General features: G+C 40.2%; 7 protein-coding genes and 1 long non-coding RNA gene across 23 annotated transcripts; 3 read left to right on the top strand and 5 right to left on the bottom strand.

Moving 5' to 3' along the window:
• Window positions 1-836: 836 nt before the first annotated feature.
• Window positions 837-18323, bottom strand: scml4 (Scm polycomb group protein like 4). Of its 2 annotated transcripts, XM_019346342.2 has the most exons (7): window positions 17866-18318; window positions 12848-13115; window positions 8729-8931; window positions 6298-6427; window positions 3948-4160; window positions 2709-2854; window positions 837-2335 (listed from the first exon to the last, which is right to left on the bottom strand). In XM_019346342.2, the coding sequence occupies exons 2-7, from the start codon at window positions 13074-13076 to the stop codon at window positions 2210-2212; spliced, it is 1047 nt and encodes a 348-aa protein (XP_019201887.1). In that variant the 5' UTR covers window positions 13077-13115; window positions 17866-18318; the 3' UTR covers window positions 837-2209. The 2 variants fall into 2 exon arrangements, with proteins under 2 accessions (XP_019201887.1, XP_005449646.1); XM_005449589.4 differs by lacking the exon at window positions 3948-4160 and having other exon boundaries at window positions 17866-18323.
• An 867-nt stretch (window positions 18324-19190) lies between these two features.
• sec63 (SEC63 homolog, protein translocation regulator) lies at window positions 19191-34294 on the bottom strand. Its single transcript, XM_005449585.3, has 20 exons — window positions 34004-34294; window positions 33216-33315; window positions 31645-31759; window positions 31324-31436; window positions 31161-31222; window positions 30307-30365; window positions 30062-30112; window positions 29857-29965; window positions 29622-29716; window positions 29213-29345; window positions 28199-28288; window positions 27923-28068; window positions 27667-27814; window positions 25942-26024; window positions 25694-25762; window positions 25400-25555; window positions 25082-25270; window positions 24726-24926; window positions 23378-23482; window positions 19191-21597 (listed from the first exon to the last, which is right to left on the bottom strand). Exons 1-20 carry the CDS (start codon window positions 34125-34127, stop codon window positions 21460-21462), a joined length of 2286 nt encoding a protein of 761 aa, XP_005449642.1. The 5' UTR covers window positions 34128-34294; the 3' UTR covers window positions 19191-21459.
• An 838-nt stretch (window positions 34295-35132) lies between these two features.
• On the bottom strand, window positions 35133-39156 carry iyd (iodotyrosine deiodinase). Its single transcript, XM_003440695.5, has 5 exons — window positions 38879-39156; window positions 37241-37447; window positions 36972-37131; window positions 36674-36830; window positions 35133-36563 (listed from the first exon to the last, which is right to left on the bottom strand). The coding sequence occupies exons 1-5, from the start codon at window positions 39075-39077 to the stop codon at window positions 36381-36383; spliced, it is 906 nt and encodes a 301-aa protein (XP_003440743.1). The 5' UTR covers window positions 39078-39156; the 3' UTR covers window positions 35133-36380.
• Window positions 39157-42220: 3064 nt separating this feature from the next.
• On the bottom strand, window positions 42221-47396 carry LOC102078050 (mitochondrial import inner membrane translocase subunit Tim22). Of its 5 annotated transcripts, none has more exons than XR_002056653.2 (3): window positions 46967-47396; window positions 42720-42792; window positions 42221-42634 (listed from the first exon to the last, which is right to left on the bottom strand). It is a non-coding gene; the product is annotated as a mitochondrial import inner membrane translocase subunit Tim22 (long non-coding RNA). The 5 variants fall into 5 exon arrangements; XR_003214240.1 differs by having other exon boundaries at window positions 46832-47396; XR_003214239.1 differs by lacking the exon at window positions 46967-47396 and adding an exon at window positions 45830-45968.
• On the top strand, window positions 45830-71224 carry ppp1r14c (protein phosphatase 1, regulatory (inhibitor) subunit 14C). Its single transcript, XM_003440689.4, has 4 exons — window positions 45830-46163; window positions 65850-65933; window positions 67083-67115; window positions 68753-71224. The coding sequence occupies exons 1-4, from the start codon at window positions 45930-45932 to the stop codon at window positions 68825-68827; spliced, it is 426 nt and encodes a 141-aa protein (XP_003440737.1). The 5' UTR covers window positions 45830-45929; the 3' UTR covers window positions 68828-71224.
• Window positions 71225-81700: 10476 nt separating this feature from the next.
• Window positions 81701-106336, top strand: map7b (microtubule-associated protein 7b). Of its 8 annotated transcripts, none has more exons than XM_025898741.1 (20): window positions 81701-81850; window positions 93169-93339; window positions 93455-93532; window positions 94083-94246; window positions 95263-95380; window positions 95812-95913; window positions 96375-96485; window positions 97607-97702; window positions 98810-98929; window positions 100053-100225; window positions 101130-101272; window positions 101421-101647; window positions 101726-101876; window positions 101971-102142; window positions 102793-102897; window positions 102983-103033; window positions 103131-103155; window positions 103276-103402; window positions 103505-103689; window positions 104724-106336. In XM_025898741.1, exons 1-20 carry the CDS (start codon window positions 81805-81807, stop codon window positions 104732-104734), a joined length of 2376 nt encoding a protein of 791 aa, XP_025754526.1. In that variant the 5' UTR covers window positions 81701-81804; the 3' UTR covers window positions 104735-106336. The 8 variants fall into 8 exon arrangements, with proteins under 8 accessions (XP_025754526.1, XP_025754521.1, XP_025754520.1 ...); XM_025898736.1 differs by lacking the exon at window positions 81701-81850 and adding an exon at window positions 85013-85937 and having other exon boundaries at window positions 103134-103155; XM_025898735.1 differs by lacking the exon at window positions 81701-81850 and adding an exon at window positions 85034-85937.
• A 62-nt stretch (window positions 106337-106398) lies between these two features.
• On the bottom strand, window positions 106399-110065 carry armc1l (armadillo repeat containing 1, like). Of its 2 annotated transcripts, none has more exons than XM_013268829.3 (7): window positions 109918-110065; window positions 109290-109468; window positions 108025-108116; window positions 107634-107802; window positions 107432-107545; window positions 107033-107107; window positions 106399-106926 (listed from the first exon to the last, which is right to left on the bottom strand). In XM_013268829.3, exons 2-7 carry the CDS (start codon window positions 109440-109442, stop codon window positions 106732-106734), a joined length of 798 nt encoding a protein of 265 aa, XP_013124283.1. In that variant the 5' UTR covers window positions 109443-109468; window positions 109918-110065; the 3' UTR covers window positions 106399-106731. The 2 variants fall into 2 exon arrangements, with proteins under 2 accessions (XP_013124283.1, XP_025754529.1); XM_025898744.1 differs by lacking the exon at window positions 109918-110065 and adding an exon at window positions 109795-109899.
• Window positions 110066-110086: 21 nt separating this feature from the next.
• mtfr2 (mitochondrial fission regulator 2) lies at window positions 110087-113996 on the top strand. 3 transcript variants are annotated; one of them, XM_025898743.1, is made up of 9 exons: window positions 110088-110230; window positions 110315-110523; window positions 110905-111081; window positions 111221-111325; window positions 111990-112114; window positions 112354-112562; window positions 112679-112985; window positions 113163-113346; window positions 113459-113996. In XM_025898743.1, the coding sequence occupies exons 3-9, from the start codon at window positions 111010-111012 to the stop codon at window positions 113510-113512; spliced, it is 1056 nt and encodes a 351-aa protein (XP_025754528.1). In that variant the 5' UTR covers window positions 110088-110230; window positions 110315-110523; window positions 110905-111009; the 3' UTR covers window positions 113513-113996. The 3 variants fall into 3 exon arrangements, with proteins under 3 accessions (XP_013124282.1, XP_025754528.1, XP_005449636.1); XM_013268828.3 differs by lacking the exon at window positions 110315-110523 and having other exon boundaries at window positions 110087-110230; XM_005449579.4 differs by lacking the exon at window positions 110315-110523 and having other exon boundaries at window positions 110089-110230; window positions 110951-111081.
• Window positions 113997-117462: the final 3466 nt, after the last annotated feature.

Genomic DNA, 117462 nt, shown 5'->3' on the forward strand with positions numbered 1-117462 from the left:
ACAGAGGTGAAGTTTGCAAGTAGATATGTTGTAAAATGTAGTGATTGTAGTGGTAGTATCTGTTTCGGTGAGCACCCAGTTGTACGAGGTTTATTAAATTTGCTTTGTCTCATGCTACATTGCAACCCCAGTGGAAAAAAGAAGTCATATTTCCTTCCTGTCATTATGAGCACTGTGTGATTACAGACATCTACGACTGGTAAAAAATCTTGATCGCTTCACTTGAGCTCCGGTGTGGTTTGTGGTCAGAATCTTCACATTAACAAATCACTTCTTTCTTTATTTCTTTATTTTTTAAAACTTTTCCCAAATATGAGCTCTATCACTCCTTTCAAAAAGCAGGAACTCCAGCAACACTTGAGGGAAGAAGAACAACTTTAATAACTGACCAATGTGTTTCGGCTTGTGGCCTTCATCAGGGTCATAGTAAAACATTGTAAAAAATTACTTAAATACAAGACAGGAAACAGAAAAAAAATTCAAATTAACCAGTCAAAACTTCATAGTCAAAACTTCATAGATAGGTCAGCTGACATATAATAGGTAGGTATGGTAAATGGCCTGCATTTGTATAGCGCTTTTCTAGTCCATAGGACCCCAAAGCGCTTTACACTACATTCAGTCATTCACCCATTCACACACACATTCACACACTGATAGCAAGCTACATTGTAGCCACAGCTGCCCTGGGGTGCACTGACAGAGGCGAGGCTGCCGGACACAGGCGCCACCGGGCCCTCTGACCACCACCAGTAGGCAAACATGGGGTTAGTATCTTGCCCAAGGATATTTGGCATGCAGCCAGGATGCAGCCTGGGATCGAACCACCGACCTTCTGATTAGTGGCTGACCTGCTCTGCCACCTGAGCTACAGCCACCCATTTGGTTTGGTATTGGTTAATTGGTTAAGTACCAATTTTTAGAGACTTTACATTTTAGAGACATAAATAAGGATCTTTTAACAAATGTGTTCCCATGTGATGATGTAATCTTGTTTTCTAATTCAAACGTGTTTTTACCATTAAAGACTTCCTTTTTTTTCTTTTTTTTTAATCTGTGTGTATATTTATAGTATCCTTCTTATGCATTTCATGCATGTGTTATTTTCAGACATATGGGGGTTATGTCACCCCCCCCTCCTCATCATCATTAATGATCTAGTCCAGTATTTACTTGGGCGTGACTTAACCAATTAACCAATACCTACCTATTATATGTCAGCTGACCTATCTATGAAGTTTTGACTGGTTAATTTGAATTTTTTTTCTGTTTCCTGTCTTGTATTTAAGTAATTTTTTACAATGTTTTACTATGACCCTGATGAAGGCCACAAGCCGAAATGCGTTGGTCAATTATTAAAGTTGTTCTTCTTCCCTCAAGTGTTGCTGGTGTTCCTGCTTTTTGAATTCTTTCATCCTCTCCATGCACCTTGGAAGCAGGTGAAGTTGTGCCAGAAATTTTTGCTGCGCTCTATCACTCCTTTCTCATGAAGTTTTACACATTCCAGTATTATAAATGTACACTTTGTATTGTCAAGTCTCTGGCATATAAACCATTTGCTTGGCCAACAAGTGCGCACTTAAAGTTCAGAGATGTTTGAGAACTGTGCCCTCAAAATGGCTCAGTAACAGCGCTGTTTTGTTCTAGATTATCTTGAAACAGACTTCCAAATCGACTTAGTGAACAGTTTGAGTTATTAATTACAAGTCATGTCACCAACTTCAACCTGGATAAACGTGACCAAGTGAGGATAAAATGGACTATCTTAAAAGTCCAGCAGCAAGACTTTGTAAAGTTTAAATGTGTTACTGAGGTAAAGCACCCTAGAAGTTTATAATGATATAATACAGTATCCAGTGATTATGATCTGCACAAATTAACGATGCCCAAGCTCAAAAATGATTATTACAGGTCGTACTTCAATATACCGTAGCTGCCATCTGTTTGGCAACAAACTATTTACAATCTAAAGCAGTTCAGGTATAAAGTAAAGGGAGACAAAAGTAAAATAACTGTTTGAGCTTTTAAATGTCCTAACATGTACAGTCACAGTGTCCAATCTGTGGACAAAGTGTGGTGTAAATGTAGTAAAAGCCAGCATATATTTGGATCAGACGTTCGTGATGTATTGCTGATGACTTAGAAAGGTTTCGGGAATCGGCACCGACTCGTTGCTCTTAAAAATTAACGAGGCGATCGAGGACTCGGCTCACGACCGGCTCTGCTTGAGCCTGTCGATGTGGTAGCAGAGTTTGAGGGCTGGTCCCAGCTTCAATCCCAGGTACTTCATCATCATCTCGCTTTTCAGAAGGAGTAGGGCGTCCCCATCTATTTCCTGGAATATAGGAAGATATAGTTGTAAAGCAACAGAAAAAAAAAAAAAGGGTTACTTTAAATATTCCACCCAAGTGCTGTGTGAGAAATGGAGGCAGCACAGTGACTTATTTAAAAGGCTCGGGGACAAACCTTCGTGTGCTTTAAAAATTCCTTAATAATATTCATGCAGTTTTCATTTCAGTTCATTTACATTCAGGACCACAGGGCACTGGGTGACAGATAAATTGAGCTACAGCTGTCATATAAGAGATTTTTAAATAGAAAGCATACCCTGCTTCTTGTAAGCGGTGCCCCAGTGCATGTTGGGAAATGAGCTCAGTTCCAGTACATTTAGTATTTAAGTTACACAGCATTAAGCGGTTTGGACTTACATGCTTCCTGAATGCTTCCGCATGGGGTCCCAGAGCTTGGGGATCAGCATCTTTAATGAACCAAACCACATCCTCTACACCCCAGCTGGAAGGGTCCTTACCAACAGGACGCTTGCACTCTCCGGCATCTGACATCGGGCTGTAGGCTAGAGAGCAAAAGAGGACAGGCAGGGTGAATTTTTATTCTAAAAAAAAAAATTATAAAAAAATTGATGGTCTCATAATGTCTCCTGAAAAGAACTTAGAACACAGTCTATAGACTCTGAAGTGATGCGAAAGAGCCTTTACTGCTCATCTGTTTTTTTGGCCTCTGTAAACACTTTACTTAAGAGATAATGTCTCAATCGCAAGTTTTGAGTTTTATTAATAGACAGCAGTCTCTTATTTTGAAATTTCACCCAGTTAGATTTACATAGATGATGAAGGAGGGTGTACTTTAGCTTGTGAGTAAAAAGTTGCAGAGCACAATACTTGGTTTCTCAGCCAATCAACCCCTCTCTTTCCTTACTTCCTGTTTCGAAAAATGTAGATGCCGTCGGCCAAAATTCTCAACTCATGGTTTCAAAACAAGTCGGCAAAACAGTGCTTGTGATAATGACGATTTGGAAAATGCTAGAAGCAGCTGGCCTGGCTCTGTCTGAAGGAAACATTACAGAGACAGTGTCACCTCCTAGGCTAACCAATTAATTAGGGAAAACAACAATTAAAAATTGTATATTACAATTTTACAAAGTGTTAGCCTCGGGTCACACTGAATTTAGGCAGTATTAGCATGTGTACTACTTATGTCTTGTCACGGGTCTTCCAGAGATTGCTAATCTCAGCATATTTAGGCAGAGGTCTCAGGTTAATCTTTTTGCATTGCCCAGAATTCGATTATATTCAAGCTAAAAAAAAAAAACTCAGGGTTTCTCACACTAAAGGTGCAGCACACCTGACTGTGTGACTTTACATGGGCAGATCTATGATGGAAACTCACCCATCCCAAACCACTTACAGCACAAATGCCCTTATTATGCTGTAAACTAGCACAACTAAAAATGTAGGCAGATGTTAAAGAAACGCGTATGAAAATAAATGCAAATATCTCCCGGATGATGAGTGATCTGGGCCTTCGTTGGTCCAAATAATTTCATCTTTAAAGATGTTGATAACATAATTACAATGCAAGTATAAACCAACACTAATGGCACAGGTGATGTGCATGGAAGTGCACCTGGCAATAATTTATAGCCTCACCATTTCTGTTTCCCTCCTGGTGACTTCCTGGGCTTGACGCTTGTCTGCACATGCCTGCTGTAGCAGAGCAACTGCTGCCACGGTAACCGTAGGACTGCTTCGTCTGATACTGTGATGTCGTGACGCTGAATGCAGAGTCACTGGGATCTATAGCATAGCGCCTCGAGTCCACCGGTGGGTCACATAAAAAATCATCAGCCAATGGCGTCTCCGCTGGGGAGGGAAGTACAGGAAGTGGCATTGTTAAAGCCAAACCCAACTGAAAAAAATGTTGCTTTTTTTTAACATGACTATTGCAATTATACTGTGAGATATCCCACTATGATTATCAGAGGATGTACCCTAACAACCCTGAATGAAACGACTTTCATGGATTATCATGAAAGCTTGATATGCCTGTGTTGCACTGAGGCAATGGCAAAAAATTAAGGCTAAATTAAAATGCTAATGACATTTCTGTTGGCCTTAGCTTTAGACTGTGTTAGGTGCTAGTTGATATTAACAAGGAAAAAGATGCTGAACATAGTACAAGCTATTATAGCTTAAAAATCATTGCATAAAGGTCAATGTATAGCCTCAAAACGCTGCTAGTGTGGCTGTATTGCTCAAACTGGGCGATAGATACAAAATTCAGGACTCTGTGATGAGCATATGAAATTTGCAATGAGTCAAGAAAAAAAAAGAACTTAATATTTTCCTCTATTTTCAGACCAGTATAAAGCCTTTGGGTTCATATAGTATATTAGACAGGTTCTTTTCACCAGACTAGAATAATAAAGAAAGAACTGTATAATAAATACAAAGCTAATCTTTAGGTAAGCTGCATTAAAGCCCCCGCGGCCCGTAACTGTATGGATCTGAAATGGATGAAAGATAGTCAGTAATTCCTCAGAGTCTGCTCCCTTTGTGCCAGCTTTTCAGCTTGTCAATAATGTAAATGCTTGCTAGTTAAGTTAGAACCAGGCAGATACAGATTTTCCTAATGACAGATTTATAACATCGAAATATGCTACTAAGATGATTTTGCATTGCTTCTGCATTATGCTCATGCAAAGGTTAAATGTACTGCTATTGTGTTCTGAAAAATCAATTATGATTAAGATCTGGGCATGCAAATTTGAAGGATTACACACCCCCACATGCACACAATAAGGCACACATGCCCTACAGAATGTATTTTGATACTTTTCAAATATAAGCAGTTAGATATATAAGCAGTATTTTGCTGGATATCTACGAGTTCATTGCAACAGCTAAAAAGCCGTCTTTGATATTTACATCATAACGTATTACTGCGGCACATACTTATATATGTGCGTGTTAATAATAAGATTTAGAAGATTAGTCACTCAAAAGGAAATGAATACTTCCAATATACATAGATGCTCCTGAAATGCTTTTTTTCCACTGGAGGAAAAAAAATATCAATATCTGTCTGGGTGGCACCACGGGGATCGTGCTGATTTTTTGTCTGCATCCATATGCGCATGTGCACTTCTTCTCTGTGTCTACAGCCTGACATCAAACACTTTTCATGATTTGCATGAACAAAGAGCAAACGGCTGGTCCTTGACGCATGAGATTCCCCCCTCTAACCTTAAATACACTTAAGGCAGCCTTTAAATATTTGCTTATTCAAAGCAAGGCAAATCTTTAGGATGGGAAAGATTTTTTTAAAATGAAAGAAAGCATGGTTGTATGACTTTTGTAAGGAAAAGAGGCTGGGAAGATTGGAAGGGAAAACAAAATATGTAACTGGGTTATATGTGAAGGTGTGAGCCCTTTATTCTAAATAAATCCACATATACTCGTGGTTTAAATTAGATAAATAAATTAGGGAAAACCAGTCACTGATGTATTTAGAGAACAACAATGAGACATCACACTGGAAAAAAAATAGACAGAAGCATGTTATCTTGCCCCTCAATTAAAGTCAAAGGCAGAGTAGTAAAGGATGGGGGGTTGTGGGGGTGGTGGTGCGAGATAATACAAGAAGTAGACAAAACAAAAAAGAAGAAGGGGGAGGCCACAAAGTCACAGCATCACTTCAACCAGTGAATGCACAATGAGAACCACATTTTGAAAAACCACCATTGGTTAGCTTTCCTTAATCGTTCCTCCCATTATTCTGGGCCATAGTTTACATCTGTTTGCATACATATGTGTGAATGAATGTGAGACCGTATAGTTGATTATGTGTATGTTGGAATATGTATGTTTATCTTTAATGCATGGCTTTTACTCAGACGGTGACGCTGTGTTTTGAAAAGTGCCCTATTTCTCCACTATTGTTATTATTAATGACCAAGCTTCTTTATAGAAAAACTGATAATGATAACTGTCTTTTTACCTGTCAGGACCTGTGGTGTGGCAGAATGGGGGACGATGGCAGCGTCCTGTGGGATGGAGCCCATCTCTGGCTCTGGTGTGCTGCTGGGAGGAGAATTGGCTAGAGGGGACATCACCATCCTGGGCTTCAGCTACAGGGGAACATATACATGCAGTTGCTAATTAGAGGTTCTGCATGTTGAAAACTGACATGGGTGAAAGAAAATCCTTAGATCATTACCTATAATGCAGCACATACTGTAAAGTCTGGTTAATGAGCTAGGCTAAAGCGCATTACTGTAGCATTACAGCTGAGGACAAAAGCATCTTGTTGTGAGCTTTGTTTAAAAGCAGGCAGGCAACCACAACAGATAAACTCACCAGACACATTATTAAATACAGTCTTGGTTAGACCCTTTTTTGCCTTCAGAGCTGCCTTAAGTCCTTGCTGCATGGATTCAACAATGCTGGAAACATTCCTCTGAGACTTTGGTCCAGACTGACATGAGAAAATCAGACAGTTGCTGCAGATTTATCAGCTGCACATCCATGATGTGGATCTCCTGCTCCACCACATTACAGTATAGTGAACTCACTGCCATGTTCAGGAAACTAGTTAGAGATTATCTGAGCTTTGTGACGTGGTGCCCAGAGCAGCCATCAGGTCATAAATGGATAGGGATGGTCACCAACAATAATCAGGTAGGCTGTGTTGGTATTAAAGGGCCCAAAGTTTGCAAAGAAAATATCCACCATACCATTCCACCAACAACAACAAGCTGAAATGCTGATACAAGACAGGATGGATCCATGCTTTCATGATGTTTATGCCAAATTTTGGTGCAAACATTCACACTGACGTAACCATGTCTACATGGCTAAAAGCACGGAGCTAGTGTTGAGCGATTGGTTGATTGATATATGAATTATACCTGCTAAAGTGGCTGGTGAGTGTATAAAAATCAATACATACCATACCGAGATACAATTACCAGCTTTAACTTTTTTCATATAAAATATCATCACTTCATCATTTTATCCTTTCTAAAATTCTATGAAAACTCTCAATTTATGCCCAAAAACATGTTTTGTGAGCTCACAGTCAATTTGGCAAATTTATTACTGATGGTTATGCGTGTTAAATGTTTATGCCAAAGTTTAAGAAGTTCCCTTAAGATGTTCCTTAGACACCTCATTCATGAGCATGGGATACGGTATTCCATTCATTCACGTACTATATAGTCCAAAAACGCTGAGCCACCCATAATTTCTTGATAGTTTGCTAGGAAAATGGAGACTACAGGTGCAACGATTTATTGAAAACTGTGGAAATATAAATGGAAATAGTATATAAAGCAAAAAGTAGAGTTTCTACTATTCTGATAAGCTTATAATTCCACCTTTATTCTTCAACACACCCTGAACTCTCATAGGCAAGCTTTCTTTTCATTTCTTTAAGAAGTCTTCAGGAATAGTTCTCCAGGCTTCCTGAAAGACATTCAAAGCTCTTCTTTGGATGTTGGCTGCCTTTTGATGCGTTCCCAGCCAAGATGATCCCACGCTGCTTCAAAGATTTTGAGGTCCAGGCTCTGGGGAGGCCAATCCATGACTGATGGTGTTGCATTGTTTGTTTATCTATCCAGGTATGTTTTTATTACATTTGCGGAATGTTTGGGATCACTGTCGTTCTGAAAACCAGGACATCTGGATCAATCTCTACATCAGACCTGTTACCACTGACTGTCAGTCAGCAAACCTCATCTTTTCTACCTGTTTCCCTTCCTTAAGGATAACTTCTTGACAGCCATCCTTCCACAACAGATGGTGCAGCTGAAGTGCCAGATGCATCTCTCAGGTCCAGTGTAATTGGCTGGATCTTTTTGTATTTCTTAAAGACATGACTTTTAGATGCTGTTCATCAGCTGTGGATAGTTTTTTAGGCCTACCACTGCTTCTTATGTCATCCACTTGTCCAGTTCTCAGTTTTTTTAAGGACTAACATTCGAGCAAAATAAAGAATGAAACCTAGGTTAAGTGTATGTTTCACAAGGAAGAAAATGTTGGGTTTCCATTCCTTTGCATGACTAAGGCTAGTCATGCAAAGGAATGGAAACCCAACATGACAACATGAAAACTGTGTGAAAATTCGACTGTGTTTGTTCACAGGAAGACTCAACGGAGTGCACTCGGTGCAAAAAAAAGAAAAATGCATTAAAAGCATTTTTCAGTTGTTGATCACATATGTGAGGGAAGTGGTTTGTATGTATAACCACCAAGGACTCAGGGAAATACGTATAGATGAGCAACCTCAAAACACAGATGACCTATACTCAGTGCTGTATATGATCGTATGCTGTACCAACAAAGACTGCTGCGCTGCTGTGTAGACACTGTTTCCCTCTCCTATGAAAGGAATGCCCATCTACATGATTAAACTAAAAAATTAAACTGACCTTAAAACCAGGCTTCCTGCCTCTTTTCTTCGGGATCTTAAGGGGCGACAGAGTTTCAACATAGTGGCTCTGGAACTCCAGCTTTCGGATAGGAGGGCGTCCTCGCTTCCTGCCAGGCACCTTACCTTGGGGCCCCGGTATGAACTGGGGGTCGAGAGCGGAAGCCTGCATCTCCGAGCCGGCGGACAAGGAACTCATCAGACCTGAGAGACAGCGGGAGAGATTATCAAACTCAAACTGGCAGCTTTTAAAAAAGCGTGCAACACTGCTCAGCTGCAAATCACAGTGGAAAGTCAGAGGCTCGCTCACACGCACTCACCGCCCCCTCCTCCGAAACACACCGAAAATATAGGAAGTAGTAGAAACAAAGCCACATAAAGCTTTGTACTTTACTCCACCCCTCCCCCCCAACCCTCCAGCTGCAAAGATTGCAATAAATATCATTACTGCACTAAGAGAGAGAGGGAGAAAGAGAGAGAGAGAGAGAGAGAGACAAAGCCCCGCAAGCAGGCAGACACACAAACAGAGGAAATGAAACCCACAACACCCACACACACTATCAAACAATCAATGAAGTGCGCTGTCACACAGACCCACACACACACATTTACACACGCACAGGCAGTACTTTCAAGTGTTTGATTCAGTGCCATTCATCCACACTGCCTCTCTCAATCTATCTCAATCAATCAATCAATCCATATTGTTTTGTTTGAGTTTTTTTTTTTATTCATGCAACAGAATCAGCTGACTTTGCCTTTGAACATGAAGCTCTGTGCTTTACTTCTCAGAGCTCTCCTACCAATTTACCCGGTCAGCGGCACATTATTCTTTCATTTCTGTAAATGGCTAAACAACGCCTTGATGCAACTTGACTCCAGTGCAGACAGACAACAGTCTGCAAAGTATTTGCCACTGCAGAGAGAGAGAGAGAGAGAAACAGGAACAGAGGCAGACAGACCACGTGAATACGTACGATGCCTTCCATCCTCTCTCTCTCTCTCTTTTCCTCATACAGAAAAAGCTTCAAAATGACCTGCTGAGCGTTACTTACCATGCACACAGCTGTCTGTGCTAATTGCCGTCTCTGTGATGCCTCACCTCAGCAGCAGATTCGTGGATGTCCCCCCCCCTTCTCCTCTCTGACAGATCTCGCTTGCTCCAGCAGTCTGCCGCTGCTGTCCTCCGCTGCCACACACTGACTGTCAAGACACCGGCAACTCCGCGTGCCTCTCTCTCTCTCTCTTCCTCAATCTCCGACACAACCCCCTCCTCCTCTTTCTCTTCTACCCTAACCCCCTTCCTGTGTGTCCCCTTTCAGTCGCCATAGCAACACGCCTCTAACATCCCGCGGCAGCCGGCAGACGTGCTGAGCTCAAAGCGCTGTCTGTGTGTGTGTGCGTGTGTGTGTGTGGCAGTGTGGGACAGTAATGTAATTACAGTTGCTGCATCTCGGGGTTCTTCTTGCCTGTCTTCAGAAAAAAACAACAAAAAAGAAGGCTCAGAGCGGGCGACAAGGGATTCAAGCTGTGCACTGTTTTGTGCTACAAGCGTATGAGTTACACACAGTAAAATGTCTGTGCGCATTTTTTTTTTTTTTTTTCATTTTTTGGGAAGAAATTTCTGCACAGGAAGCTTATTTTCTTAAAGAGTCCAGACCAAAATTGGAATATGTCGCTATTTGTTTTTCCTCTCCTCAATTACTTTTGAATCCGTGAAGCTTATGCAGACTGGCTTTAAGGTAAAGAGATCAATTTTCCCTGTAAACATCAAACGGTTCAAGCAGAAGCCCCACAGCCCCTTTTGGTTGCGATAAAAGATCACACTGCTGTCAGAAACTCAACACTCTTCCTTTCATTTATAGTCTTCTTTGGCTTCTGTGTCAGCTAATGTAACGCAGTTCTTGTTTTATCTGTAGTGAAAAAGAAAACAAACATGGAAAGACAAAGAAAAGGGGCCAGCCAAAGGCTTGTCTGTGTCTCTAAAGTAAAAAAAAAGAAAAGAAAAGAAGAAGAAAGCAGGCTCGAGAGGGCTTATTTGCTCTTAAAGGTTACAAGTGTACCAACTCGGGCTTTTCCCCTCAATGCATATCGATTAGTTACGCCCTGGTTGCAATGCCGGTTCCCGTTCCAAGCTGTATTTGCGGGGTTTTAACACTCAATCAGAAGCAGGTTAACCTTTCAAGAAGGAGCCTCAAACCCTGACGCACGCAGGGCACCCGCATTCGTGGCCTCTGCGAGCGTGTAAAGAGATTTGTCAAGAGTCGGCTGCAAAGCGTCGCTCGCGGGATGTTTTAACAGTGAATATTAGGGACCAGGTGAAGCCTACGTGATAATAAAAAACAACAATAAACAGCAAGGTCAGGACAAATACTCTGTAAAACTGTACACATACACGCACTGTAATGGCCTGAGTGCGCAGAAGTGAGAGCCATAAATCATAAAAGTAATTACGCGGTGAGATTAATCCTGATGTCCCTCTTCAATCAGTCCTGTCTCATTACGGCACATCACATTAGAGACATAGACAGACTGAGACAGAACAGATAATCATCTTTTACTTAAAAAAGAATTGGATATGAGGGGTGGGAGCCCATTAACGCTCACCGAGTCAATATGAGACAGCGCCAGTTTTTTGGGGTTTTTTTTGCAGGCATGCAGAAAGAGTTTGCAGCATTGCACGGGACCCACCACCCCCACCCAGACCCCCAAACACAATACGGTTGGGATCGCAGCCTAATTTGTTTATGGCTAATAAAGCAATTAAGCAATCAGTGAACCCCTGCATGCGATTTTATTTTCCTGCTGAGGGACATCGGAAGTCAAATGTTGGAGGGAGCCCGGTGTTACAGACTCAGTCATGCAGCAATGATCAGTAGTGATTAGCATAACATAATCACTGGCTTCGGGGGATGGAGATTTGTATCTGCTTTCACTTACGCAGAGGGGATACAGCAATAAAGTGAGTTATAGTTATGCCTCACTAAACTGCACACCTAGACACACACATAAACAAACAGTCTAATCACGGCCTTACAGACACACACAAACCTAAATGGATGCATATAATAAGTGCACTAAGACAACATACCCTTGCTTGGCAGCAGAATAGATTAGTATAAGTGTGTTTTTGTCTATTTATATGTGTATGTGTGTGTGTGTGTGTTTTCTAATCAATGTAACAATACAACCCCCCCCCCCCTTGAATTTATTTACAGCTCAGGCAGGGCGTCACCATGGTAACAGACAGTGAAATCGGATTCTGCACCAGCGTCGTGTGATAAGGTGGGAATAAATAAAAGCATAATCAACAATGCGTGTATTAAATAGGCGAGCTCTCACACTCTGCCTGCCCCTCCTTATCTCTGCTGAGCCCTTCTAACTACGCAGCACACTTCAGAGAGAAAAGTGGAGGTGGGGAGTGTTGCTCTTTGCACCAACTATGGGTCATGGCGGTGGTCTTGGAGAGGGGAGCTCTCTGACATAGACTAAGCCACACACCTGTACACACACATCTGTATGTAAAACTAGCCTTAGATGTGGTTTGTGGTCTCAAAAATATTTGTAGATGTTGAATTATTTATAAAATGTGACACAAACTGACAGAATGTTACTTAGTAACATCTTTCCAATATCCTTCTTACTGTTCCAAATTACCTTTTTTGTGCATTTCTGATTCACTGTGTAAATGAGAATGTAAAACATACTCCCAGTCATGTCTGTCTACTTTGTGTGTCCTTAATAATATTATATATTATATTATAAAATGCATTTCTATTATGTAATATTCCACATTTTATGAATAATATCTAATTTTTTCACTTTATTTTTGTTGCAATGGCTGCAGTTGAATCTCTATGTATTTAGTATTTAGTGTCCATATTTGTCTTTGATATACAATCATCTGCCACTTTGTTAGGTACACCTTTTCACCTGTTTGTTAACATAACGTTTTATGTAAATAGGAAATCACATAGTGCTGACTCAGTGCTGTGAATGTGGCATGATTGTTGGTACCAGACAAGTCAGTCTGTGTATTTCAGAAACTGCTGATCTACTGAGATCTTCTACTGATTTCCACTCTAGCTAATCAGAACATTACTGTTAATTAAACTCATACTTTGTGTGTCGGTGTCCTGGCTCTTCATACTCTGCACGGCTGGCTCTGACTCTGGATCCAAGTCAACCAGATGCCAGCAGCTGCGCCCCCTGTGGTCACGCCGATCTTGACGCAGGCGCAGACGCACACCTTTGCTGAGGGCGCCGGGCAGCCAGGTGACAGGACACGGAGAAGGGGCCAGCTCCAAGTGTGAGTTGAAGTTAAGGTCCCGCCCTCCTCGCAGTCTCATACCCTCAAAGTCGACCGCGTGAGGGCAAAATGCACCACACTGGAAGAGCAGAAAGAAAACGCACAGAAATAATCATATGTAAATGTATTTATCTTAAAAAAAACAAATTGTACATGTGTCTGATACGCTTAGTTTTTCCATTATTCCATTTTTCAGCATTAATCAAGTCTTCTGAAAATTAATTTTAAACCTTTAAATCCAAAAACGAGTGTGGAAATGGAAAAAAGCAAGCAACTTAAGGACAGATGGAGTAAGAAAGAAATGGACATGGTGAGCAGAAGAAGCACAAAAATTAATTGGGATGCCGGTTGGGTAATTATACTAGTGCACGCTCAGAGGTCAGAAGAATAAACTGGAAGTTAATGGGGGAATATGGCTTAGCTAATGATAAAAGTATGTGGAACAATTTGTCTTTTATGCTGTAAAGCGAATGCAATTCGGCCTCCGGGGTGCTGGATTTACTGATTAATGTGAACTAACGTGGCTTTAGTCTTCTTTGTACTGGATGGAACAAAAGCGAATGAGAGGGAAGAGCGGAGCCGAGAACTTTTAGACTTAATGAAAATGTTCACATTATCACCCCACGCTGCGAGCAGATCTTGTTTTCTGTGTGTTGTTTGTTAATTGCTATTTAAAGTTTACAAAGGACCTGGTTATATTTATCGCTCTCAGGCTCAGATTAAATAATCCTTGCAATTTTTAGCTGCTTTTGCTTTCCTGAAGGCTCCACGTGGACTTCCACCAATGGAAATTTAGTAGGGATTCTAAACCATTCAGTCTAATCACAAAAATTTATTAATTATATGCAGCTTATGCTTATACAAAGACTCTGGCACTGCAAAGCTCTATGGATTATCAGCAAATACAATTTGACGAGGAAGAAGGGAGCGTCATAGTGTCATAAATATCCTAAGCCTGGTGACAAAATTAACTTATTTAAATTGCAATCAGATTTTACAAGGTGACTGTGTTTGCTAAATAAACATATTGTAATTAATCTTCACTGTTGTCCTCAAGCAATGCAACAGGAAAAAGAAGACAGAGAGGAAAGTCATTTCCTTCAGACACAAACAAAACGAGATAAGGAGCATCGGCAAAAAAGATTTTTGTGTAGAGTCCTTGTAAAATTCTTTTCTTCCCATTTAACTCATATCCTGTCTCCCTCCCTCCCTCCCTCGCCTAACTCCCAACGGTCACAGCAGATGGCCCCTCCCTGAACCCAGAGGTTTCTTCCTGTTAAAAGAGAGTTTTGCCTTCCCACTGTCGCCAAGTGCTCAAAAGGGGTGTCGTCTGACTGTTGGGGGTTTCTCTCTATTGTTGTAGGTCTGTCCTTGAAGTATAAAGTTATATGAATAAAACTGTATTGAATTGAACCCTCTATAACAGGGATGTCATGGAACACATGGGAATCAATTTGATCCTAACTGGGGGGGAACCAGTATTAATAGAAAAGTCTTAATCAGAAGGAAAACTACATATGAAAACACTGCTGAAAGTCCAAAACTTATGCCTTCCTTCACATTTTCTAAAGCCATAGGTGTGGGGATTCAAGTCTTTGCTGGGCATGTTCCGGCCCTCGGACTTTATGTTTTATATCCATGCTTTATAGGATCTCTGGGAATAATGAATAATTCCCAGAGGAAATTATGTGAAAAAAATTCCATGGCAACAAGAAGGACAAAAAGTCTCTCGACAAACATGTTTGAGAGAAAGCTATTTAAACAATCAGAAAGTAAGAAAAAAGTTTGAAGTTCGGCGAAAGGGGAAAAAAAACAGGAGCAACTGAAACAGTCATTCCAGCCATGCTACGAGGTTATATTCAGGTACAGGACTCCTCACGACAATCATCTTGACATGCTGAAGTATAAGGTTTAGCACATCCCATTACAGCATGCTTTTATTTGCTAATGAGCACTGAACACAAAGTACAACTGAAATATGACCCAATGATGGCACTTTGGACAAAAAGATTTTCAGTCCAGTAGCTGTCAAGATGTTTGACTTAAAACCATGAATATAAGGGGAGCATTAGGATACACCGTGTGTGTTTGTATGCTCACGCTAATACATCCTCAGCATCTGTCAAACATTTCTCATGAAAACATAAGCAAAGGGGGTAAGAAATGAGATGACATGAAAAAAAATCACCAGATCACTAACGTCTGTAACGGGGTTCATCTAATTTGGGGTTTAACAGCGCAGTTTGGACTGAGTGGAAATGAGAGAAAATAAAAAGAGAAGTGAGAGGTGGCAGTTAAAGGAGGAGACCAGATAAAAACTGGACAAGGAAATGAGAGAGGGAGGAGGACAACGTGGAGATAGAGGCACATTCAAATGATTGAACTGTTTAACTCTTTCCCACATAAAGACGTCATCTGACAGCCTAACCTGTACCCTTAAGGGCGGGTTTTGACACCTCACTATATATTTAATAAAGAGGTAGTTTGACAACCATTAGAATAGTTTCTGGGTTTTTCCAAAGGCAGCAGGTCTGAAATGTGATGGAAACTGCTTGGCTCAGAAAAGAGCTTCAGGGGTTACTCTGAGTAAGGGGTAAAGGGTTAAAAAGTGCTATGAATGTTATAGGAGCATTGAAAAAACACAAACAAATTCCAGATATTTAAATGGTTTTTAGTTGTCTTTTTTTAAATTAATGGATAAAGAAAAACAAAGGAAAAATGTAGAAAAACAATAAAGAGGGGAAAAAAGAGTAACAAAAAACCGGAGTGGGAGACAATAAAACACTCTTCAGTGTCGGACTGTCGGATTCAATCAGGCTGCACATGAAAAAATCTGCCCTGAACCTCAAAAATTCACATTTACAGAAAAATCTGAAACATCAAACGGTTATTGTAAAAACACACGCACACACATACACACACACACACAAATCATGCACCGTGAAACAACTCAAATGGGAAAAAAAACACAGATTTGATGAAATGCAGTGCAACCAACACGCACACTCACAGACACACACACACACACACACGCACACACACGCACAGGGGAATGCTTCTGTTTCTGTCTGCAGGATCTGGTTCCCATAAGAGCAGCAGGCTGCTTTACCTTGTCACTCCATCAAAACATTGTGGTTTGGAGCTTTGCCAGGAGTGTAGCTGCTGGGTTTATTTTTTGTGTTTTTACAATCATACACTCACCCACCCATCCAACCACACACACACAAACACAGCTGTTCTTATTCACGTAAGCCATGGGCGAGATACGTAGTGATGGAAAAAGCACCAAAAAGGCTTGAATTTTTTTTAAAAAAAGGTCTTTTTTGATTAAAGGCTGCAGCTTTGCTCACGCACATAATCATCAAACGTGCTGCACGTGCTTTACGAGTGACACACTCCGTCCCTTTGCACTGCAGACCCACCCAAATTCAACAAAGTAAGACATCCATAAATAGGCCCCTTAATAGGTTAAAGTTAAAAAGATTATAATTACTACTTTTTTCACGCAAGGAGCAACAAAACGTAGAACACAAACAGCCTGAGATTATATTTTTTGTAAAGAATCCCTGTGATACCAACATACTCTTGCTTATGAGTTATCGTAGAACAAAAAGCTTTGATACTCAAAAGAAGAACATTGAATATGTAAATTAACAGCGTGAAAGAAGGTATCTGCATTTTTTTTGATTTGCAAGTGAATCTCGCCAGAAAATAAGACAGAAGAAAATAAACCGGATTATTGTGTTTGTGTATTAAATAATGGCTTGATGTATTAGAAAATGTAAAAGCTTGAAAACACAATCAAAAGATAACTTTTTAAAATAATTTTCAGCTCTGCCAAGCATCGCCAGCTTTTTAGGTAGCCAATGTGGAATTTTGGACAATATATACATATATGAAAAAAATAGTGCATTTAGTGTTAAAGAACCACAATGTCTACATTTCCCAACGCATTTCACAGGTGACCATCTTTTCATTATTTAAAAAAAAAGCTGAGAGTTTAATGTCCTTCTGTACTCTATTAAAACACTAAGTGATCTTTAACAATGAGGCATTAAATCATCATATTGAGCTCAAGCCCTCCACAGTGGAGATTTGCTACAATGACGCCTAAAATTACAATTTCTGCCATTGATCGCAGACCGTGGCTTCTCTGGCTTCTCCATCCACCACTGTACAGGTTGTTTTGTTTTTTTAGCTCAGGGTCAGCATGTTTATAAAAGGGAACAGCACGAGAAAATCTTTAGACTTTGCTTCTCTAAGTGAAGCAGCCACTTATTAAACTTTTATTTTCAGTCGGATCAGCTGACCTGGCTTCAACCCTAAGACAAACTCCAAGATGTTCCTGCAAAGGTGAAGCCTGCTTTCCTCCCAGTCATCCTTACTTGTGAACTCACTTCTTTCCTTTAGTTGATGAAGGGATTAACAGATAACTGAAAGCATATTCAAATGAAGAGCTATGCTGTGTTACCACTTACTCTAAAAAAAAGCTGTTTGCCTACAAGGGGGGTCCACGCGGGGGCCCACACCCCACTGCAATCAACCTTTGTGATGCATGATGGGAAAATAATTACTTTGCCATTACTATATCACATAGGCTATATATATATATAGTTTATCATTATCTTGTCAATACAAGGACAAGCAAAGGAGCATGATCCTGTAATAAACGATGCTTTAATATAATTAGCGGATCTCTGTTGGCCCAGTGTGAGTGTATTTTGACCTTGCAGGTTAGACTAATGAAGTTAGCACCTGTGCGTTTGTGCGCTCTAAGTCCAGTAACGTCAGGATATGAGAGGGTCGAGTCTGTGATAGGATTTATTTACCTATGTCGAAGCGGTCGATTCATCAGCGGGGAATCAATTTCTCCACAGCAGGCTGGCTGAGCACACAGTGTAGAGGTGGTGCACGGAGCATCAGATGCAGCACAAACACCGAGGAAGGAGGGGGGGCACGAGTCCGGGTTCCACCCCTGCAGATGCGGCAGGGAGGCGAGCGAGCTCAGCGGGCTGCCGGCGGGAAGCAGAGCCGCAGACTTCACCTTCCTAACGCGCCGTCCGATGCTTTTCAGAGACAGGAGTTGAAAGGACCTGCGGGGCGTAAGCTGAGGGGAAAAGTGCGACTGAATCGGTGGTGTGCATAATTTTCCTATCTGGCCTTAAAGCTGTTGCCTATTGCGTTTTACCTCCACCGGTTTCAGGAGAGCGGGAGAGATGGCACGGTAAATAAAGTAGTAGCACTCAAACTGAAGAGGTTCAGCCCCCTTTGACAACACAAAAACACCCCTCGGTGGGCATGGACTGCGGGAGTGTGAGCCCAGTCCAGACAAAAACAACCGACACGGGTCTAATGAGTCATTTGATTAACAGTTTACGTGCCTGAGTAGCTTTAAATATTCATAAGGCTACTGTCAGGCTCGTGTTGATGTAACCATAATTTACCCTCAGAGTGCCGTTACACTTGGCTACATATTGACATCAAAGAATGATATTATCCAAATCACGATGCTATCATAGAGAGCTCACCCCAAATTTGCAAATTATACTGACAGGGAATTCCCACCTGTTCCTCTGAGGAGGAAACCAGTATGTGTGGCCGTTGGTGATCCAGTGTTATTTAGGCCACTCCACCTGGACACAGGGCACAGGATTTTAGTGATATGAAAGTAATTAGTTACATTTCCAGAAACAAGTGGCACTCACTGAAAATGGAGTGTATTTATAGAGGACCAAGACTGCCGACAAATGTACGAAAATTATTACAATAAATTCACAGTTTGACAACAAATGAAGCCCTTATTCGATAATAGACATTTTAGGTTTAACTGGCTTTTGAATTCATTTGGGTTTACTTTCGTTTTAATATTAATATATTTATTTTTGTATTTACTTAAGAAATACAAAACTATAGCCCACCTTCTTTTTATTCTCACATATTTTTTTACATATTCACTTTATTATGCAAATGAGGATGTTATATAAAGTGGTCACATGTTTACTTTCTAGCTACCAAGTTCATTTAGTAAATCGAGCTAAAGCTAACACCGTCAATCTGCAATAAGTTACGCAATGTTTCTTTTAAGACCAAATATTACAAAAATTAATCTATAAAAAAATTCCATCCTGTTCAATGCATAAAAGAATAAATCAGCTCATTTAAAAGTTTTTATTTGAAATGATTTTTAAATACAAATAATATAGTTTTTCCATTTACAATGACAGTTCCTTTGTAAACAAAAGTGGCAGATAGTCATTGGGTAGTCATTTGTCCAAACTGAGGCAACTTGCCGGCCAGTTGCCTGGATAAGGTCTGTCATGGGTGGGATGGCGTATTTAACCTCACTGCATTCCCCCCCCCCCGGCAGCATAATCACTGATGCTACATTCTATTGCAGAGTGATAAATACTCAGATTACAATATTACCTGTTAGCGTACACCTGCTCTGAACACAACTACAGATGAGTATAGTTTGCACATGTGAGATTTTGTGAGTGCGTATGTGGTGCTAGGAGAGCATGCTTAAACTTTCATCTCTCCCACACTGACAAGATACACTAGTAAGCACTGTAAAAAAAAAAAACTAAAAAAAAAACAACTGTATGGATATTTGTGGTGATAGATTACACATTACTGAAACTGCCAAGTTGCCAGCATACAGCAAGAGCCCACAGAACTACTCAAAGTATCTCTGTTCTTTTTTTTCCCTTCCCAAAGTCTAACACATGTAAAAATCAAGGTTCGAAACCAGACACACATTTATGTATTACATGATTAACGGAAAAAATACCAATGAAAGTGGGAGCCTGAGCCACTCTGTCTGCCTCAGAAAAATGGAAAACTTCCAGGTTTGGTAGAAAAACACTCAATCTGACATGGCAGTAACTGCAAACCTAAGCCTGATCTGCTTAAGAAAAAAAAAAACAAAAACAAAAAAACCCAAAAAACAAGTTTAACGGTTTTTTTTCCCCAGATGAGTGCTGTGTGTGTCTCTAACAGGGATATCATACTCACTTTTACACTCACAATGCACATACAACTGCAAAATAACTGTACTTATGGGAGGTATTGTGATGACAAAATCAGTGATATGTATCCCAATACTTATGAGCTACAGGTTATCAAAAAAGAAAAAGAAAAAAACAAAACAAAAACGAACAACACTAAAGATTCTTACACAAAAAAAAAAATTTACTTCTCTCTCAGGAACCAGTGGTGCATAGCACCCAAGGACTTGTATGTTGCAGTATTTTAGTTGTACTTGTAAGGCCTTTTTCAGACAAGGAGTACACACTGGAATGTGCGGCAAAAAAAAAAAAAAAAAGAAAAGAAAAAAAAAAAGGAAAAAAGATTGAGATAAGGGAAGTAATTATGTAATGCTCTCCTCTAATACATTTATATATATATTTAGACATCAGTATCTTAGCCCCACAAAAGACTGAAGACACATCTTTTAGTGCTAAACTAAAAGATGACTCATTCAAACAAACCCTAACACTGCAAGTTTTTTCAACTTCCCCTCCAGTTACATTTGAGATCACATTTCAACTCGAGCTCCACCTGCTTTCAATCAACCGTCTTCTCTTTCGGAAAAATAAAATACATTTTGAAGTGAATCACGCGAGGAGAAGGGGCATCACTTACAGGACTGGCTGTAGATCAGCATCCATCTGCGGACATCTCTGTCAAAAATAGGTGTATGGACAAACGAATGGCTGATTTGACAGTGGAAGGAAGTAAATATCCCAAATGGCTGACTTGGTTGCGATGTCCAACAAGGAGGACTGAACTTCGCGCTTCTGCAGTATAAATGTACAATAGAAAGCATCACTGCTGTGGAAAACATTGGTGCTGAGCATTATTAAAAACAGGAGCAAAGTGTGTTGAGAATGATTTCCATACGGAGATCAGCATTTTTAATTTTGCAGATGGAATTGGCGGTTATACATCCCCACTCCCTGTCAAGAAAAGAAGAAAAGAGCCAATATAATAATAATAATAATTAGAATTCTAACAATAGGTCCTCCAGTCCACCTTGTGTCCATTTGTCATACCTGTACAAAGACACACAAGGTTACATACCATTCACGCACTCGCACGCACACCCGCTCACACACAACAGGCCTGTTAGTATTCACAGAATTCTCTTCCACCAGCAGCGGAAAGTGAATAAACAAGTCTCTGTAGAAAAGAGAATTTCGGGGTGTTGGGGTTCAGGTCACAGTCCATGACTTTGCAAAGGTTAAATGAAGGAGGGCTCTGTGTGTATAAACTGTCCCCGGTGACTCTGTGAGTGTTTGTGGCTTCGCTGCTCCTCACTGACTGCTTTCTGGCTTGAGCGGGGTCAGCAGTGAATGTGTGGCCAAGTCCATGGGAGGGTAAAGGGAGGAGGGAGGGGGAGGGCTGAGCGTGTGCGCACGCGCTCAGTCGTTGTCCTCGTCGTCATCTTCACTCTCCTCGATGCCGTCGCTGTCCTCTTGCTCCTCGTCCTCCTCCTCTGTGTCGGGGATGTCCCACTGCGGGTGGTTGTCCAGCATGGCCTTGGCCTCGTGGACCTCCAACTACACAAACACAAAGCACTCGTTTTATCATCACTGCGATTAACACTTTCAAGCCTGTGCATATTATTTAAGGCGATTTGTAGATTATTAAAAATGCTAGCATGTGCCTGAATATGACTTAAGATGCTCTTGGAAAACCAATAAGGAAATATTGTAACACAATAAGGGGAAAAATGACCCGTGCACCTACATGAAATGTTAAGGATCACATGGGAATCTAGTAAATGTACAGCAGCGGTTCCTGGTTTACGGCATTTAAAATGTGAACTAAGCAAATGGTTGCTGGTTTAATTCCAGTTACTGCTTGCTTGTGGCAAGGAAGCAGCTAAAAATATAGATGTAACGTTTGAAGTATATCAGCCAATATTTGTTGATCTATCAGAGTCAGTATTATATCTGCCGTTAAATAAATTAACACTAAGCCAACTCATTATCTGACCTCACTCTGATTTTAAGTGGCCGTCTTTCCCAATCGTTTCCATTTTGTTATAAAACCACTAATAGCTAACTGGAATATTTAGTAGTGATGAAATTTCACGAATGGACTTGTGGCATCACTGTATCATAACACGAATTGCCAAGAATACTTTTGGCAATATAGAGTATATACTGTCCAATATCTGATTTTTTTAAAAATATATTAGTCTTAAAAATTCTCTTTGTGTTAGGCTCTAGTAAAGACCCTGCAAGTGTTTTAACTCTTTCTCACCAGTGCACCATTTAATTTACGCAGTTAGTGCTTGGCCCACATGTTGTGCTTTATGGATGATGGATAACCTCGTCTCTGCCTGCAGAAGTGCTATCAGCCACTGACAATGACACAGGGCGACTACAAAGGGAGCACATCACCTGATCCCAATATCCAATGTGCCAAATAAATATTTGGTTGTCAAATATCATAACCCCAATTAAAAAAATAAACTAAAAAAAAAAACAATGAAGGAAAATTACTGCAATAATTTATTTTTTAAATGTATCCTCTTTAAATGTGATGAACTACCAAATTAAATTTTTTTCTCCTAAAGGTGCTAATGTTCTGCAGCATGCCATTACAATGGAAGATAAGGCAGTGTGATGTTACATTGTTGAGAGCAATGAGCTGAACACTAGGATATGAAACTATCATATCACACGAGGTCATTGCAACTGCCATAAAAGATGTAGTGCCAACAAGAATCACCATTCAGAGATGTTTTACACATTTTTTTTGTGTAGAACATCTAAATACACATCCAAATACTGGATAAAAATTAGGTACTAAACAAGTCATTTACAGCTCTGTAACCTTTATAGTATGTCTGTGCGACATGGCTTTGTTCCACTGCAAGCACCACATGCTTTCAGAATGAAACCAATCACATACCAGGTTCAAGTCTAATTTGAATAACACTGATTTGAAGATCCTGCATTTTAAGATAAAGGTGAGTAGATATGAAATAAATAAATTCTTGACCGGTAGAAGAAACACCAAACCTTAAGTGCACTTAAAGTGCACTGCCTACAACAATACAAATCATATTGCTTCTGGCTAGCAGTCAATACCCTCATTCCTAACATCTTGGCAGCAATCAATACCATTGTTCAGCGAGCCTCAGCTACATTTGGCTGCAGCTGGTGGGTTTATTATTCCAGCCACTTTGGTAGCGAAAACCCATCATATCCAGGACAATTTGAACTGATTGGCTGACGGAAGGCCCCCCTATTTACACACACACACACACACACACACACACACACACACACACACACACACACACTAATAAAAGGCACACATACACACCTTGAGTGGTTTGATCTGGTCCAGTCCCAGGTAGGAATCAGAACGAAGGATAACAGAATATTGGTAGTTGCCCGTTTTGGAGGGGGCTGAAAACTTCAGCTCCACCTGGAAAATAACCCACGGACACACACACATATAAATATGTTAATTTCATGTTTCTTGATTCAATCGTGTAAAAGAGAGATTAAAACTCCCTTTAACCAAATCTAATCACAGAAGCATTCAATGTGCAGCTGTATAACTGTGTGACTCAGAGCATTATTGTTTCATGTATTAATTATAGCGGCGATGCTGCATTGTGGCCGAAATCCTGCGATTGATGCGAAAATACAATCGTCTCCATGTAAACAAACCCAACCTGTTTCCATCCCCATAGAAACCACTAATGCAAGCACCAAACGGAGGCAAAGGACAAACGCTGTGAATATTATAAACTTCTGCAATCTGCTGTCACCAATGATGTACAATCATCTAGCAGCAGAGGGCCACAGCGTGGTAGGTAATTACAAATGAACTGCCGCACGATGATGGGGTCCAACTGTAAATATTAGACCAACATTGCCTCAGGCTGTGATTACTATGTTGCGCAATTACATATGGAAAACAGCTCATTACGAGCACAATGAACCTAATTATTATTCAGCGTGCGGGCAGAGAATGAGCTGTGATCATAGCCGCTATTAACTGTCCTGGCCAGAGATGAAAGCAGGGCGTATTAACAGTCATGCAGCGAGAAACAACAGAAGGAACTGCTGAAGTGACAGGCTAATTGATTTCTTGACAGTGACCTGCGACGCCTCTTATTACCATCCTTGAGAGCGGGGGTGGCCAGTCATGCATGCTTAAAACGGCCTTGTTAAGCTTTTACCTTCACATCAGTCTGTGCTGGTGCTGCTGAGCACCAGGATCAGTGGTGCAAATTGTGCAAAACAAACACAGACACACACTACTCTGAGGAAATAATGACAAGTGGCACAAGTGCAAAGGGTTGCCTAGCAACAGCATGTGCAAGGGGTTACAAGAAACATAAGCACACACTAACTTATTAAGACCTTTCTACCTCACATGCATTACTGTGTAATCCACACGATATTCAAAGAATTTTAATACAAACACAATGAACTGACTGTACAGTGCTGCATGTGATGATAGTGTACATTTTTACATTTTTAATCAAAAACAATAACAATATATAATCATACAATTTAAAATAACAACTGTGGTGATCATGATGTGACCGTGTCAAATAATTTCTATGAAAAGATCATAAATTCTTCAAAGAGTCATCTGAGACAGGCACACGCTCACTTCCTGTGTGTCAGTTAAAATACCAGTGCACCAAACTCACCTCTTCTGTGTCTTTTAGCGTGCACACGTGACAGGGCATGGAGACGAGGGTATGCTCTCGGCGGTCAGCAATGTAGAGCCACCACCACTCCTGCTTCTCCTCTGGGAAGTAGAGACTGTAGACCGGGTGTGTCACCTTTGACTTGGTTTCTAGCAGGGCCCGCTCTCGCCGCTGGATGCTTTGTTGCAACGCCTCCCACTCCTGACAGGCAGGGGTGAAAAGAGTGACAGTTAGATTGGATACAGCGTTTCCCTTCCATTTATCAGCTGAGCCTAAACACTATAGTCTTTTAAGCGATAAAGCTCCTGCTGCTAAATCCTACGAATGACATATGCATCTGAATAACGCTATCTGACCTCCTCGTCGTCGCCGGCCATCTCGTCGACTTCTGTGTCGCTCTGTTTGTCGCTGTCTTCGTCTCTTTCGCTCGGGGAGTCCTTGTTGGCTTCGCCCTCATCTGACTCGCTGCCTTTGTCTGACCCATCATCATCTTCCTCCTTTGTCGCCACAGTTGCTACTGTCGTTGTCGTCGTTGTTGTGACTTCCTGCGACACCAGTATCAATAATGAAAAGTTATGCTGAAAGCACCGTTGTTTTTAATAATCATCTGACAGTAGGTGGATGCTGGTGTTAGTTTAATTCAGGTGTAACTGACTGAGTGAGTGGCTGCTTACATTTCCTGCCACGGTGCCATTGGCCTGCTTGTTTTTGGCAGGAGCAGGAGTGGGTTTCTTCTTGGTTAACTTTTTCTTCTTGGACTTGGCTGTCTTTTTAGCCCCTTTATTCTTGTTCTGCCACACTTTGGTTTTGGCTTTACTTGTGTCTCCTTGCTTCAGATCAGACCACAAAAAAAGAAAACGTGAACATGATTCTTTGAACCATTAAACTTTTACATGACCATAAGTGGCCCAAGCAAACTGAACATAAACTAATCTGAGCCGACACGGTTTCTGCATGTGTGATCTTACTGCTTCCTCTGTAGTGGCAGCCTCATCTCCTTGACACGGCACTGGCTCTTGTTCTTGTTCAAACACGTCCTACACACACATCAATAAGCAGAGTTAAGTGATGCTTTCCAGCCATGTTTTCAGTCAACAGTGCACTCTAATGGTGATCCATAGTAGTGCATGTGCAAGGCAGCAGAACCTGCTTTCCAGTAACTTATTGTTACATCATGTATTATGTAGGTGTTGAGTCACATGGAAACATTTCTTACCACCATCCGTTTCCTGTTTAAGGTGACGGTTACTGTGACGATTGAGCCTGCCGTGATGTTACTACTGTCTTCATCATCAAGGACTGCAAAAAACCCAAAAAAAAACATTAATGTCTAAAAGTTGAACACAGAAAACTATGATGTACACACTTTTGCCACAAGATAAAACTCTAAATGATCAGCAGTTTAGCCAAACCGGACTAAAGCTTACAACACTGAGCCATACAGAAATAACCATAATTTTGTTTTCTCCATTAATCCATCTTCCACATCTACAATAACATGAAACTGAAGTCGAAATCAAAGTAACATATTTCCCCTACCCTGTAGTGTAATTATGCATCTTCCTTGTTTTTATGTCGGTTTTGTAAGCATCAGCTTTAGAAACATTTACCAAAATTAGAAAATATACACACGCTCAATATCCACTTTGTTAGGTACACCTGTTTAACTGCTCATGAACGCAAATATTCTATCAGCTGATCACATTGTAGCACCTCAGTGGATTTGGGCATGTATGGTCAAACTGAGCATCAGAATTAGTGAATAAAGGTGATTTAAGTGACTTTGTTAGTGCCAGACAGGCAAGTTTGAGTATTTCAGCTCAGACGCCCAACATAGCACTCTGTAGGATTTACAGACAATGGTTTGAAAAACAGGAAATATCCAGTGAGTGGCAGTTCTCTAGGAGAAATTGCGTTGTTGATGCCCGAGGTCAGAGGACAATGACCAGACTGCTTTGAGCTGATAGGACGGCAACAGTTACTTAAATAAAGCACTCGTTACAAGCAAGGTATGAAGAAGAGCTTCTCTCAACACACCACACACACTGAACCTTGAAGCTGATGAGCAATAGCAAAAAAAAAAAAAAAAAAAAAAAAAAAGACCAAGGGTGCCACTCTTGTCAGCCAAAAACAGACAACTGGAGCTACACAGTCTGCACAGGCTCAGCAAAATGGGCTAATAGAAGATTAGAAAAATGTTGCATGGTCTGATGCGCCTCTGCTTCTTCTGCACAATGCAGATGTTAGGGTTGGAATTTGCTGTAAATAACACAAAAGTATGGACGCATGCTGCTGCTGGTGGTGTAATGGTGCAGGGGGATATTTTCATGCCACACTTTGGGGGCCTTAGTACAAGCTGAACATCGTTTAGACACCACAGCCTCCTATTGTTGCTCACCATGTCCACCCTGTATGATCATAGCATACCCATCTCCTGACGTCTACTTCCAGCAGGACAACACACCATGTCACAAAGGTTAAATAATCTCAAATGTCTTTACTGAGTATGACAATGAGTTGACTGTACACAGTCACCAGATCTAAATCCAACAGAGCGCCTTTGAGATTGTGAAAAGGAGCATCATGAATGTGCAGCCCAGCATTGAGTCAATGACATGAAGCGTTGAGTCAGTTCTAAAGGACAAAGGAGTCCAAACCAATGCTCACAACATGTCTCTATTAAAGTGGTCAGTCAGTTTATGCGTACAGTAACAATGTCATGATGTCAAAGGTATTTCCTTGCACTTGGAGTGTGCATAGCTCCATATTTAAAACCAACATATCCAAAAAATAAATACATTTTAAAAAATGAGCAACTCACACCAAAGCAAAAATAAATGGATACACAGCACTAATGGCCAGAGAACAGTCTGTTAAAAACAGCAGATCAGACTATCAAAGGTGTGCTATGAACAAAGAAAGTGTGTTTTTAAGGACTGACCCTGCAGTTTGATATCCATGGTGATGTGAGGGAAGCTGCCCAGCACAGCCATGACCTCGTCGTACTTCTCCTCTCCAAGGAAACGCAGCATGTTTCGTCTGTCGGAGTCCTTCAGGCTCACCAAGTCCTGGAGGGTTCGCACCTTATACTAAAGTAGGGAGGAGGAAGAGGATGGCAGTGAGAGAAACATAAAGCATCTTTATCTCCCATTATATTGCACACAGTATGCGGACACATGCAAACTCTCGTTAGATACCTTTTTAGAAATGCAGTATCGGAGGTGCTCCTCTTCAAAGTGAGGCAGCTGCAGCAGCGGCGACTTTGACTCCTTCAGGCCCTGCACTATCATCTGGGTCAGTTTCATACAGTTCTCTATGGTCACCAAGCGAGGAGCACTGAAACCTGACGAGAGACATTAGCATTTATGGAAAAGCATACAAAGATTTCATGATGTTGGTAGCACCAATAGAACTAAAAAAATATATATAATAGTAGTCAAAGAGCTGTAATAATGTGTAGTATATATGCAAACCTCTGCTGTTGGCCATAAAAATAAGCTGACAGCCCACGTTGATCATCTCCTGTAGAAGTGCTGGAGTCTTTTTCACCACAAACCTCTGATCTGGAACAGAAACATACAACATTTTATTTAAAGAGACAGTGAAATTTATCAAAAGCACTGAATGAAGCGCTGCATTGTTTATCTCATGTAGAAAATGGATATATTTTTATTTTTGTTATATTCTATTCTAAGATTCTAATCTGCTTCCAAGTCTGTTTTACACGCTGGAATTGAAGCTACTAGAGTACAGGACACACACGAAGAATACCCATTCAATCAAAATTCATTTTGATGAATTTCACTTGATCTGCCAAAAATCTAAAGTGTTTTCGACGTAATGTTTAAAATCACTTTAGAAAGAAACAACAGCAACGAGAGTGCACTCCGCGATAAAATAGTCAACTTGGATTAAAATCTTGCTCCTGTGCACTAAATCCCCTGATTAACAATTTTCCAGACCATTATTTATATTTTTGCAACAGTGTTTAATTTTAATGTTAAATTTTGATGTTCTCTAAGTATTTCCAATCACCACTTTATCATAACCATCTGATAGCATCTCTGATTGGAGCAGGTGGCACTCAGAGGGATCATTTCATGTGGAAGAAGAGTCACATGACCCACAAAACACCCAGCCTGAAGAAGAGAGGCTTGCTTCACAGACAAAGTTGAGAACCACCACTGTTGACACCTGTCATCTCCAACTCAGGTGATCCAGCTAACGCAACGCAAGTCATTCACTGTCCTCAAGGGTGTAGACAAAAAAAACAAATACAAAAGCTTGTGTATTCATTATGACCTGCATAATGATACTAATGCATTATAATGCATTTACCATTCAGCTCCTGATAAATGAGGCTTCATTAATCTTTTGAACAACTGGGCCAGATCTACTTGAAGATTTCTTTTTTAATAAAATAATTAAACAAGCATAATTAGTAAAAATGTAAAATTCCAGTGGGTATCATTCAGCATGTGTCCTACCTTCCTCTAATTCCTCAGACACGTCCATGCGGGCCAAGTGAGCTAACACCAACACCCTAGCCTTCAGACTGTAGGGATAGTAAAACGGAGGCTCCTTCTTCTTCACGTTGATATTTCCTAATTCACGGATCAACTGTGGGAGAGTTGAGTGGGAGTCATTATAACATACTGTACTGTAAAAAAATATCATCAAGGCCTCAATAAGCATGAATAAATGTCACATCTTCCACATTGCGTGCTGAATTCTGGGTTACTGGCAAGGACTTTCAATCACACAGGAAATGAAATCGCAATGAGAACGCTCTTTTCCTTCCTCATCTCCAAAACTTCCATCTCAAAAACAACATCTGGACATAACACCCCCCTCAAACCAAGTTTCTTCTCTTATGAAGCAAACTTCTGTTTTTACCTGCGGCACTTCAACGTTGTCTGTGGGTCGTATAGTTGCTTCCTTATTGTTGCGAGGATCAAATTCGAGTGCTGCCGTCAACACCATGACTAACCCTGGAGGCCAGTCAGCCAAAAACATAATTTGTTAATACAATCAGAAAGAAGACCGAATTTATATCAACATAACCTTTGCTGAATAAAGTAAAGCATGTGCAATGCTACAGAACCTTCCAGTATGTGAACCAGAAACTCACGTTTCATGTTCATATTCGGTGTCTTGCACATGAAATGCATAAAGAGCTGGGTAGTGTTGATGAGGATCTGATCTCCACTGTATCGGATTGAGCGGTACCACCATGTCCCCTAAATTACAAAGAAAAAGAACAACCAGTATGAGAAACACATTATAAAAATACAAGACTTTGACTATTTCTATTTGAAATCATGATGAACACTTACCACAACAACAGGAAGGATAACCATAAAGGCAAGCCCATACACCAACAGCACCTATAAAATGAAAATAAAGCCGTTCGATCCTACCAAGTCTTTGAATTTGATCAACAATAGCCAACAATAGTGTTTTTTTTTAAATAGTATGATAAAGTATGATTCTTTGGAGTTTAGGGGCTCTCTGCTATTAAGAAAAAACAAAACAAATGAGGTTTATCAGTTAACTCTACAATGAAATAATGGACAAATACCAGCATTGAGTTCTTCTGGTCAACAATCCAGGCAGGCAGGGCAATGCCAAAGCTGGTTGCTAGAAAAGGGACACATAAGAGGCAATGGAATTAAACAGGAAAATTCCCTTTATACATACTGGAAGCAATCTTTCTGCAAAAGCACTCCTCTGTGTCACGCATTACTTGTAAGGGTGAGCAATCTAATGATATTGTGTTGTTGATTATCTAAATTTGGCATATGAAACAGTATATTCAGCTCATTTAAACTTTCCTACAGCACGTCAACCTTGCAATGACATAGCTGGTAGTGACACAATGAGAGTGATGCTCACTGGGTGCACTACTGATCTCTGAGGTGTAACTTGAATAGAAAACAGAAGACAGAATGGCAGGTGAAGATGACTCTGCAGTGCGGAAATGATTTGGATGCTCAGTAACTGAATGCAAAGTTGGCAGGGAATCTGTTGGGACAACCGGTAATCTAATCACAACCTTGTTCTACCATGTTGAAAATTGATCTTCACTGAAGTCAGTATCAGAAGTCATCAGCTAGTCTGATGACTCAGACACCTGAGGCAGCGGTTTAATTTTCTGGGGCTTCAGGTGTGGCCAGAATGTCTAGATAATAGATAATAGATCAAGACTTCCTGTTCCGTGCATCAGTCATTGTGTACAAAACCGGAGACAGTTTTAAAAAGCTAATAAAAAGCCAATTTGTTTCCAGATGATGTGACTGTTTAAAGATAGCACAAAGTCTCTTTTTTGCTCTCCTCCCTGTTTGTCTGCATGCAACCAAGCCTCCTTTCACCAGCATCCGTGGAGAAGGTGCACCAATGCATTAAACTGGTGTGCATGAGAGAAGCTTCACTTACCTCCTGGACCGTCAGGGTTTCCATACATTTCCCAATTCTGCCTTGACTGTTCATTGGTTAGACTGCAGAAAAAAACGGATTATTTGATCAACCCAGAACTCTGGGCTAGAAGATGTAATCTGGCCGGCATGAACGTTAAAGTCAAAACCACAATGATACTTACGCAGCATAGGCCTTAGCAATTCTCATGAATGTGGCCTCATCGCCACCTTTGTCGGGGTGATACTTGAGTGACAGTACACGGTACTGCTTCTTGATTTCTGACAGCGATGCACCCTGAAACAAATACCTACATTATATGTGGTGTGGTGTAACAGAGACAATCAGCCACAATTCAAAGAAGACTGAGAAGTCCGAGAAATCCAGAAAGATACACATCTTACTTAAGCTCAAAAGGTAAGTAATACAAAATAAATAATAAAAATGTAACCCTTAGGACTTCAGTAGCTTTGCAATAAACCATTTGTTTTGTGTGTGTGTTTACCGGGTCCAAGCTGAGGACTTCATATGGATTATACTCCTGGTACTCTCTGTCCAGCTTGGACACCTTGTAGGCCAGCAGCAGAAACACAAGCCACCCAAATAACAAGGCTGCTTTCCTGAAAATGTTAGCACACAAACAGGAAACATGAATAAACATCTGGGCTATAGAGCCCACATGAGACAGCTGTCATTTTCAGAAACACTTCCAATGACTAGATTCACATTAATATAACCCCGCAACTGAAATGATCTTTACCATTTAAAGCTACAAACATTCGATCATAATTTGAAACACTAAACAAAGCAAATTTCAACCCAACACATCTAAACACAAGGACATGCCACGTTCTGACATCGTTGTTTGTTTAATATTTATGCGTTGAAGTTGAACTTGTTTCCATGACAATGGCAAAAACCTGTGGCCTGCTCTGCAGCATCTGTTGCCATGACGACAGCTCACTAGCCAGAGTTGTCTGAGTTGCTCGACCAGAAAAATACATGATGGATTCTTATAATAAACACGATCACTATGATACAGTTGTGAGAGGGAAACAGATACTGAGATTTTGAGAGCGAGGCTGAGATGATCGCTTTGATTTTTTCCACCCCGGTAAACAAGCTGTGTGCTTCTACCGTCTTCTGTACTAAGAGCAGCCAAGCAAGGGAAGGCTTTATAAATGCCAGTTGTTAAATACTGGGCGTAAATACAGGATGTGGGTCTAGTGAAGGCGCAAGAGAGGAGTAAGTGGGAGTAAGAAGCTGTTAAACCACGCAGAGCGAATAAACAGCTCTTAGAAGACAGGGTGATGTTAAGATAAATGTTAAGCAGTGCAGCTAAATGTTTACAGCCACAGCACAAGTCACACGCAAACAACATAAACTGCACTCATGCCAAAAGTAAGTTCTTGTACGGACGCAAAAAGAGAATATTCAGTCTGACCATAACATATACCACCACACATTCTTTGTCCAGTTGGAAAAACCCTCAGAGTGAATCTATATGCTGTCAGAAACAAGTACAGTGTCGAGACGATGACTGAGTGATCACAGTGTTAACAGCTTGGGCCAGTCAATCCTAAACAACAGCAGCGATGTGACATTCAACAAGCAGGCAAACAACCAAGCATGCAAGCTTGTTATTATACTGTCCAGGAAGTGTTGTCCAAATATAAGTCAACAGATTTATATGCAAGTCGTGATCCTCTTTCAGCTGGTCCCTTAAGGGGTCAGCAAAGCAGATCATATGCCTCCATGTCACCCTAGCTGCCACACCAACCCTCTGAATTTCCACCTTCACTAAATCTGTGAATCTTCCCTGTGATGAGTATAAAGATCGTGTTATGAAGGGCTTCAAACTAAAACTTCATATGGCTTCGGTGTAATGCAAAACAGAGTCTCATTCATAACTGTAGTCTCAAACCAGTCGTAAAGAAGAGATTCGCTTTCATAGATGTTTCCTCCAGAAAAATTCTTTAGAAAGGGAAGCTGAGGAAATCCACCAAACAACAAGAAAACCATGTGTGGGGCGAGCTACTAAAAGTACAAACCCAAAGTTCAATTCAGCAGACTCACTTTAGTGTTGGCACGATGCTCTGCTGCGACTTCATCAGCCTGAGCCGATACCACAGACACCTGCCGTGCACCCTCCGCAGGCTCTTTAGGCGCAGTTGTTCTGAGACAAGAGAAAGCACATTAGCAGAATGAAAACAGTCACAATCAGTATGCATAACAACAACGCAACAATTCAGTGAGACTGCTTAACTGGCTGCACAGAGCCACTACTGTGGCAGGGGGAGGGTTTATTAATGTTGTTTACTTCAATTAGCTCGAATTTTGCATTACTCTATCTTCAATCATATTGCAGAAGATGGACAAATAATGATTTTATGAGTTTAGTGGCTCTGTGTTTATTAACTTCCATAAATTATCTGAGGTCCCTACGATAACCGGTGACCTGCCAGTCAGATTCTCCCAGTCAGCTACTCCCAGTAGACCAGCTGCATAAAGTTTGCTACCATAACTTATATAACAGCTTATGCTGGCTGCACTCTGTTGACTAGCATAGAGTCTCGCTAAGATAGGGAGCTATCAAGAGGAGGTCAATAAAGGCGCAAAGGAAAACTTAAGCGCGTGCCAGAGTGACGCTGGCTTTTGGTGTTGTAGCTGTGCTGTTAGCTCATGTTTCCAGGCGCCTGTGTCGCTGGGTTTCACTGCAAAGCTACTTGAGGTAGACCCAAATGGAGGCTAAATCGTGGCCAGCTGGTAGCCGTATACGAGCCAAAATACCGCCAGAAAACTTCATGTTAAGTTAGACAGTTATGTTAGCTCAGTTAGCACTGAGCCACACAGTCAGGCCTTACCAGCATTTTGATCCCGGGGCCAGAGGTAATATGTGGCTGGGATCACAATAAGTCCGACGAAGGACGTTAGGAAATAGAAAAAGGTATTGCCGCTGTCATCGTACTGGAACTGTTGCCCGGCCATTTCGTAGCGGCGCTTGGGTCGCCCTTCTTCTCCACCGCTGCTCTTCCCCCTTCAAGCCCAATGTGTGATACCTGACAGACCGTTAGCAACCCAGCCTCAATCCAGCCAAAAGAGCTCGATGCTATGGATGCATCGGTGTACGTGGTGTACGCCTGCGCAATGTGGTTTGCCTTCTTCTTCTTTTAATGTTTTAAAACCTTTCCAGCGTTAGCGACCCCTAGCGGTGGCATTGGAGATCAGCGTGTGAATGGTTTTTGAGCTTGATTAAATGCAATGGGGGTCTTTATTTGTTTTTTAGTTAAAGATAAAGATAAAGATAAAGATGACCTTTATTAGTCCCACAGGTGGGAAATTTGTTTTGTTACAGCAAAAGTGCAAAGTTATGTAGCAGAAATTAGAAAACACTGGAATTCAATACAATACAATAAAATAAAATACTATAAAATACTGTTATGTAAACATCCCGTGTATGACATGACTTCATATGAAGGATCTGTAAAGTCTGAACCATTAGATAATTGTCAGTAGTTTATGTGTAACATAAAAGTAATTATATATCAATTTGCATATTTGCAGTTTTAATTCATTTTAATTCATTGCGTTTTGCTACATCCAGCAATTTGTGCAATTTATAGCTTACATTTTTGGGCACTTTGTTCAGGTTTTAGTTTTTTGTTTTTTTGTTCTAGCCTATTATGTTTTGGAACTTATTTTTAAAAATTATTTAAATATTTAAATATAACTTCAGCACACAGTCTCACTTAGTGCTAATGCATTTATTAAGTCACAACTCTTTACTCCGACTGACATTCATCAGGTACAATATCCATATTAATATACACATATGCATATACAAACATACTCTGGATATATTCCAATCATCAAGAATAAATGCAAAATGTCACAAATGATGAATAACGTATCTTTTTTTTTTAAAGTACTTCCAAGAATCATCAGTGATATTGAACATACCACCTCCAAAATAATCATTTAAAACAATTTGCATTACACTGGGAGAAATTTAGAGAGAGAAAGAGAGAGTGATAGGGAGACAGTTGGAGAAAAAAATTGAGAGTTAATGAATGCATTAGTGGTAAGCCGGACAGTGTGTGGGTGTTATATTTTCTCCAACACACCTATTACCCACTCAGATGTGCAGAGATTTTGTAACCTTTTTTTTCTCTGTCTGACTCTGACCTGTTGTCCTAAATGTTAGCATGTGCAGCCAATTCTGTTCTGCAGTTGAAGTTAATGCCTGCTCTCATCAGCACTCTTCTACACATACCTGGAGAGATCTGTGGAGGACGGAGGAAGGAAAATCACCAACCTGTGTGTTCCAGATTGCAGGAAAAGAAAAACAACTTGCTATCTTGGCGCATCATCTTGATAAAACATATAAATAATAAAAATAAAAATATGAGATTTTGGCAAGGAAAGCACAGACAAAAGGTTTAACAGTAACATTTAGGGCCAAATGCTGCGATCAAAAATCAACCTGCTGTGCTCTCTTGTCTTGTTAATCTTTCTGTGTGCCTGCAAAACATGGAAACTCACAACAGAACTCCAGAGAAGAACACAGATAAGATGCAACAGGAAGCTCTTATAGACATCTTAACCAAAGTTCCAGTGAGTAATTGGACTTCATGACAATCTCCACCAGCAGTCAAAAGAATGGAAATTTGCGATTGCATGGCCTTTCTCCTGTTCATCAGGTCTTGTGAAAATCACCTTGCAAGGAGCAAGTTTGGTTTTGAAAATCAGAGACCAGAGGAACATTCATAGAACGGAATCAAATAATTTTTGCTGGTTATTTATTTGAAATTTGTATGATAGAAATATGCTAAACCCAAATAAGTCAGCCCCCCCCCCCCCCCCCCCATTCTTGCAGTTCCCCCACTCAAGACACACACATAATATAGTAGCATGTTATTATTATTCAAGCTTGAAAACAACATCTGACTTTAAATATGATTAAAAATCTGAAAACCCTTCAAATGTTCACTATTTTGCCTTCAAAATAAAACACAAAAGCTAGGTTAGCAATTAGTAAGCTATGAAAGATTCATGCCATCCTCTCTTGGTTGTGTATCTTAAACACTTAAAGACTGATCTCAAGAAGCCTCACTTTCTTCTTCTTTCTACTGTGAAAGCACTTCTAAGTCTCATCAGGCATGTGCCTGGTGGATTTCTCAGCTACGGGCAAAGAATTTGATGAAGAAAAACAAAACAGTCTGCTTTTTGCATCTCATTTTCTCACACGTGCACCAAAATATCATCCAGATGCTTGCGTTTCAAGTCAGGCACAGTAGCATCAGTGGCAGGATAACCAACAGGAAGTAGCATCAGCAGCTTCTCGTTCGCCGGGCGTTTAAGTAGGAGCCTGAGTTTGGGGCCGCAGTTGAGGGGCGTAGATGTGACGGTAACAAGACCCACGTTCTGATGAAGCAGACGGAGAGAAACAGTGAGATTTGTGCACTACATTTTTGGATTCTATGAAAGTGAGAAGAGCTGTTTTCCCAAGTGGTTCAAATGATTTGAATTATGACCTGTAATGCAGCCAGGAGGATCCCACAGGATATGGACACGCTGATTTCGTTGTAGTAGTGCGTCTTCTTCTTGCCATTTGGGAGAATCCCGTAGGTCTGTTTAAAGATGAGGATCAGATATGGAGCAACATCCAAGTACTCCTTAATCCAATTTGTCCTACAAGAGGAGGGAAAAGAGAAAGAAAATGTGTTTTTTTACTTTGGAAGATAATAACTGAAAATTAGTCAAGAATTTAATGTTATCCAAGGTTGTTCTTTGACATCTCTGCTTGGCTGTAGTAAGAGCATGCATGTTTACCTAAATTTGGCCAAATCCTGAACCCATTTTTCCCCCATCCTCTGGCGGTAGTTCATCTCCTCCTCCTCTTCGACTATCAGCCTAATCTGATGTTTTATATCTGGATCTGAAACCACAACGAACGTCCAGGGTTCTGTATGTGCTCCACTAGGTGCTGTACCTGCTCAGGTGAAGAACAAGAAGAGAAGAAAAAAAATCCTTCAAAATCAAGCTCAGACTAATATCCTAGGATGAATCCCAGTGAATTATGTTTTAATGACATTTCGTGCCTGCAGTGTGGATGACATTATCGATGACTTCCCGTGGGACAGGCTCCGGGCTGATGAATCGGACAGACCTCCGCTGGTTCATCAAAGTGTAAAACTCCTTGGATCTTTGCAGCATTGTCTCCTCAGGGTATCGCTGCGGTGAATAAGGCAGTTGTGTGAGGTTCTCCTCCTCAGCGCTGTCCCCCCAATCATCATCAGCATCATCATCTTATAAAAGGTGAAAGACAGAAAGACATACCAATAAAATACAACTCCAATCCCAAAAAGTTAGGACACTCTGTAAAAAATCATCACAATCACAAGCTGACATATCTTACTATTTCATTATAAATATTGGGTTATTTTAATTTTAATGACAGCAGCATGTCTCAAAAACAGTTGTGACAGGTCCGTGTTTACCACTGCATAGCATCTGCTTTAACAACAGTATTCCACCATGTTGGAACTGTGACCCAGATGAGCACAGGGAGTCTTCTACACCCAGCTGTGCTGCTGTAATGGATGCGGTATGCAGTTTAGCATTTTCTTGCTGAAATACGCAAGACGTCATCTGAATTGGAACATATCCGGCTCTAAAACCTGTATATACCTTTCAGCAATAATGTCGCCTTTCCAGATGTGAAAGCTGCCAATTTCACAGGCACTGATGTGCTTCCACAACAACAGAGATGCAGGCTTTTGAACTGAGTGCTGATAACAACCCTGGTGGTCACTTTCCTCTTTACACCAGAAGACAGTGTTTCTGGATCACTTTCACATTTGGCTTCTTCTTTGCATGACAGAGCTTTAACCTGCATTTGTGGAAGGTACGGAGAACAGACAGTGATTTCTGCAATTCTTCTCAGTGATTTCTGTGACACAATCATGCCTGCTTTTAATGCACTGGCATTACTTATATTCAGCCATGCCCCTTGCACACAGAGATTTCTCCCGATTCTCTGAAGATCGTATGTAGTTATAATAAGATATACAAAGTTGTCGCAATTTTACTTTGAGGAACAATTTTCTGAAAATTTTCAACAATTTACAGACACTTATTTTTGTTTTGTTTGTTTGTTTGTTTTGGGTTCACCCATTTTTAATTTTGGGAAACACTGCCGCTTTAAGATGCTCTTTTTTAAACCCAATGGTGTTACTGGTCCATTGCCAATGGGAAAATGTCCTTCCAGCTGTTTCTTTTTATTACTACTTACTTTTTCAGTCTTTTGTTTCTCCACTCTCAACGTTTTTTTTCTTTTTTTCTTTTTTTGAGATGTGTTGCTGGCATCAAATTCATAATGAGTTCTTTTTATCTTCTTTAAATGATACATTTTCTCAGTTTAAAGAGCATGTGAGGACAGTTACTGGCCTTGCCAAGTTGTGGAGTGTCATGTGAAAAACAACAGAGGAACGTTATGTAATAGACAACCAATAAAAAAAAAAAACTCCTTTTGAATCCACGCAGAACCTTTGCCAAAACATTTTAAACCAGTAACCACATTCTTTATTGTGTTCAATTTGCATTGTATTTTAAAAGTTGTGACCTACATTTTGAACATTATGCAACTGGCTCTAAAGCACGCCTTTCAGCAACCACATCAAAAAAAAAAAAAAAAAAAAAGTTCAGCCCTACGGCGAACTACAAGGCTCAGCTCTCACCGTCTTCTTTTGCTGTGATTTCTGTATCGTCCTGTAAGTCCTGGTCCAGCCATGGTCTTTTCTCCCCTTTTGTCGCCCCTTTACTTTTGCCTGGAGATGTGGAAGTGGTCTCTGTGTCCCATGATTTCACCAGCACGAAGCCTATCACCAGGCATAAAACCACCGCCAGAACAGGCGTGAACACGGACAGGAGGGCCATGCTCGCTGGAGTGCAGAGAAAAGGCCACGGGTACCTGCCCTTTGAGTTGCTTACCTCAGCTGAACGCAGACTTGATTGTGAAACACTACTACAGTTATCGGGGCGGGGGCTGTTGGCTGTGTCAGAGCAGCTGTACTGAGAAATGGCCCACTAGCTTCAGGGTCAGCTATAAAATGAAATAGCGCACAGATCCACCACCAAATCATCCACTGGGACCAACATAAAGGACATTTAAATCCGTGTAAAGTCCCACTATGTTAATATTCCACTTTCAGTGGATATTTCAGTCTGTTCATATCTAAGTCTAAGGTTCACAGACAGTTCACTGATTTACTTTAAATTACTGTACAATCCTCTGGTAACTGTTTGCTAGTTTGGTCAATATTATACTTCAGTTGATCAGGCAGGTATGTATTATATCAACCATCCATTTTCTACCACTTATCTAATTTGTGGGGGCTGAAGCCAATCCCAGCATAATGCCATGAGGCGAGAGGTGGGTTACACCCCGGTCAGGTCGCCAGCCTGTTAACACAGAGCGACAGAGAAACATTCGCACCATCACCTATGACTTTAGGCAGTAAAGTATTTTAAATAATTAATTACTGATGAAAGAGTCACCCTAGTTTCCTTAAGTTAATTTATTTTAATTCATCCAGAAAGGAAAAAGAAATCATGAGCCTGTGGAATACTTTAAACTTTATGCACAATACTCATGGAGTTGTGTGAACGTAAACCAAACAGCCAACAGGTGGTGTCTACTACATTAAACTGGCGCCATCTTGTGGCGTCTTTCTGTCACTATAATTCATTCAAACTTTTGTGGAAAATGTTTCAACTCTAAAGTTTCAAAGTCACCGGTGACACAAAAGTCAGAACACAGAACAACCAATAAAAATCTTGACTTTGATCTCTGCAATCCCATAAATATAAGTAAACAGTTCGCATTGCTCATCACAGCACTCAGTAGCGATTAGTCCACATTTGCTCCGTGATTTTAAACAGTTTGCTAAAGAGATTTCAAATCTTTTTCATGAACATTTTAAAAGTTTGAAACCAGTCAGATAAAGTTTGACAGCTGTACCGACCAGTTTCCTCCAGTCTATCGTAGCAGACTGTTTTCATCTGAGAAAAATGGATAGAGGAGACGGATCACAAAATGATATTGGTGTAGGGGTAGCGCTTGATGAGCTGGATTTGGCACTGCTGCAACGGGAAGATTTTCAAGCAATTCACCCGATGCTCTGCTGGCTTCAAATCGATCTGTTGCGCGGTCTAGTTGTTAATCAACTGCCACAACATGAGGAGGCGGTTGATGTTCCGGCAGGAGGCATCGAAATAAATCCACCTCAGGAAATAGAAGGACCCTGGGACAATAATGGAGCAGAGAATGGAGCAGGAGACTTTGAATTAAACCCTGGTGAGCAAGTAGAAGATCTGATAATTGAGGAAATGAGGTGATGGGAAGATGAGGGATCTGAGAGTGACACTGAAAGTGTCCCTGAAAGTGGTCCTGATAGTGACACGGATGATAGTGACACTGACGACGATGGAGACAATGGCTAGGATGCTCCTGTGTTATTGCCCCCCTGCCCAGCACCAGGAGGTTCAAGGAGGAGACCAAGGGAGGAGGAGGATGAAGAAGAAGATGGGAGAGCTAGAAAAACGTTTAAACACTGAATTTTGAGCTGAGCTGGACACTCAGTGTTGCACCCATCTTCCAAAGCAACATGTGTCCTACATTGTGTTTCTTTCTACAGAGGCGCTTGCATCCAATAAAAGCAGCAGGAACAAACCCAGGAAACAAACAACAAGGACAAAGTGAAAAACTGCAAAGCAGAAAAGGAGGAAACAGAGACTCAAAGAAAGGAAGATGAGTAACAGAAAGAAGAAAATGTCATGGCTGTGTGAAGGCAGGCAGGAATGGTGGATCCAAGAGCAGGACTCACGGAGGCAAATGTGAAGTCAAAACACCCGGCTTTATTGGGAGCTTTATTGGGAGTTTGCAGATTGAACAGAAAACTAACTAAACTGGGAAAGCAAATAAACTAACAGGCAGGAAAACGGGCAAACAGAACACACAGAGTAGAATGAGGGACAACGCGACGACAAGCACAGACTGGACTCAGAGACACAGTAACAGACAGAGAACAGAGGGAACACATGGGCGGACACTAAACAGAGGGAACACAGAACCAAAACCCTAAAAACTAAAAAGTTTAAACCCGAACACATAATCAGAACGAACTAGAACACAAGATCATAATAATAATAAACACAAAACGCTGGGTCAAAGGACCAGGACCATGACAGAAAAATAAAAGATGAGAGAAGAAATTCATGACCAGAAAGGCAGATCCAGATGATCGTGTGGCAGCGCCATCTACATCAGCATCAGTTGGACACTGGAAGCAAAAATGAAAGAACGATGAAGAAGAAGATGGGAAAGACAGAAAACAATTCAAACAGTGAATTTTGCTGATGGACAATCAGCGTTACACCCCACCTTTCAAGCCCAGTGTCCTACATGTAACATGCTCAGAGACTGAATCTCGGCTGGCCCTCTCTGACCCACTGTCTTAGTTTCCTGCCACCAGGGACCTGTTTACCAGACTGCCACATACCACCTGTGGATATTTGTTCAACCTGTGACCCAGTATGATTGTGCATACAAGTGGAATGCAACATGTGTGTTTCATACCACTGGTACCTTGTTAGATGGTGATGATTGTGGTCTTACTGGTCGCAGTCATGGAGGGAGTGGTCCTATTGGTTGGCTCCCACATTAGGAAGGCGGGGTTGGGGCCTTCCTATCACCATTATGCTGACGTAATTAAACAATAAATAGCATTTACAACACCACCATCTTCAGATAGAAAAACACATTATGGAACATTATCAATTGTGTATTGGCCTCCCCACAGCCTGGACCTCAACATTAGTGAATAGTGGGATCATCTTGACAGAGAAGGGAGCAAAAGGCAGCCAACATCCAAAGAAGAGCTTTGAATGTCCTTCAAGAAGCCTGGAGAACTTTTCCTGAAGACTACGTTTGCTATAATGAAAAAAGAAAAAATGAAAGAATAGGTAATGACTAGTTTGGGTGTTGTAGTCCTTTAATAATCAAGGAAACATAGTAAATCCACAATTTTAAAAAGTGCTTTTATTATAAATAATCCTGGTGTGGATTAGTTACTTACACATCAAACCCATGTTTTACAGGCAGAAGAGTGCTCATCTGAGTTTTTACAGACCCAGAGTAAAGTTCACACAAGTTCAGCTTTCGTCACCGGATCAGTGCGCCACTGAAGCAGACCCACTCTGCACTGTCTTTGAAGATTCACCATGAGAAATGCTTTTACAGCAATCCTTGATGTGCAGGGAAACATCAGGGTTAGCAAGCTCACAGCACGAGTCTTCTTTCTCTGGTCCACATGTGTAATATTTATGTTTTTGTCCATCAAGCCATTCCATAGAGCTTCACCGCAAGTAATATTTAATTGCAGCAGAGAATGCAGCAAAGCCTCCACATCCCAGAACACCAGCCTTCAGACCAGCTGCAAAACAGAAAAATAAACACGTGGACAAAATGCATAAATTTGCTGTAATGCAAACTATTAGTTAATAAAGTAAGTTACATACAGCGAAAGCCAATAGCTCCTCCAGTCACACAACCACTGTACACAGCTTTCTCCCAGTCAGATTTGCCTCTGTGCTGTAAATGAAAAACAGGTACAAAAAAGACAGTTATTTACACAGTGTACTGCAGGGATAGTAAATCTGTACTTGAGTAGATGTCCTATGTTAAATTCCAGCCATGTTCCTATCCGTAGATAGAACCTCTGGGCATGCCCCAGCACCTCACACAGAAAGTGTTTTGTTTTTCATCTGCATGGCAGGAGGTAGTAATGGCAGATAATCAATTAATGTTCGAGAGAGCATTCATTAATCAGCATATATCTGTAAAAGTATTCTCATATAAATTACCATCACTTTGTTTAGCACCTTCTAACAATTTGTTAACGTATCCGATGAGGGGAAAAAAGCATATAATTACTAAACGGGGTAGCAGTGGGAATGTGAGCATGATATTGGAAGAAATCATAGAATTCTAGGGAAAAAGGGGGGGAAATGTTTAGCAGCTGTTTTTGTCTCTCTCTCCAGCTGTGTCCATTTGTTGGTGACAAATGTTGCTGGATAGTGATGTGGACATAAGCATACCTAACTGAGTGTGTGAGGCAACATTTCCAGCAGTGCTTGCAGTTGTAAAAATACTATATGCACTGCTAGATGAATATTATGACTGTTGCTGTTTTAGGAGTAATAGATTATTATTTTTACTCCTGCTTTTTGTTTCCAGGTTAGAACTAAATAAAGAAAATGTTGGACTTTGATTTGTGGGGAATATATTGTAAGATTGAGACTAAATATCTATGTTAACCTCCATCCCCCTTAAAAAAAAAAATCAAAATGCTCTCATTTTGTCTGTCTATGCGTTACGATCTGCAACAGTACTGTATTACTAGAAACAGGAATATAATATTTTAACTAATTAAAATATTGCTTCATTTTGTCATCTCCATGATTCTGCCATCACTGGAATTTATTCTGTTTATACCATGTCTTTAAATCATTCACAATATCAGTAGTGTCCCCCATCCAGAGCAACATTTGGAAATTTGACATTTCAAATCCACACATGCTGCTCCCTCTGGTGGTTACTGCAATTCAATTCAGTCACACACCTTTACTGAGTTTACATAAGATGCTGCACTGATGAAGAACTGTGATCTATATCCTACTATGTAAACAAAATAACACAATGCCCTTTCAAATAAATATGCTAACAGTAGACTAAGCTTTCATTTTTCTTCCATTAACTGAACTATAAAATAGCATAAATAAATATCAGAGGCCTAATTAACCTGTTAAGCACCAAAGGGCTTTCTGAGCTTCCTGCTCGAAAATGACATGCCCAAAATAAATGGAGTATTTCACTGCAATTATAAACTCTGTGTAAACAATCGTGGTATCAAAATAAAGCTAACACTTCTGAGATTTAATCAGAGGTGTAAATATTACAGCAGATGTTACTGTGTGAAAGTTACTGAGGCTGGAGAACAGAAAAAGTAAGTAGATCTTTTCCCTCACCTCATTTATTTATTTATTTTTGTGGAACATGTGGAAGAACCTTACACAGCCACAACAGCCTGGGACCTCCTCCTGTGTTAAGTGGAGTTGAGATCAGCCATCAATATGTGTGTCCTTGTTTTGTTTGTTACATTTTTGGAAAAACCAAACTGCAGGTACAGAGAGTGTTTCACCAACAGCATGTCATTGATATCTATGACAGACTACTTATTCCAAGACCAAACCAAGTTCCCAAAGAATATACTAAAAGATATTCTGAGTATAGATAACATCCAAGATGTTGGGCCTAATTACCCCCATTATGAAGTTTTACCAGAGTATTACACTCAAGCTTGTATCTTGTTCTGACATTCACAAGTTCATTTTAGATCAGATTTATCTTCAAGCCCCAAACACAGTCATTTTATCCTGTTTTCCCACAACAGAAATATTTCTACACTTACACGATGCATTTTGACACTCACACTGTTGAATGCTTTTTATTTTCAAACTTTTCAATCCAGGAAAGCCAAATGGAAAATATAGATTTGATTTGAGCAATAGAGTCAGCGTCTAATTAATCAAAAGGTTTTCATCCCATGAAGCAGTTCAGCAAACATGTAAAGCAGCAAAAATACACTATGGGCACTTTAAATTAGCTAGTTATGTTGTACCAAAAAGCGAAAATTAATACAGTTATAATTGACTTGTTGGCCTATAATCTAAAAATGTAGGTCAAACACATCTCTCGTGAATGATATCGAGTCATTCTGAGCCAGAAAGAACACATCTATCAAAAGAGCTGCAAAGTGACTATATCCGTTATTAATCCAGCTAAAACATCTCATTTACATTAAAAATGCGTTTTTAAATAGAGATCTGGCAAAGAGGGCAGCAGAAATGGTAACAAATACAACATAACAGTTCTACAAATATATTTTAAATGACAAGACTGATTATAACATGGGCACAATAAGGCACACGCTTGCAAGATAGGCCATTTCTTAAATTTATTTATAACGCCCTCATAAATCCTGTCCATTACACTCTATTTGCCAATATAAGAAAATATATATAAAACACACACACATAGAAACAATCACTTTTTGGGACAAGAAGAGAGACTTTTATTTCAAATAAATGAAATGTTATTACTATGTCCGACAGGTGGCGCAAAAGAGTTCAGAATTGTATTGAGTTGGAAAATATTCATGACTATAATTTCAGACGACTTCCCTACTTCTGTATTCCACACAAATATGGAAACCCTACTTTAGAAACTGGAAAAATATATCTGAGAAATATCAGCAACGCTCAATATCTGCATCTGCGAGGATGAAGCACCACTGAGGGGCTTCGCTTTGTACGCTGCAAAAATGAATACATTCGTTCATCTAATTTGAATCTTTTAAGCCTATTTATTTATTCATTTTTAACCAGCTAATGGCACATTTTTACGCATTTCTTTGCTATTTTACCAACAGCAGGATGGCCAGTTTGATTACAGTCACCAACCTTTATATTTTGGTTTAATAGCCTCTTACTTCTTGCAGTGTTTGCTCCGCCTTCTTGCCTGTCTCCGGCGCTGCGCTTTAAATAGCAGCTGTTTAAAAGCTCCTCACCATTCTCCCGTCTGCCGTGCAGCACGCAGTCCACACTCGGCACCGCAGTCCTCCCCTTCCATCCACACATTTATTTAATAACACTCCTGCACATCTCGCTATGTCGGCCGCCAGCACCGAAACCAGTGCCCCTCTGCCCACCGCCGGCAGCCGTGTTTTCTTCCAAGGTGCGCCCGGAGTGGGCTGCGTGGGGTCCGGACCCATCAATGGGGAAGACCCGGTCCAGAAGAAGCAGGGCAAAGTGACCGTGAAGTACGACAGGAAAGAGCTGCGGAAAAGACTTGTCCTGGAGGAGTGGATCATCGAGCAGCTCAGCGTGTTGTATGACTGTGAGGTAAGTCGAGCGAAACTCCAAAGCCGCACACGGTTGTGCGCTCTTCTCACTGAGACTGCTGGACAATGAACAGCCCTGGATGAAAAAAAAAAAGTGGTCCTGCATAGCTGCTTTGTTGTTCTTTGAGAGGTTGTGTTTTTAAATCTTATCTTTTTGTCGCCGTCAAAGACGATTAATCGAAACCGCTTTATACATTTCTCCTGTTTGGTCGACTTTGCTTTTTATGTTCAGTTTCAGTATGGATTAGGCAGAACTGCAGCAGCCGGACTACTCTATCACTTTAGATGCTTCACTGCGTTTACAAGAAGGGCACCTGAATAAAGTACGTTCATGTTTCATCTGGCCCCAAATATTTTAGCCGGTGTCTCTGTGCTCTGCAGCATTCATGCCAGCTGGTTTGGAGATTCAAAGCTGTGTGGTTCTCATGTGCCGTGTCCCGTGTAATTTTCTCCCTTGTTAAGGAGAAATAGGGATGGCTGGCTCCACGAGGCTGAGAGACAGGCGAGAGAGAAACCGCACGGTTGCGCTTTTTACGCACCAGTAGCGTTGGCCATGAACGACCGAGACGCGCTTTGTCTCATTATTCAGTGTGTGTCGAACTTCATCCTCACGCGCCTCTGTGAGATCAACCCGTGTAACAGACATCCATCCACCTCGCGTGCATTTACCTCTCCATCCTCGAGAGCGAAACCTCACAGGGTTATGATGTGATGGTAGTTCTCTCCGCGATCTGCGTGCGCAGACAGCACGCGCTGGAAACGAGTATTGTGGCAAATTTCTGACCTTTTAAAAAACGCATTTACCTTTCTGGTAGGGAGGGACGATATTGACAGCCCGATTAGTTTGCGCTCTCGCGTCCTCAAGTCACATTCTTTAACATTTGAAAAGGGAGGAGGGCGCCACGTCGTGGGGGGGTGGGGGGCACGAAAGGCGTGCAGAAAGAGAGCCGATCTATAAGTCATGTCCAAGTGAACAGAGCCAAGCGTGGGGGAAGGGGGAAATAAGAAGGGCAGTGGGTTAAGGACGAGCTGATACTGTGACTTTCGTTAACAGCCAATCACCTCCTCTGACTCTGATCCCCCCACACCTTCAAGCTGAAGGTCTCCACAGCCATGCGCACACATACAGCCTTACAGTATGCCTGTCGCCACAGACTCAGCCAATCAGAGACTAAATAGGGGTCTGCGAGCATGGATGCACATGTGCATGAATCAGGCAACACAGAGGAGCAACATAAGGTACAGGTGTGGGGACATGAGTATGTCTCATGTCTGCAGTTGTGGATGCGCATGGGATTGTTAATGAATGCAGTATGTTGACTCTAGCAGTAAACCTGTATATGTGTCAATATGCAGAAAGGAAACTTTTGCTGAAATTACAGCAGGATGCTGAATGTCATCATGTCTTTTTCAGTAGTTTGTTCTTCTGCTAATTTCTTTCGCACATTTAATGCATATAGACCTCCTGCATGTCTTCTGCATGTAGCAGTGCCTTAGTATGATTTATATACTGTAGCTGTCATTTTGTTTGCAAGCTTTCCTTTTTTTTATGGTTCTGCTTTGGTTCTTCTCTGGGTTTCTCAGAGTCTGCCTGAGAGCAGACTAGTTTCAGTTTCAAAGCCATCTGAGCTCTCGGGCTGTGTTTCGGACTGTCATCAGCAGGTGTGCTTGATCTACACAGAGGTGACTGAAGTATTTGATGTTTGACGACGGCTGGAGTGCACTGGCCCAGTGCCGATCTGTATTTTGGACTGTGATTTGCTTCATGCAAATGGATATTTAGATAAATAGGAAAACACAGTAGATCAAGCACGTACGCAAGCTCTCGTGATTTCCAGACAGAAAGAATTCAACACTTTTCTAAGAAAACGCTGCTTTTGGTCGACTTCAGTTTAATGACAGAGTCCCTGCAGTGTAGATTTCAGCAAAGATATTCCCAGCAGCCTGACACCTCCTCATATCATGTCTTTCACACGGCAAATGGGATAATATCACATGGTAATCCCCTGGCTCACTGGTGTTGTTGGCAGTCTGATGTCACACTGGATGCTGGAATGATATCGGTGTTGTTGACTAGTGTTAGAAAGACACGGGGCCTGATAATGAAATGAAACCGACACATCAATATTCTCCATTATTTTGACACAGTATCACTCTGCTGCATTGTTCAGTGCTTTCTTTCACACAACACTGAAAAAATTATTCTTTTCCCTCATAAAGATGAAGCAATTATTTTGCATAAGGTGGAACTGAAATAGATAAAATCCAAGGTTTATATATTCAAATAATTAATCATTAAGGAAAATCTGGGCTTAAATTGTTTTTTGAGTGTATGCGCATTCATGTTCATTCGTGAATAGCAGTGTTTAAGCAGGTGGCTCTTATAGCTTTGCTGCTGATGTTTGCTCAAATGACTGTAAGCATGAAGTCACACCCACTACATGCCTGTTAACACCTCAAGAGCAGGACCCAAGATAGACCAAAGTGTGTATTTTGTGTTTGTGTGTGCACGCGTGATAAATCGAAGTGGAGGCTACTGATTTGAGCGTGCTGGTCAAGCTTAAAGGTCAGCCACTATATCAGTTTCATGAGAAAACCTGATACTAGCAAGCATCACAGAGGTGTGTGTGCGTGTGCAAGTTTGTGTAGGCGGTGTGGTAATGTGGTGATACTGAACTGTAATGGACTGGAAAAAAGGTGAACTCAGAACAAATAGGATTATGCTTTTGGTGAGAATTTCACTTGTTCCCTGTAATTGTTGCCACAGTGCTTGCTTAGTAGCTGGAAGACAAATTGTTTAGAAAACAGTAAAGGGAGAAAATGTGTGTCATGGAAAACCTTGCTGTCTGAAGGTCATCACTTCTCATCAAAACTGGGCTAAGTACTGATGATCCTCCAGCATGACTAAGATCCAGCTACCAGCACCTCCAGGAGTGAACATATAAAGGCATCCTTTGTTTAAGCAATAAAATGAAAATGTAAGCATTCGTGGGAAACTTGTGCTGTAATAATATTGCAACTTTGATTTTATATTGATTAAATAAACCAGATATGCATTTAGGCATGCAGGACGCCAAATTCTGATATAGAGAGAGGCTGACTTGTTGATAGCTAAATGGTAAACAGAGCAGTACTTTTCTACTGTACTCAACTGAGCACTCAAAGCACCTTTTATAAAATCTTCATTCATCCAATCACGCACACAGTCTAGTCGGTAGGTGAACCACCGACCTTCCGATTGGAAGACGATCCTCTACCTCCCGAGTCACACATGCCCCTAGTTTTCACTCTTTTCCAGTCTTTCTGTTTAAGTTACTCCGGTAGTGGCTGACAGGAGAGTATTACCAGACTTCTAAGGAGACAGGCGAATATTTTCTCTTATGTTGAAACCATCCTTTAATCTTAAAATGAACAAGATGTCAAAATATCAAATTTGCCTTTTTGGCTTCATCTCATATATACACTTATTCCCTAAGCCTCTGTCTTTTTCCACCCCTCCCTCTCTCCCTCTCTGCCTCCTCTCTGGGTGAGAGGATAACAGAAGGTGAGTTCTGTCAGAGATGGATTCCCCTCTGCTCTCCCGGGGCACGTTGCCTCTGTTCATTTTGGTGTTCAAAGGACAGGGAGGAGAAAAAGCCGAGAGAAAAAAAGCAGGAGGGAATGACCCAAAGAGAGAGAGGCGCTAGAAAGCCGAGGTCCTAAGTGCTCCCACTGCAGCTCTTAATATAGTGAAAGCCTTGACTATATTATAGGCTCATTGTAGTGCCCAAAGAAATCACTCACTGTTATATTACTTTATACGTGTAAAAGTATTAAAACTTGAAGTGTTAATGGAACTGCTAACATGTAAGTTCACACTCTGAAACACTTAACCCACAACCTCTCCTAGGGCTGCACGATTATTACCTAAATGATAATCATAGTTATTCTTTTTTTAATCAATATTCCGTTTTTAGCCAAAATTATTCATTTATGCTAGCGACAATTTTTTTTTGTTGCAATGTCATGAAAACTTAACCCTGCTTTCACATCCATGTGTGACATTCCTGCAAATGTACAAATGCATCCAAATTAGCCCTCCTCACCCACCTAAAGTGAGTGCATCTCTTAGAAGAAGACAAAAAATAAGCAAAACATAAATAACCTAAAACAAAATCCAGTCAACATGGCACTGCTTCCTGTTAATTAAAGCATCTTTGCAGACAAATACAGTGTTTATTCACCTCTGTTAAGTGCATTTGTATTAGGCAAAATATAAAGTCTTTCATTCTATTCGGTGCCTCTGCATAATAGATGTTAATAAAACTCAAAGCAAAGACAGCTTTGAGACCCCTCTATATCTCCCTGGCAATGTTTTGCATAGGAAATAACATATGTTTTGTCCAGTAACTTGACCACTTTCGTGAAACCCTCGTTTCTCACAGTGCTTATTGGATTCACTTTGCATTGTTTCTCTTGGCCTTCATGCACTAATTACACTGCAGATGGTGGCGTCTTTTCACCCAGTCGAATAACTTAAGGGAAGATTATGGTTCAACAGCAGTCGAGTTGAACCATAATCTTCCTGATGGGGGCATGTGGTGCGGCTGGTCTATTGGCCGCTCTTGCTGGTGCTGTTATTGGTCCATCAGCCAGAAGGGCAAATATAACATTATATGTAACATTCAAACAGCTGAAACCGAGTGTTAAAAACAGTGAACAGTGTCCACTGTAGTCACTGTGTGTTATTTTCATGCTGTTTCATGCATTTCTGGTGGTTCTGCTGTCGCTGCCTTCCCTGTTCCGGCCCACTTGTCAACCAAGCAGCATTTGACCGTCACACAGCCTCATCCATGTTGAGCAAAGTGCAGTTGGGATTTAGGAGCAGCAACTCTACAGCACTCTTTTATTGCTCCTTGGTTTACATCACTTGCCCAAAATCCAAAGTTTTTCCAACAGCAGATGAGAGCTGCTTTGAGGGACTTCAGCCTCTGCTGTGCCAAATATTCCAATTCTGTTGTATTTCTGTCCTCCAACATAGTACTCGACCAGACTTGTCAAAGAAACGTCAAGCTCCGTGGTGCAGGGTACAGCTGTGATTGGCTTGTGCGGGTTTATTTGCAGGAAGCTAAAATCATGATTGAGATTCGATTAACTGTGTGATGCCGTAACCTCTCCCACAGTCAGAGACTTGAGTAGACTCTGTTGGACTGCAGATTAACGCCGAGGCCAAGCCGAGGTGATTAAAAGGCAGAGTTTGTCAGCACAGTGACAAGACCATCTGTCTGAGAGCACCTGAGAGCAATCGATGAATGAGGAGAAGCTTTAGGCCTTTATTTGGTGTGTAAGAGAAGGAGAGAATAACCGAGACAAACAGATTGCTAGAGCTGTAAATATGTTGTTGGCTTGCGTACCAAGCTCTATGTGCGTGTTCTTCGGGGGGCGTATGCCGTAGAATAAGGGGAGAAAGACACTGTAATGCCCTACTTTTCCGTGGCTCAGCTTTAATAGAGCCCCACTCAATGAAGCTCATTCATGTGCACAGGCACAGACACTGCCAGCATACAACACTTGGCCCTGAGGCCTTGTGTGTGTTTATGTCTGCGTCCATGGGTGTGAATAAGGCCGTGTGGGCTTTTTGGGGCCATAATATCCGTGGCTGAGCAGTCGGGGGTACTTTCCATATAAGATAAGCATCAGGACACACAGACATACACTCACAGGTCAGTGTACAGACCAAATGGAGCACAGACACTTTGGAGGAAGAAGCATTTTTGTTCTGGATAATACTAATGTTTCTGTCTCCTGCTCCTTTTCTCATCACCACAATAACAGCGGTTGTTTAATTTCTACACTGTTTTGTGTAGGAGGGTCCCCAGGCGGCCTTTGTGTGCTTTGGTAGTGGACAGTGGAATCTGGATTCTGTCCCCCTAGCATCAACTTCCTGGCAGAAAAAAAGAACATCATTATCTCTCTCCGTCTGCATCATTATCCCCTCCTCCCTCTGCTTCTCCTGTGACCTTCTCTATAACATTTCTCATTTGCCTTTTGTGCATGTGTGTATCTGTGTGTGTGCATGCGCTTTTTTCCCCCCATATTGGGAAGCAGGAACAGTCATATACTGTATCGTGCAAGCCTCGTGTGGTAGTTGCTGAGGAGAAGTAAAGAGTGCAATTCAAGCCAAGTCATTAGTGGCGTTCAATAAGTTTAGCAATACCATGCAGAGGGTGAACACGCATATCGGCATATACAAAGACGGGAGCATTATGTTACCACTGGAGTTACTGGATATACTGCATGTATACACAAACAGGTACGTCCAGGCACTAGTTTAACATTGTGGGTCTTTTATTTTCTGTTTTGCAAGCCAGTGAAAATGTGAATTCACCACCCACAGCAGTTGATGGATGTGATTCCCCTCAGTGATCAATCGAACAGGTCTCACTCTGATTGATGACAGGATGCTGGCTGAGCGGCACGGCCTCATTATTTTGAAAACTGGTGATCTTTGCTACAACCTCTGGGTCTGTTTCACACTGATCAAATGTGCTTTTTAAAATCTGTGAAAGGTTGAGATTATACAAGAAGGTGGGTCTAAGAAGGAGGAAAAAGGGGATAAACGTGGATCCAGAATGACCCCCATTTATTCAGTTATCACAGCCAAGACTGGCATTCGTTAGGAGATTTCACCGGTAAATTGGATGATTGTTTTAATGAGTGACCCTGATGTGTTTATGGATCTGGCGAGGAAGGTCGCTGTTGTGTTTACTTATCTTCCATTCAAATTACACGGGCAAAAATAGACACCGATGGGGTCTGTGTCCGACCACGTGCTGGCGCATTTCGCATACCACCTGCAGACACATGCATGTGCTGCTAAACAAATCAGAGGTGTTGACAAGAAGGCCTTTTAGCAAGCAGCTAAACACCAGCTGTTGAAACAGTTATAAACACAGTGGCTGCACAAAGGTATCAAATGTCTCTTTCAAAAGCAAAACTCAGCATGAAGGTTTATTGCCTTTTTTCTCCCTCTCTATAGTTTCCATCCTGCTGTCATTTCTCACTCTCGTGTCAACTGCTGGTGCATTCTGACCCCATCTGCTTTTTTGTTTTCCTCCGCCTCCTCATTTCTGTTATTTTTCTCACCAGGACTTATTCTGCCATCTGTCTCTTAAGGCCCATATTGATCCTAATCACACATGTCTACAAGTTGAAAGGTAGGAGTGATACATCTGTACTATGGTAAAAGTTTATACATGCCACTACGTAATACAGCTGAAGTATATTGTGACCAAACCCAGGGAAGATGTGATTGACAAGCAAACAGAAAAAGCAAGCAGCCTTTGACCTGTTGTTACCAGGTCGGACAACCGATTTACATATCAGCGCTGTTACGGGCCTCCACCAGAGGTTCCTCTGGCTTCACCCTGCCCAGTGCTGTGAAAATATATTTGCTCCCTTCCTGATTGCTTTCTGATTTGTCACACTTACATGTTTCAGATCATCACGCAAAGTTTGAGATTAGACAAAGATAACCAGAGTAAAAACAAAGTTTCGTTTTTAAATGATGATATTTGTTTATTTGTTTATTTATAAGGAACCCCATTAGCTTCCACAACAGTGGTTGCTAGTCTTCCTGGGGCCCAAACCATCAAATACAACCAAATAAAATATTACACAATAAAGTGGATGCAAAATATCCACATAATTTAGGTATTACATCCACAGTGAGGTTTTACAATTGTGAAAATATGAGCATATAAATATCAATAACACTGAGACAAAATACACAAATTTCCATTACAAATGACATTGCCCTCTTACAATATTTGCAATAATTAAAAGCTGCTTAAATAGGCTTTTAAGTGATTTTTGAAATTATGAATAGAAGCCAATTCTCAAATCGCATAACGCAACTTATTCCACTTGAAAGATGCTCTAAATATAACAGAGTTTTTCAAAAAGTTGCTTTTAACTTGAGGAATTACTAAATTGTGGTTTGTTGAAAATCGTGTATTATGATGATGTATTTCATCTGGATACTGCAACTGAGCAGAAAAAATGTGGTGTGTTCAACAGTATTGTTTTCTTTATAAATACAAGCAAGACATAGTATAATTTAGCTTGTACAGGAAGCCAAGAAAGTTTATCATGCATTTTATCTATATTTGTATAGTATTTTTGTATAGTATGAACACCTTAATACTAATCTGTCTGATATCATTTGTTAAGGGACAACAAGTTATCCAAGCTTACCAAAGCATGAATTTACTGTGATTAACCACATTTTTTGGAAAGTTGAGTTCAGTTTGAGTAGCCATACCCAGGCCTGGTTACTGGCAGACCTGTTGAATCAAGTAATCACTTAAATAGAACCTATCTGACAAAGTAAAGGAGGCTAAAAGATCTCTGAGAAACAAAATCATTGATATCTGTCAGCCTGGAAAGGATTATAAAGCCATTTCTAAGGCTTTAGAACTCCAAGGAACCACAGTGAGCACAAATGGAGAAAACTTTGAATTTGATTAACCTTCATGGGAGTGGCTGGCCTATCAAAATTACTCTTAAGAGCACATTGATGACTCATCCAGGAGGTCAGAAAAGAACCCAGAACGACATTTAAAGAACTGCAGGCTTCACTCGCCTCAGTTAAGGTTAGAGTTGATGATTTAACAATAAGAAAGAGACTGGGAGAGTTCCAAGACAAACATCACTGCTGACCAAAAAGAACACAAAGGCTAGTCTCACATTTGCCAAAAACAAAAACATCTTGATGATCCCAAAGAGTTTTGGGAAAATATTCTGTGGACTGATGAGACAAGAGTTTAGCTATTTGGAAGGTTTGAGTCCTGTTACATCTGCCGTAAAACTAACACAGCAATTCATGAAAACAACATCATACCGGCAGTGAAACATGGTGGTGGTAGTGTGATGGTCTAGGGTTGCTTTGTTGCTTCAGGACCTATAATCAGGTTTATCCCAGTTTTTTGGTCTGCCTGCATGTTTTCCACATCTTTCCTCAACTCTGTCCTCACGGTACCTTGAGGCTGCCTTTCCTAACAGAACATCTGTTCGAGACCTTAGTAGTGACACCACCAACATGGTAACTTCAGATATTAAATATGTGTACACATACACATATGAAGAATAAATGTGGACAAGGTGAAAATAAAGAGATCTGGAAATGACAAATGCCTCTTTTCCACTTGCACCTACTTGACTCGACACGACTCTGCTCCATACTCATTTCAGTTGTTTTCCTTAACAGTTGACTACCACCTTATTGTGGGTGGGTTTGTTACAGCAGGGCTTCCTGTCTTGTGACGTCGTTTGTATGCGACACAAACACAAAACAACAATGGAGGGCATCAGGCGATGGTGTATCTGCTGCTAAACTGACGGTAAACATCTGCACCGTATCACTGGACCTCGTGTTGGTGTGCATGTAGCTATTTCCTAGTTGCTGGGTTTCAGAGTTGAGTTGCTTTCATGACTCATCCAGTGATGTCACTCCCTGACGATGATTGGCATGCAGTCTATTGACATCACATTTTCAGCTTGTTTGGAACCCCAACTGAGTAGGTACTAAAAAAAGTACCTGGTACCACCTAATGGAAAACCCCAGTTGAGTAGAGCCAAGTAGATACTAGTGGAAAAGAGGCTAAAATGTCTTCAGGTTATATACTTGAATTAGACCGCTTGCAAATGTAGCCGTTGAATCCCAACATGTAGTGGTACAAGAAGAAAAATGACAAATACAAGGCACCTCAGTCATAGTCTAGTAGTGACGTAGTTTCCATTTTGCTAAGCTTGAGCTTTGAACCCAAACACTGATCAAAGATGATCATTAAAAGAAGAGACTAGAGAGAACCAGCTGCAAAATGTGCAACCAGCAATGGGGAAACGGAAAGCTGCTGAGACCATGAAAAGAAAAGGCGTTGACTTGTCACACTCGCACACTGATGTTCTTGTCTTCCTATGACATCTCCTCCCATCCCAAGATGATCCAGTTAATCAGTGGTTTCTTTGTAAGCAGGCCAAATCAATTCATAATCTGGCTATATGTAAACACTGACTCACTTTATCTGGTTGGCACAGTGAGATGATGCAAAATACCGTCGTCATTCGCACGTGTCTGAGAAAAGGAAATATGCAGAAAAGGAAGACTGTTGTTTTGACTCTCAAAGTCAGGGGCGTGTGCTCATATATGGGCGTGTGGCTTGTCTACCTTTGCATGTGCTGCATGACATTGCACATTTGAAAGCAGTTAATGTAATTGAAAAACAAGCACTAGAGATGAAGGAAAATTAGAACAAAGAGGGCGTATTTTTTTTAATCAGTTTTCTTAACCCGATGTTATTATACTCCCCGAAGAGCTGGCCAATATACAACATGGCTGCTTCTGCCCCTGGTGCTCATGATGTTTTACATCCAGAACGACTGAAAGTGCTCATTTACACTCAGGGCAAAGGTCCAAATGGGCCCCAGCTGTTGATCCATTAGCCTCAGGAAGAAACTGTCTGCCTGGTAAATAAAGTAAAATAAATCCTGTGCAGGATCACAAAACTGTGAAATAAAGTCACAAAACTGGCGCTGGCATTTTCATGCTTGACAATCTACTGTAATTTTTACTCTCTTATTTTTTAAAATCAGGATTTAAAGCAAAGGGGAGGAAGGGTGATGTTAGGTATTTTGATTTTGTATAGCAATAGGGTAAAAAGGCTTGTGTGTCAGCTGATGCTGTAAAAATTTTGGGCTATTGAAGAAGAGACTGTGCAAGGTAGAAGACCTAAAGGGTCTTGACAAAACATTAACAGTATATATTTTTTTCTATTTAACTACCTCTGATGTTTGGGAACACCTGCTGGTATCCCTGCCTTTTGCAGATGATGTTATCTTTTGAGCTATAATGGAGATTATCTATGTATCAGCCATGTAGATGGATAAGCACCTACATCTCTAAAGGAGGATTTAAGGCATAGGTAGTTATTAACCTTAAGTGCATAGCTTCTGGAAAGGATCTTAAACTACAGTATAAGCGCAGGTTGATATGGAAAGCTGAGGTTATATGTCGCCTCTTTCTCCCCGCCACGGTGTTTTAATGTCTCTGGCTTTCACTTATAAATGCTTTAAATGGCCCATTTGGCATTAAAAGAGCAACAAGCATTTGAGAACACTAAATCTAAAATGGTTTTATTTATTTAATTTTTAAAAAATTGTACTTTATTAGCCTAATGTACTCATACGCCAACCATATTCCATGACCTCAAAAACATAGTTAATGATTACAGTCGAAGAGGGGGGATAACTTCAAATATGATGTTTTTGACCTAGCACTGGCAGCATAACAAGTTGCCAGATTTGTCTCTTTGGTGTCATTACAAAAATAATAATTTAGCAAAAGATTCTCATTGATGAAGCTACCTCAGTATATCAGTCACATGACTTGCAAATGTTTAAAAAAAAAAAAGCCCAAACAAACCAACAAAACTGCAGATTTGTAGGGCTAATTTCTCAACTGATAAAAAATATAGGTGAGAGTTGTCACCGGTAGTGTTGCATCAGGCCACAGTTGATGTCGTCTTATTCATAATGTAGTTCTTAAAACAGTCTGTTCATGCTAAATGTGAGAAGTGTGGAGAATGGCCCATGGCAAAGTTATCCATCAGGCTTTGTTTGCAAAGGTGGAGCAAATGTGGCAATGACACAAACAGTGGTGTTACCAGTCAGTCATTGTACCAACCTATTCATGTATGAATGTATATATGTCTGCATGTACTTCATCTCCTCCTCAACAGTTGAGCCAATCTCAATGAAAGTTTCTACAAACGTAATCACACTTATAGTGATTATTAACATCTATATGTTATATTAAAAAAGATTTATTAGAAATACAAATTCTCCTGATTTTCCTATGTATTATGTTCATCTTCATGACATGCAATGCAATGTTACGTTGTCCGTTTGCGTTTGTTCAACGTACGTTGCCCTAACTTAAAGGTCACCAAAATTTGCATCCACGACAGAATTTTGAGTTTGTTTGAGAAAAAGCCGTGCACACCTGGCTAAAACCAGTAGTATATATATAAAAGTATATATAACTCCAGTGTATATCTGAGAATCATATGGCATGATGCAGCTACACAGAATATAAAATTAGAGCAATTACCTTAAAGACTATGGGTGGAGGACTAGTTCTTCCAAACTGCAAAGGTATTGATGTATTCATTGATAGAGAATGATATGTGGAAGCTCAAAGGGAGAGACCATTTATGGCACAGAAAAAATAAATCAGAGGAGACTCCAAGCATAACAGGGCAAGGACGTGGCTTCAACATCAAGTTTTGGCCATGGAGATAAACAGCACCAGGGCTACTACAGCACCAAAGTGGAGAAACATCAGGGGGAGAACGATTAGGACATTTACATCACATCGAGCTTCCTAAATTTAGTATGCACGATTATTTGTTATTTTTAACTGAAAAGTTGCTTTGAGTATAATTCCTCCCCACAAGCTTATTTCTCTGACAGTTCTCCTCTCTGATATACTGTGTCCTCCGGAGTAAAGCTGAATCAGCGTGGGAAAGAGCTTTTGCTGCAGTAGCTAACTTTACCCAGCGAAGTCACATAATCTATGCTGTATGGTTTCAGCAAATTGCATCGCTGGAGGGCAAGAAGAAGGTGCTGGGAGGTGGGGGTGAGTGAGGAAGCGAGGGATGCAAGAACGGAGGAGAAGCAGGCCTTCATTTGTTACTGTTCCAAGTAACTTTTTGCTTTCCCCTTGCATTGTAAGAAAAACCGTATTTAGTTGTTTTCCTTCTCTCCCGTCTTTGTCTTCCTCATGTTTCTGTCCCATCCCCGCCCTGTAATTCTTTGCATTCTTTGTCACGCTGTAGTGTCTCTTACTCGGTTTAACGCGGTCTCTGAAGATGAATTCATCCCACCTTGAGCTCCTGCTCGCTTTGATGTGACAGCGCTCAGCAGCAAAGAGAGGAAGAAAGCTGAGCTGTGAGGTTTTAGTGTTGCGCAATCCTCCTCTTCCTTGCATTCTGCATCATCATCACAAGTGACCCACTTATCTGTGCGCTCCCCATCTCCCTGTATCTTATTATCGCCTCTTATATGTTGTAATTAGCAGTCTCGTACATGGTCTCTTTTGTTTCTTTTCACATTTTTCCTGCCTGTTTCCCCTTTCTTTCATCTCTGCGTGGTTGCTAATTTAACACAGGCCTACATCCTACTTGTGTTTGTATTTGTATTTTTTTTTATTTGTCAGGGAAAATTTATAAAGCCATTAGTCTCCTAAGAGAAGAAATGTATTGTACCAGACTTAGAGGCAAGCTAATTTCCATCCGCATTCTCTGGGCAGGTCAGACAACAATATAACAATGTAATGACATCATCAAGAAAGAAATGATACTCATACCAATGAAACCAACATGTGCATTTGTTATTTCACTGGTCTAATGTTTGCTTATTCTTCTTCTCTGTTCTTCTCTTTTGACACATCTTCTTGTTTACAATACAGGGTGAAGGTTTTAGCATCTCTGCACGATTAAAACTCTTCCTACGTTCTTCCTTTCCCACCATCTCTTCCTGTCAGTCTCTGATATAAGCACTGCATCACTTGCATACAGAGCAGTGATTAAAGAAGAGGCGGTGGTATTATCTTATTTACTACATAACTCCTCTTTCAATCCAGTTGAGCCCGTGTTTGTGTGGTTAATATCGGCTAACACATGAGAAGGATCAGTCAATGTCAGCCACCTTTTTTGCACGTGTTACTGATGCTCGGTTTTAGTTACCCACTGAAGGTGGAGACTGAACGTCGTTGAGCTCTTTGCACTGCAGCAGATCTATATCTCTTTCTCTCTCTTTCTTTTACACGCACATGCACACTGAGGATTATGATCCTCCAGGTAAAGTGTCTTTTTGCAATGATGCAACAGTACTATAATAATCAGTGGCACCATTTCATCATAGATTGAATTTAAGGTAGCAAGCTGGAAGCCATAAAAATAAGCATAGAGATCCAGACCTGCAACGTGAGGTTTCATGCAGCCCAAGGGGGTAGCTGATCTTGCACTCCAGCTGCTAAGTTCCTCTGTGAGCGTGTTTGCTGCTGGCTGTGTAAATATCTTCGAGTGCTCATCGTCTGTGAGTTTGACTCTGTTGTTTTACCTTAGAATATTTCCATTTCAGAGAAGCTTATGTTTGAAAATACGCTCAGCTGTTATCCATTATCAGATGCCACTACACATAAAGACTTGACTGAAGTGTTTAATGAGGCAGCTGAACCACACTGCCAATCTGTCATAACAGGACTGTAAAGAAAGTCAAATCAAACTGACCAGGAGGATATGCATATCCTGCAAGACTGGTCTGCTGAATAACACCAGGGTACATTAATATGTCTTCCTTTTGCTTTATTGCAGAGTCGTGGCAGGTTTTCAGGGACAATCATGTGTTGTTTCTTGGATGAACTGAAAGCTACCTTACTGACACATTACCTGGCTCAGCTGAAAAACTCCTGAAAGGTCATGTGCCACTCCTCAAACAGAATATTTCTAAAGTGAAACAACATTCGATCGCGGTTTTATGTGACTCGTTAATTATGTCTTCAAGTAGGATTTGCCTCTGTCTAATGTAACTGGTAGATCTAGTTCATAAAAGTGGGCCATGAATAGGAACAATTATGAATCACTTGGCTGAGTGAAGCGATTGCCCGTAACACAGAGTTTAACTCTTTGTTCGCAGAGAACGTTTGAATAAAGTCTGAATAGAGTTTGCGTTGAGTCACGGGGTTGGGCCGCTTACATTAGCTTTGATTCACCTCATTGCGGATGAAGCAGACTGAAAACGCTGCTGGCTGTTTTGCTGTCGGTGAATACGAGTCTAGCAGACATGCATGCCTCACTTTGTCTGCATCTCTGCACGCAGCAAACACACACAGGCTGGCAGTGTTGCTCTCCGCTTCTCTCTCGGCCTCTGTTTTGCCTGCTGGCTCTCACACGTCGTCTTCACAGAGTTGCCTTCATTACAACAAACACTGCTCCTTGTTATCTGTTTTTGCGCACACCATCCTCTTCGCACAAACTCTCGCTCTCTTTTTCTAGTCATCTTTATATCTCCTTTCTGCATATGCAAACAAAAAACAGCCGTCATCTGTGAGAAATGCTGAATCTAGGCCTCTTGTGCATAAACAGCCGTTCGCAGTTTCACAGCACTTCCCATTTTTTTCACATTTCTGTTTGTTTGTTTGTTTGTGGCTGCCTGTCACTCTCTGCCTTGTGCCTTTTGTCATTTTGTATGCTGGTTAGATGGAAAATTATATTCCCGGTAGCAGCAGGTGTGACCTTAGCTATTTTAGGCTCGCGATCATCTAGCAGGACAACATCTTCATTGTGTGTGTTAGGTGTGAGAGTGTGTTTTTTCCATTCTCGCCATCCACACAGTGTGTTTAATACACTTAGGGACTGTGATGCAAAGCCCAGCGGTGAGTGATTCTCTGTAGAAGATTGATGGTAGCAAAAACCGGCGCGGGTGCACGTGCGCGTGTTTGTAGGAGCCGGGATTTCGGCAGCGATAGCCTGCAGTCACGCCTGGCGAGCAGGCCGTGTTTTTAGTCATCACCAATCACAGTGACAGGGGGTGACGGACTGCCTGCTGACAAGTGGAATATTCAGGGACACACACACACACACACACAGAGCATTCAGGGTGAAGCGAGTGATTGATAGCTCCGCACACAGGCAGACAGACAGACTTGTCCTTTGCCCTCAAACATCTTAAGAAGTAGGTCAGTCTGCTAAATTTATGATCCTGACAGGTTTTCACTTTCACACTGTTACTCATTCGAATTCATGCATTCATGTTTATTATTAGGTTAAACCAGCAAATCACAGTACACAAACTCATCGACACTGACCGAGGCCACGATCTCTGCACTCCACTCACACGTCTGAATTTGCAGGTAGCTGCTGTGAGGTGTAAACAACATGACCTTCCAAGGAAGGAGGCATGTTTGATGATTTGAACCTTTAATAGGTTTCATCTCCACTAAGGCTATGAAACCCAGCCTTTGTCTAAAATTTTAGAGACAACAGCAAGAATATTATTATATTGAACATTCTAAGATTTCCTTAAAGACCAGCTGAATGGAGTTTTTTGTCACCTATTTTCAGCTTTAAAAAAAAGCAAAACTTAGAGAAAGACTGGCAGTGACTGAAGGGTTTGACCTCTCTTATATGCTTATATTGTAAATGCTTAATTTCTCTTTTTAAGATTTATATATGAATCACTGTAATACAACATCGCTGTAATCTCATCTTTGAAATCAGCTGGCTAATATCATGTGGTTCCCCCTTAATGCAGCTGCTAAATCTGTGGGAACAAGGGCGTGATTCCTGGAAGTCTGGCACCATGACGCTGCTGGGTTTGCTGGTTTGCCTCAATAATGGTACAGTTAAGGAAAACAGTGGTTGGAGACTTTGGTACTAGTAAAATTATTGTGACTTTGTGCAGTGATTTTGAAATCTTGTTGCCTTTTGAAATGGTTGTTTTGAAGGTGGGGGCCAACCCTGCCACCACATGCAGGGAGTTTCTGTCTTCAAGGAAACTTTGGTTCACCAAGATGGTGATAAAACAGCAATAAGATGGAATCAGGCTGCTATCATTTGGGCTCAAAAGGGCAATTACACGAGAATTTGTTTGTGACAATATGCCAACTAACTGTGGTAACTCAGCAAAAATCACAAATCTGTTGCTCAAAGGTATTTATTCTGAATCAGGATGTCAGTTTCCTTGCAGCTTTATCCCTACTGGGGATAAAAACAGTTTAGTTTGGACATGGACATGTACACCACAGCTGGGGAAATTCCACCCAATTAACACAACATATGCATTACTTTGCAGCCGGTTGCAGCCTGACTCCAACTGATTGCTCAAATCTCTCTGCATTTCTAAATAAGACTGATTATTTGCAAAACTTTGCAAATTTGTCTGAGAGTGATTGCAGTGAGTCTGACGCAAGCTGCCATTGTTTGAAGACAGGCTGACTCGTGCACCAGGAGACTCGTGCAATAACAATTAAGTGCAGTTAAGTAGAATTAGACAATGAGTGAATGAGAGTGATGTGACCATTTAGTCTCTGCAACTACCTGCAGAAAAATTATCACTAGACAACCATTACTTTTTTGTTTTTTCAATGGGCAGTTTTTGCTTTTTAGGAGTGCCCTCATCAGGAGAGGTGAGTTCAGTCTTCAGCAATGTTTTTAAAGTTTCCTAAGAGAACATTCAATAATCAGTTTTGAAGAAATAATTGATTACCAAACCAAGTCATGAATTTCACCAGTCAGTTACTTCCACTCTAGTTAAGAATGCTGCATTGCACATTTAGGAAATAATCGTTTTACACAAATAAGTATTCTGATCTTGAGGTTTCAAGCAAACATCAGTGCCTGTGCTTAGCAGGACAACACACACAATAATATTATCATCATTTCACCACCTCACATTAACTCAATTTTCTCACTTTTTTTTCTCTTCATCTAAATCAATTTATCCTTCCACTCCTCAGTCTGAAATAGCTCATCTCCTCTGATGATTAGCATTTGCACACAACCTCCGTTTTGTGGTTCCACCACATACACACTCGTATGCTAATAAGTGGCAGGGTTTGACATATTCTGACACTTTCCTGGTTTTGCTCCTTTCGTCTCAGTTTCCTCAACGAGTGAGAATTTCAGAGCAAGACGCTAAGCTAAGACGTTTCAGAGAAAGAGGTGCTTAAAATGCAGGTTGTGTAAATGCCTCTCAGGAGTAAGGATCAAGGTGGGGTAGCCTTGTGTATGTGTGTGTGTGTCTACGTGTGTGTGTGAATGTCAAGTGTGTTTGAGCAAATATACCGTAGATGAAATATGATCAACCCTGTTTAAGAGTCAGTAGATTTTTTTGACTGTGTAAATGGGTGCTATGAGGGGATGTTTGTGTATATGTTGCTTAAGTAAAACAAGAACATTTCTGCATTTATCTGCACAGCTAAAAGTCATATGAGCAATACATTTGCACTAGTTCATCAGTAGTCAAATGTGTGCATATTGCAGCACATTTGTCTCTTGGAATGTACATTTTGTCTTGCAGGCTACTTTCAAAGGTATAACTGTAATCTAATTTCATTCTGTGCACATCGAAACACCCACGCAAAACTGAGCGGTGACTGAGCTTTAATGCTGAGAGCTAAAATCAAGCCATCCTTCCATCTTCCCTGTCCCTGTGTCTGAATACCAGTGCATGCTCGAGGCTTCACCTTACACAAGAGTCCTCTGGGAGGCTTACACAAACACACGCACAACTAAAGAACTAGTCGCTTTTATTCATTTTAGTTTACTGCAAAATAATGATAGATATCATCCCGGAATTTCAAGGAGGACTACTAATGAATATTGTGTAGAATGCATTAGGTAAGAAAGGCATTAAGGCTGCAAGTCACATTGACTAAAAATCATGGGTTTGATATTAGAGCCTGAGCCTGAACTATGGGCATCTCTGGATTTGAATTTAGTTTTGCAGGTTATGGCTCATGTGAATGTATCATAGCATTATAACCTTCCAGTGTGATGTGTAGTACAGTAATAAAGTACAAAAGAAAATAAAGATGTTTTCAGTGAACCTTCACCAAGACTGTTCAATAAAGTGGTAAAAAAGAGCACGGGTATCCTATAATTTCATCATATAGCTGTCTCTTAATTTTTATGGATGGTAAAGACTTTAGCAAAAAAAATAAATTAATAAATTATTAACATACAAAGAGTTCAGTAGGTAAGGGTTGGCAAAATCTGAAATCTGAAAGCCATGGATGTTGAGTTTCCATATAAATGACAAAAAGTTAACACTTGGCAGTTGATAGAAGGTGATCAGGGGCATATTTTAATGAACATGTAGTAGATAACGATTCTTAGTCTTTTATTTATTTTTAATTAATGTGCAAATCCCCAAAATATTCATCCAGTATCAACAGTGTCTTTTTTGATGTTAGAGAAAGATCATAGCTGCGGTAAATGGAAGGGAAAACACTAATTACCGGTTTAGGACACAAAGTCTTTCCTGTGCAAAAAAAGTGCAGTGACCTACATGAGCGTTGGCATTAGATGTAAATTATAGGGAATAATCGGAAATGGAAATTGTGTATATTCTAGGGATGGTGGAGTGGTATAGTCACAGATTATTGCAATTAATATGGCTGTTGATAAAGGCCACTGCTTGTATATACATGGTCACTTTGGCTTCAAAACCCAAAAGGAAGAATTTGGATGATACATCATGCGGTAGCTGGGAGGGACAGTTTGATCCTCCCTGCGCTGGTCGTGGGTAAATAAAATGAACCAGGGAAACAGCGGACCTTTGAAGTGGCACTGAGCTGAAAACAGCCTCTAACCACTGAACCACTAAATGGACCAACCCAAAGTAAAATGACATTTCCATACGATGCCTGTTCCTAAAAGCTAAATACTACATATGCTCAGCTTGTTTGGAGCTTGAAGTGCAGAGGCTCAGACACACTGATTGTATAAACTGTGTATAATAAGTGTATAATATTCTTGTTTTCCATTTTAATTTCTTATTTATTCCTTCACATATTTATGTGCTCGTCTTCCACAAGTTTCTCTGCTTGAGCTGCTCAGTAAACCAGAGTTTCTTTGTGTTCCAGGAGGAGGAGATGCCTGAGGTAGAGATAGATATCGATGACCTGCTGGAGGTCAACAGTGATGACGAGAGAGCCAGCAAACTGCAGGTATGTTCTTTAGGCTGCATTGGTAAGTCCTCTGAAAATACATTGTAATCTCATTTAGGAGATGAAATAAGGCGAAATAAGGTAAGTGGGGCTATCAGGTAAAATGGGACATTTATGGTTGATGCATCTCATCTATGGTATATATTGTATATGTCTTAGCTATAAATACATGCAAATATACACTAACATGTACACATGAACACAGTTGTGCATATAGAAGGTTGAGGGTAAAAGAGGTGTGTTGATATTGAAGTGAGAGACATTGACGTCAAACTAGTTATCGCTAGTCTGATATTGAAGACATTGTCAGACTAGTCATTGCAGACAGTATTTGAAAAATAAATTAACAAAGAGAAGCAAAGAGGATCAGAAAGTAACAGAAATGCGATAGAAAGGATGTCTTCAAGTGAGGCCAGCATAAGGGGAGATTTAGTTGAGTATAAGAAGGAAGATGAGATAGGCTAAAAAGCTAATGTTGGCTCTCTTATAAGATCCTATCTGTTTTGGTGTTTAATGCAATGTAAGTGCATTTGAACATGCACTGTTATATTGTTATGTATATATATATATATTTTTTAATTATCCTGAAATGAATTAAATCTGTTTCATTAGAAATTTCTCTTTTTCACTTTGCTGTTGCTGTTTGACTGGCCCATTTTTGGCAGTCAGTTGGCCCATTTTACTTGAACAATCGTAAAACTATGGGACAGCCCACATTTCAAAACAGTAATATTCTATTAGATCAATCCAATACTAAAAAAAAAAAAAACATTTTTAAAAGAAGCAGTTGAACACAGTTAAATGTCATACATATTTTTTTTCTTAGTGTCCGAAGTGATTAACCAGAAAGTGTCCCAGTTTACCTCAGTTCACCCTAGTTGTTCCATAATGGAAACGCTCACCTTAAAGTCAAATTTTCCATGTGACTGCTTTGCATGGTATCCTGTTTCTGTTGGCTCTACTGTATGGTGGACCTGTCCTCAAAGACAGACTGATGTCAAACGTACATAATTAGCAGTCTTTATGTTGTCTGAATACATTACCGCAGTTTTCCATGTCAACAAAAGCTAACCAACCAATCCAACACAGACAGTGCTGGGAAATGTCCCTAAACAACTCTCTGTTTTTTCTTTACCAATTTCTACACAGGAATCATTAATAGACTGCTACAAACCAACAGAGGTAAGTCTTCTAGTGGGGCTATCTTTTCCATATCCACTGCTTGAGATCAGTGACCTGAAATTATTGATCCGCACATGCAGTATTGAATTTGTAGAGTCACGTTTTCATGCCGCTGTCACCCTGACCTGAATGAAACAAGCGTTAGATAGGCCCAGAAGCTACACAGAACACATACAAGCACACACCATTTCACTTTGTTCACACTGGCACTTGTTTTTGAGTGTGTGAATGGGTGTGTGCGGGTAAGCTTTCAAGTATCTGAGTTGGGTGAGTTAGGGTTAAGCTATTTTGGTGATTAAAGGTGGTGCAGAGCAATCACATTACCTCTACATACGGCGATGTTGCCCAGCATGGACTGCCCATCTGTCATCTGTGACTGTTTGCATGTGTTTGTGCGTGGCATTAGGTCAGCCTGTTGAAAAAATGTCAAGGTCGCTGGCATCTGAGATAACAGCAGCGTTCAGCCAGGTTGACAGCTGCTGATACGTGTCACTCCTACACATCCGTACTCGCACACACACAAACACATTGTAATCCCTTGAGTCTGGAGTAGCCCAGATGCCATTTTGAACACAATCCCGCATAGATGACATGGACTGAGGATAAACAGTGAAAAGCAGAGGCAATGGAGAGAGAAGGTGAATTGTGACAACTGGAAGCAAATGATGAAGAGAGGATGAAAGTAAAAGAATGAAAGCACTGTTAGTGAGAAAATGACAGGGGATGAAAGAAGCTGCTGGAAATGGTGGAGGATAGATGACACATCTAGATAGAGGAGGAGGAAAAGAAGAGAGTGACAAGAGGAGGGAGGTATCAGTAATTAGGGCACGAGAAGTGCCACCTCTGTTACAATTGTGAGGTTTATATTTCAGCATATTCTCCATCCGAGTCACACCATCACAGACTTTTATAGAACCATTAGGTCAAGATGAGGAATCTTTTTCTTCCATTCTTACGGACTTATTGCCTCATAAACTTTCATTTCTTTTTTGTGACTTAAAAAGCAATACCCATGTGACCGGGGTTGGCCAGTCATATGGGGGTTTGTTTCCCCTTCCTACAGTACTGTGTTTAAGACTCTAGCCACCCCTCATTTTTTATGTTTTGGTGCCAATAAACCACACATCCTTGTAATTTTTTAAAATCTTGAACAACAGTACTTCAGGCTTTCTGAAGGTCTTTCAAAGTTTTCCTTTGGGCATTGGCTGCTTTTTCACTCATTTTTAGTCCAGTCATTATACCTGACTATTTTCAGAGGAATGTTTTTGCTTTGCTTTGCTGAACCACGTAACACAGCCCTATGAATCATCTAAGCATAAAAAAAGCACTGATTCAAAGAATGAATCACTGTTGTGTTTACACATAACAAATAACTTTGACAATATCTGTTACAATTTTTAATTGTATCTTTAGGACCTGTGTTATTAGGTCATTCAGGAGAGTAAATATGGTTGTATGTATAACCTGTCTTCTGTCAGTTGTATATTTATTTATAGCTATTAGACAAAGGATGCCTTCTTTAGCCTGCAAAATCAAACAGAAACTAAAGAAATTTTGTAGATTTGAGCTTGATTTCTGTGTTTGTGTGTGTGCATGTGTGTGTCTGTCTAAATCATTTTTTCCTCTTCTCCCTACAGAACTTTGTCCGTGAGCTCCTCGGAAGGATAAGGGGAATGAGAAAACTTAGCGCTCCAACCAAGAAGGGCCTATAATGGCTCAAACATCAACCATCAATCAGCCATAAACTCCGTCATCTCCTACTTAGCCCGCCACACATGGACTGTCATTAAACAGAATAATTTATCAAAACATCAGTAACTGTTCTGCAAACATCCGCCGTATAATCCATGAATATAGCACTAGTCATTCGTTTCACGATCACAATAACAAGGTGTATTATAATATTTGACTGTTGAAAGGTACATAAGTAAAGCAGAGCCAAAATGTTTAAATAGTCACAATATCTGGAATGTGCCAGAACTGCAACTGTGCTTTAATACAAACACCACCTAACTTCATGTGTCAGAGCCATGTTAAAACTTTTTAAACCACTCCTACAAGCCAAACAGCCATACAGAATAAAACGCCAACAAAAACTTTAAAAGAGGTGGTAAAAATAGTTGCAGTAGGTGTGAAATTAGCTGTAGCACTATTTAAACACAGTGCTTCTTGATCTTTTTTTTTCTTGTCCTATTTTTATGGAGGTTTTTTGCTGTTGCGTCTTTCTTTCTTTTTTCTAAAGTACTGTATGTTGCCATTTCTTGTTCATGTGATTGAAATGTGGTCTTTGAGAGTTTTAGTTCTTGTCATCCTCTTTATCCCTACTCCATTAGTGCTTGCAAATGTAAGGGAGCTCTGTGGTCTTGTGTCAAGTTCATTTAAAAGCACAGCACATTAATACATTAATCCCGTCCTTTTTTGTGATGTGTAAACTCTGGAAAGAGTGGGAACGTTTTATCAAACAGTGCTAAAATCATATCAAGATTTTATTTTTTCCTTTTTTTTGTTACCCACTCTCCTAGTATACTTTTCACCACAGCAAGGCATGATGGGTGTTGCAGCTCTCTGTATGAGACTACAAAAACCTGTATGATTGGCGGCCTTTCGCTCATCATTGTACATGTTCATGATCTCCCTTATTGGAATACATATCAGTTGGTCGTTTAGATTCAAGCTCAGCACCCAAACACTGTAGTCGTTTTTACACCCGGTTCACTTAATTCTGCTAACTTGTCTCTGTAATAGCGGTTGATGTTGCCTTTAAGGACATTCAGGATCAGTCCACTTTTTACTCAGCACTGAACTTAAACTACTGACGACTTGAAGGCGTAAGAACAGTGGATAAGAATCCCCGGAGGACTTGACACTTTAACTTGCCGACAGAAGGTGTGCCAAAACTGGGATCCTAAAATGTCAAACATCATGGAGGCGTTAGTGTGCCGCAGCTCCTACTACAGAGATATCTTTGGGTGGGCTCAGAAGTTTTAGTAATTCTTTTCATGTTGCAGGAAAACTGTGTTACAACTGAATATAAGCAGGTTTAAGAGGTGGATTTGTTTTGTTGCTAGTAAATTTCCCTTCAGCAACACACTGAAAAATCTCTGGTACAATCACGAATCCCTTACAGGGTTGTGCCCAGTTTCATTTTAGAATAATTAATCGTATAAAAAACGGAAGGTGCAGGCTAAAACCTGCAGTTTGATATAAAGTGTAAACCCACAGCTGCCAAAGACAAAAGCAGGGCAATGTTTTATTTTAACATAACACTTGCAAAGCACCCTCTTGCATGCTAACAACAGAGACAAGGTATTGATGAAGAGTATATTATAGACCTATAATCAAGCAAAAATTAAAAAAAAAAAAAACCTTTTTTGACATAGCTACCATGTATGACTTTGTAGAACCTTTTGTGTTGAGACAACGTGACGTCACGTTGGCGATAATCCAGGAAATTTTAAAAAATGGTGCTGTTTTTGATGTTCTTCCCAGACTTTGGTTATATAAAAGGCGTTTTCACTGTTGACTGGTGACTGAGAAATGTGTCTGCAAGAAGTCTGTCTGTCTTGACTGATGGAGTGGATGCTCCAGAGTTGCATCTTCTATTTCTCTGTCTGAACTGGGTTGGATGGGTGTCATCACTCTAAGCTAGCAATGGTGAGTTTTTCTGGCTCGGTGAATTTGGAGGAAAACCTTGAAGATGGAGCCATTACGGGCCACTGAGATTCATATCGAGGTACTCTATAGGATTTTCTGTCAAGAAATACTTCAGGGGCAAGTGGCAGATATTTTATTATTTATGGGATTTCATGTGGAGAGTATTTTGAAAGTGTCCATATATAGAAAGGTCTATGTTTGCATGTGTTTTTAAAGTAGCATGTTGAGGGGAACATTTTCTTGGCCTAAAGGTTTTTATTTCACAAAGTAAAACACTTTCCTTTTTTATACCTTTATTATTATTATTATTATTATTATGAAGATACAAAAATGTTATTCAGTTGCAGTTTTGTTCTGTACATCCACAATAAGCTTTCTTCTTTTTAAAATGTAATGTGGTGTGGTTTGTTTTTGCCGATAATAAAAATGCAGAATGACTCTGTACTGTTTAAGAACATGTTTCTACTGGTCTACTTGTTTTCTACTTCTAGTTATAATTTTGCATTTGTATGTTTCATTACAGCCACATTTCACCATTTGCATAGTCTTTTCTCTTGAAACACTGCTCTTTATTAGATTGATACTATATTAACTGTTAGCTGCTGTTAGCATGGTAAAAGTCTTCTATAATCTAGAGTGTATACTTATTTTTTTTTTCCAATGACAGCTTGAATCGCAACTTCCTTTTTAAGTAAATTTTCATGCAGTAGGCAGTTGATTGAAAGACGGAACCAGACAGCAGCAAGATCAATTCCCAAGTGTCTCCAAAGCAGAAGAAGGTGTTAACATTTATGCAGATGATACAGAAACTACAACTTCACTGATTACTTATGGCCCCAGTCACACAGGAAAAGAAACGTGTATTGTGGTAGATGCTGAAGATTGCTGGCAGTCACTGGCTATGACTTATATGGTGCTACACGCAAAACATCCTTATGACCCTATTGATTGCTAGCAGGTTCCCATGGTCATCTACAGTTTGCGTGAAAGATACTGACTTGTCTGCAAACACTCACAAAATGCTTGCCTAGCAGAAGTGAAACTGTGGAAAAAATGCAACGCAAACTTGAAAGCAACCATTCGCCAACCCTAACTGGTTGGTTTGCAGGCCTGTTTGACTCGGGACTATAATAATCTATTCCAGATTTGGTGACAAGAACCATCGGGATCTAACAGTACATTACTGCACAGAGATTACCACACAGAGGCACAATAAGCTACCTTTTAGTAAAAGGAGTTTAGTAAACTGCATAAAGGATGTGGCTGCTCCAGTTTCAAAGTAACTATGAAAAGAGAATGACCATGTAAAGAAAGCTTTGACGTCATGCATCATATGTTGCTTGGTGTCAGATCTCTCCATCATTGTCATGAGTGTGTCTCAGTTAAGCTGAGAGAAAAATTAACATAAAAATCTAAATAAAGAACGTATCTAGCATAAGGACTGAAAACAGCTAGCCCGTCCAATATTAAATAAAACTACAGCATCAAATATAAACCTTACTATTTCATCTTATTTTTAGAAATATTAAAGTCTGAGAAGTCTTTCCCTATTGGTAGTGGTATTGTCTACAAGACGTTATCTCCCTAAACCAGGCAGGAGGGTCCTTCCATATTTATGATGCCCATTTATATTTGTACATGTGCATCTGTGTGTGTCCATGTCATTTTGCATTATGTGCTGAGATCTGAGAGTTCTGTCACGGAACTGTGGGGGCATATGAGAGCATCATGGTGCCCAATGTGCTCCCCTTCAATGCCTTATAGTGTGGCAGTAGTTTAGTAGGACACGCCTGCATGCTGTCTGACTCTGTAAAGGGCTCATCAGGGTATGACATTATTGCTCAATGTGCGCACGAGTAGCCTTTCTCTGCAGCACGTCTAGCCCCATATGGACTGGCCCACTGGCCTACTGTACACTGTTGCTAGGTAGAAATTGTTCATTGATATAAGAGACAGATTTAAAGCTGCTGTTTAAAAGGGATCTGCAAGAGTCTACACATGGATCATAGCAATGATCTTGGATCTTGGGCGGAAAATGTCAGCATGCCTTCACTCAGCTCGTATATTTTGTTTCTGAAGGAAAGTCAGGTGGAAGAATAAAGGCCAGAGAGACACATTTAATGAATGTAAAACAGCTTTTTTTTTGTGGCAAAGACCGTGACAATGAAGGCCTTTTAAATCATTAAAACATATTTCTAAGCAGCCACCCTGGATTTCACTGCAAGAACAAGAATTGCACACACATTGCTGGTGCTGCTGCACGTGTGTGTGTGTGCCTTTAAATTCCATGACCCACTTTTCACAGCTGGGGCTGGCTGGCAGAGAGTGCTAGTGCACGCTGCCTTGAATAATTGGGACTGCAAGGTGAATGTGAGGAGAATAGTTAAAGACGGGAGCTTCCCCCCCTGCCAGTCAGCCTGTGCGGTTCAGTCAACTGGCTGCACACCAGCAAATCTCACAGCAGCACGGTGCTCACAAGTTGCTGTTGGTCACGGCATTTTACGATGTTAACGCCGATGTGAAAGGAAGACAGCTGTTTGACACAAACAGGGAAATTGTATGGATGTATGAAATTAAACGACACCAGCAGGAGGATGTGTCATTTCGGCGAGCTCTTGCCAGATTGTGTTTTCTGAGGAGTGCATTTCAAGTCATACAACAGAATACAGTGCAGTATATCTCCTGCTGTAAAGACCCTCCTGTAGTCTTCCCATCCCCCTCTTCCCATTTGCCATTCTCTATGTTGATCATATAATTTCCTCTACCTTTCTTCTTCACTACGTTCCCCCTCCCCTTTCTCCTCTGTGGATTCGGTAGTCTTTCGTGCAAACATTTCACAAAGAAAAGAAGGGGAAAATATTACGAATATAAAAAGATAGATACTCAGGGCAGTGGAGCAAGAGATGGGAGATGGAGTGACACAATTCTCCACAGCTTGAAGATAGATCCCATCGTGTACCCACTGCTGTGGAACCTAACAGCACCATCAGAGAAATGCTGGGAGTAACGCCGCTGTAGCCTGTTCATTCATTCACATGACAGGCAATTCAGTCATACAGCATCATTTATTCCACCAAATTGAAGTACAAAATTGGGGGGTTGGTGTTTTCTCCTGTTACCCTCATGACTCTCTGTCATCCTTTGCACGCTAGACCAGCATTCTGTGCAAAGAGGGCACAGCATGCAGGTTTCTTTTGTTGTCATTACTGTGATTAACTGATGCACAGTGACAACAACCCTGTTAAAAAGAAGAAATGCATGAAGAGGCTTAGATAGTGATGCCTCAATCTGAGTAACTTTTGGATGCTTACTGAATATTTTATTCTTCTTCAACAGTAAGTACAACCAAATCTCTGGGAACAACCTCCTTTCTGCACTTTATAAATACTATATCACACACACGCACGTGTTCCACTTACACAGTCTGCATGTGTGTGCGTGGTAAATCCTGCAATGCATGTTATGGGAAAACTCTTTAATTTCGCTACACCGAGTCCATTCGACTTTCCACTCCAGAAAAATGTTACAACTCTTGTTGTTTAAGCATAAAAAATGTGAGTGTGCACAAACGCACACAGACTTTGTTTGAAATATTAATGTTGCGCATTTGACTACTATTACTACTACTATGGCTCAAGGCAAATACCGAGAGCTGATTTGGCTGAATGAGTATGACCTGCTGTTGTACATGTGCACCAGTTTTACTAAGAATAGGTTCAAAATACATTAGCTGGTATGGATGAGATTAGTATAAAGAAAAATAGTATCCACTGTATGTTAGGGAATGGCAGGAGAGTCATTCATCCATTTTCTAACTGTTAAATGAAGATGAATCTTTGGTTGGAGGAAGCTGGAGTACCCAAAGGAAAGCCCCGCAAGTGTAGCCAGCAAGAGGTTCAAACTCAAAATCATGCATCAATGCAACAGTGCTAATAACTGCACCACTGTAATGCTTACACAATATGTTTTAGAAGAAATACCAATGCAACAGTCTGAAATACTTAAAAAAGTACTGAAAAGTAGTTAAAATTCAATATATGTACAGAAGCATTATCAGTCAGACGTACTTAACGGATGAAGAAGTTCTTGTGACCTTCCCATGCCTTATTTCTTGCTTTGCACTTCCCACTTTGACCTACAGGTCAAATGAGCAGAAATTCATACAGTGTTTTGTTGGTTTGTGTTATACATACAGTGCCTTCTCGATCACATTTTTTCAGATTACACACAAGAGCAGTTTTGTTGTGGTTCACTATTTTGCCCAAGTATATTTTAAAAAATAAACACGGTTTCCAAAGTGGCCAATTTGTATGAGTAATAAGTATATTTTACATTTAAGGTTTACGGCTGTGTTAAACATGCAATATCTAAATATATCTAACATAGAAAAAGTGGTGTTAATTGTAACGATGAATGCTTTTGCAGGAAAGACATTTAAAAATAACCACCAGCCATTTTATTATATTCATCTTTTCAACTGCTCATTAACCCAAATATCTGATCAGCCCATCACATGGCAGCAACCAAATGCATTTAGATATGTTGACATGATCAATATGACCTGCTGAAGTTCAAATCAAGCTGTCAGAATGAGGAAGAAAGGTGATTTAAGAGACTTTCAATACAGCATGTTGTTGATACCAGAGAGGCTGGTCTGAGTATTTCAGAAACTGTTAATCTTTTGGGATTTTCCCACACATCCGTCTCAGAGAAAGGTCCAAAAAAGAGAAAACATCCAGTGAGCAGACGTTCTGAAGAAGCGGACGTTGTGCCAGAGGTCAGAGGAGACTGACCAGACTGCTTGGAGCTGATAGGAAGGCAACAGCAGCTCAAATAAGCACTCATTACAACCAAGGCATGCAGAAGAACATCTCTAACACGTTATTACAAGCAGAAATAGTTGCGCTAAAAATACTCTGATAAAACTTAAAATATTGATTCAACGCCTTTACTTGAGAAAAAGTTTAAAAAAAGTACAGGCTTTGAAATGTACTCATAGTATCAACGTAAAAAGCAGCTATTTGGAAGATGTTTCTCTGATGTAACTTAGCTAACTGAACATCACTGTAAATAAAATAATATTAAGGGTATACTTAATATAATTAACTGTAATTCTGAATGAACTGACATAGAACACAAGCAGAGAAATGGGGAATTTAAAAAAAACACTATGTTTGAGCTGTCTTATGAGTTATCATTCCCTCCATTTAGGTTCAAATCAGTTTGATGTCTGTTATGTGAAATAACACCTCTCAAGTTCATTAAACCTAAAGAAATGAGCCTGTTTTGAAAATGAATGATGATTCTCAGTTTCTGCTGCAGCATGCATACTCAAATGAGCTCAGATATCGATTCACATCCTGAATGTGCAGCTAACAAATCTGCAACAACTGTGTAATGCTATCAGGTCAATATGGATCAAAATCTGTGAGGAATGTGTCCACCACCGTGTTGAATCTGTGCTATGAAGAATTAAGGCAGTTCTGGAGCTAAAAGGAGGTCAAACTTGCTACTTGCAATGACATTGATAAGTGTATACTCATTTGTAGAATGATGAGAGTCAAAATGTTATTGTGCATTAATAATAACTTAGCAGACAGACTCTTAAGATGTCTGACATAATTATAGAGACCATTTATGCTCATTTGTGCATCTTCTGCAATTCATTAGAATGTATACCGCTAGACATTATCATCATGGATGAGTATTATTAATATTTAATGATAAACACTACTGTTATAAACACAGTATAGACAATACTTCTGCGACTACCCAGGGGATTAACTCAAGGATTTAGATTTAATTGCACTATTTAGAAGCCATATGTCTGCTGGCCTGTTTGTGCATGAACTACTTGTTTTTTTAGGCTTGTTTCCTTTGTTGTGATTGGCCCTTTCATTCAGTGGGCTGGGATTGGTCAGCTGTAAAAGTTCTCATAAACATATGAGAACACAAACACACACACCCAATGTACTCTACAGCCGAGTGAACGTGTGTGTGTGTGTGTGTGTGTGTGTGTGTGTGTGTGTGTGTGTGTGTGTGTGTGTGTGTGCGCGCGCGCGCACGCTCAGGCAGGCCAAGTCTATTTAGACAACATGGGGGGGATCCTGGTGGGTGATCTGTCTATCCACAGGAGGGAGGACAGATCATTCTTCATGATGCCATCTGTTTCTAGTGAATTATGTAGAGATGGAGATAAATAAAGAGGTTATTTTCATTAAGCAAACCAGGTAGAATACATGCTTAGTGCATCATTACAAGTGCACAAATAACAGCAATAGAATTTAACCTGAAAGAGTAATATTAGAATTAACAATCAAAGACAAATATTTAATCAAAAGGAAAAAAATAAGATTGACCCACATTTCCTCATAATTCAGACAATGGCCAACAAACAACAGCATAGTTGTCCCATGGCAAGTTAAACCAGCAGAGCTACTTAAACCTGCTGGTTTCATTTGTTTTGCAAGTGTCATAAATAGTTTATTACTATATAGAGATGGTCCTGTCTCTCTGCCCGCTTCTACAAAAGTAATGAGAATAAAGTGAGAGTGACAGAAGAAAAAGCAGCGCCAGACACAAAGAGGCAGATGGTGACTTAAAAGTCACAAGAGCCAAAAGTAAAAGAAAAAAAAACAAGTCAAAGGTAACACAGATATACGAGTAGAAGTAATTAATGGTTAATCATGTGCTTTCATGTCAGTTATGAAACTCCAGCATAATCAAAGTATGTTCCAATAAAACATCAATTACACCGCTACAGTAATGTGCTTTGTTGCAAAGGTGTGCGTGACCTCACTATCATCTACAAACAACTACAAAAGGCATGAGTTAAAAATCCAGGAGTGCAAGGAGTGCACACACACACACACACACACACACACACGAGGTCCTTGTTATATCGGTTGGCTTTGTTGTTCCCGTTTTTCCCCATGTGTCCCTCTGTGTTGTCTTGCAGGTTCCTGGTAGGCGGGGTTAATCAGTGCAACTGAAAGCACCTGACCAGTCTCCTTGAAGCATTTAAGAGCTGATTGTTTCAGCTCTTCTCCATTCAGGGAGACAGTTCATTGTGTTATTTGTTTGGTTAGCTTTGGCCTGGTTGTTTTAGATTTTATTCTATGCAACACTAGGCATTCTTAGCATGCAATCACCCACCCGGATACTCACACACCAAGAACCCCGATTAGCAAACCTCATGGAGTACTACAGTTTTCTGCTTTATTTGGTCAATAATTTTGCACGTTTTGGTCCAAGTGGTGTCTCTTTTATTATTTGTCAAGCTGGACTCTGACACTAGGTTATCCATTTCTTCATGCCAACTGTATTGCCCTGTCTCAGTTTTCAGGTTTTGTTTTTTTTTTTAGTTAATTCCTGTTATTACTTTTAAAGTCCTTATTTTCCATGGAGGTGCATCAGTGCTTACAGAATTGGCAACTTGCACATCTGAAAGGGCGCTATGAAAGCTGCAAAGTATATGCAGGTCCAGACGATGTCTTTTTCAGGGAAGGCTTTGCATATTTCAGCAAGACAATGCTGAGCAGCATACTGCATCTATTATAAGAACATGGCTTCACAGTAGAAGAGTCTGGGTGCTAAAATTACTTGCCTGCAATCATAAAATGACATATATGAAAACGCAGAGCCAGGACTGCTGAGCAGGTAGAATCCTCTATCAGACAAGAATGGGACGTTATTCCTCTCTCAAAGGTCTAGCAGCTGCTCTCCTCGGTTCCCAGATGATTTTTGACTGTTGTTCAAGGAAGAGGTGATGCTACACAGAGGTAAACATGAGCCTGTCCAAAATTTTTTGAGACGTGCTCCTGCCATCAAATTCAAAATGAGCCTATTCTTCTCTTAAAATAGTGCATTTTCTCAGTTTAAATATTTAATATGTTTTCTATGTTCTGTTGCAAATAAAATATGGGTTTGTGAGATATTCAGTTTACTGTATTCTGTTTTTATTTACATTTTTAAAATGTTCATTTAGGGTTGTAAGAGCCTTTCCAGGGATGTTTCTATAAACATCGCATAAGATCCTTCTCGCTTAAATGAAGAAATGTTTATACATTATGTATTATCTGTGTTAAACAGGTAAATACATACCACATAAAGTAGTTGTTTCAAGCACAACCAATATATATATGACATCATAGCCCCTCTCTGTGATAATGGATTTCCTGTCTGTCACTTTACAGTTACAGTTTTCAAACAATAACCTTTAAAAAAAATCACAGCGGTGCTACAAACAAGAAAATAATTATGGGAGCTGTGTGGAAATTCACAGTTAAACTGTGAGTGTCCATTGCTCATCTGTTATGTGTTTTTTAGGTTGTGATGTGTTACTATCCTCAACACAGGAGCATTTCTCTGCCAACTGGTTTGAAATAAACTTATGCAGCTTTTGCATTGTTTACCTCATAACATCCCAGATTCTCAGCACTTCGTAGAAGTGCAACACTAACTTCTCCTGTACTTAGAACTGCAGTTACCGGTACCTCATTATTTAGTGACTCATTCGGTTATAAATACAAATGGAAAAGTAGCACAGTGTTGTGACATGATGGCTAATTCAAAGCAGCTTGGGTTAAGTGAGTTGTCCTTGTCAAAGGACCATCAAAAACATATATCGTCACTATAAGTCAAACCATTCTGTCAAATGTTGAACATTCAAGGTCAGTGTAAGGACTTGTGTGTGCTGGTTTCACCGGGTTACATAATTTTAATTAGGCAAAGTCAATTTTGAAACTTGAACAAAAGCAGTAGATGATGTGTTTTTCAGATTTTATGCTGACTGTTGCTTATGTGGCAGAAAATAAAGAAATATCAAAAACCATGGGTCTTCATGGGTCTTCCGTTTGTTCTGGATTGTTGATCCTTCCTCTTAAATCAACCTTCTTAATCAAGAAAGTGAACTTACTGCCAGCCTGATGTTACTGGCTCTATATCCACACACAAACCCATAGGACCACAAATGAATCAAAATGACAGGCAAAAGCTTGTCCTCAACATTAATCGGTTCCTCGATCTACTTATTTCCCAGCAGCCACCCTTAGCTGATTACAGCCGTGGATGAAGAGCCATGAGAATTAATCAGCAGAGGATCAGCATCTCTAAGTGTGAACGTCTAGAATGAACCAGTCGCTTCAAATCTTGTCCACATTTAGGTCACGCAGACATACATACCCAATCCTTTATGTCCCCCGCTCTTTAGGGAAGTGGGATGCATGTGAATGAGCAATCAGAGTCATTTTTCTACGTAGTGAGAATCTGAAGGTTAAACAATTTGAGGTGCTTTTGTCATATACATGTGAACACACATGACCCTGAACACCACCCATCCCATACTGAGTTTTCAGGGCTCTGAGAAAAGCAGGACACAAGCTAAATAAATCAGTCATCATGACTTAAACAGTAATTTAAGAGATGCATGTGGTGCCTTTGTGTGGTAGACTGAAAACAAAAACAGGGTGTTGAGCGTCTTGGGTCAAACCTTTTGGATAAATATAGCTACCAGATAGCTGGAAAAAATGATGCTGCAGCTCTCACCCTCACAGACACCACAGAAGCGGCCAGAAGTGTGTGTTTATATGTCTGTCTGTCAGTATGTGAGTATACCTATAGGCTAATGTGCCCCCCCCTCCACATCTCCTCCAACAGAGAAACTGCCAAACAGCTGGTTGCCATGGTTGCTGTTTTCTGCGCACCAATCAGCAGGCACTTTACTGAGGGTCCAGAGAGGGGGGCTAAGCCGGCACAGTCTGGTAAATAGCAGCGATATGAGCAGAGACTGGCATGGATTCAGCCAGGAACAGTAAAGCCATCCTCAAATAGAGCGGGGCTGGTTAGAAGTGTTTTATTCATGTTGTGATTATGAAATGAGTCTGCGTTTTTTTGCATTTTTTTTTTGTTTAATTTTTTTAATGACTCAAAAAATTTGTGGCTTAATTGAAAAAAATCTACTAATGTTCAGGTATAATTATCCAGACATAAATTTGCAGTTAGTTTGACCTTGTGATTTATAGTAATTATTTATTGATATATCAGTAAAACCTAACGAGAGAGATCTAAACCCCTACAAAAGCACAGAATTTTAATGAATCAAATATTTGTAATGTAAGACGAGGCCTCCCTCTGCTGGCAGTGCCGTATATTTGTTGTGCACTGAAGAAGAAAACGCTGGATTTGTGTTTTGCCAGTTTAAAAGGCATAGCTATTTCCAGATGTGTGGTACATATATAAAACTGTTTGTAATGAACAGAATCCAACTTTTAGTTATTTTCTTAACCTCAAAGACTAAATTAGGCTGTAACAAAAATAAGGTAAATAAACCCACATTCAAAATGCAGGAAGCCAGAATCTTCAGCTATTAAAGTCATTTTTGTCATATCTTTCATTTCTTTATGTTCTACAACGTAGAAAAGCGGACCAAAACGCCTCAGATTTCATTATTTTTTCTCCATACCAGCTCTTAATATGGTATCTTCTGATTAGTCAAATGACTGATTAGACATGTGAAAAGTATTATGGTGTAAGTTTGACTGAAAACATAAATTCTACGTTGACCAGCTATGACAGGTCTGGAATAACAGCATGTGCTTTATCTTCAACATTTATCGAGCTACACTTTGCCTTACTGCCACCAGATGTCAGTATAACTTCATCTTAAGCACCCTGTTTCGCTTGCGCCTCTTTCAGCCTTCTAAACCTCCCCTTTCAAACTCAGGGTAAGTTTAGGTGGATTTACTAAAAAAAAAAAAAAAAAAAAAAAAAAGTTTTTCAATTAAAAGTTTATTTATATGTTGCTCAGGATCTATGTGAGGTTTATGCAGTCCGAATTAAATTAAATCACGCAGTTTAAAGTTTACTCATTACACATTCATGTAACTTTTACTAGTTTCTAGTTTGTTTTGCTGATCTGATACTGGTCTTCGTTGTCCCCTCCACCTGTCCGTGGGAGGGGCCCCGGTCCCGGTGTGTCTCAGGATCATTCCCTCGGGTTCCTGCCGCTGATCCCTCTCAGCTGACGTCAGGAGAAATGGCGGACCAGGATGGCAGCGACACATCTCCTCCGGAGTCCCAAGGTGAGTTGTCACCAACAGGAAACTTTACTTTGACAAAACTTTTTTTTCTTCTTCTTAAGGGGGAATAACAGTTGTGTGAAGTACTGAAGGGTGCTTGAGTGGGTCTGCTTTTGAACACTGACTCTGAGTTACAGAGAGACTCGAGTACGGAGCCGGTCGGTCACGGGAGTGGGATTAACTATCAACCAACTCACCCAACCGGTTACTTTACGTTTACCAAACACGACTTGTTACGTAAGCTGCTGCAATATTTTTTGTTTTACCCTTTTTTGTGTGTGTCTGTGTGTTCCTGTGGCTGGTAGACATTATGAGCTTCGGCAGACACCTGTTGCTTACAATTTGTCACTTCGTCGAAATCCACCTTCAGCTGACGTGACAGGTGAATTAATGAAAGTGAGCCGCGGGTTGTTTTGATGTCTTTAGGCTACAGCTTTGTTCTCTGGCTCTCACAGGTGGATTTATTTATTTTTTCTGCACTTTGAGTTGGCTTATTAATACCCCAAACATAATAATTTATACTTTCGTTATTCATTTTTACAACTTAAAATGGCCACGTCGCCTTGTAAGTGCATTTTTGGCTTGTAGGTCTAGGTCTCTTGTTGGTCTGTGTGTATAATGTCTTTGGAGAAATAAAAGTTACACACATACAAACAAACAAACAAACAAACTGCACGTCTGTCAGTTCCGGAAATGTCACCTATCTGTGATCTTGAAAAAATATGTAAAGTGTGTTGGGTTTTTTGGTTGCCAAAGGGCAGAGATCTACCGTATCTTACACCCCTTCGCTTCACTTTTAACCACTCCCCAAATAGTAACGATATAGCAGGTGATTCCCATTCACTCCTAATGGCAGAGCTGTAATAACTAGAGGTGGGCGGATCGACCCAAATATCGATAGTATCTGGACCAACCCTAGTGTTGGTATCAGATCGATACTAGCGTGAAAAGATCGATACTTTTTTCTGTCCAGTGAATTGGAAATAAAAAAAAAAAGTTAATTATGCACTATGAAAAATGTTTGAACTTTTTTTCTGTTGACTATTGCATCTATTTTATTTAAAGGCAATAGTGCACTGAAAAAACAGAAGCTGACCAAAGTGCTTTAGAGATGGGTACATTTACTTTCCAGATCTCAAAAAAGAAAATTTCAAAATCCATGAAAAGCTGAAAGATGTGTGGTGTATTATTAATTAATTATTGTGGAAAGCAAAAATCCCAGTGTTTATTAAAATGTGTGTCTCTTACATAAAGCTGCCTTCAGAAGTTAAAAGTATCTGTTGATGTTAATCCACAGTGCATCCAGGCAAAGGTCGGCACCTTCACTCAGTTTTCCTTGAAAATGTATACAAAGCAGACTAGTTTAGATGAAGGGTTTGGATAGGTGTGAGAGTCCTTTATAGCACACAGAAAGTTACATAAACAGTATTCCAGTGCTTTTATAAAGACCTGGAACCCAGTTAAGTATTCAAAGAATTGTTGCTGCATGAATTACAGTAAGAGTGATTATGTTCACGTACTGCGATACAAGCAGCCCTGACAACTATATCGTAGGCAGAATGGGTGCACAGTGGGCATGACCTTTTATTGATTTGAATGAGTTGAGATTATTTGCTTCAGGATTACATAGCATTAAGCTCAGCTGTTCCACAAATGTCCCCTGCTTTGACCTAGCTTGACCTGCAGTTAGACAGCAACTAAAGCCACCAAGAGTCAGTGACATAAAGAGGATGAGACACTAAAGAAAGAATTAATATTTTAAATTTATTTTGCAACTCACAGATTCATTAATACATGCTGTTAACTCTGTATTTATAAATGGGTACTGCAGCTTTGATCCAATCAGAAAGTAAGTTCCTAAGATGTGGTTTATCTCCTGTCATTACTACCTGCTTCCCAAATCATCCTTTTTGCTGCTTTGTTCATGAGTTGCCCTGCATTCTGCCTGCACAAAAAGTTACTTCTGTGGGTGATTGCGGTGTTTTCCCAGAGATTCGCTCTCAGTTTGGCCATCCACCACACATTATGGGATTTTCTAGAAATTTAACTCAATATTTCTGGGTTAATTTGCATACAACTCGGCTGTTTTACTTTAATTGTAGACTATGTCAAACATTATGTCATTCAGGACCCCCAACATGTCAGACCCAGGGTTAGCAATTAAACTTAACAATAAACTAAATCTTTTTTTTCACTTGCTTGCTTTCATTTTACTGTATTCAAATGTCCATTCTCTTCAAATGTCTGTGTCTAACACACACATTCACTAGGTGTGAGAAGGGTGTGTTACCCATCCTATCAGGTTAAAGTCTGAGTGTAGGATTACAGCAATGCTCAGTCCTGCAGGGACAAAGATCAGATTGCTCTTTCGTGAATGTGTGCATTTGTGAAGTGTGAGCTCTCTGAGGAGATGACACAGCAGGACTTGTCCTGAATTCCTTTATATAGTAAAGGAATAGTGGAAAAGGTAGTGGTTTGGAATTGTTTTAGGAAACACTTAATGCTTTTGCTTATGTACATATAAAGTAAAAGAAGCAGTGGAGTTGTAACTTTAGTGGCTACGTTGCTTTGCTTTTCACAGCATGCAAGCTATCGCACTTGTTTCTCTAATCTCCATATTAGTTTAGCTCAAGGATGCATTAACAGTAATACATGTTGAGCCTGGTGTTTGTACTGTTACTATGCAGGCCTTCAAAGACTGAAATACTCCCCCTTTTATTTCACCCTCCCTTTCATTGCATCTGCCATATTGTGTCACCTTTGAATTTGGCTTCAGAGCCAAGCAACAATAAAGTTGCACTGCAACATTATTGTAGATGCAGTGCAACTACAATAATGCTCCTTGGTTAAATATTGATGTGCTGCATGTTGTTCCTTCTGCATCCTTGTGAAGCTGCAGCAAAATATGAATGTTCTCACTCATCGTACATCGCCGTAGCATCCTAAATGACTGATGGCTCTTTAAGTGGATGGTGGGGTGGGGCTATATACCATGTGCTCTCTGTACACACCCTTTCCACAGAAGCAGCTCCTGTACTGCAATATTTGATTTGGTGTGTGCATCCCTAGTTGTGTGTGTGACCGTGTACAGCACATTAAAGCGTGTCCGTCCTCTGCTCTCTCACTTCCACTGCGTCACTGGTCCATGTGCTGCTGTTGTCAGGGAAACCCTTTGCCGGCACCGGCTCAACTTCCACCACTGGATTCGCACTGAATATTTTAACAAACCCCGCTCTCCTCAGTTACTCTGTGTTTGTGTGTGTGTGTGCGCTCTGTGCAGTCACTGCCTGGGTGATATGATTCTTCTGACAAGTTTGCATTCACACAATAGACCTAGCAAGGGAGAGCTGAAGCAGGAGAAAAAGGAATGCAGTAAAAGTAGTGACAGCAGAGGCGGCATCTCGGGAGTCAAAAGAAACACAATCCTTACAGCTCTCGACCAAGCCAGTCTTGTGGATTAAGTCTTCTTTTCTAAGCCAGACTGCAAGAGCTCATCCTACAAGAGACTCTCTCACTCTGTTTTACTCTCTCTATGCCATCGCAGGGAGTATGGACTTGGCACAGTGAGCTGCTCTGTTTGTCTCTTCCACGCTCTCCCTCATCCACCACATTTACTTTCCTCCATCTACACTGCCTTTTTTCCCCAATCACCTTACTCATGTTTCTTCTTCTCTCTGTCTCTTCTTCCTGCTGTCTTAAAGACAGAGCAGCAACCTGAAGAAAATGGCTGTTAGCACTAGCTATTAGCTACCTACGTCTAAGAGAAGGTGGCTTTCAGGGGTGACCTCGTCCATCACCATCCTCTGGCATTCAGGACAGACCTCTTCCCCCACCTCCCATCCTCACCCAGCATCACAGGGTGGGATGGGACGGGGTTGGGTGAGTTAGGCTGGGGCTCAAGGGTTAGCAACAGGGTAGGCAATGCCAGATAGTAAAGGACGTGGGGAAAGAGGAGGTGGAGGTGGGTGTTTGCAAGGGAAGTGGAGGCTGAGGAAGCGAAGTAACCGTTCAGCTATCCCGGCACTTTTCACCATCACTGAGGAGGAGGAGGTACAGAGACGAAGAGATGCTTGCAAGAGAAAGAAAAAAGGTATGGATGAAAATGAGTAAAGAAAACGAGAGCAGTGTAAACTACATTTTCTCCCTTAAATACTGTGATGTTTGAGCTGACTTAAAATGTTAAAGCGTGTGTGTGTGTGTGTGTGTGTGTGTGTGTGTGTGTGTGAGAGAGAGTGAGAGTGAGAGAGAGCATTATCTGGGGCAGAGAAGCTCTTGGGGCACAGAGATGTTTAACCAGACTCCAGAGAGTCACAGCAGCAGTTTAAAGAAAGATCTGAAAATGTGGTCCATTAAAGACAAATGTGTCTACATGCAACGCTAATGATGTTTAATAACGAGGTAGGAGTTGATACCCCTAGCAATATGTAGTAAGTGTTTGATTTGTGCACAGTTTGCTTTTACAAAGGAAAACTCCTCTAAAACTGTGAAGCGCAGCCATCCAGAGACAGGCGCCTGACAGGTGTGATGAGGAAGCACAGTTTTACTGTTTGTGTGAGTGAAAATCAGCTGACAGGGCAAGATTGACTCAAGGACTGCAGATGAGAATGGAGGTGCGGCTCACTGTACATGTGATCTAAATGCATTAGTAAGCAGAGCAGTCGGGATGCTATTACAGTTAGAGCAGGCATAAATGTGCCGCACGTTAGCTTTCCTCTTTCACACAATTCAGAAAGATATAGTGTTAGATTTAATTTTGTGCCTTATCTAATGTTTAGATAATGCTGTGACCAGTGTTTTTTAGTAGAAAGAACAAAGCTAGATGTTTTCTTTCAGGTAGTGCAGTATTACAGACTGACTCTACAAATCTTGCATATGCCACATTATTTATAAGGAACAAGAAAAAGTAGGTAGTATCATTTCTAGATAACTGCATTTCCTGTTTGAATCCAACCATCTTATGCTGAGGGATGTGTAGTTGCATCATGGAGCAAACATGCATGTAAGATATGACTGAAACAGGTGGAAGGAGAGCAAACTGCTGGGTTTACTGTGAAGTCTGAAATTGTGAAGTAGCTGCTTTTTTTCACAGTTATCTTTATTATGAAGACATGGTGGGTGCTGTTGATTGGACTGATGCAACACATGACTGTTAGACTAAACTGATTTGTTTTGTCTCAGATAGTTCCTTCTACTTTGGCCTTAGCCTGTAATTTCTCAGTAATGGTACAGGCTTCATTACTCATGTACAAGTCAAATGGTTGATGGAGCTATAAGAAGTATGTGGATTTTCATTTGCCATTGATTGTTAATAGTAAACAAGATTATTTGAGAGCATTGGTTTGTATGCATACTCTAGTGTCAGTGAAAATTTGTCGAGAAAAAATTTGTACAAACAAAACTTTTTAGAAAGGGAACATGTAAAATTTTCCAATATTGGATGACAAAGTTTTCCTCTCATGATCCGATTTGCAGCTTGTCCCTGCAGCGTGCAGTGAGTGCAGCTTTTTGTACTAAAAAGCAGAAGCCAGCGTTCTTGCACCTGTTACCCAGGCCTGAGTGCCTCTCCTAGAGCTATAAAGGAACACTCCCATCCCTGCCCCCCTTTTTTTTTCTCTGGTGGTTGGGGCTTACAGTTTAGCTTAGCATTAGCAGCAGCTAATCCTCTCAGGCTGAAGGGAAGGGAAGGAGCCGTACATCGTGCTATCCACTGGCCTGGACAGCGGAGCATTAATCGCTAACTCTGACCATTTAATCTGACTGGCAATGAATGCAGATAGATTGGGGGTGGGGAGCGTGCATGCACATACACACATACATGCAAGCAAAAGAACGGAGGGAGGGGCGGGCAGATTAAACGGTGACACTCTCACGTCTCACTCTCTGTTACACACATACTCTTGTTACACAAATATACATGCATACACATGGACAAAAGGATGGGGGTTGGAGAGCTGCCACAACCTGTCTCACACACTGGCTCTCAGCAGCAGTGACACCGACCACAGCTGACCTCTCACTCTTTCTCTCACCCTCTCGTTTTCACTTCCCATTTTTTCTTACTCTGGAAACAGTTGAGTTTTGGTTGGATTTCTTTTGACTGCCTTCTTTGCCCCCCCTCCACCCCATTGCAACATGGATTTCATTGGGTCACTCTTTTCAGTGAAAGATGCTTTCAAGAAGTAGGAATGTGGTTTCTGGTCCTCCGATTCGACTAGTCAGAGTGGGATGCTTGCCAAGAGCTCAGCAGGTGCAGTCTTGGAATTATGAACCACAATCCAGGTAAAGCCTTGTGCTTTAAACCCAGAATTTTGTTTTGCCTTTATTTAAACTGAGCGGCACAGAAAAGAAAAAAGTGACAAGGATGACTTGCATCAAAGGTCCTGTCTGCTAGGAGTTGAAATTGTGGACTTAGCTGCAAGTTTTGGGGGGGGGGGGGGGGGGGGGGGTTAGCCCTTTTGGTCAGCACCATAACCACTGTGTCCTAAAGTTTTGCTGGCAAATCCACACTCATATAGTGCAAGGTACTTGATTGGGAACAAACAGGGCTACAAAAGCACCAGCATCAGTATGCTTTTGATTTGGCTTTGTCCTAGAATATTTAATTTGAGGTCAAAACGTTGCCATGCTTTTATTTCATCTCGCTTAGATTATTGTAACAGCCTTTTCTTTGTTTGAGCAAAAGGAATCTTGAGCATCTCCAGTTAGTCCAAAATGCTGCTGCAAGGCTTTTAACCAAGACACGAAAAAGAGAGCACATTACACCAGTGCTACGTTCATTACACTGGCTTCCAGTACATTTTAGAATTCATTTTAAAATCTTGGTACTGACTTTTAAAGCTTTGAATTGTGATGCCCCTGCCTACATTTCCGATCTTTTAGAACCCCCCACTCCCTCTCGCAGCCTGAGATCTTCTAATCAAAGGCTGTTGGTCGTCCCACGAACTCGTTTTAAGATTAGAGGTGATAGATCTTTTAGAGCGGTGGCCCCCAGGTTGTGGAATGCTCTCCCTCCATCTTTACGTTGTCTTGATTGTATTTATTCTTTTAAAAAGCAGCTTAAGACTCATTTATTTAGATTGGCTTTTAATTAGATTTGTGCTGTATGTTTGATTATTAATGTATTTTAATGTATTTTATGTATTTCTGTCTTATATTACTGTGAAGCACTTTGTGGTTTTTATCCTGTGAAATGTGCTATATAAATAAATTGAATTGAATTGAATTGAAAAAACGTTGCCATGCTGTTAGTTTTAATACAAGTGTTTGCTGTCACTTCAGATGAGCCATGTTCTTTTTTCTAAATGGGCTTCAAACATCCAAAAGGATATGTGTTAACCTAATATGGGTTTAAACACCAACAACTCATACTCATGAAGACATTGCTTAAAATCCAGTCAGGTGGAGTGAAACCAAAATATGTTGTACATCTGGATGGATTTCTTTTGACTTTTTTAGGACTTCAGGTTTAGTATGTGTAGATTCTTATGTTCCTGGTTGACAGTTGGTTGAAAATATGAAAGAATCTTATATAAAAGTGTAGCAAAAGGTGGTGGACATGAGTGTAGCCAGACATTTATTACTGGGAAGTGGAATTATGTCACACATGAAACTGACTTTGGTGTGTTTGCGAAGGCTGTTAAGCTGCTGTCTATTGCTCACAAGCAAATATGCTCGGTGTTATTTGAGGTTTGTTGGTTTATGACCTCTACAACAGATGGGTGAGTCTGTGAGACGCAGTAAGAGGATATAAGCTGCACAAGTCCAACATATTAGTATTTTTTCTGTAATATTTTCAGCTGAAAAAACACAGACAGTGCAGATTTGCAATGTTATGATGAGACTGCGTCATCTGGAAAAATGTTTTGAACAAAGGAAACAATGAGAAGACGTATGAACCAGAGATGTGGAGATAAATTTTGGCTGGTTATCAAATTCCACTGATTGTTATAAGTAAAAGGCTTTAACTCCTTTTCGTAACTATATTGTACAACATGCATGCACCTTTTTCAAAGTATAGGAATTGAAGGAATGCATTCGTTCTCCATTTACTTTTATCTGCAAATGCTCTGAAGGACATCTAGCTAGGAGTTACAGTAAATATTTATGAGGTAAATCAAGTTGTGTAAATATGGGCCACATTGTAAATGTCACATTTTCAGTGCTTTTATTCCAGTCATTTTTATGCTTTAACAGGCAATCCTCTTTTCTGCTTCTTGTTTATTATTCTGAATGTTTCTGTGAGAGTGTGGTTCATTGATTAAACCGACCAATTTTTAATCTTTTCATACTTAGAACAGTCATCTGTAGGAATCTAATTACAGTTTGGGTGCGAGAGGCGCAGTACACCCTGGACGGGTTGCCAGTGTTGTGTAATTTCACATGGGATGAAAGTGTCTCTCTTGTCTTGACTTTTTTAGGAAGCATTATTTCTTATTATGTAGTTTTAAGTATTCCCAGCTGAATAAAGTGAAGTGCATCAATTTAAGCTGTCAAATTAAAGAAATTGGTTGTGGTCTTTGACAGTCACCTACTGGCTCATTGTGCGGTAGTCCACTCGGATCATTAAAACGCCCACTCCATCACAACATGTCAACTTGAAGTCAACTTGTATAAATGAAAAAGCTCATTACTTTGCCTTTTAATGCATATGCAGGGGCTCCTGGCCTTTCATTCAGACTTCATCTCATTTAAGCCATCTTTTTTGTTTACCCAAAAGCCCATTCACGTATGTCTCGTTAAGTATCTGACTTCAGTGTATTATCCTCATCATTCAATGAACTGAATCTTTTGTTTGAGGAAAAGGATTTCAGGGGAAGGGAATAGACAGACCAGACTTGTTTTTACGTGGCTCAGTCCAGCCTTTCCTCTCATAACAATAGCCTATATTAAACCACTTCCAATGCCAGTCTACCCGAGGCAGTGCAGACCTATGAATGCTTGTGTACACACCTTTGTAGATGTTCCATAGACTGTGACATACAATCCGTCTGCAGCTATGCTCTCACATCCTTGGTCCTAAAAACCTCTTGAGGTGTTTGGGTGGAGACGTTAGTGACAGTTTAGATTCATAAGACTTTCTGCAAAACAAAATATCATAAATTACCAAGTGTAGTGAGAATAAAGTGAAAGGAGGAAACTGTTTCTAATAAATTAAAACTGATCAGCTTGCAAATGAAAAAAGGCATTTGAAAGTAGCAGTTAGTGGAACTTGTGTTCAGACTGATGTTCTCTTTTACCTTTTAGGAGGAAGAAGGTTCAAATTTTTACTCAGTCCTTGGTCTTTATCAAATCTTAAGCCACACCTCAAGTCCTTACATTTTGCTAGGAAAATGGGAAATTGTTGCAGTGAGTCAATAGAACACATGCAAACATAAATGGAAATACAGTATTAGGTTTGTGCAAGCTTTCTTGTAATTTTCAGCTGTTATTAATCTGATGTAGTTTTTTTTTGTTTTGTTTTTAGGACTGCCACTTCTTTTGTTCTCACTGCACAAAAAGCTGGGATATGCGAAGCTTTTTGGCTAATAGCAGTTTTATTAGTGCAAACATATTCATTTATGCCTGTCAGACTGGTATGATCTTTTATTTTTTTATAGATTCAAATAAAGAGGAACAGGCTGTGTTTTTTGTTACCAGCTGGTAGTAAAAAGTCCCCAAAGATACAGTTTTAAATTGATTTTAAAACTGAACGATTCATAGTTCAGTGTTAAGTGGCTGAACAAGCAAACAAACAAACCTCTAAAATGACCAGGTAATAGAATTGGAGTGAACATAAGTGGAAAAACCCAAAACAAAAAAGCAAAACACAACTTTTTTGAAAGTCTGGAGAAGACCACTTCAAGACCATTTTCAAATTGACAAGTTTGGCTGCTTGGAAACAAAATATAAAGAAATGAGACACTTTCACAGTACTGTAAACAAGCCTGGAAGGAATTAGTAGCATGAAATCAATCAAAAAGCCAGGATGTTGAGAAATGATTCAGTGTTTACTGTGAATTTCATGTAACTATAAAATTCATTAAGACACAGATTTCCATCTGTAACTCTAGATATGAAACTTGTACTCCATCCTGTCCTCTTTCTGTAAAGAAAATAAATAGGTGAGTGAGAGAGACTCATGTATAATAGGGCATGATGGGTGTGATATTTAAAGTGGAGTCCATCTTTTTCAGTTTGTCAGATTAGTCAGGGGGGATGATTTATTTTGGTCTTTGGGTTTGTGGGACAGATTGGTCTCTGTGGAGACTGACGAGTCTCTCTCTTATCACCACAGACAGGAAAGGACTGTGTTGAATGCTTGCTTAGTACACCTACAGTATTTATGAATAGTATACAATTTTTCTAATCCTACCCGTGTAAATTTATGCGGCTGGTTCATCTGTTTCTGCATCAGAGCCAGTATAACGCTCCGTGTCCAGGAAGCTAACCTGAAAGCGCTGAGTCACCCTATGGTGCAATTAATCAGTAGCCTAGCTGTGAGCTTGGTGGAAACACTGCAACTTCATGGCCACATCTATGAATAGCAGGAAGACAGTGAAGTGCATATTGTTTTATTGCATTTTGTTTTTCTGTTAAGCGACTCGGGAAAGCTTGAAAATGCCGCGCAGACCACCTGCAGACATTTTTTTTCTCCACCGTGCTTGTGTCCCCCTCATACCTCCTATAAAACACGCCTTTCTTTTACGTAACATGTTCAACTTCACTTTTCAATTCATACAATCTGTCTTTGATGATCACATCATAATTTTTAGAGCACATGGAGTAAATTAGTATTTTCATGTGTGGTCTCAGACAACAGAATATTTCTGTTATTTGTATATGAGTTGCATATATAATTTACAAAAAATAAACCCAAATCATTTCATGTCCTTCTACAGTGCACCATTGACTTTCATTGATCTGTTCTGTGCCATTGGTTTACTGTAGGCATTTTCTGCTGTGCTAAATGTTGTCTGGATGTAGATACAGGTACAGAGGTGAGATGTAAACTTTAACCGTAGCTCTGGTAGTTTTTCTCTGGAGATGGATTTTTGATGCATTTGAAGTTTTTTGATGGTAAACTATTTCTTAAGCATTTGGTCAAATATATTCATTTTAATTTTAAGCAGCAGTTTGTTCAGCTGAAGTCTTGGTGAATGGGTTTTATTTAGTGGGAAAACATTTATTACAGCTCTGGGTGAGGAGCTGTAGAAAGTCTTTCTGATGGTGCTTCCTAATGTGCAATTATTATCTTGTATTTTTCTGTATCTCTTGTGTTTTCTCCCACTTTGTCTCTTCTTTTGTTGTTTTATCATGTGACACTTGTTTGTCCTTCTTTGCAGCATCGTACTCTCACTTTAAGTCGGAGGATGGCACCGTGTCTTCAACTACCCGTCCCAGCTCTGCGGGCTCTGGGCAGACCTACACTCCCACCCTGACCCCTACACCCACTCCTACACCTAGTCGCACCACCAACAGCAACAGCCCTAGTAACAATGCTGGCACCAAAACAGGTGAGTCCCACATACATTAACATATATTTCAGTGAGATTAGTTTGTACCGTGTCTCAGCATTGACTGTTTTATCTGTCAGGCCTTTAACATTCTTCACTGTTGTTTGTGCCGCAGACTCGCTGCTCTTCAACAAGATTGACGAGAGACTTAGGTTGGCCCGTGAGCGCCGGGAGGAGCGTGAGAAACAGAATGGTGAGCGTTCTTGTGCATTTGACAGAGAGTAGAATAAAAGTTATCTTTTGGGGTTTTATTTTTTTGTCTTTCCCACAACATATTGTGACTGAACTTGGCTGGTAGCTGTGGTGAAGTGCCAGTTTCTCTGGCTGTTACATAAAGGCTAGGTTCAAGCCAGGCGGCCTGTTGCCATGGATTCAGTGTTACATAATGGGACAGTCCATGGGACAGCTTTCAGAAAGGCTGGTGTTTTGGATATTAGAGGGGGTGTGTGTGTGTCTGTGTGTGTCAGTATAACCAATATAATACAGCAGATGGTTTTTAGGAAGTCATTGCCGATTTGTTCATGTTTTAAGTGTGTTTTTGTTCACGCTGTTGTACACTGGTCATACCTCTGGTCCCAAGTAAGGGGCTGAGGCGTTTGCGTTGTGTCGAGAGCTAAAGCTTTGTCATATGATCCATAGCTGACACATCACATTACTGCTGTAAGCCTTTTCGTGTGTGTGCAAGTTGCCTGTTTTTGTTTTCTTTTTTCAAACACATTGTTTATTATGTTTACATGCGCCAGCTGCCAAGGAGGCCCAGTGGCAGGCCCGTGAGGAACGAGCCAGGCAGCAGTATGAGAAACACGTGGAGGAGAGAAAGAAAAAGCTGGAGGAGCAGCGGGTAAAGGAGGAAAAGAGACGGGCTGCCGTGGAGGAGAAACGTCGGCAAAAAATAGAGGAAGACAGGGTACTGACGCTCGCCTCGTTCACAACTGTGCATCCTGAGTGTTTTACTTGTTACACTCGCGAACACACAAAGGCTAACCTCCTACCTGCTACCTGCTTCCAAGTTTTTTCTGAAACACCCATCCAGGGAGGATGGGGCAACATGGATACTGTATTTGTGTGTTTAACCACTTCTTTTCTTGTATAAAAAAATGTAAAGAAAAATTGCACATCTGTCAAGTAGTCATAGATTTCCTGTCCAGCAGTTAGTAATTAACTTTACAGCTAGTTGACGTTCTAATTAAGTTGTTGATTTAGTGAACTAGAACATTGGTGTGTCAAAGATCTGTAACATGACACTGTAGCAGCACATGTTGATGACTTTGCATAAATAGTAATAATAAATCTGGATAGTTTTTTTTCTATTGATACAGTAGGTTTTTAACTTTTTACTCCATAAAGATGATATTTGACAACCTCACCTGTATGAGTTTTGACATCTCAGTATATAGCAATAAAATGTGTTTGGTTTTCTCCAAGGGTAGTTAACTTTTGATGCACTCAGTCATTTTATTCTCTAAGCAGGCCTGAAATATGACAGAAAGCACTCAGTTCAAACCGCTTCAATGGTTACTCTCAGTAGGCTTTCAATGAGTAGAGTTAAGTCTTAGTAGGAAATTAGGTTTGGATCTAAGTCTTCATTTTATGGGAATGGTATAAATTTAGAAACAAGGACTGTAGGAGAACAGGGAAACTACTACTACTGCTACTGGGCCACCAGATGCCCACTGTACCTCAACTTTCAGTGGACTCCAATTTCTACAGCCTAGAAAGTGTCTATGGTTCCTCAGCATTAGCTTTAGCACCAGCATATAGAACGAGAGAAATGCCAACCTATCTGCCATGTATTGCTACTTTGGGTGCAGTCAAAACACTATTCATTCAGAAGAAATGAAGAAAGAGAATTTGCTTAGCACTTGGTATGTCGGGTGGCTGTTTGTTTTTTTGGCACTGATGTTCTCGTTGTTTTGACTGTAGGCTCGTCATGAGGCAGTGATTCGCAGGACTATGGAGAAGGGCCAGAAAACCAGACAGAAGCCCAACCGTTGGTCTTGGGGAGGAACTCTGCAGACAAACACTCCCTGCACAACAGCTGGTACTCTTACCTATATCACATATATAACACAATACCTGTTAACACACAGCACAACACACCATAGACATAGTCATTTGTACAGTGATTTTTTTTCCCCTCTGCATTGGTGCTCATACACCTGATGCGTGTCTCTGTCAGTGCCTCTCTTGTATAAATATGTCTGCCTGCCTCTGCGTGTCAGTATTGTTCTGCCATGTTTATATTTGAACTTTTCAGATCCGCTGCCCTCTGTTGTTACTGCGTATTCACACCCTTCTCTGCCTCTCTCTCTTTCTCTCTCTCCCCCCCTTGCTCTCAAATTCAATCTCTCTCTCTCTCTCTCCCTGACTTACTCTCTCTCTCTCTCTCTCTTCCCCCCACTCTCGGCTCGCTCTCTACCTGCTCTGCACTCTTTGTTTTCTCTGCCATTGTCCTTTCCCCTCCTGGCCCAGGTTTTGTCGAGTCAGCTTTCCTCTATCCACTCGACCTTGCTGGACTGGAGCACATGCAGAGTGCTTTCAGTCTCTACTACAGATACGGAATGACATCCCAATGTGAATATAAAAGCACCGTGTGGGTTAGCTGGCTGGCGTTAGAACGCTGGCTTTAGCACTGTAACTGTTCAGCACTGTGTTAGCTCATTCTCATTAGTGTTCATGTAGGCCAGTGTGAATGGCACGACATGTAGTTTTGCTATTTCACTCGCATGTAGCAGTTCACGTGTGACGTAAAGTTATATCCCCAGGCACAGGATCATTTACTCAAGCCATTTTAGTTTTATTTTAGAGGACATAAGACCCATTTAGCACTAATCTGTTTTTAAATATCTTTCCTGTTTTAGCAACAAGTTGGTAGTTTTTCATATCTAACCTGAATTAACCAAAATAGAGAAACCCAGAGAGATGACTGACTTCAGCTCTCTTTCTTCCCTTTTTCGCTCCTTAAATTTCACCAATTCAGTATAAAACTGATATGCATTTCTCATGGTTGTTTTTTTTTTAAATTTTTATTCTAGATGCTGACAGGCGCTCAGTGTCCACAATGAATTTATCCAAGCATACAGACCCTGTCATTACCAAGCGCCTCTCTTCCTCCTCTGCCACACTCCTGCACTCACCAGATCGAGGTAATAAATATAACCATTACACACACAAATACAGTTCATTACATCCACTGGCAATGGTCTGCCTTTGACTCCATCTTGTATAATTTGCCATTGTTATGAGGTAGTCAGGCTGTAAAGCACTCATTGTTTTCTTGTGATTAGTTAATTAGATTTGGGATGTTTACCCGACTGAAACACACTTTTTATGTTAAAACTATGTATTATGTAGCGTGTCATTCCCATTTGGCTAATATGATGCTAAATCCAACAGGAAGTTAGCATAGCTTAGTTAAAGAATGGAAGAGAAACACTAGAATCCAAACTTAAATCAGTTAACACTCTTAACAGGAGAAGATGAAATATTATTACAATGCGGAAAAATTTTCACTGCTAGATGTCAGAAGAATTCTGTTTTCTTATTCCTCCATTGTCCTTCCATGACATGAATGTCTGCAGCTTCTCTTCTGCCTTTGGCATGCTACGTATGTGGTCGGTCTCTAGCCAGATAGGTAAAGTGTGATTAGTCAGAAGGGAGGTGTCCTTCTTGGTCACTGTATCCAATATGGTGGGGAAATATGGAGGGTTCCACAAACCAGTAGCCAGTATATTTTAAATGGATTAATTCTAAGTTCACGAGAATGCATCAGTTTCTTAGAAGATGTAATTACACACTAATGAATGTATATTTATGAGTACTGTATCATTTCTTTCTATGAAATAACCTAAAAACATCAATAACTGTACCTTTAATTGGACACATACTTTTTAGGTGAAGAAAATAAATCAAATTTTTCCCAAATATACAATAAAGCTACACTTCAAAACAGAAACCATTAAACAGGCCCAACACAATGTGACATATAAACAAAATAAAATAACAAGTTATTTGATTAAAATGAAGACAAAAAGAACAATAAAACTGAAAAAAACCTGAGCTTTTTAAAAAAAAAAATTAGCCTTATGCTAAGCTAACAAACTGCTGACTTGGTCTATTTTTCAGATGTTATCAGACCTAAATGAATCCTTGCATGAAGTAATCAGCAAAAAAAACACAAATTTCTGACTTTGAGCTTTTACTTAAGTCATTGTTGAAGTCTAACCATCGGGTCATGCATCATTTGATGTTTGTATGCTGCTGACAGGCTTACAGATGAGAACAGTCTCCTCCCCTGTCATATGCAAAGCTCAGTCCAAACCCCACCTACATCAGGGAAAGACCAGCCAACAGAAAAACACAGGTTTCTTGTGGGAATTTTTTTGGTCTCTTATACTGTGCCGACTGTGTTGCAAGCAACAAAAAAGATCTTGGGCTGGAAACTGTAAAATAATCTGTTACTTTTGTAGAAATTTGTCAGTGTAAAATTTTAAATGTAATATTCTGACAAGAGAAACTTTGATTTGGAAAGCCTACCGTGACATGACATGACAAGCTGATCTAATATCTTTTTATGTATAAATATATAGTATGATTATTGAAACAAATGCCCGAAGTCCAGCACGCACGTGTTGGCATTTGTGCATTTCATCTGAGGGATCAAGATTTTTTCCCCCCTCTAACGTGACCCCTTTCTCTAATCCTCAGTAGGATAATCTTTTTGTTTTTGTGGGAACACTGTATGCTGTTTTTATCCTGGCCGAAAAATTGGCACCCACATTAGTCAGAAAATTATAATTATGCTCTTGTTCCCATTATTATATTATCAGAAGACACTGTACACTGAGGCACTGTGAAGCATCACTCAGTGAATTCTAACACGAACGTTTTTAGATATAAAGTGATAGAAATGTAAAAACTCATTTATTGGTACAGTTTTCAGCCCAGCTGTATCTTTGACCTGCATGCTGACACCTGCAAAGCACTGCACGTTTTGTCTCATACTGTGCTGGATCTCCTTTAATTGGCTTACTTATCAGGTTGTCGTGGAGATTAATTAATTAAAATAGCCTTTTTCTCTGAACTACCTGAGGTAAACTAAAAGCTTTTTGCTTGAATGATTTCCCAGATAAATTGAAATTTCTTAAAGATCATTTTCTTAAAAATGCAATGTGTCCTCTTATCTCGCACTGTTTGTCTTTGTCCTTTTGTTTGCTCTTCATACCACGGTGTTTGCTTCCTCTCATAATTAAACAGGTGCATGAAGGTGTAGGTGTGACACGGCAGTCTGTGCATGCTTACAAATTCCCTTTCTTTCTAAGCTGCAGTGCTTGACAGTGTTGGGAGAGGGGAAAAATGCAGTAAATATGCATAATTTATAATCTGCTTTGAGTGGTTGCTTAGGCAAATAAGTGGGTAGTCTGTAGTTGTAGCTCTTATCAAAGCTCACATGTCACATGCGTCTATTCAGGATTGCGCCGCCTTCCACTGACGCCATGGGAGAGCAACATGGTGAACCGCCTGCAGCAGCCAACACACTCCTACCTGGCCCGCAGCCGCAGTGCAGTGAGTCTGTCAGGAGACCAATCAGGTAACACACAACACTGATTTTATAAAACAAAACATTTAAGCCCCTTTGGCTCTTTAGATCAAGAGAATCTTGATCTAAGGCAGAGGTTTTATTAAAACAGACTGCCTCTACTTTTAGAGTATATATACTCTTTTATGTTTTGGTCTCTTGACCCAAGCAGTTTCGGATGCTAATCAGATTTGCGTGGACTTAAAGCATTACACTGTCTGAAACTTCCTTTAACAGCGTATATCAGGCACCCAAAGCTCACGCACACAGACACACATGCACATACGTCCCCCAAAACAAATAAAGCGATCTGTTCAGGAAATATTCCTCTACTGATGCCATGCCTTGTCACAGCAGCAGGGAATTTTAGATCATTTGTGTGTGTCCCATCATTGTTTATATTAAGGGAAAGAAATAACGTCTAGGTGAACTACTTGAACTCACTCACTCTTTTCTATTCTGCCCTCTTTTATACATTCAGCATCATCTTCAGTTGGTGAAGTGCATTTCTTACATGTATTTAGATGTTTTTGTTTCCGTGTGCTTGCTTGCTTTGTGTGGTTTTGGGTCTAATGTGTGGTTATCTATAGTTTGTTCTAACTGGGTGACAAAGTAGAAATGCTTCCAACACTGGGACTGTTTACAGCAAGTAATGGTCTGGCAAACCATTCCTGATCTAAATATCTTTAAGCGTATTGTGTTAAGTTTTTTACGGTGATTCTGTTTATTTTTTTCTAACCCTAATCAACCAACCAAATCCTTATTTTTATATCACATAGACAGTCTTTGTCAGACAGTGCCAAGTGATGGTTGCAGTACATTCGCAGCTGTTTGCACTTTTGTTTAGTAGCACTAATACTTTCTTTCTTTCTTTCTTCTCTGTTCCTACCATAAATATTCTCCTCATTCCTCTTAATCCTGCGCTGGCTTCTTCAAACCCATGGCTTTCCTTTTTTATTTATTTATTTTTTTTATTCATCTTGATTCCTTCTCATTTCTGTCTTTGTTTCCTGATCTTTTTTCCTCCGTGATCCATTTTATCCAACACTTATTGGTGTCCTACCAATTCTCACACTACCCCGATCAATACCTTCTTCAAAAACACTGTATACTCCCACCTTATACATCACCCTAGCCATGCCTGTGTGTCCTCGCTCAGTGTCCTGCCACCCCATGGGCTCAATGTCCTTCAAGGCACTGCAGGCACAGCCACTGCCTCACTGTCGCAGCCAGGAGAGGAACCTCAGCAGGGACGCAGCTTCCTCGTCTTTAAACACCCCGCGCAGGAGGACAACCGGAACAACACAGGTAGATTTCATCAGCCCATGACAAAATATCTGGGAAATAATATTTGTGAACAAAAAGCAACTCAGATTATTGTTTGAAGGAAAAGACCATTTGAGACGGTTACACTGATTGTCTGTTTCTTAAAAAATTAGGTCATATGATAGTTTATTTTTTGACATTAGATAACATATCATTATTTCCTGCTACTGCTATTACAGAAAGTGTTGACGTGAATCAACTTTTTAAATCAATTTTTTCAAGCACCGAGTAACATGAGCCATTTAATTCTTCTACTTCTTCAACTTTGTCATTTTCAAATTGATTATGTTTCTGATCAAACAATATAAACAATAGATTAGAGTATCTGTCATCACACACACTTGCATCCACTGTTCATCTGCTTCGTGACAGCTTATTATGCCATTAAGTTCTGAGAAAGAAGGCCCCTTGTATGCCGTGCATCCCACACTCTAACATATCACTGTGCATGTGAACTGATAACTCTCACCCACTCCAGAATACCGCTGGTGTGCGATTCATACAAGGTCAGTGAGAATGTACAGATAATGGATGCAGTGTGATTTTTTTTTTTTTTTTTTCCTCCAAATTAAAAAGACTGTTTTTCATTTTGTGTCCTGTTAAGTGTGTTTTGTTTTTTCTTACTTTGTTTCTGAGCTTGGTGCCAGAGGTAATCTAAGCCTAATCCTGTTACTCATCATATTGTGTGGCTACTATCTATAGGGCATCTTCTAAACCATCCAGTTACTTTTGTATTGCATTATAGGACATTCTTCTTGAAGAGAAGTTTTGGTGATAATGTGTTGCTTGCTTACCTGGGTCCTTACTTGGTGGGGTTTTAAAAAAACTGCCTGTTTTGACTCGTGCATGTTGTCTTTTGTTTTTACCGTATCTCCTGAACCAACAGCGGCAAAAAGACCGTGACAATGTCAGGAAGTCATGGAGCAACCTGACACTTCCATTTGCTCCTGTTCTCTCATTGCCCCCAAGCAAGCGCTCCTCTTCCCCAATCAAGAAGAGCGGTAAAGTGACAGCACCCTCTCCTGGCAGGTCAGTGGATATTACATTTGATAAATGGGGAATATTTGGAGCTGAAATTGAGTTTTACAGTTTTATTTGAAATGTAATGTGGCAGTTATTTTACTAATATACTTGAATGAAGACTATTTCATTCAAAATACACTTCCTTTGCTCACAGACCTCCACAGAAACCAGTGGGGCGCCCTCCAACCCCCAAGTTACTAAAGTCTCCAGGGGCAGAAGATCCTGGAAATCTTCGTCCTGTCAGGATCACACCTGAGAGTTCCCACCCTTCAACCCCCACCAGAGGAGAGGAGGATGATGAGCAGGTCCTCAGCCCTCCTCAGCCTCGACCTCAGCCACTGGGTCAGAACAAGAGCTCGAATGAGCAAACGGCAACCAGTGGTGAGTTATTAATCTCTAACCTGTTTCACAGCTACAGTTTATTACACTGGTCAGCATAACTCTTATGATGCCTTCTAGAGAGTGTAAGCAGTCCACCAGCTCACAAGCCTTCAGCGGGCACCACAGACCCGGAGGAGGCGAGTCGTATCCTGGCCGAGAAACGACGGCTGGCCCGCGAGCAGAGAGAGAGGGAGGAAGAGGAGCGCAGGCAACAAGAGGAGCAGGCAAGGTGTGCAGGCTGGGCTATGCGTGACCATGTGCATGAGAGGGAATGTGTAGTGCTGAAAGGCTGCATCATTTTTGACTTGGTTGTGTCTCACCAGATTAGCGAAGGAGGAGTTGGCTCGCCGAAAGGCAGAGGAGAGAGCAAGGAGAGAAGAGGAGGCTCAGCGCCAGGCCGAGGAGAGGAGGAGGAAGGAGGAGGAAGAGGAGAGAAAGGCAGAGGAAGAAAGACTTCGGAAAGAGCGAGAAGAGGCGGAGAGACTACAGAAACAGGTCTGAGATTACAGATGTTTATGTTGACTTGTTTTGTTTTTATGTGGTTGCCACAAATGGCATTTTGGGCTAACTACAAAGATCAGCAGGTCTGCTGTTGGAACTCTCAGCCTGTTCTCATTCCCAGGGTGTAAAATACAGACCTGATGGTGATGCAGAGACACACACAGGTGTTCTCTTTAGCATAACTACAATGATGCACCAGGTTATGGCAAATTATGAGACATGTCTCACTCCCAAACGTCATATGGATGCTTGTAAAAGGCTTCTTGGCAATGTAAAGGCACTGATTGGCAGGAATCACAATTTTTCAATGTGCAGAGTTAATTTTGTCAAAAGGGAAAATTCTGTTTTTAAACCTAACCAAATATATTGTGCTGCCCTAAACTCTCAAAGGGAAGATGAACTGTACTTTCCAGGCTAAAAAAAATGTACTGCTTATGTATTCGCCCCAATTCACACTTTGAAACTCTTTAAAACAGGCCTCTTATATCTGAGAGCCCATCATTGCAGCTCCAGGTGCATCCAGGCTTTAATGCGAGAGTACATCCTATGTATATCTCTGATATGTCTGCTACACACCCGAGGGCGAGAACACGTTGGAGCATTATGGACCTAATAATAAGATGAAAGTCTTTTCTGTACATTAGAAAGAGGAGGAAGAGGCTCGACAGAGAGAGGAGGCGGAGCGACTGAGGCAGGAGAGAGAGAGGCACTTCCAGAAAGAGGAGGCTGAACGTCTGGAGAGAAAGAAGGTAACATGACCTAACATTATATACACGCATAAATTGCAAGGTGGAGTGTACATTAAAGTATTTTTCCTTTTTTCTAACCCTCCAGCGTCTTGAGGAGATCATGAAGAGAACACGGCGTTCAGAGACAACAGAAAAGGTAAAGACCGGAGGGAAAATGGAGTAAACAAAAGTGTAACAACTATCCAACTGAACAATCTTTGAGTATTAATTCCTTTTTTTCATTTCATTTCCAGAAGGTCAGAAATGGAGACAATGCAGGTAATTTAATATACCGTTTTTATAATTACCTTTGCAGTAATATATCTTTCAGATTTTCGTCAAAAGATATCCTCTGCAGTTGTTATTCCTGACACCAGATTGATTTTCTTTCACCATCAGTGAACCCAGCCTCTCCTGCTGCGTCAGCAGCGACTGAGACGCCAACACACAATAGTAACGGCAACTTAAGCCAACCAGATCCCACCCCAAACCCCAGCAACACAGCACTGAGCCATCCTGACCAGAGGTACAGTCAACAGCCACGAAATACAACAGCCATACTGCTTGTGATGTCATCAGATCTGACACTGTTATTTTTTTTTTAAATTGTTTGTTTTTTGTTTTTTAGGGAGAATGGGGAGTTTGAAGAGGTGCTTGTACTGCCTTCACATTCCAGGTTGTCTCCTCCTGAAGGAGAGGAGGAGCAACAGCAACAGCAGGAGGATGACAGAGTTCCTGTCCTAGCCTTCTCAGAGAATGGTCTACTGAAACCTCTAAGCAGAGTAGATGATATATCAGCCCAGCAGGGAGCAGGTGAGAAGGCATCCACTCTCTGATTGGCCACTAGTTCCTACATTTGTATCCCATTACTCCCCACCCCCTTCTTCTTCTTCCTCTCTTAGTTTCCTTTTGATAAAATTACAGAGACTGTCATTCATTCTGGTCACTTCTTGGTGTGTGTGCATCTTGTCTCTTACAAACCTGACTTGATGAATAATGTCCTCTATAAACCTCTGTGACATGTCTTCGGGGGCTCTGGTGGGCTCTTTGCAAGCTCTATGAAAAAACCTCAGCAGTGTCAGAGTGATGTCATCAGGGGTATCTCAGATTGAGGCATCACATTTTACCAAAAAATTGAGTTTTCGCATGGACTTTGAAAGCTGAGGGTGTCTTACAGACCGGGAAGGGACACCCAGGGCGGGATGCATCTTCTCAAATATTTCTTCTTTATGTGTAACACTAGTCTTACAGAGTAACTCTTCAATCAATTCTTGTAAATTAAAGCATGTACAGAGACATCACTGTGGCCTTTCAAAGTATCTAAGCAGTTATGTTGAAGTAGAAGTGTAATTTTCCCATGGGGCCAAATGAGAAACTGGGACATTTGTGGAGAGCACCAATAAGCTTCTGAAGGTATTCACCTTTTTTTTAATTAAAAAAAAAAAATTAACAAGAAGAAGAACTGTTTCGAGCATCACTGAGCAATTAATTTTAGGCTTAAGAGAAACAAGGACATCAATAAGCTATTGGCACAGAATTGATTGAGCAGACCTGAGTACAGCTTATTGGTGCAGTCCTCCACAACAGTCCAAGTTTCTAACATGGCTTCATCCCTGCTACAGACTGCTCTGTTTTTCTGTTTGTTTTTGTTTATTCATTTTTGTTTCATACCAAGAAGCTCATTTCAATTATGAAGACCTAGTAGTGCATTTTCATGACTGTAGAAATTTCAATATAGTAGCTCAAGCATTGCAAGTTGAAAGACCATATTTTATTTACAAGGAAGTGAATAAAGAAAATGTATTATGTGTCCTGTGCTTTAAATTCTTTGTTCCTTTGATTTGCAGATGTTGCCTGATGCCCTGATGCAACATGACGATTCCACACCCACAGACATGAAGGAGAGGTCAAACAGAGAGGTGGAGAAGTACAGAGCTGTTGGACTGAATCAATAGGACAACTCTCAGCACTAGATTCTTCCTTTCTTCCTCTCCTGTGACAGAATAGCACTGTTCCCAAAGATGGTGTCTCCAAACATCTTGCAAGGGCATCCCTGAGAGAGATTACTCTTCCCTCATCCTGCACTCTGTGAGGCAAAGCTTGTTTTTCTGTATCTGAACATGATTACACTTGGTCATCATGTATGTTCTGTGTATAGCCACAGGTTTCCCTGATTCTTAAATGAATGTCCTGAAATCACAGGAGGGCATTGAGTTTGTATAGTCTTGTGATGTGCGTGATTGAGAGCGTGAATGAGAAACTGACAAAAATGTAAAAACTAAGATCAGCTGTCAGTCAGCAGCTGTGATACTTGAACTTTTTTGAACTATTTTTCTGTAGACAGATTGTGATCAGTGATGTGACTTTAGCTCAGGCTCCAATCTAGCTTTGTTTATGAATTTTTGTCTCTAACTGGAACCTTATGGTTCTCACAAGGTAATATTTCTACAGAAATGTGAGAAATAAAGTGTGCTACAGGAATGATATCAGTGCATGAAGTTGTATTAAGACTAATGGAAAAAAGGTATGTCATGTAATATATTTTGCTGTTTCTACAGTGTTTAAACTAGGTTATTACTGGGGTGGAACAGGTGCTGGAGTATTATGACTTTAGGTTTAATAATGACAAAAATGAACATACTGTCCTCTGAAAACTGAGAATTTAGGGTATAAACTTCAGATTTTTCTTTAAATTGCTGTACAGATAAAATGATTTGTCGTCATTGTCTTTATGTTCAAATTTACAAAAACATGTGCTTCATTATAAAGTTCTGCCCTTTCATTCATTCACATTTTAACCCTGTCACAGCCTGTAAGCCACTTTTTTGGCCAAGTAAATCCAAACTGGATTGAATGAATTTACTGATGTTATTGTTAAAATAATCGGATTTGACAGATGCTGCTAATTATGACATTCCTTGGCCTTAACATAGTGTAGAAGGAATGATGTGACTTTGCTTTATGAGCTCAACTGCTTTGGCCCTTTGCCCAAACTCCCCAGTGGCTTTTCTTGAATTCAGTATGAATCGTCAAATATTTGTGTCACACAGTTATAAATAACACAACTCATAATTCATACCACTTCTCACTATGGCAAGACAAAAGGTGGAAATTACTAAATTTCTAGATCCAGGCCATTACACTTCATTTTCACTCAGCTCCTACAAATGATCTGCATTAGGGTCCTCAGACTTGAGCACTAACAGTACCACTAAAGAATAAACTTCAGATGTCTTGATTATGTACTGCAGGACATTACCAGCAGTACACATGGCATGCTGTTTATATTTGATGCTATAAATGTAAAAATGTATATTTTATTACTACCACAAAGATTTGAATATAGCCCTTTACTTGAGAGGGAGCATGAGGTGAGCTCTCTGAATCATTGTAAAACTAAAATCTCTCTACAACTGCTGCAGCTGTACTGCTTCAAATGAATTAAACTTTTTGAACTGGTTACCTATTTTTGCCTTATTTTGTTTTTCAAACTCTTTAGCCAAGAAAGAAAACAGAACAGAGTACAGTGACAGCACAACATTTATATTCTGTAGAATAAACCAGCAACAATTAAAAACAGGACAGAAAGAAGCAGTCAGGGTTGTTAACAGTTTCTGTACATTTTAGGAGGAAATGGAAATTTTAAAAACAGATTTGAAAGAAATATTTACACTGAATGAGGACAGATGATTCAAGCATTTTAGTTTCCAGTCAGCTCAAACAATAAAAGAGATCTAGCCCAAAACGCTGACTATACAGTAGAAGCCAGGACTCAGACCTGTGGTTTCTCACAACAATGTCCATCCAAGTTAAATACACTGGAATGAGTCTTAAAAGCACCTCCCTGTGACTGATTCACCAGTAAAATGTTTTTGTGAGGAAACTGGCAGCAGCGTTGAGCCAGCTACCGCTGGAATCTTCCTTGGCTGTAGTGCGGGAAATTGCTCGATCGACCTCCCTCACAGGGCTCTCCTCTTCTTCTGGGAGGTAATCCGGCAGGGCTGAGTTTTGCGGCACATCCACTCCAGATGATTTTAAAGGAATATAAACCTGAAGACAATGTTATTAAAAAAAATAAAAAATTATAGTTAAAGTTTAACTTACACTTCCATATCTTAATATTCTTTACTGAAAGTATATTCAAGTGTCCAAGCACCTCTTCTCCTGCCTCATTCTTTATCACTTGTTGGGCCGACAACACCTTAGTGTCAGCGATGGCTGTTGCCAGACTCTGCAAATGGGACATCAGGGAGGAGTGTGAGGCTAATGATCCTTCAGAAAAGGATTTTTTTTTCATTGTTACAAATTTCTGCATTTCTCAGCAGCTTTGACAGAATAACAGACTGTTTGTACCCAAACATGCCCCCACCCACACAAACTTGGATACACTGCCATTAAATGAAAAATTACCTTTTCTTAAAAATGGTACAATTTCTCATTTTAAACATTTGATATGTTCTATTGTGAATAAAATGTGGCTTTAATGGACTTTATTTCCATTTTACACAGCATCCCAACTTTGTTGGTTAAATGTTGGGTTGTAAATGTTTGTCACCTCAGTGGGCAGGTCTGAGCGGATGCGAACAGTACATCTCTTGGATGCCATTTGGAAAGTGAAGCTTATCACTCCTTTGACCTTCAGAAGAGCTTCCTCGCACAAACCTCGATGCTTGATGACAGAGAGATTACATAAGTAAACTTACTGGCAATTATAACAGCTACATAAATGAACTGTATATAAAAAGCAGTCGACTTACAGAGCTGTCCAAGCCCTGGATATGCAGAGTGATGGACTTGGCCTTCTTGTTGGAAGAATTGAGAAAGAACTGGGGTTTTTTCTTTCTCTCAGGTGGAGGATTAGCAGGTGCATTGAGAATATCGTAAACCTCCTTGGCCAAAGAGGTGATGTCAACAGAGAGACCATCTCTGTATGGAGAAAGGTTATATTTAATCATGTGCTTTGGGGTGCTGAACCCTCACCTTCATTACAAACTTATAACTATGTTATTATGGGGGGGGAAAAAGGGCACAGAATTTATGCAGTGAAAAAGCTGCCAAGTATCACTATAAATTTTACATACAGCCACATGAAAATGCAAAGGAAATAATGTGTTTATCCACAGGTAAAAGTAATCACGGGTATGTCACCTTGCCATAAGATTCTCCAAGCTCACCATCATACCCAGTTCATTCTTCATGGTGGGGATGTTGGCAGATAACTCAGCCAAGTAACGTAGGGTCTGAAGACAAAATAACACAAAGGATTCATGTACAGCCATGCTTACACAACACACACAATACACAACAGTGGTATTACCAGTGCACATCAACTTTAGATTAAGTATCATATCACTCATTTACATGCTTCATATAACCTGCACATAATATAGATTACAGGAGACTTTTCTCCCCCAAGGAATTAAGTAAGTATACTTATTGCATGGATGGGTCGCCTCTACGTAATCACATTTGTTTTGCTTTCAGAGAGGCTCACAGTGTAGGGGTTTAAACCTTCACATAGCACATCAAAGATTCCTTCTTTGGGACCATGAGGAGACACAAATCCCTGAGAGGGCTGTATCAGGATGATCAACCACTGTAAAAATCACATTATGGGCTTTGAAAAACCTTCTTTAATTAGCAATATGTCTGGAAACAATGGAAAATATGTCTGTTAAGTGATGCACAGTCGTGTAGTGATTAGCGCCGCATCTCACAGATAGAAGGTCCTAGGTTCAAATCCCCCTGTCAGCTTGGGGCCTTTCTGTGTGGAGTGTGCATTAGCTATTTGCTGATGCACTGGCATTTAAAAATGAAAATGTAAAGCGGCAGAAGAAACAAACCCTTCAACTTTGTTTTCAGGGCTGACATTGCATCGTTTGTCCATTAGATGGCACTCTGCTAAAAGGAAAGTTCCCTTTTAGCAATATGTTAATGTTTGCATCACAATATCACAAACATGAGCCAGTTGGATCTGAGCAGAGTTGAAGTAGAGCTTAAAGAAGTTAACAAATAGCTGCCCATAACATTGTGTTTGTTTGAAAGAAAGAAAATTGGTTGCTATAACAGAATATCAGACTTTTAAATCTCCAAATATTCGGTCTTACAAATCCTACATCTAATTGGGGTTCTAATTAATAAGCGATCCTAAACTGGCTGTGGCTGTGAATGTGAGCATGAACATTTGTCACTATGTTTAGTCCTGCCACACAATAGATGTGTCCAGGGTGTACCCTGCCTTTAGTCTTATGACAGCTGGGATAGGCTCCAGCCCAGCCTTGACCCTGTACCCAATCATGAAAGCCTTCACTTTCACGGGTCTCTCTCTTAAAAACAAAAAGCAACCAAATTTTATTAAAACTATGTAAATAATTGGAATTCAGAAATAATCTGAATCCCTTCCAATAAGGTACCTGCAGAGTTGCAAAAAGGACATCTGGGTTCTGGTGGTCCAGGAAGAGAACCAACCCAGGGAGACAGCCCTGATCCTGGACTATCACCTCGCGGTTCTGGGGCTCAGAAGCCAGGTCCCGGAGCTGACTCACCACCGACAGTGCATCCATCATCTTTAACAACTTTATCGGACCTGCAACTGGGAAATACATTTAAAAAGGAGTTAGCCATTCTCAACGTTTGGCATGTGGTGGCCAAAATATCTACTTGAGAGTGTTAGGTAAAGAACGTGCGGCTGTTAAATAGCTTTTCCTATCCCATAACTGTCCGGTGTGAGGTCATAATACAATTCTTAATGAATGTTTCAAAACTACCAACATTGTCAAACCTAGCCGACGCTAGTTCATACAGGCCGGATTAATGTTAACACGTCAAGCAGCTGCGCTGCCGTTAAGAATGTGGATAGCCGAAGAAGCTAGCTAACTACTTTCGGAGAAGAAGCTAAATAAACTTCACAAAAAATACATTTCCTCTTTTTTCGCTCCATCTTCATAACCAGATATTGGGGAATCGCTTTAACTGTTATCCTATTAAAAATATATCACAGATATAATTAAACTGTAGTTTTGTAGCTAAATGTTTTCTTACCCAGGGCAGAAGCAGCTCGTGCACAAAAATACAAATTTGGTGATAGGCTTTTCGTGTCACCCGATTGGTCGACTAGCCTCCGCTTACGCTGCAAAGTCGCCCACCCCTATTGGCTGCGCTTGCTACTTCTGTATCCACAGCCAACCAGAAGACGTCTCGCTGCTGCAGCGTTATTTGACTTTACAGACTCCTTTTAATGTGAACGCGTGAGTGAAAAAAGGGAAGGTGCAGATTCTCGGTGAATATCATTGTTTACAATACCGTCTGGGAACATGGCTTGGGAGAAATGTAGCTGCTAATTCATGTTTTGACGGTAAGTGCAACTATATGTTTTTTTTCTTTTTATCGTGTAAAATCCCGGAGGTGTCACGCACGTTAATTTTGATGATCCACGCAGCTTTTCCACTGCGGTGCCTCTCTACCCCCACTCCTCAGAACGGCAGAACACTGTGTAACTTACACCTAAAGTCAGCCATGCTCTCTCCAGTGTGCGGGTACACTGAGACTTTGCTGCCGAATCAGCATCCAGTAGTAGAGACCGACATTTGTCTCTGAGCATCAGTGATGGCAGCAACCGACCGTTGGCTGCACTTTCATTTTGCTCCGGTGGGTTGTGTCCTGGTCATTCTCGTATGGGTTTAACGTTTTTCTTACCTTGATAATCCCACTATTTAACTCTAACTGTCCGAAGCTACTTTGTTATCAATACAAACCCATGCGTTCGTTATATTTTAAACTCTGTAAGTCTAAAAGTTTGAGAGTCGTGGTGTTTCCTCTGCAGAGAAGGGGCACATGAAGGAATGGGTGGTCACTGATTATCAGATTACTATAGTCATTATTATTGTTATTATTTTTCCTAGTATGAATATTTGAAACATTATTTGTTTACTAAGATTGTTGGTTTCATATGTGATTTTTACTGTAAGGGATTATTTTTACTTTACATATGTGTTATTTTGGGGGGTTGTTCTTGTTGTTTTGCTTCAGGTTTCAAGCATGTGACACATCCTTTCTGTGTTGGCCTCCCACCAAGACACTCAGCCGAAAGCAGAGCTTTGCAGTCATCAGCTGGTGCAAGAAAACGTCCTTCCAATGTCCCTAGCAGAGGATGTTCTTTATGTGCTGCGCTTCGTCCTGGAGTACTTTGGTGTTCCTCCAGACGTGGTATGTGCACAGACGCACTTGTGTCATTCTTTTGTTTTGCAACACTCAAACGCCTGAAGTATCTGCGGGTTGCTTGAATCAGTGAACTTTTAAATCTGACGTTATGTTTCTGTCTTGTGTGTGGCATCGTGCATTTTAGCTGGTTCCAGTGTGGAATAGTCCGATGTGCGGTCAGTATCGCAGCATTGTGCGGATGATTGGATCAAATCTCCCACTGGCACCGACACCACGAGTCCAGTTTCAGGTATTGTACAATCTGTGTTTTACGAAAGATGTTTGACTTTACCCAGTCAGCACTGCTGGCTAAATGAGTACATACACTTGCATGCACTGTTGCATATAATATACAACACAAAGGGCCATTTGAAATGAAAACAATACATTTCTCTTGTACATGCATAAAACAATCAAGCGCTGCAGTTGATCAATGTAACATTTGACATGTTGACAAGCGAAAACTATTTCTTTTATTTTTTTTGATTTGCACAGTCTACAGTTGTCCATGTTGTTGATAATAACAATAATAGCAGTCTGTACCCCCACACTAAAGACTTATTTTCTATCCTTACACTTATGCATTACTGCCATACACTATATAAGAGATTTAAAAAGCCACAGTGACATCACCCTTTGGTTTTTAAATCAATTTTAAATCATCAGTGTTGGGTGTTTTGTTTGTTTGTTTTGTTTGTTTGTTGTTGTTGTTGTTTGGGTTACTCGAGCTGACATAGGTTTGGGTTACATAAGCTGATATATAAGCACCTGTCTGTGTCTGCAATAAAATATAATCAGGGATTCACTATGAAAGAAATTAATATTGTCATAACTATTTTTAGAATCTGTTGACCCTCATTTCTCATGTGTACTCGGTCACAGCGTGTAATCCCTCCTTGTCCTTGTCACCTCAGGTCGCTTTACTCGGCTATAGGCACCATGAATATGTCGAGCCCATTGTGGACACACCAGCCATCCCTTCCTTTGCTGATGTCATGTGGGTGTTTGAGGATGAGGGTGACAGCTGTGCTAAAACGAGGTAAAACCAAATTTGACACAGCACAGATAAAATCACCCTCCCTGCATCCCTGAATTTCATAAAAGTAAAAATACAAATTCACTCATTAGGCAGTCTTGTTGGACGTGATTAATGCCATTGCATTTACACAGAAACTTACTTTGACTATGTTTAAGAAGATGAAAAGACAGTATTCACCATTCTGTCCAGACAACTGTAAGATGCTAAAATTGTATACGAATGATGTGGGGTCTCCGTAGGAACCATCTACCTGCAGTAAGGCGAAGTACTGTAAATCAAGATGTGATGAGATGTCCAGAACCAGCATTCATACGAGCTCAGAGAGGAGGGCCACCTGTAAGACAGACGCCTGATCCAGAAGCTCTGAAGAAGATCACAGCGCTGGAGAGCGAGCTGCTGAAACTGCAAGCTCAGATTGCTTTGATAGTTACTGCTGCTCCAGCCTCAGGTACACGATATGTTTGTCTTTGTCCCATTTTTCAAGATGCTTTCATCTTCTCAGAACACCAACCATGTGTGTTTCTTTCTTTCTTTTTCTTTTTTTTATCTTTCATCGTGTTTTAGGTCTGGTTGAATCCCCAAATGAGCCTGCCTCACCTGGGATTTCCCTTTCCCATCCACTTCCAGCGCTCACCTCCACACCTCGCCATGTGGCTCCTCCTCCTCCACCACCACCACCACCACCCCCTCCTCCTCCCTGCCCTAGCATTTTCACTGGGTCAAAGGAAAGGAAGGATGAGAAAGATCTCGATAAGGGTCACCACAGAACCAAGGAGTCAGGCTCCAGCAAGGGTTCTGAAAATAAAGGGATGCCCTCTATGCTGGATGTTCTAAAGGACCTAAATCATGTTAAACTGCGCTCAGTGAAGAGGTAAGCATGCGGATTTAGAGAAAACTAATCATTAAAAAATGCGACCCTTTATATCTGAAGCTGCAGAATGCTTTCTTCATTGTAGTTCCGCATCCTGGTGTTTCCCTGCTTGTTTTCCTCCAATTTGAAGCTAATTTCTTTTCCCCCATGACAAAGCATATTCATTCTGTTTTGCAGATCTCCAGGGGGCACACCAGTTAAGAGGAGGCGCAGTAAAGGAGGTGCGGCATTGCTTAATGACCCGGCAGCTCTTATTGCTGAAGCACTGAAGAAAAAGTTCACCCATCTCCGCCACAACACTTCCTCTGACAAAGAGAACTCCCTTGAGCTCTCACCTTTCGGCAGTCCTGAGTCACCTAAGGTTTGTTTTCCACAGATGCGCTGAGATCTTTGAGTAGTTTAAAAATGTTGTCCACCCCCTGTGATGATGTGCTCAAAGCAGAGTTCCTAACCCGACACCTCTTCTGTTGCAGGTTCCTCACCCCCTTCGGCGTAGTCGGGGACACCGCCACCTCTTACATCATTGAAGAGTGACATCAGACATGCCATCAGCATCAACAGCTCCTACAGATGTGCCTCACAGCGGATTACTACTGCAGCTACTGACTTGTGTGTTTGCTTGTCCTTACTTTGTCTTATTATGGACTACAATGTGCTTGTTTCTGTGTCTGTTGGGATTTTAAATGTGCTAACTATGTTAAAATGTATATATTTATAAGCTGCTGTAAACAAAGGGGTTTGTACACAAAGGCCTTTTTTGTCATTGGAGTCTTAACTGTTTTAACTGTTCTTAGCAATATGTTTGTGCAAACCACCTTTTAAAGCAAATAATATAATGAATTTCAGGTACGCGGTGCAGCTTGCCTGCATTAATGTTTCACTTTGTGAGCCCTACCTTCTTACCTCAACCAAGTGAAATCTGTAAGAGTGGATTCTGAGATTCATATAGCTCTATTCTATGCAACTGTTAGCGGGATATTTCTATTTTATTAAAGAGTCAAAGTGCACTGATGAAAGTGTTGTTGTTTATGTTAATAGTACGATTTGATTTCTGCTAACAATGCCTATTGTATGGGCTGATAATATCTAAAGCGGGTGCTCTCTTTGTACGGATCAGATGTGTATGCCATAGATAATGACCTGTCAATATTATCAATTTTTTTTTCGAATTTCTAATAATTTCCATTATTAATCAGCAAATTCATGATCCACTCTGCGGGTTGATTAGTGGTTAGAAAGTTACCTATGTGGGTCATAACATCTCAAATCAGCTACTTTTTAGAACATTTCTTGCACGATAAACATCAATTTGTGCAAACATTTTCTTGTGCAAAGTCTGAAAATATGGAATGATTACTATGTAATTTTAGCTTCATATATCAGTACTTTTCAAGACATTCTTTTGAAAAAAGATCTTAAAACTATTTTTTTTCAAAATCTAAATTACATTTATAATGATTACTGTGAAATTTAATGTAAACATTTGTTAAAAAAAAAAGATCAGTTAACCCACTTTCACACCTTTTTTAACACATTGTTATAACAATTCTAGATATAGTGTTAAATATATGCATGTTTTACCTTAAAATATTACATAGGTAGTTCTAGAGCTAGTATTTAACAAAATTATTTTCTCAGCTATTTGCTTTATTTTCCGGTATTGTGAAATTCAAGTACATATAATTTAGAAATTGTAACTGTCTTTTGCAATTTACATTTTTTTATTAGTGTGTACTCAAATGCTTCTTGATTTTTTTCATAATTTAAATGGCCAGTGTGCAGACATGTTTTGATGTCTCTGTCCCAAATTTAAAATCCTAATGCCTTTTGATGATAAGAAGGGACAGTAAAAAGGTCTTTATCAGGCTTTTATCTGTAAGAGTTTTTGAGACAGTCATATTCAAACATTGCAAAAAAATAGCAAGAAAGTTGGTTTTCTGCCTTTAAAAAAAAATATGTCTTGCAAACTATTTGATATAGAAGTTGAAGTGAACACCAATTGTAATGCACTGTACACTCAAACTTTGGACCATAAAACTTTAATGCAAAAATGAGAATAAGGGGTGAAGGCAAACATTTTTTTTTTATTGTTTTTAATTGTTTTTTTAAGAGTGTACAAGAAAGACAGCAGAGGATGACATAAAGCAAAAACATAAAGCTTTAAAGTAACACTTGATTAGAGCAGCTTAAAGTTTCAGAAATGAGCAATAGACAGGGTATGGACGTGAATGAATAACGGAAATAACATTCATAAGAATGACTAACCCAAAACTAAAAACTTGAGAGTCAGTCATAACACTGTCATTTTTTGTAAATTTCATTTCAAAAATACTTAAATTCTTGCAGGATCAAGTGTAACATTTCAAGCAGAAATCTTCATCCTCTTCTTTCATTTAATCAACACTGTGAGAAATACAAAACAGAAAAAAGAAACATCATAACTTTGTTTATATAAGTTTGCTTTGCTTTTGCAAGCTAATGTTGGTTTGTCTAAACAGTGTTATTTCATAACTGTGCAGTCTTGAAAATAACACTGCAAAGTCTAGTGTGGCCCTTAATAAAATATCTTGGGGTAAACCCTCATACAGTATCACATTCACTAAGTTGTCTAGTGATTATAGACTCAACAAAAATATTCCATATGTTGTGAATGTTGATAAATGTTGATTTTCTTTGTTACTACATTTTTGATTTAGACACTCCTAAAAGTTTCTACTCTGGTCAAGAATTCCCATCAGCTGCCAAATCCAAATTTGCAAAGGGTACTCTTCAGACAAATCTTTATGACTTAACTTCATATTCATGGGTTTACAAAGGTGAAACTACGCAAAATGTGCCACTGTACGTTATATTTATCAAAAACATGGATCCGACATTCCACATGTCATAATGAAGTTCTTTAAGTATGTTTACAAGTGAATTTGTTTTGAGTCTGAATTTTAAAAGGGACATTGCAAGAAAAACAACTCAAGTTTTGCTTGATCTAAAAAATGTTTTACCTCTTAGTATCCTTTCAGTCTATCTCCATTGGGGTTTCGTTGTCATCCATGGAGGAGACAGACGGTCCAGCAGCACTGAATGGTAAATAAAGGCAAATGCATAAACCACAACAGCCGTTTATTTAAGCAGTGGCAATAACAGTATGTTGTACATTAATTTTTCAACAGTACATAATGGAACTTGCTTAACAGTAAAAAATAAAATGTCTAAAGTCTATTCTACAAAGCAGAATTAACAGAATTAACAGAATTTACTAGAGTATTTTAAGCTTACTAGTTTTATACTTTCTTGTAATGTTCACAATAAAATAAATAGGGTATACATCTAGCATGTATATTAACAGATACTGAATATAGATCAATATTAATGTAATAAAAGGAAGTCCACAAACTGACAATGTAAGTAAAAAGTGTATGTGTAATTTAGATTTACCAGCCAGGGCCTTGTTCACCATAAGCAGTCCATTCCATCGGTTCCTTGAATGCAAGAAAAGAAAAAAAAAACAACAAACATGATCCATATCCCATAAAACTCCACTGTAGTGCTATTATACTGCTGTAAAAAGCATGTTGCCCTGGATATGGTCTGTTTGTTGCTAAAACTTGTATGAACCTTACTTCGCGAACTGTGTCGCTAAATGTATTTTGTTCAACAGATGACAGTTCGCTGCTGAACGAAAAGTTAAGTTCAACCTGCAATTAAACAACAACAAAAAACCTTTATGAAATGAAATCTGTCATATAGTGGTTATATTATAATACCAAATACTTTTTTTAGGCTAAAATTAAAACTTACATTTGCGCCACGTGTAACTGCGACATAGACTTCCATCGCTAAATACCGGATACAAAACTATGTAGTACGTCCGCATCAAAACGTGGGCGAGTACGTCCAGTAGATACGTAGTACGTCCAGTACGTCAAAACGTGGGCGAGTACGTCCAGTAGATACGTAGTACGTCCAGTACGTCAACACGTGCTGGACGTACTACTTACTTATGTACTATTTATGACACATAAATTCTATTCACTGATATACATTTACATAAATGCTCGTTATGCAAAACTATTAGTTATATTTTTATAATTTACTTTTGACTTTTCTGTTTCTATTGAAAGCTGTGGAAACTAGGAATTCTCTCTATGCTGAAGATACACTATTAAACATGTGCTCTCAGTTGAAGTGTACACAATTTACTTTCACTTTAGTTTAGCTTAAAACGCACCCCTTTTGTTGTCTAGAACAGTGTACAGAACGATGAATGTGGTCAATCTGGTTTGCAGTCCACACTGGCCTATTATCTCAAATAGGAAACAAAGAAAAGATAGCCTTCCTCACTGGCAGAATTAGATGCTATTAGATGCTTCAAATAACAGTTTTTTTCAATGGCAACTTCAAAGCTCAGGAAAGGCCAGCTGACTTCAGTTTGTATTTGCATGTATTTTTGCATCTGTAGCATGATGTTTTTGTCTTACAA

This window comes from Oreochromis niloticus, linkage group LG15 (assembly GCF_001858045.2).
Source record: "Oreochromis niloticus isolate F11D_XX linkage group LG15, O_niloticus_UMD_NMBU, whole genome shotgun sequence".
NCBI lineage: Eukaryota > Metazoa > Chordata > Actinopteri > Cichliformes > Cichlidae > Oreochromis > Oreochromis niloticus.

Excerpts from the sequence above, each read along its gene's own strand:
- scml4 (XM_019346342.2), bottom strand. The coding sequence starts at position 13,076 with ATGAGACTGCGAGGAGGGCGGGACCTTAACTTCAACTCACACTTGGAG. Across the intron at positions 4,161-6,297 it reads CACACCACAGGTCCTGACAG|CGGAGACGCCATTGGCTGAT; the intron begins GTAAAAAGACAG and ends TTCCCTCCCCAG. Across the intron at positions 2,855-3,947 it reads CCAGGAGGGAAACAGAAATG|CCTACAGCCCGATGTCAGAT; the intron begins GTGAGGCTATAA and ends TTTGCTCTCTAG.
- sec63 (XM_005449585.3), bottom strand. The coding sequence starts at position 34,127 with ATGGCCGGGCAACAGTTCCAGTACGATGACAGCGGCAATACCTTTTTC. Across the intron at positions 31,223-31,323 it reads ATTGCTAAGGCCTATGCTGC|TCTAACCAATGAACAGTCAA; the intron begins GTAAGTATCATT and ends TTTTTTCTGCAG. Across the intron at positions 25,763-25,941 it reads TAAACAGGAAACGGATGGTG|GACGTGTTTGAACAAGAACA; the intron begins GTAAGAAATGTT and ends ATGTGTGTGTAG.
- iyd (XM_003440695.5), bottom strand. The coding sequence starts at position 39,077 with ATGGCCCTCCTGTCCGTGTTCACGCCTGTTCTGGCGGTGGTTTTATGC. Across the intron at positions 37,448-38,878 it reads AATCACAGCAAAAGAAGACG|ATGATGATGCTGATGATGAT; the intron begins GTGAGAGCTGAG and ends ACCTTTTATAAG. Across the intron at positions 36,831-36,971 it reads CAGGATTTGGCCAAATTTAG|GACAAATTGGATTAAGGAGT; the intron begins GTAAACATGCAT and ends CTCCTCTTGTAG.
- ppp1r14c (XM_003440689.4), top strand. The coding sequence starts at position 45,930 with ATGTCGGCCGCCAGCACCGAAACCAGTGCCCCTCTGCCCACCGCCGGC. Across the intron at positions 65,934-67,082 it reads AGAGAGCCAGCAAACTGCAG|GAATCATTAATAGACTGCTA; the intron begins GTATGTTCTTTA and ends ATTTCTACACAG. Across the intron at positions 67,116-68,752 it reads ACTGCTACAAACCAACAGAG|AACTTTGTCCGTGAGCTCCT; the intron begins GTAAGTCTTCTA and ends TTCTCCCTACAG.
- map7b (XM_025898735.1), top strand. The coding sequence starts at position 85,769 with ATGCCAGATAGTAAAGGACGTGGGGAAAGAGGAGGTGGAGGTGGGTGT. Across the intron at positions 93,340-93,454 it reads CAATGCTGGCACCAAAACAG|ACTCGCTGCTCTTCAACAAG; the intron begins GTGAGTCCCACA and ends TTTGTGCCGCAG. Across the intron at positions 100,226-101,129 it reads GGACAACCGGAACAACACAG|CGGCAAAAAGACCGTGACAA; the intron begins GTAGATTTCATC and ends CTGAACCAACAG.
- armc1l (XM_025898744.1), bottom strand. The coding sequence starts at position 109,822 with ATGAAGATGGAGCGAAAAAAGAGGAAAT. Across the intron at positions 109,469-109,794 it reads GGAGCGAAAAAAGAGGAAAT|TTGCAGGTCCGATAAAGTTG; the intron begins GTATTTTTTGTG and ends TGTATTTCCCAG. Across the intron at positions 108,117-109,289 it reads TCCTTTTTGCAACTCTGCAG|ACCCTACGTTACTTGGCTGA; the intron begins GTACCTTATTGG and ends TTTTGTCTTCAG.
- mtfr2 (XM_013268828.3), top strand. The coding sequence starts at position 111,010 with ATGTCCCTAGCAGAGGATGTTCTTTATGTGCTGCGCTTCGTCCTGGAG. Across the intron at positions 112,986-113,162 it reads AAACTGCGCTCAGTGAAGAG|ATCTCCAGGGGGCACACCAG; the intron begins GTAAGCATGCGG and ends TCTGTTTTGCAG. Across the intron at positions 113,347-113,458 it reads GCAGTCCTGAGTCACCTAAG|GTTCCTCACCCCCTTCGGCG; the intron begins GTTTGTTTTCCA and ends CTTCTGTTGCAG.